Consider the following 129,624-nt stretch of genomic DNA (forward strand, 5'->3'; position numbering starts at 1 on the left):
GCAGAAGCAGTGATTACAAACTTCGTAATCACAGCCCCTAGAAACAAGCGTTTTTATTAAATCTCACAGGTTGCGGAAACATGGCACATCGCAGGTGCGGATCCAGGAATTGATGTTAGAGGGTAGTAACTTAGGGGCGCAACTTTTGACATGTGCTCCTCCCTCAGAACCGAAAGTATATGGCATAAACTGTTTTACGGGAATTTGGGGTTACTCCCTCATGTATGAAGTCGGAAATGATGCATTATGAGCGTATTTTATTACCTTTGTTTCTCCGATATTAATGAAAACAGTAAACTTCGATTATTTTAGAGGTGGCGCACGCCGGGCGCTTAAACCGCTAGTGCTTCGACCAGTTTCCTTGAGCTACACAGTCGGTCCAAGGTCAATTCCCCTCTATTTTGGCGCGAACACAAAACCACCGACTGTCCCCCCGGACCTGGGGGGGGGGGGGGGCATGCTTACCATTGACTGGTGCATTACTTTAGCGACAGCGATAGGTTTTCATATTACTTTTCCCTGTTTGAATGTAATATCTTAATTGTCTGTTAATATGTTCACCGATAAAACTTTTGCGGCCTGGCACATTGCATCTCATCAGTCATGGCAGTATTCTTCAAGTTCAGGCTTCTTATTTTCAAAATTCAAAATGTTTATTTTCTAAACCATTAATTGATTTATCAACACCACATTCACACATTCTCATTTACAAGAGGTTTGATAGTGATAAATCAAATGTGGAACGCATGGCACCATCACTCTGGTGAACGAGAATAATTTCATATAGCACGATGTACATGAAATAATGACAGTATGGCGAGTCGTTCCTTCACTATTTTTACCCATAAATACCACAAATTAAGCCTTTTCATACAATAGATCTCCATCACCTCTCCGACTCCTTTATAATTTGTGTAAATATATGAACATAATCATGTGGTCTTTGTTTTGTTTTCCTTGTTGTAGTGTGCGTGTTCTATGTTCACTAATGTGATTTAATAAATAAGAAACACAAGTGTGCTCTAACTATTTATTATGAACTACACTACGCAATGTACACCAACAGACTGACCATGAATATTCAGCATGCAAAGAGATAAAGATATAAAGTATAGTCTGTTTCTAGAATCTGCAACAGTCTTTAACAAAGATAGAAGTGTAAAAAAGTTTATATCTTCGACTTCAAAGAACTTCATTAATGCTAATTCTTGACCAAATTTTAGTTGCCTTTAACCTTGAAAATAATCGGTTAAATGGCAGGATGTTTGTAATCAAGCTTAACGACAGCGTTTTTGTGACATTGATGAAAGATGGATTTTTTTTGTTTGTCTTTTTTTCAATCGGATAAAAAATTGTACTAGTATCTGATACAGAGTTTATGAAGCAATGCGATGGTTAGACGTCATGCTAACCATTGTATAGTATAACAGCGATGAGGAATATGGATAAGTCGACAGTTGACAGGTAACCGTAAGGACATTGTAAGAAGTGTCATTTTGCTAATTAATGCTTTAAATATGACAATATTTTTCTTTATTCCCATTTCCTACATGTTCCCATTACAAAATCCTACATGTCCTTCCAATTGGAAATTTCCCATTTTAAAACTGAACTTTATTCTCCAATTGGAGTTTTCCCATTAACCAAATATTCCAATTGGAATTTTCCAATGTTCATACTCAGTGTGGACATACCACGTGGTTTGTGACGTCACATTTAGTTATAACATGAAGTAAAATACCGCTCGACTCAAAAAGGATTATCGCTGTAAGTGTGTTATTTTTATATCAATTTTTATAAAACCTAGCGGAGGCTAAGCGGAAAAATGTACACTACACTTGGTTACTAAGCGGCATGTTGAGTAATTTATAGTTTTTTTTTCAAAAATCGTGGGCAAATGCTGAAAATGGACAAAGTATTGTTTGTTTTGACGAGAAGCAAATTACGTTTCTGGTCCAAAAAGTTGTTTATATATATATTCACCATGTTTGCCTTAAAACGGAAGTCCCGGAATGCATATTCTATCCTCAGGATATATACATACCTACAAATAAGGCATACAGTATATAGAAATATCAAATGTTTGTATTTTGTTATGACGAAAAGCAAAACCTATTTGGTTATGACGAAAAGCAGTTTTTAGGAACAATTGCCGACCTCGCTCCATCATGCAATGAGCCCACTTTGAACCTGTTTTGCATCGAGCATCGGTTATGTTTTACAGCAATTAAAAGACATATACATATATGACAACTACATGTCACTGCTAAGTATGTCACTCAATTTATTGATCAGAAAACTTTATGATTCCAACAACACGTTGCATGTTCTTCATAAGCTTGTCTGGTATTTTTTGACAAAAATGGAGTTTATGTGTCGTCGGTAGGTTAGAAGTACAACTTGATTAAATGCATATTTATAGACATATGTTAAAGTGAATACATAGTGATAAACCTTGATGTCGAACAACTGAAGCAAAACCATGTTTACCGGCACAATAAAGAGGGTCAATGATTTAATCAAACAAAATGTTGTTGTTTTTTCAGAATGATGCGGCCTCCCCTTACCATGGGTAAGCGCTGCAGGCGAGCAAAGAAAGTACAAGGGAGAGGACGTAATTTCGTTTCATGCAAACATTAAATGAGAAAATCGTTTCATGGCAAACAAAATGGCGGATTTAGAATGAAAAGTACTGATTCAGGAACCAACTTTTGCCTGGTAAGTGGTTTTTTTCTTAAAATTTTGAAAAATGTATGCGTCCAGTATGTGGCGAAAACATATTCTTCGATCGACATCTTAGTTAGGTATCAAAACTTTAAAGATAAAAAAAGTTATTAAAAAGATTGTGGCTTGTGTACAAATAAACGTGTTGATTTTATCCACAAGTTTTCGTATTTTCTCGGCAAATATGGCATATCGATCGTGTTGTAACGGTGCTTGCATGTATGTATTCCTATTTTCAAAACTTGGTTATTGCTCGACTGTACACGTTTCCTGGCCGATTTTTTTTCCTTACCCCCCCCCCCCTCCATTTTGTTTATTGCAAGCACATTATCCACATTTTGGTGAAATGTAAACAAACTTCTGCACAATTGTTTAGCCTTGAGAGGCTACGTTTTTAGTTCTGAGAATCGCTAATGATCACGAGTTTTCAGTTTGGTATGTGATGTATATCATAATTTGAAGTCAATGACTTTTTTTCATTTCAGGAACGAACTTGAGCCCAGAAAAGTGTATCCATCGAAATACCACGTGAACAGAAGCATAAAAAATTAATTTCAAGTGAATGTGAGAAAAAGTGCAGTGAGTCGCGGAGAGCGAAATAATGGAAATTCAGTCAGTACAGGGGTTCAATGGTATGTGACAATTAAAATAAATGCTGAAAGCGACGAATTAGTTGAAGACATAGGACTACAAGCTGCTTCGCCAGAAAATTCTCAAGAAACTGACACATTGGAAAACCTTAGTGCCACAATATAGCGTTTAAAGGCCTTGTTTAAGTCATCTATAAGTGAGCTCCCCCATCCGTGTATAGTAAACAACTTCTGTGTTTTGATCTTTATCTGTATTGCTGTCTGCTGTCTATCAGTTCTCAAGTCTGAGTGACCTAGATGTTTTATTATAGGAATGAACAAATGAACTTGTCTTATAGTTTTTTTGTGTTTTTTTTTTTACTTTTTCAAATTATAATAAAACTATTATTATTATTATTATTATTATTATTATTATTATTATTATTATTATTATGCTTTAGAATAAGAATAAGAGTAATGTTATATTTTATACATGTATATAAAAGTCCATTAATATGATTTAACCATGATGCTTCACAATTTGGATATTACAATGGTGACCATGTATTTAAAGTGGATTGAAATATATCAGTTATATAACTATTAAAACACGTATTACTCTTATTTGTTTATTATTTATATCCCATCGGTCAAATTAATAAATACATTGGATATACAAATCATACATTAATTGATTATCTATTAGTGAGACAATGAGACTATCTACGCTAAAAGTGTCAGCTCCAAATGCCCCTGTGTCAATAAACAAATACACAGGAAATTGTCCACTTCTGTGACCCAGTGCAATAAAAAGGGATGCACAGCAGGGAATGAACATGCCAAACAAGTCCGATAGAAATCTTTCGTCTCCTCAGAATAAACATCTCTTTTTGTACACTGAGAATCTAACTACTTTGGGCGTTGTAGTTACAGAAGCGAGCTTTTTTTCATCGGCGACAGGCTAGCATATTCTGTTCTTGTATTGACGGATATCTTTGCCACTGCGGTCTTGTGTGATTTTCTGTATAACGTGAGGATCGTTCGCCTTCTAAATCGGGCCATGGTGAAGTTCCTGAAGTGAAAAAGTCGTTGACTTCAAATTATGATACACATCACATGCCAAACTGAAAGACTCGTGACCATTAGCGATTCTCAGAACTAAAAACGTATCCTCTCAAGGCTTAACAATTGTGCAGAAGTTTGTTTACATTTCACCAAAATGTGGATAATGTGCTTGCAATAAACAAAATGGGGGGGGGGGGGGGGGTTAAGGAACAAAAAATCGTCCAGGAAACGTGTACAGTCGAGCAATATCCATAAAGTTTTGAAAATAGGAATACATACATGCAAGCACCGTTACAACTTGCATCGATATGCCATATTTGCCGAGAAAATACGAAAAATTGTGGATAAAATCAACACGTTTATTTGTACACATTGCCTCCTAAGCCACAATCTTTTCAATAATTTTTTTTATCTTTAAAGTTATGGTACCTAACTAAGATGTTTTTCGCCACATACTGGACGCATACACTCAAAATTTTAAGAAAACGTCAACTTACCAGGCAAAAGTTGGTTCCTGAATCAGTACTTTTCATTCTAAATCCGCCATTTTGTTTGCCTTGAAACATTTTTCTCACTTAATGTTTGCATGAAAAGAAATTACGTCCTCCCCCTTGTTTTTTCTTTGCTCGCCTGCAGCGCTTCCCCATGGTAAGGGGAGGCCGCATCATTCTGAAAAAAAGAAAACATTTTGTTTGATTAAATCATTGACCATCTTTATTGTGCCGATAAACATGGTTTTGCTTCAGTTGTTCGACATCAAGGTTTATCACTGACGTATCCACTTTAACATATGCCTATCAATATGCATTTAATCAAGTTTGATAATGAAAAAAAGACAAAATGGCAACGTTTACTTCAATGAACGTTTGTTTAACTTACATTCAAATGTTTTAAGGGTTTTAATTGAAACACAATTAACTACATGTAGGTGCACTTCTAACCTTCCGACGACACATAAACTCCATTTTTGTCAAAAAATACCAGACAAGCTTATGAAGAACATGCAACGTGTTGTTGGAATCATAAAGTTTTCTGATCAATAAATTGAGTGACATACTTAGCAGTGACATGTAGTTGTCATATATGTTTATGTCTTTTAATTGCTGTAAAACATAACCGATACCCATTGCAAAACAGGTTCAAAGTGGGCTCATTGCAAGATTGAGAGAGGTCGGTAATTGTTCATTTAAACTGCTTTTCGTCATAACCAAATAGGTTTTGCTTTTCGTCATAACAAAATACAAACATTTGATATTTCTATATACTGTATGCCTTATTTGTAGGTATGTATATATCCTGAGGATAGAATATGCATTCCGGGACTTCCGTTTTAAGGCAAACATGGTGAATATATATATAAACAACTTTTTGGACCAGAAACGTAATTTGCTTCTCGTCATAACAAACAATATTTTGTCCATTTTCAGCATTTGCCCACGATTTTTGAAAAAACTATAAATTACTCAACATGCCACTTAGTAACCGAGTGTAGTGTACATTTTTTCGCTTAGCCTCCGCTAGGTTTTATAAAAAATGATATTAAAATAACACACTTACAGCGATAATCCTTTTTGAGTCGAGCGGTATTTTACTTCACGTTATAACTAAATGTGACGTCACAAACCACGTGGTATGTCCACACTGATACTTTCCCACTTTGAATGTGGGAATCCTCCAATTGGAAAGATTCACTCATGGGAAGGATTCGCAAACAAATGCCTTAAATGAATCTATCGGTTCTTCATTTTTAATGAATATATTATTTTTCATGTTGTTAGTGTAAACTATTCTTAATTAAACAGTCAATTTCAATTTTAAAAATTATGTTCCAAATTCTCCTACAATTTTAATAGAGCCAGTTTTCCAATTGGAAAAGCTTGAAAAAAGCCATTTTCCAATGGGATTCCCATTGGAAAAGTTGACTTTAAATGCCAAAAAAGCATATTTCTAAATTAAATTTCAGGAAACAAAAAATATCTCTTATTATTATTACCTAACACTTTTTAAAAATACAAAAATAAAAAACATTGGGTGAAAAATAAAAAAAATAAGTTTGCAAAAATTCTGGATTTGCAAACTTAATCCGGATGCTGTTTAATCAGTTGCCCTTACAACCGACCTGACATCCTGCCGAGCAGGTGTTTACGTACAAATGCCAAAAGCCAAATGAATCCAAAAAGTACAAAGCCTGCGCTGGGAATCAACCTTGAATCGGGGACCCATTCCTTTCAAGTCAAGAACTATCAGGCCCAGATAAATCATATCATCTCTGACCTTAGTCCAAATAATTATACGTTGAAGTTTTTTTACGATTTTAGATATGGCAAATTCATCTCGTAGAAATTGTTTTGTACCAGAAGTGGGTAGTTATTCCGGGCTAAATCATATTGCGCCCATATCATGAGACAAGAAATATAACCAGATAATGTTATTTTATATTAGTTCCGTACACAAAAAATAAATATCCAACGAAAAATTATAAGTTTGATGTGTTTTTCTTCATTTCATACTGTCAAAACATAACGACACATACATGAAGGGCACCTGCAAGGCTGCGGTTCACAGTTTTACAACAATCGGAACACTTCGGTCATGGTCGAGTTGTTACGATTGTATTTTCGAGGTCCATCTCGAAGCTTGCCGGAGGCAGCCGAGTTATTATGATTGGTGCGAGTTGTTACGCTTGACATAATTGTTGTATGTGTCTGTCAAGTTTCGTTTAAATGGCAAGGTAAATCCTGTGTTTTAATGTATTGAATGCTGGTTTTGTGCAAAACATTTTTGTACTTACATGATAAAATATTAATATAAACCTTTATTATTTATTTCAAACATAAAATACCTCTCTAAATCCAATTTTAATATTTTTCACCCCCCCCCCCCCCCCCGTTTTTGCACAAGCCCGTTTAGACGTTAGGGATTGGAAGAATCCTGTATAACATGTCTATTATTTTAGACACCTCTTACCGGTATGTCTGCAATGTTTACTGTGGTGAACACATGAACAGATACAAATTAACAATATTTACAGATGAAACAAAGCGCATTCACATGTACCGATACAATGCCTTCCTTATTCTAAAGAACAACTTTTCAGTCCCTTTAATATCATTGTAGTGCACCTTATCCCGCATAAACTGGGAAACGAATGTGGGGTAGCCAAAAATTTCAACATGCTCAGTCTTCTCCAGCAACTGGTTCACTCGTGAGCGTTGGTTGGTTAATGACCGGTACTCCAACCTGTCCCGGAATGACCCCCGCACGAAAATTCACTATTATAAAAACACTAATGTCCTATTGTCCTACCCTCTATTACCTCTACACTTTGAAATGAAGTATCTGAAATTAGTATTTGAGATTTCTTCATAGCCCCCCCCCCCCACTTCTTTGACTAACCCACCCCTCTCCAACCAACCTCAACCACGACATACAACCCACTCAAACACAATGTAATTTTATGCAAACCACCTCGCATACTCTATTGTATGTACTAATGAAATGAAAGGGGTTCCCAGGTTTTAGTCACTCCCATACCCCCTCCTCCGACTCCCCATCCCTCTCCAACCACCAACAACTACGGCATACAACCAACTTAAACACTGCAGTTTTAAACCCCGGCGAGCAAACCACCTCACATACTCTAGTACTCTAGTGTATGTATTTATGAAAATAAAAGGGGTTCCCGGGTTTTAGTAGCACCCTCCCTCCTCCGACTTCCCCACCCCTCTCCAACAACCAACAACTACGGCAATGAAGTATTCAATCCGGGCGTACAAAGCACAACAAATACTCTATTGCATATACTAAATTGACGGGGTTTTCGGGTTTCCCAGATTTTAGGTTTTTTGATAATTGCACCGACCCGTGATTTACTGTCCATAAAATGAACGAATCTGTATTTTGAAAGATGTTTTCACATTAACCAAAGATGTTTAATGCGTAATTTTAACCTACTACAACAAAAAGTCTCCAAGATAATTGTGAAAAACCTTAAAATGTGTTCGGATTTGTGAACTTAGCCAGTTTAGGAGGGATTTACAATTTCAAGGTAGTACACAGAAATGTAAACAATGCCGTAAAGTAAAGCGTGATATTGTTGACTGCGGTAAGTTGACTGCTCCGTGAGGTTTCAAATCAAATCAAATCAAATTTTATTTTCAGTCAGTATGACATAACAGAGAAAACATTAGCTATGAACAGCTATTGACCGACTACATATATATTATAACAAGCATATATCTATATAAAATATTTAAGTATTAAAGAGATTGTATCTAATTAAGAGTGAATTAGCACATGATTAAGACAAAAATACAGATATCACATACAGTATACACATTTCGAAACTGGGATGCTGGCGCTAATCTTGACCGTAGTCTAAAAAGATCTTTAAAAAAACTGAGGGGAAAAATAGCACAAGAGTCCATTTCTTAAAAGGATACTAAAACACATATCAGCTTGAATCAGATTCAAGATGACCTGATTAGCACCAGCCTCTCAGAAGTTGCAGCAAACATTTATGCAGTGAACATGCAAGCACATAAATATAATTTAAAGCAAAGGATATCTATGACAAAGGCACTGATTAGAAATAGATATGATTGATGCAATACAGGCCAGGTAAGCACAAAGCATAACTAAACTATAAAGCATGGTGAAAAGCTAAGCATGACAAAAATCAAAGCGTGGCATAATGACAAAAAACAGTCAGGGTAGAAACAAAAAGAGGGGAAGGTTTAACTATGAAAAGCGCAACAAGAACACCTACAACTCTGTCCGTTCCATGCGTTGACCAAACTCCGAAACTGACTCAAGTTTGTTTCGTCACGAATGTTCTGAGGGAGTGAATTCCAGAGTGTGGGCGCTGCTGAACGGAAAGAGTTGAGGCCATACTTTGTGGTCCTTACCTGGGGTACCTCTGCGGTGTTACTATATCTAAAAGAATAAGAGTTGTTTTCTATTTTAACTAAATCCTGAAGATAAACTGGTGTTTGTTTGTTTATGATCTTAAAGGTTTCTAAGGCAATAGTTCTTAGTCTTCTAATTTTTAATGATGGTAGATGTGACTTAATTAACAAAGAAGAAGAATTTGATGTATGGTCATTGTAGATAAACCGTAATGCTCACTCTTGAATCTTTTCAATCTTATAAGTATTTACTTTTGAAATGCCAGGTTAAGGGACAGAAATTAAAGTTTGGCATAATAAAAGAGTAGTAGATGTTAAGTTTACCTAATTTACAGACATTTTTTCCAATGCGTTTTAACACATTTAATTGCCTTGATGCTTTCATACAGGTGTTTGAAACATGAGTATTGAAAATTAATCTAAAATCTATAGTAACACCTAATAATTTTACTTCTTCTTCGCATGGGATGATACTATTCTCAAGTTTGGTGGTTAAATTGCACTTTTTAGATTAAGGACCTATAGCCATGGCTTGAAATTTGTATGGGTTTGCTTTCATTTTGTTATCTGAAAACCAGTTTATCAAAGAGATACTGTCCTGTTCTAGGGTGCTTTTAACGTCATTTATATTGTGATCAGAATGTGACAGAGTGTTATCGTCAGCATAGTTATATAGTTTACTTTTGTTGACAAAATGGAAAATATAATTTATGAAAATATTAAAAAAGACAGGCCCCAGGATAGAGCCTTTGGGCACTCCCTTATAAATATGTTTAAAGTCACTTGTAAATTCACCATTGGTTCCTATATTGGTTCACAATATCGCTTATGACTACATGGCTGAATGGGATGTTTGTGTAAGGTCCAAGGCATATATGCCCTCAATGGTTATCCACTGACGTGTTTGGGTCCGATGTATGTCATTGCAATGTCTTTAAAAAGTCAAATGTGTATACGTCCTATTCAGGAATTTGATAGAGTCAAGTATACAAAGAATGTGCAAGTTCCATGCAAAAATGTATCGAGTCAAATGATTACATCATCTATCGTTTGTATATATATTACATTTCATAACTGTACAATATGATTGATAACTATACTTAATATTCCGATGTGCATGTATGGGATGGGGCTCGTTTTAAAAAAAACCTCATTATTTATCTTTATATATAGAGAGAGTCTTTTAAAAATATATTATATTGGTCGTCTTTATAACCATATAGAGTCCAATATCTGTCCTATATGTGCCCAGTGGCGTAGCTACATATACACATGCAGGCCTTGTAGGCCTGGGCCTACAACTGTTTTTGAAAAATGACAAAATCTAAATAACCCAGAAATGTAATAAAAACTAATAGCTACTCAAACCCTTTGAACAACTCAAAAGTTTGTATATTTTCACAAATGCAAGTTTGGTGTTTATTTAAACAACATGCAGGGTTATTTCTTGATTTTATTCTAATCATTGCAAGTATAATTTAGTGTGAGTAAAATGTATAAAAGTCCCCAAACTTACATAAAATCATCGGTCCTAAACGTTTTTAAGGCCCTAGCTACGCCCCTGTGTCGTTGACAACGTGTCCAATTCATATCTGTAAACATCATCGACAACCACGGTACTTAATTATGTTATACTTCATAAACACTGTGAAATGACTGACAAATTAATGAATGAATATGCATGGGGCAGGTGTGTGTGGGGGTTCGGGGGCGGGTCTGGGGAGGGGAAACACTTCTTGAAATGAATTCGCATGTTACAATGAAACATTGTTCGATAACAGTAGCGCCCGTGGCCAAGTAGTCTCTACTGATAGACCCGTCAATTATGGCGTTAGCCGGAATATTTATCTACGAGAAATCATCTGGTACCTTGTGGAACCAATGAAACTGCCTCATTCTTTATTTATGATTACGAGATTTTCGTAGCTAAATCGCCCACGATACCCAACGAAGCATAGCGTAACAGTGTGTAGGGGGTATCCGACGATTATCTGTAAAGAGTTCAATATTTTGTCCTATTGGTCGTTTATACAGTCCAATTCATAACTGTATAGAGTTCAATGCACGGCCTGTTGATCGTTTGTATATATGGGGTCATATATATTCGGAACCAAATACATCACATTGAATATTTTTGTAACGTATTTCAATCATTCATAAATGATTTCTTTCATTATAATTAAAATGCTTAGTGTAGAAAAAATTGTTAAAATGTTTTACGACATTTTATAACTGTATTGAGTTCAATGTCAGCGTTGATGCCTGAATAGAGATGAACCTCGAGACCAAAACGATTAGGTTATAACGACAAATATAGAAACGGCTAATACAGTTGTGTACAAATACACGTAAGGTTACTTTCCCATTATGTACTGTTTCCCCCTTTTTATTGAATTAGTGTAACAAGGTGCATATTTCAGTATTTTATCCGTTTGTGTGTTGGTTTGGTTCTGTATCGTATATTGTCTTGTATTGTTTGTGTATCTGTTGTCTCGTCGTGTTTAGTGTCGTGCTACGTGGTTATTGTCCTCTTTGCGTTACTGTCCGTCAATGGCTCATAATGCCCTTCTCCCCTTTCCCCCGCTTCATTGCATACGCCCTTATTAACATATACAAATAAATCATTTCATTCTGAATCGTCTACGACAACATTTGTAACAAATTGTTACTTATTGATTAATTTAAAAACCATATTCGCATTATCTTTGAGCAGAAATATTTAAGTTCTTTTTATGTAATTATCATTTAGACGTGCCTATTTCTAACCGATCACTGCCCATTGTCATTGTATTTTGTGGATTAATTAGTAATATGATTAGCATATACTTTTATGTTTTATTATATGTTGGTACGTGTGGGCAGGTGTATGTGGTATGTAACACGATGCTATTCGATCCACATTATTGACCACATTATTGACCACACGCTTTAAACAACCGTAAATGTGTCTTTGAATGCTATATGGTTTGAACATATTTATTCGTTTTTTTCTTAATTATATATAAGGGAAATAGGTGACAAGTTATACTACATTATACAAACACGTTCCCGAGATATGCATACGTACATCACACATTAAGTAATTCAAATGCCATTGACTACAACTACACAACGTTAGTCATGCGTTTTGTGCAAGATATAGTGGTTATGTGAACTGTTTTCTACACGCGATAGGTTTATAAACAAGAGGCATAAATAAGGGCATATGCTCTACTGGCATGGCTTTTGTGGTCATGTTTAATCCAGAGCATGTATGTATGGGTAAAAGGCAACAGACATATAGTTCACGTTTTGTGTTTGGGTAACCTGAAAACGTTGCACGTTCAACATCTGAGCCCAGAAAGTATTGTAAGCAGATTAGTTGCATGAACTATTTTAATATGTGCCAAGTAAAGGTCATCTGACAAAAAAATGCTGTAAAAACTGTACTCATGGTAAAAGTTTCTGAGTTTTAAAAATTAAAAAAAATGGTCAAAAGGTCAAAGTCAAGGGCATCCGATGACAACATTGATGCTCATTTGCAAAACGGTAGACATGGTCTAAATATCATTGCTGAAGCTTTAAGAATAAAAAAGGTCAAAAGAAGTGGGGCCAGCTTTGGCCCCAGGGGCATATTTTGAGCTTTGTGGTGCCTTATTCAAAATTGCAAGTGTTTGCAAAGCTGGTTCCGACAAAACGATTATCAAACATTCCCAATTTAATTACACCAAACCTGTGAACCCCGGGGGATGGCCAGTAATGACCTCAGGGAAATAATTTGAACAAACATTCACAAGCAATTGTGCTTAGATGGATGCACGAACACACACAAAAAAAATTCAAACCTTTCCCGATTTAAGTTTACCAAACTTGTGAACCCTGGGCGTGGCCAGTAATGACACCAGGTGCATAAATTGAACAAACATTCACAACCAATTTTGTTAAGATGAATGCGCGAACTACAGAACTTCAAGCTAAAAAATGGCCTTTGGGCTTTCAACAAGAACAAGGCAGAGTAATTCACAAAATCAACTGGAGAACCAAAAAACAAATTGTCTCCCTTAATCCTAGACTTGACTTTACATGTAAACTTGGCTGAAAATAGAATTCGCTCATGCAGACCTGGCTAAAAATAGGTTAACTACAATTAGCACTTCCTCAAAACTTTCAAGGCCCAACATCTAGGCATGTATGGGCGGATATGGCTGGTTTTCGAAAGGAACCAAGCTCTAATTGATATTTAAATACTGTACAAGTTTCATCGAAATACAATAAAAACTGAAGACTGTATCGCGTTAACAAGAAATTGTTTACAGACGCACGGACTCACGGACGCACATACTACGTACACATTACCATCGCATAAGCTCTTCTGGCCTTTGGCCAGCAGATCGAAATATTAAATATGAAATCATACAACCCATGTACGTGGTTTTTATGCCAATCGAGTTATGTGGAGTCAAACAAATCCGAATGCACAAAAAGCGGGAAGATTTTCTGTTCAATTGTGGAATAGAAATTAAGCAAAAAATATCTGTGGAAAAAGAAACCATGAATGGAAAGGAATATCTACTCAAGATTTGTATATGAAGTACTTATTTTTTGTTACAGATCGTTTTGCTAAACTAAACAGGGCAAGAACAGAAATGGACTTAAGGTAGCACACCCCTAATGGGCACTATTTCAAACTATGATCAACTTGATAATTTCTTAATGTTTTTCATTTCCTGGATTCAAAATCAAATTTTAATAAAAAAAATACCGTCAAATAACAATTTTATTTAAATTTGAATAACCCTAACCCCACTTCAGAATCGTCGATAAAAACTCCATCACCCGAGAGACAAGAACGATCCTTTATTTCATTTAGTTTTCAACATTTTGGTAATAATTTGGTTTTAAAGTAACACGAAATATATTTGCTTTCAAAAATAATACATTATTGATCACATTACCAAGAAATATAATCATACTGTACTGAAATAGCCATATGGTATTTCAATTTTAACATACTGTTTTGACCGCGTAAAATTGGAACATCGATGTTTAAAAGCAAACAACAAGTTCTAGAAATACTCATGACCTGTTCTGTATTAATAATTATCTTTAATCATTTGGGAACTGATTTGTTCGGGGATTAGATATTCTTAGAAACAACAGATGACCGTTCACTAGCTTTATTCATGATAGTATATCTTCCGGAAGTCCCGGTATCATATTACATGCACATACATATAGAGTGGCTACTGAGGACACAACATCCCTCCTCAATTCAGATTGAATGTTATTTGAAAAATATTAATATAAAAACAACAATCATTAATTAAAAGTAATACATGTATGTTATAATTATAATACGAATATATCAAAACTTAATATTGCACATTGATAACTTTGCAATTGATAATTAGATTATTAACATACTCTGGTGGAATTGATTCTGTGAACTTAACTATAGTGTTTACAGGTTTAAGAAATTCCAAGGTAAACAGTTACTCATTGAAACTTGATACTGGTGCTACAGTGAGGTCAGTTCGAATGTTTTATTTACTACTACTAGATAATACGTTTCTACTACATGAGCAATACCAAACATTTACACATACGTACACAATCGTATTCATATTTTTTTAAAGAATAATGTTATATAAGAAAATCGTCTGTCATCTAAATTGTCCATAATTTGTCCACATTCTTTTCTTTACTTTAAAGTATGTCTTTGGCAGATATTCACTGTGAGAAATTTAAATATACTGAATGTTTTAGAATTTATCAAATGTTCATATGTCAAAACTCATTTAAAACGCCTTATCAATATTAACTATAATAAACAATATAAGATAATTTTGTACTCATTTATGTTTACAACTCACACGAAAGATCAAATATCATCGATCTTAAGGTTTCACTGGGTTTATTATGCCCATATCACTATGAAACCTTATTATCAACACTCCGCACATAGTCGCTCAAATAAGTCGGAGGTCGTCGTTCCCTAGTTGGTCGGATGTGAACCTCCGTCGTATTTTGACCGCCATCATTATCGATCAGATCATCCCCAAGATCATCGTCATTATTATTCATATCCATGTTGGAGGCGTCCAATGATGGTTCAACCTTTTTCATAAAAGACGAATTACGTGTAACTCGATGTCCTGAATCACATTTTACACTGATCATAGGTCCTTTTGTTTCCGTAACCGTATATGTTTGAGCTGCGTAGAGCACTTAGACGGTGTCTCATTTCGCAGTAGCACTTTGTCACCAATGTTGATGTGACGTTCCCTTGCTCTAATCCTTCTGTCCTCATACTCTTTCGAGTGGGATTTTGATTTCTCGTCATTACGCCTTGCGAGTTCGTCTAATCTAACATCTTGTTCTGGTTTTGCGATATCTGGTAATCGCGTTGATGGTTCCCGCTGAAACAATAAACGGAACGGCGTAAAACCAGTTGACGTATGTGGCGTCACTCTGTATTGGCGTAAGAAACGGAATAATTCCTGTTTCCAGTTCTTTCCTTCTACATGTGAAGATTTGATGCATTTCATAAGGGGCTTATTAAAAGATTGCTTGAGCATTTGCCCGCGGCCACCTAGGTGTGATTTTTCGGTGAATAAATCCACAGTATTTTGCATAATCTGAAAATGCATTACTGTTAAATGGACTGCCATTATCCGTTTTGATCACTGTTGGTACCCCGAACATTGCTATTATTTTGTCCAGCACTGGTATGACAGTGTTCGCCGATACTGATTTGACTATCTCCACAATTGGATAACGTGAATATTCATCAACGATAACTAATAAATAGTCCCCAGTTTGTAACGGTCCACAAAAGTCCGCGCTTAAATTCATCCATGGGCCTGATGGCATTTCCGACATTCTCAGTGGTTCTCTTGGTCTCGGTTCCTTTGTATTTGCTTGGCAAGCCAAACAACCTTTTATTGCTGTTTCGATATCAGCGTTCAAATTAGGAAACCAGACTTTTGAACGTATGTAGATCTTGGTTCGCACGACCCCTTGATGCCCTTCGTGGCCCAGTTTGATAGCCTGCGCTCTTAACGATCTAGGCATAACGATCTTGTCATTTCTCAATAGTACAGTTCCACAGCGTACACTCAGTTCATCCTTCACACTTCTAAGTGCAGATAATTCTTCTTTGTTTATTTTTTAGATCACTTAGTGTCTTTATTTCGTACCATTTTCCATTTTCTGTAAGCTCAATAGCCTTTCTTATTGTACTGTCACTTATCGATGCTGATTTTACCTCATCTAATGTCATAGCATTTGGAACAGCTCTTTCAGCGATAAAATTCACATATTCCTCTCCTAGGTTTCTATCGTTACCAACATCTTTCAATGGATGTCTTGACAGGTAGTCAGATGGATTGTCTTTTCCAGGCTTATAGACAATGTTCATTTTGTATGGCTGAAGTCGTAAACCCCACCGTTCAATTCTTAGAGGCGGTTGTTTTTTCTTCCATATGCATTCTAGCGGCTTATGGTCCGTTATGACAGTGAAGCATGGAGCACCACGAAGATACATGTTATAGTGTTCGCATGCCCATACAACACCTAACGTCTCTCTTTCCGTCTGACTGTACCTAGACTCTGTTGGTGACAATGCCCGACTTGCATACGCCACGACTTTGCCCTGTTGGGTAAGAATTGCTGAAAGTCCCACCGGTGAAGCGTCTGTCACTACTTCTATTTCCTTCCCTGGGTCGAAATACACCATCACTGTGTTACTTGAGAGATCCTGTTTGAGCTTCTCGAACGCGTTTTCTTGCTCACGTTCCCATGACCATGGTGTTTCGTTTCTTGTCAGTCTTCGGAGAGGTTCTGTTATTGTCGCATATTCCTTTATAAAACGGGAGCAATATGCTGTCATTCCAAGAAAACTTCTTATTTTTGACACATTGGTTGGTTGTTCCATTTTCCGGATAGCTTCCACTTTTAACGGATCTGCTGAGATCCCTGACCCATTGAAAACAACACCAAAGAACGTAATCTCTGACTTGTTGAATTCGCATTTTTGTTTATTAAGTGTCAACCCGTTGCGATGAAGTGCATTGAACACTTTGTCTAATGCAATGTCATGCTCTGTTTGGTTTTTCCCATATACAATTATGTCGTCTGAAATGTTCTTTGCTCCTGGAATTTCTGCTATTATTGAACTTATTGTCTTTTGAAATACTTCGCTTGCGGAGTTTGTCCCAAAGTTCAATCGTTTGTATCTGAATAGACCTATGTGCGTCGAAAAGGTTGTAATTGGGCGTGACTCTTCTTCGAGAACTAGTTGATTGTATCCAGATTTCAAGTCCATTTTACTAAACACTTTTGATCCATTTAAATCATGTATAAGCTCATCGATGGTTGGCATTGGGTGTCGTTCCCTTTCAATCGCTTTGTTTGCTAATCGCATATCAACGCAAATTCTGACGTCACCATTTTTCTTCGGTGGTGTCACGATTGGAGACACCCATGGCGTTGATTCATTCCTTATTTCCTCTATTATGTCGTTTTTGAGCATTGTTTCAATTTCCTTTTCGACCTTTTTTCGCAAATGAAAAGGAGTTCTTCTGCCTTTTTGTGCCACTGGATGCACGTCCTTGTTTACGTGAAGTTTCACGGTTTGCTGCTTCAATTTCCCAATACCTTCATATATTCCTGGGTATTTTCTTTCGATTCTTTCCTGTGAAATGTTGACATTTTGGATTATTTTAACAACACCTAAGTCTGAAGCCGTTTGAAATCCTAAAAGTGTCCCGTAATTACCTTTGACTAGGTAAAATTTGTCTACAACTATTTTGTCATTTTTCTCAGCTGTCATTTCACAACAACCTTTCACTTTCAAGTTTGAACTCCCTCCGTATGGTAATAATTTAGGTAAATGTTTCGTTTTAAGTGTTGGTTTTCCGAGGAATGCGAATGTGTTTTCATCGAAAATGTTTACACTCGAACCGGTATCTATTGTTACTTTTATTGCTATATTGTTAATTGAGATAAGTGTTTTCGGAGTCTTGTTGTTTTTGCTAACACTTTTAACACTGACTTGGTAGTTGTATTCATCTTCTGAATCGGACTGTAGCTTAACTTCCCTAATACCCCTCTGTCGGCAGCACCTACTAAAGTGATTAGGCTTTTTGCAAAGATTGCAAAATTTCATAACCACATGCTCGGCAGGTATTTTCATTCAGTGGAGCGCGATCACGTGGTCTCGCCGATAAGCCAGGGTGATCACGTGGTTTCGCCGATAAGCATCTCCGCATGCCGGAATTTGCATAATGCTGACCGCCGCGCTCTCGTTTATGTCCACGCCTGTTCACACTGCCACGTGGTCGTTGTGAAACCCTTTGCACAGTGTCCGAATTCTCCATAGCAGCAGCCTGTCGGTCGGATTGCTCCAGCATTCGACCTATTGTTAATATATCGCATAATGCCTTATCCGGTTCTCGTAGGGCACGACGTCTTAATTGGTTCGATCTGCAGTTCTGAATTACTGGTTGTAAAATTTCCTTGTCTACGTTTGTGAACTCACAATATTTTGCAAGTGTCCGGAGTTCTGTCACGAACTCATCTAATGACTGCGTGTCATGTTGCTTGCATGACCGAAAATTGTATATTTCCATTTGAACATTCTTTTTAGGGGCGAAATAATCATTAAGCACTTTCCTCGTTGCCTCGAAGGTCGCATCCGTGTCCCTCTTTTCTACATCGTATATGTCATACACTTTCTCACCAGCGTAATGAAGCAACAACGCCCGTTTTTGGTCATCATCTGTCACTTTTAATCCTACAAATAAATTTTCTAACCGCCCTAGCCATTTCTCCCAACGCGTGCCAGCGTTTGATTTGTCTGTGTCCACATCAAAGGATGGAAAATTCGGAAGATTATTCATTTTATGTTCACTGTTTAACGTCTTTATCCATTAGTTAAACAAAATGATCATTAATCCAAATATTACACTATTAATTCACAGTATCCTCGTCGCCAGATGATATGTTCGGGGATTAGATATTCTTAGAAACAACAGATGACCGTTCACTAGCTTTATTCATGATAGTATATCTTCCGGAAGTTCCGGTATCATATTACATGCACATACATATAGAGTGGCTACTGAGGACACAACAGGAACATTATGTCAAAAGATCAAAATGTTTTACCGTCTCTTTTTTAAAAGTTTGTAATTCCCAACCACCTATTTCAGCCGTGCCTGCAAGTAATAAAATCTTCACAGAAACTAATATTTATTTGTAAAATTGTGTTTAATAACTTTTTAATGAAAATACAATATTAACCTTGTAAAAAAATGTTAGCTAATGAAAAGAAAGAAGAAAAAAAAAAAAAAAAAATTGTGCTTCTGGCTGGATTCGAGCCACTACCTTGAAACCCTCAAAAGATTTGTAGTCCTGTGCTTAAAAACATAGGCTAAAGCATTAAAATTGAAGAGTTTCAAGTGGAGGTTTTCATTTTAAGAAATATGAATAACAAACTTACCAGGCACGCCTAAATAATAATTACATAAAAAGAACTTAAATATTTCTTCTCAAAAATAATAGCGAATATGGTTTTTAGCTAGACTATTCGAAGAATAGGTGGGCTAAACTACTCGCCCCAGCGTCGGCGTCCGGTTCAAGTTTTAGGGCAAGTTAGGATTTTCACTTATAACTCCATATTATTCTTTACACAGATTATGGCCCCTGATTGACTATGAAACTTAGGTTAAAGTTTTAGGGCAGTTTGGGATATTTATAAATAACTTCTATACCCTTTGTTCAATTGACTTAATACTTCACACAGTTGTTCAGGACCATCACACAATGAGGTTACATAACTCTATATAATCATTACTACAAGTAATGGCCCCTGATTTTAGCGCAGGTTTAAGTTTAAGGGCAAGTTGGGATTTTCATTTAAAACCCCAATACCATTCATTCAATTGACTTAATACTTCACACAGATGTTCAGAGCCATCACATAATGAGGTTAGATAACTCCATATTATCTTTTATATAAATTATGGCCCCTGATGGACTATGGAACTTAGGTTAAAGTTTTAGGGCAGGTTGGGATATTTATAATTAACTTCTATACCCTTCATTCAATTGACTTAATACTTCACACAATTGTTCAGGACCATCACCCAATGAGGTTACATAACTCCATATCCTTAAGTTATGGCCCCTGATTGACTTAGGTTAAAGCTTTAGGCAAGTAAAAGTTAAGGGCAAGATGGGATTTTGATAAAAAATTTTTATATACCTTTCATTTTTTTTGACAGGCACATTTTTACATTACATCTTAACCAGTTTTTTTCCAAGGGAAAACAATGAGGGCCATACTTTATGGCCCTTGAATTTTTATTATTTTTTTTATTTTTATTTTAATTTCTTATGAAAGGCATATTTGTTTATTCTTTACCACATTTTCATAATGGGAAATCAAGTCATTTGAATGACTTACGTCATTTTTCGGGTGGTGGGAGGGCAGCATCAAAGTCACCTTGTGTATTGAATAATTTTAGTTAGGTTTGACATAAACATACCAAACTTGGTAATATTACATTGTTATTGAATGATGTAGATTCTGGACTTCTAATTGATGATATTGTCCTTATATTGTTGTTATTTGCAGATGACATGGCTATCGTAGGAAAATCACCTGAAGAAATACAACAACATTTGAATAGACTTTTAGAATACTGTAATAACTGGGGTTTATCTGTAAATATACTTAAAACAAAAATTATGGTTTTTCGTAAAAGGGGAAGGCTATTGCCATCAGAACATTGGACCTACAATGGCCAGTCCATTGAAGTTGTGAATGATTTTAATTACTTAGGAACTGTTTTCAACTATACTGGTAATTATGCTTTAAACCAAGAACATTTAACTGGTAAAGCTTTAAAAGCACTAAATGTATTATCATGTAAATGTAGGGAATATGACCTGAAACCAAAGATTCTATGTCAACTATTTGATGCTTTTGTAGCTCCTGTTCTAAATTTTGCTTCGGAAATATGGGGTTATACCAAGTCAAAAGAAATTGAAAGAATTCATTTAAAATTTTGTAAACGTCTATTAAATGTTAGAAAAAAATACATGTACAGCAAGTGTTTACGGTGAGCTTGGCAGATATCCTCTTTATGTACATAGATTTGTTAGAATTATACAATATTGGCTTAAGGTTGTAAGAAGTGATAATATCATAATGCGCACTGTATATAGGTATGCATTATCAGACTGTGTAATAGGAAAGAATAATTGGGTATCAAATGTTAGAAAGCTTTTGAGCGAGTTTGGCTTTGGATATGTATTTGATAATGCCAGTGTACCAAATGAAAAGTATTTTTTGTGTGAGTTAAAAACTAGAATAATTGATTGTTTTAGGCAAGAGTGGTATCGCTCTCTTGATAGTCCAGTCTTGTTTTTGTATAAAGACTTTAAAACAACTTTTGGTTATGAACATTTTTTAGACATTTTACCTAAAAGCTTACGCCTATTCTTTTGTAGACTTAGACTTTCTGTTCACCCTTTAAGAATTCAAACGGGTAGATATAACCGTAATCGAATTCAACGTGATGAAAGATATTGTTTATGTTGTAATAGAAGAGATATAGAAGACGAGTTCCATTTTATTTTTATTTGTCAATGTTTTAATCTTATTAGAAAGAAATACATCAAACGTAATTATTATATACGTCCGTCTGTACTAAAAATTTATTGAACTGTTAAATTCAACAAATAGACAAGAACTTATAAAACTATCTTTATTTGTCAAAGAAGCGTTATGTATAAGACGAACAACTCTTAATATTGAATTATAACAATGATTCATTTTTTGTTATATTTTTGTTCATCCTCACCTAATTTGAATATGTCCATACATCTGTATTCTAATTTACTCATTATTGTATTACCTGTGTTCTCACCATGTGTTCAATCATTATATGTATATGGTTAAGAAGATGATGTACTTTGTACAAGTCTTAATAAATTATCTGTTCTGTTCTATTCACTTCTAAGTCAAAGCGGCGTAGTCGAGCGCGCTATATTACGCAACTCTTGTTTAATTAATCAATAAGTAACAACTATTACAATTGTTGTTCACTCATATTCATCATTAAAATGTTGTCATATTTACTTATTCCCTGCTGGGGAGATGATACATTTTTATCTGTTAATATCAGTAATCATCTTAACATGATTAAAAACTGTACCTACTATCCACACACTTTGAATGGTCATAATCTTAAAACTGCCTCAATGGCATCCAATGACAAATCAGCTGTCTTCTCGGTCCATGCAGATTTCATACAATTGTCAAAATAATCCTGACGACATGGCGCTCAGGGGTGTGGGCGGGTCATAATGTTTGACAAACATTTCTTGTTTAGTCATTGCCTCCAGGCTTCATTTTCGGATAGATCTTATTGAAAAGTGCAGTGCACATGAACCATTACCTTTGTTGTGATATGTTTTGAGTTATTGCCCATTGTCCCTGTACTGTGATGTTGTTTATCCATTGTCCTGAGCAGAACTCCAAATAACTTATGTTTCTATTTGTTTAGTTCTTATTGTATCTACTCTTATTCTTAATTAGTACTTCATCTGTGTTTTTCAAAATAAACTAAGTTTAAAAAAAAGATTTTCCGTAATGAAAATATTTGAATGAATGATTGTTTTCACTTAAGGCACACAAGCAGATTAATGTTACTAAAATATAACAAAACCCATAACATGAATTTTGTTTTCATATTGTTAATGCCGTTAATTTCATTGCTATCATCTGTCAAAATGCGAATTGAACCTATATCGCATTTGGTGGTTGATATCTGGCAGTCTCAGACTTCTGTTGTTGCTTTTACAAGTCAGTCCAAAGGACGGTTATATCCCCCGCCGTTGTTTTTTTGTATATTTTGTTTTTTTCGCCACCTGACTGGTACGTTAAATCTGACCAAAAGTGTACACAACCACTGGTCAAGAGTGGGAATATAGGAAAAACAAGTTGTTTGATCGGTAACCTAAATATTCTTGGATATTTGAACATATTATAAAAGGATATTTGTTTTTCATATTGTGTGTAGTGTAGGTCAATGCCAAGGTTATTTTGGCTAAAAATAGGAAGGAAAATGAGTACTTGATTTATAACATTGATGAAAAAGCAAGCCTTAAGTTTTTTCGATAAAGTGATACATATATATATTGTGGTGACGTAATAACATTGTTTTACTGCTTTTGAAGAGAAAACAGATGTTATAAATATATTATCACATTTTTGTCCATTGTTTTTAAATATTAAGCTTGTTAAACAATGATAATGCATGGTAGACTGCGCTAAGTTTCAATGTGTGCAACTTGTTTAACACTTTCAATTAACATTTATATCTTTTCCTCTATTCAGCATTGTCATAATACGGACCCGAAACTTAATGATGGATTACTGGCACAAATTGAAATTGGTTCGAGTTATTGGATCAATTCAGTAATTGTTGCTAAAAGTACATGAAATGTATAAGGTCCATAAATCCAGTAAGAATTGACATGTCTACACTGCTAAATGTAAAAAGCCCGGACACAAGCATGTGAAATTTGACCTTAAATGTCATATGTGACCTTGAACACCGAGGTATGGACCCGGGTCAAGGTCACTGCACATCGTCTCAATAAGGACAACATTTGTACCAAGTTATATGGAAATCCATCAATGCATAAGTCATAGCACGGACACAAGCGTGTGTACTCTGACCTTTAAATGTCTCGTGTGACCTTGACCTTTGAGGTATTGACCCGGGTCAAGGTAACATTTGAAATAAGTAATATCGTAATCTATCAATGCATAATTAAGTTTTAGCCCGCACACGAAATGTTACAGCCAGACGGACGGACTGACAGACGGACCAATGTGGTTATATTTCATTGTTTGTATCTTTACTCTATAGTCAAATTGAATGCATAAAAACGTTCCAATGAATGTTAATACCTCAAATTATTCTCCATAAACTATGTATAAGTACCTGTCGTTTATCGTATTTTATCGGGAGACCATGGCCCCAGTGCATACTATATTTTTGTACAAATGCTGATGATTTATACGTACGGTGGGATTACTAATAGTGGCGAATAATTCACGACGGGAATACGAACAATAACAACAGGAGTACGACTAAAAAAATCTCGATTGCTAAAAATGAATATATTTTATTGCTTTGCAAATAGTACCTAGTCATGTCCGTTAATTCAGACTCCTCATATAATAAGTAACGATCAACCAATCTTACCCACGAATGTCAAGTGTGTATTTTAATGCCACTAGATATTTATATTTCAGATTGAGTAACGCTTGTACAGTCACGATTCTATCCGCGATTTGTCAAGATTCACCGAGATAAAGAAAATCATGCGCAATTAGGCTAAAAGTAAAACCGTTGAATTCAAGATTATGGAATACTGACTACTTATGTTGTATTTTATTTTCAATCAATTTCGACACAAAAGAAGCATCACGATTTGTTTAAGAAATGGAAGTTGCAACAAGGTAATATACCAACGAAAATTGTACAAATAAGTAAATTGTACAACCCATGTACGCGTGTTTATAAATATTAACCTATCATGTTGTGGTTAGAGGTCAGCAAACCGGTATGCAACTTCTTTGTGTCATTCTACCCATTTTCATTTGTGGTAACGGAATGACAAACTTAACCATTTTTTCGTGAAAAAAAAGCGAAATATATTTTATTAGTCATAATATTTGTTCACCTGTTCGTACATTCATGTGACCTAGGCTTAAATAATTTCCTCATAAAGTGTATTTTCTTAAATGAAAAACCCAAATCGCGCTTTTACACATTAATTATAACCAGTTACCATTCGCATCGATTGCATTGTATCAGAAGAAAGAATATCTTAACTGTTATTTAAAAAATTCAAGCATTTGTTCTTCCAAAACATACTTTAACGTTGCTTAAGGAAAGCAGCAAGAAATTGAATTACGGTAGATAGGAACTTTTGACAAAAAAATAGGAAAACAAGTTATTTCTCAGTTATTAAAAAGTGATTGATCGTAGGTAAACGAAATGAACAACAAACATGACGATTGATTTCTTCGATTATTAAAAGACTAGACATGTAATATTTTCGATTTTATTGAGAACACAAAACTAATCTAAATTTGCTCAGCTGAGTCTAACATGACAGACATTTAACAATGGGCACATACATAAAGGAAATGAGATGGAAATCGCAATTAACGGTAAAGCAATTTTGATGAGGGTATGGTTTGTAGTGTTTGTATTTGAGTTTGTGGTGTTTGGGGTGATTGTATCTGTGTATACATGTGATGTTAATTTGTGGAAGTGCACGTCCTCTTTTGACATTTAGCTTTCCTTTTCCGCACTTGGTCTCTGCAGCTGATACAAAATTAATGGCCCGAATTGTCGTTTACCACTGACATTTATTTTTGGAAGAACAATGTGAACCTTCACATTTGAAACATCGTCCTGAAATGGACAATCAATAATTACATTTATAATAAACATAATCACATTAAGTCCCATTTATTTCACCAATTATGGACTTGTCTTATCAACAATGTTACTACAATTCATTTAATAGCAATAAAATATTTTTTTATGATCGCGGTTCGTATCTGAAATAAATAATATTAAAACTAACAAAACTATACTATATTAAAACTAACAAAACTATACTATATCAAATTTTGAAAATGCTTTCATTTTTCTTTCATGCATTTGGTTCCTTAAACATATGAAAGTTTGAAAGCACATACACGTAGAATTATATTATTTTTATTTGCGATCAGTTGATCATATTTGCAGATTTTTTTTATTTTGGTAAGTTTATAAGAATTGCATTGGACAAGAGTCAGTCATATTTTCTAAAAAGGAGCATAACGGAGCGAATGCAAACGCTTGTCTGTTCCCCCTTTTTTTTATCTCAGTCGAAAAAGGGGCATAATTTAATAATTACTAAAGCCAGAAAGTTACGGCAAAAATTAGTTCTATATTTCCTTCACGACGTCGGACATTGACAAAGAAGCCACTGAAAAGGTGAATTCTTGACCAAATTCATACATGTTTTTTGCGGAGGACTCTGTCTATATGATCCAGGCTTTGGCTGATACCAAAACGTTCTAGTTTTCCATGGATTTGTTTGACACAATGTTGAAGGTTATCTGCGTCTATTAATAACCTCACTTGCTCCTGAAAAAAACAGGTACGAATACATAGTTTGTGGAGAATAATGTGAGGTATTAACATTTATTGAAACGCTTATATGCATTCAATTTGACTATGGAGTAAACACACAAACAATGAAATATAACCACATTCATGTAGGTTATAAACGCAACAAGAGAAGTCAAGAGACTGCCAGATATCAACCACGGAAAGAGATATAGGTTCAATTCGCATTTTGACAGTGGATAGCAATTAAATTAAGGGCATAACATTATGAAAACAAAATTCATGTTATGAGTTTTGTTATATTTTAGAAACAGTAATCAGCTAGTGTGTCTTGAGTGAAAACAAACATTCATTCAAATATTTTCAATAGGGAAAATGTTCTTTCTTTAAAACTATATTATATTTAGCAAATTGATATGTATATGCAAACAGATAAAGTACTAATTAGAAATAAGAGTAAAAAAAATAACAAAACAAATAGAAATATATATAAGATACTTGGAGGTATGCTCCGGACATAGAATAAGAATGAACATGGACAATGGGCAATAACTAAAAACACTTTTCAATAAGATCTATCTGAAAATGAAGCTTGAAGGCAATGACTAAATAATCCGCATCTAGAGTGATGGTTTCTGTGCACTGTAAGTATCCGCAATATGATCCATATGTATGTGAAGTTTGAAATCAATACCTCAAAGACAATTGACGCTATGCTTCGGACAAAAAAGTATGAACATAATCAAAGGGCAAACAACTAAAAATATAGCAACCAGAATTAAGGTTCCTGTGCAATTATATTCTCCTGAATATGATCTATCTGTATATCTCAAGGACGTTTAGAGTTTTGCTTGGGACATCTTCCATTTATAAATCTTCCCTTAGCCTTTCGGCGGCGCATAACAAACCATGGAACGGAGATAATCCTGAACAAAGGTTTGGAATATTATGTAAACAAAAGCGGCCGAGGTTTCAACCTTCAGCTACATACCAAATAAATAGGCTCTGAGTAAAGCGTTTTTCATATTGGAATAATATTTTTTGTCCAGATTTATTTTTACCTCTGACGGGTTAAAAGCGCAATGTTGTGGCTTTAAGCACAATTCCTTGAAAATGACTTCAACCTCTTTTGGTGACACGATGTCAGCCGCATGGTTCTGAAAGTCAATTTTCGTAACATTTCGAATTTGTGCAATCAGTTCCCTTCGAGATGTCCAGGCTGCAGAGGCCTGTTCAAGAGAATCAATCTCATTCAAATGGACTTCTCTAGGTCCCGTTTCTACTTGAATGCTAACAACGGCAGCATAGGCCTTCAATTGATCTTTTTCAACGAGGTATTTGGTAGTATCATCATCACCTGTAATATAATATCTTGCATTGAAACTAGTATTTTTCAATGAAGTATTCAAGGTGAATTAATTCCTTGTGGAAGTTTTTTTTTAAGGACACGATGCATGGTTTTACACAAGCAAATACACAACATAACTATTTTCATTATCCTGGTGGTTCCTAGTTGAGTGATCCACGTTGCCTTGATAACTTTGTTTTGACGTCAACAGGCTATCAATTGGCTATCATTTATCATAACAACTTGCCTAAAGCTTTTTACATCCAGATGAGCTATGAAATATTAACAAAGGTAGCTATAATACTAACCTAACAGTTTCCGCAATAAGAATTCCTTCAGCTTTAGCAAATTTTCATATTCATTCAGGAAAATTAGTTCAGACTTAATTTCTACACCTTTTGGTTTCTTTATCTTGAAGTGAAAGGCAACCGGGAAATGGTATCGGTAGGCCAAAATAGAGTCTTTTCCCAATATATTCTGTGTTGAAAATGTCGGATGACTAACGCTTTTCAATCCAGTACTTTTACAGTGATCAATATAATTTGAAATAAATATATGCAAAGTCTCCAATGTCAGAAAGGTTTTCTTAAACAATTCGTCGGCAATGTTTACACACAGCTGGCAGTTCGCGTGTTGGTACAATTCACCTTCACGTTTCTTGTCATCGGTTGCCGTAAGTGCTTTTATTAATGCATCAATAAACTGGCTTTTTTTCTGACTAGAGTTGACCAATGATTTTGTCCTCGTAGTACTGCTGTTGAACTGCACTACCCTTTTGCCCTTCAATGCATGTGTCATGGCATCACCATGACAACAGTCTTCAAATACAAGAACTTTGTCAACAGTTGTTAACTGCTGTATTTCATTGCACAAATCAACATCTTTCATTGATTCATTTTCACTGAGAATGAAGATGCCCTCTTCTTGTAAAATATCTGCTTTTTCTGGCTCACTTCGCTCAAGACCATTTTGGGATTGATCTGTATCGTTTGTGCCCTCTGCTTTTTGTTTTGCCCGGAACCCATGATGACCTGAGTATGCCACCATAAGAGTTGTGATATTTTGCTTTTTTAGTTTTCCAAAAGCACGTTGAACTTTGATCCACATCTCATTGTCTTCATTTCCTGGTTTTATTGGTGCTACGACTTCAATCTTCTCTTTCCTGATTGAAAAAAAACACATCATGACGTATAATATTGGTAATATTTTACTATTGTAATAATGGTTTATGAAACAAGAGCCAACTAGATAATAATTGTGAGGGAAAACAAATGCATATCCCCCGATATGACAATCGTACAGAAACTTCTAAAATATCACAACTCACAGTGATTTCAAACAAGTGGTTGCAGGGAAATTGTATGGCGGACAAAAGGAGGAAAGGGAGATACTTAAAAAATATCGATGGTCAAATTTATGTCAGAAATGATTCAGGCGAAAATATCCAATATGACCGCCAGTCAGCCATCTTGAATGCGATTAAAAACGTTTCATGTAACAAACATCTACTCATAATGTTGAGTCATTAAGCCAAGGATTTGCTTTCATGCAATCATGTTCAAGATATTATGCTCTGTGCACAACATGAAAGTAATCAAAGAGCCGAATAACTCTGTGAAAATTACCCGAGCAGAACATGCTGTTGCTTAAGCACTAATATGACCTTATTATTTCTGTGAAATTGCATCAAAGTCACGCCATCAGTTTTGGAGCTTTTGCGCAGACAAAATTTGTGATGACAATATCCGATATGGCCACCAGTCAGCAATCTTGAACAGGATCGATCAACTTTTTATGTAACGCACACTAATGTTGAGTCACTGCACGAAGTTAAAAGTAAATACATGAGATCTTGTTCTGGAGGCAACAGGCAGACTTATTTACCAAAACATTCTTAGGGCCATATGTCTGTAAAATTACCCAATGTTAATGCAAAACTAGTCTTTGTAAGTATCATTTCAATTCTGTCATGTTTCATTAAAATCCATCCAGCAGTTTAAGAGATTTCGCGCGGTTAAAAATTCAAAGGCTTGGTACTTCTAGGGAAGTTTCATATCAAAATCCCTTCAGCATTTTTTGAGATTTTGCGCGGACAAACATCATGACATCCATCCATCTACCCATCCATCCATCCAGACAAACCTATGTCCAGACAAACCTATGTCCAGAACACGATGAACGTGTCTCCTACCCTATCGGGCGGACCTTAATTTGCTTTGTCGGAGTTATAGCCAATTTAACTCTGTTCTTGACTATCGAGTCGATAGCAAAAATGGTATACGCGACACATCTTTCAATGCTGCTTGATCTTTACAGTGAAGTTTGGTAATCTTCAAACAAGAGGGCCGTGATGGCCCTAAAACGCTCACCTAAGAAAAGGGCCACAACTCTGTGATAAAGCATTAATAAAAATGTTGCCATTTAAACATATCATTACTGATGACGATGCCTTGTTTTATATTTGAAAAGGGTCATGAAGCTACCTGTAAAGTTGCATTGAATTTGGCCTGGGAGTTTCAGAATTGTTTTTTAAAGCAAAACAGTAAGTCGGCTATTTTGTTGTTGTTGTTGTTGTTGATCAATCTTAATGCCATGTTGTATTTTTGAAGACGGTCAGGCAAGGAAGTTTCAGTAAATTTGGCCTGGCAGTTTCAAAGGAGATGGGTTTTTTAAGCAAAACAGGAAGTTGGCCATTTTGTTGTTGTTGTTGTTGTTGATCAATCGTGACCCCTTGTTGTATTTTTGTAGAGGGTCACACAAGGAAGCTTCCTGTAAAGTTTCACTGAATTTGGAGTGGTAGTTTCAGAGGAAATGTTTTTTTTAAAGCAAAACAGGAGGCAGCCATATTTTTGATGTTGCTGTTGTTGTTGATCAATCGTGACACCTTGTAATACTTTTGTAGACGGTCACCCAAGGAAGCCACCTGTAAAGATTAATTGAATTTGGACTGGTAGTTTTGGAGGAGATGTTTTTTTTAAAGCAAAACAGGAAGTTGGCCATTTTGTTGTTGTTGTTGATGATGATCAATCGTGACCCCTTGTACTATGTTTGCAGAGGGTCACCCAAGGAAGCTTCCAGTAAAGTTTCATTGGATTTGGAGTGTTAGTTTAAGAGATGTTTTTTAAAGCAAAACAGGAAGTCAGCTATATTTTTGTTGTTGCTGTTGTTGTTGTTGCAGATCAATCGTGACCCTTTGTTGTATTTTTGTAGGGGGTCACCCAAGGAAACTTTCTGTAGAGCTTTATTGAATTTGGACTGGTAGTTTTAGAGGAGATGCTATTTAAAGCAAAACAAAGTCGGCCATTTTGTTGTTGTTGTTTTTAATCAATTGTGACCCCTTGTTGTATTTTTGTAGAGGGAAACCCAAGGAAGCTTCCTGTAAACTTTCTTAGAATTTGGCCAGGTTGTTTCAGAGGAGATGTTTATAAAGCAATTGTTGACGGACAGACTGACGGACGAACGACGGACAAAGACCGATCATAAAAGTCCCCTTAAGCACTTCGTGCTCTGGTGAGCTAATAAAATTGAATAAATTACAGCTGACAATATTTACAGAGGGACACAGACGGACTGACAGTGCGAGTCCAATATGCCTTCCTTTAGGGGCATTAAACCACAGTCTAGTTAGAAGTTTGACTAGCGCCTGACTTGGTTAGCTATATTGGTTAGTGAAAGAAGTACATAGGTATATCGAATATCTATTTAAAGCTGCACACTCACAGAAATACTACTTTTACAACTTTTTTATTGTTTGTCTTGGAAAGAGCAAATTTTTGCGTAATTATCTGAAAACCAATGATAAAAGATTGCTGACAAAAGATCAGATCGCAGATTTGCATATTTCCGTTCGAAAATTAATCTAATTTTTTGTCAGCTGTCTTATATAACTGGTTTCCATGCATTTTCGCCAAAATTGGCTCGTTCCATAGACAAAAACTGAAATGAAATGTCAAAACGTTCAATCTGTGGGAGTGCAGCTTTAAAATATCTCATTGCAGCAAAATATTTATATTCTAGGGAACTTTTTATCAAAAATTTAAGAAAAGGAGAGAGTTATGCAATGACAAGCTATAATAACGGCATTTCAACATATCTGTTTATGTAACATTATTAGACTATCTGAGACACGAAGGGCTTGCGCAAATTCTGGATTTTATACAGCAGAGCTTGTTCAAAAATATAATGCCAAGCAGTAGTATATGAATTCGGGCTTGTTCATTTAAAAGACTTATTTCGATGACTATATAAACAATGTCCAGTATTTCTTAAAACATTAGAAATCATTTTTAGATTTTGTTTGGTTAATATAGACAACCTACCTGATACACATGACCGGAACACTTCTGCTTGTGATAACATCTCTGAGTCTAGACACATCCTCGGTAAAGGACTCTGCTACCTTCTCTCTCTTGTCATTTCCTGCTATCAAAATGGCTCCCCAGTTTTCACCTAGAATGCAAGAAAGAGATGATCTTATGTCTCGATAATAAATACAATCGTTCTAATATACCGAAAAGGATGAATAAATATCGAAAACAATGGTTATTGTGAAGGATACTATGTTTAATTTGAAAAAATAACAATATCTGCCATGTGTTTCCGTTCCGGATAGAAAAATCCGACCCGAGGGCACCTGCGTTGCCAGGTAACGAGGCTTGCAGAGTCAGAGAACGGACACACATGATATATATGTTTTCTAACATACATTAAATAACATATTAGGCGCATTTTTGTACATATCACCAAAAAGCGCGTGCGATGATGGTTACTGATGTCATGACGCGCAGTAATTTGTATTCACTGCATACGTCAATAAGTTCCTTCAACATTACGTCTTTTAAGGGTTATTTTGTTTTGTTTTTTAAAGTTTATTTTTGTAAAGTTAATGTAAATGGAACTCATCTATTTAAATTTCATAATTATGATTACATAACGTGTATTATAAAAGAAAATGAAATTATTACGTCACAGCGAGTGACTCAACTGGCATGGGGGGATGCCAGTTGGAGTTTTCCAGCACGGCTAAATTCACCGAAAATGCCTATCCGGTGTGCTAGAAAGGTGCAGAAAACAAGGTATTTCTCCCTTATGAGACAATACTTGATCACTGTTAATATTTTAGGATCCACCAGTCATTTAATATTTGTGCGTTTTCAGCTATCAAATACACGGTTATAATCTAAATCTTGTTATCAGTAATTAATATTTTCCATCAATGCATTATCTACTAAGTAGTTTATCACTCAAAATTTATGTTTGTTGCACATGCGTATGTATCGATTTTAAATACGAGTGTCACTTAAAATGCATCAATTTGTCACAAAGAATCTTTACGGTTTCCGTGAATAAAATACTTTTCTATTCTTTTAATTTCGGTGATGAGTACAAGACTGAAATTTATAACAATGATTGATTGCAGAAAGAAACAGTTCAGTTTTTCCGTTGAAACATTATAATGATGTCAACGTTATTGGTGTCACATTAATTGGCAGTTCAAGTGAAGAACATGACGTCATGAAGTTATCATTTGGACGTTTTCCAAACAAATAATATCCATTGAGAATGCTACATTTTTATTATATCGACACGGTAACATGTCTATGAAACTAATGATTTTTTCTTTGTCCAAAAGCAGTAAAATTAAAATAATACTTCACGCAAGCTTTATTTAAAATTGAATGGAAACACACTCACACTTTTAAAATAGAACAGTTTTGTTATATCCAAGTTTTTTTAGAGTTTAGTAAATTTAAATCATGACATGCAAACGTAAAAAAAAATCATTTACATCTGTTCACAAGATGTTATTTAGAAGAAATAAGTTATAACAAGTTAAGATTGCAAAGCATTATGGACGAAAAAAAAAAAGTGTAAATTATGAATGCTTGCTAATGCAGTCGAAGTTTCATAAAACTGGAGACTATGACCATGGAATTTGATTGACTTACACCCATCCAAAGTAGAGGTTATACTGCTAATGTTTCATGGTCATATGGCAACTATTATTGAGCATACAAAGTTTTCATTAGACTGTTATTCATGACGTTGAACTTTGATCTACTGACCGAAAACCATTGTTTTTTTTCCAGGGAAAGTTAAGGACAACAAACCGCAACAGTTGCAAAGACCTAGGTCAAACCGTTCTCCGGTTATTGTGAGAACAGAGGTTTTTTTTATAAGACAGTATGTTTGACCTACTGGTCCCCTAAAATAAAAGGGTAATATACTGATCAAAGGCAACATTTCATTAAAGTGGTCCTTGGTCAAACTATTCTTGTGTTATGGTATCGACGAAGAGTTCATAAGATCGTTGACCTACGGTCATTAAATGGTCTTATGGTGAGGAGTTAAATCAAAGGAGTCTTTGGTATGGGTCAAACTAGAGGTGCGTTACCATGGCTTCTCAATGAGGGCAAAAGGACCGATTATCAGCTTCTTCACATTAAAACCCAATTCGAAAAGCATAAACATTACAAACAGCTTACCAATGAATGGTCGCAACTTATTTCCACAAGTGTGACACATGATGGGATTCAAAAATGAATTTCTCATGCAAGATGCGCACACGTTGATTTTCAGCTGACATAATGGTGGATCATGTTCCAGATACCCACTTTCTTCCACTGAAGATAAAAAGCAACATATTATCCAACCTAAAAACCCTGACTGAGCGATCGAGCTAGGCATTCAAGCAAAAACAAAGAATATCTTCTTCCATTTTCAGTATCAAGAAATACTTGCTAAGTCTTTAAATCGTTAGATGTTTAGGGAGTCTTCGTTTTCAAAATACCCTCTAGCTTGATTCATGGTAACAACTCGCAACAAAAGCAAAATAGGTCGTTGTGTTTTACTTAACAATATTTGTAATCTTAAGATTTTCATTCCTAGTAAATCTAGCCAGAAGTATATGAACTTGTCACAACTGCTTTTGATACTTATTTCTGCAACTAGTATTAAACTAGACGGCTGATTTTAGAATCAAAACAAATGTTCCCCAACATCCTCTTCTGGTCTCATTCCGTTTCAAGACATTTGATGTTGGGATATGGAGCGGGTTGCGGTGGTTAAAAAAGGACGCAAGTGTTATGAAAATCATTCATGGGTTTGAACAGATACTGATTGTGAATATGGTGTAACAGACAAACATGTTTTGTTTGTTTTTAAATCCATAGTCTTGTCCGGTAAGTACAGTGGTTAGCACACTCGCTTCTCACCAAAGCGACTCGGGTTCGAGCGCATGTGAGTTTGGTCTGTGGTCACCAAGTCGGTTTCCTCCGGGTACTCCGGTTTCCGCCACAACACAAGAGCATACTCTCGCGTAAAATCGTGCAAACGAGAGGGATTAATATAATGTTGTACATGTAATAACTTGTTTCACAATCATTGTGAAATAAATAATTTTAAACTAAACTAATCAATGTTGTACGGAATAACACTTGGGAGTCAGATTTTCACGGTAGCAGGTCTAACTGGGAATATAGAAATAAACCATTAATGCGCCTTTTTCATAGCAGTCAGTCACATTTAAGTGGGTCGATCACTAGATACGTAGCAGACACGAACGTTTGACAGACATACGGGCGGATACCAGTGTTAAAAATATGTTTCCACCTGCATAGCATAAAGAGACATAGTTCCTTTCGAGTAACAGTGTAAAAAATATCTCACCAGCATTATTTACAACACACACTTCGCACTTTTCGCAATCTTTCGCAGCAGTTCTTGTCCACTTGTCTGCACTTTCTTCGCGCATCAGTGACTGTAAATTAACAGAGTACAATCGTTTTACCTAAGCACATATCTGCAAACAACGATACTACTAAGCGTGTAAGTATTCTTTGGGACAAACTATAATAGTTGTATAAGTCAAAGCAGTAATGTAACATTCATAAATAGCTTGCCTGAAATTCAAGAATCTAGTACTCGAGAAACAAGAGCCGTCGTAAGATAGCGCGCTCGACTTCACCGCTTTGACTCAGAAGTGAATACAATAACAATGTAATATTACCAAGTTTGGTCTATTTATGTCAAACGTAACTAAAATTATTCAATAAATAAGGTGACTTTGATGCTGGCCTCCCACCACCCGAAAAAAGACGCAAGTCTTTCAAATAATTTGATTTCCCATTATGAAAATGTGGTAAAGAATATACAAATATGCCTTTCAAAAGAAATTAAAATAAAATTTAAAAAAAAAATCCAAAAAAAATCAATGACCATATAGTATAGCCCTCCTTGTTTTCCCTTGGTAAAAAACTGGTTAAGAATGTAAAAATGTGCCTGTCAAAAGAAATAAAAAAATAAAATAAAACATATTCAAGGGACATTATTTGTATTTAGGGTTAAAATGGAGTTATGTTTCTTGTTGTAAGATGGTCGTAAATAATTTTGAATTTTATTAAGTGCATTGAATGAAAGGTATAGAAGTTTTTTTTTTATTAAAATCCCAAATTGCCCTTAACTTTTACTTTAACCTAAGTCAATCAGGGGCCATAACTTGTATTAAGGATATGGAGTTATGTAAAATCATTGGGTGATGGTCCTGAACAATTGTGTGAAGTATTAAGTCAATTGAATGAAGGGTATAGAAGTTATTAATAAATATCCCTACCTGCCCTAAAACTTTAACCTAAGTCCAATAGTCAATCAAGGGCCATAATTTGTATAAAAGATAATATGGAGTTATCTAACCTCAATGTGTGATGGCTCTGAACAACTGTGTGAAGTATTAAGTCAATTGTATGAACGGTATTGGAGTTTTAAGTGAAAATCCCAACTTGCCCTAAAACTTTAACCAAAGTCAATCAGGGACCATAACTTGTATTAAGGATAATATGTAGTTATGTAACCTCATTGTGTGATGGTCCTGAACAACTCTGTGAAGTATTAAGTCAATTGAACAAATGGTATAGCAGTTATTTATAAATATCCCAACCTGATGTAAAACTTTAACCTGAGTTTCATAGTCAATCAGGGGCCATAATCTGTGTAAAGAATAATATGGAGTTATCTAACCTCATCATGTGATGGCCCTAAACAACTGTGTGAAGTATTAATGCAATTGAATGAAAGGTATTGGAGTTTTAAGTGAAAATCCCAACTTGACCTAAAACTTTAACCTGCCCTAAAACTTTAACCTAAGTCAATCAGGGGCCATAACTTGTATTAAGGATAATATGGAGTTATGTAACCTCATTGTGTGATGGTCCTGAACAACTCTGTGAAGTATTAAGTCAATTGAACAAAGGGTATAGAAGTTATTTATAAATATCCCAACCTGCCCTAAAACTTTAACCCGAGTTTCAAAGTCAATCAGGGGCCATAATCTGTGTAAAGAATAATATGGAGTCATCTAACCTCATCATGTGATGGCCCTGAACAACTGTGTGAAGTATTAACTCAATTGAATGAAAGGTATTGGACTTATAAGTGAAAATCCCAACTTGCCCTAAAACTTTAACCGGACGCCGACGCCGGGGCGAGTAGTATAGCCCACCTATTCTTCGAATAGTCGAGCTAAAACGGATATAAAGCCAAGTGTTACTTGCATCAAGTTTATTTAGGATATCGGAGATCTTGAAAGTGTTTTCTACTGCATTCTGTGCTATGCTCTCAATACAACTTTCTGCCAAGGTCAATAAGTCATCAGAAAGTTCATCAGAAAGTTTGCTCTTTCTCCAGATCTTCTTCTAAAAACATAACACTTGCGAACTATAATAAATCTGTATTATGCATTTCAACATATTGCAGAAAAGAATTAATATAATACACATGTTATAACGTAATGCTTCTTTTATCCTTAAAAACAAAGTGATTTGGAATTAAACATATTTAAAAGTGATATACTTGTAAATAATTAATAAAATTTGGCATGCCTGAAAATATTTTTCATCTTGACCCGCACAATTTGAATTAACATTCAATTTGTATAAATCCAATTGTATATTTTACACAAATAGCTTATAAAAGGTAAAATTATTAAAACACGGCCTTCAGATATTTTTTCGAGTGTATTGTTGTACTCATGGTCATGCAATATCTTTTTTTGTATTGATTGTCCTTTTCGCTCACCTGTTCAGTTTATAGATTGACATTGATTGTCCTTACTCAGGAACTATAAATAAATAATATTACCTGAATCATGCTCGTCAAGGAAAATTTTGACATTGTCCGTAGAGTGCTATCTTTAACCCTTAATGTTGGGTGAAGTCCCGTAAGCAGTTCTCTTATCACTAAAATACAACAAAAGATGTTTGTCAAACATGATGCCCCCCCAAGCGTCATATTGTCAGGATTATATGGACAATTGAATGAAATAAGCATGGTCCGAAATGACAGCTAATTTGTCACTGACATTGGATGCCGTTGAGGCAGTTTTAAGATTATGACCATTCAAAGTATGAAGATAGAGTGTGTTATGACCATGACCTTTGACTCTATGACGTCAAAGTCCATAGGAGTCATCAGCTGGTCACCAAAAACCTGAATGTCAAGTTTTGATGCAGGCATTGTCAAGTTATCACACAGACAAGCTCTTTTCGTTCAAGGTCACTGTGACCTTGACCTTTGACCCAATGACCCCTAAAATGATAAGGGGTCATCTACAGGTCATACGCAAACCCAAGTCAAGTTTGAGGGCCATGGGTGCAGGCATTGTTGAGTTATAACTTGGACAACCTTTAACTAATCAAGGTCACTGTGACCTTGACCTTTGGCCCAATTAGCCCCTAAAACAAAAGGGGTCATCTACAGGTCAGGCCCAACTTCCATATCAGGTTTGATGACCATAGGTCTAGGCATCGTTGAGTTATCACTCTGACAAGCTTTGTTCTACCGACGGACCGACCGACCTACCGACCGACCGACATGTGCAAAGCCATATACCCCTCTTCTTCGGAGGGGGCATAATAAGATTCATACATCGCTATTTTTTATTTCTTAAGTCATTTAATCAGTTGTATATGTATAGAAACATGTACACGTAACACGCCAACAATTTTCTGATATTTTGTACCAATGAAAATCGCATATGCTTAGTGGCCTTTTCAAACAAGCCCATTACAACAGATGCATACTACTCATTTCTGTAAATTTAAATGAAAATCAATTCAATTACTCTAACACAATCTAAAACATCTCGCTTGAACTACACTTATATACTATGATACTGATAAGGTTAATAACCAGAACATTTCAAACAAGAGGACACCAAGGGCCTTTGATCGCTCACATGATATTTAACTAGAACTCCGCGAGTCGGATGTGTCGCCTGACAAATTATTTACTGTCGACATTATAGCTGTTAGATTGGCATTTTATTCATTTATAGACAATGATGTTGCCATTTAACTTTCAAGTGTAGGTGGCATTTGAACTGAAGGTAACAACGTTAAGCCAGGAGCAAGCAATTGGTTTTATAAGCAAAAATGAGCACAATAAATACTGAAGTCAACTGCTATCCCCTTCAATAAGATCTAACTATCTACATATGAAGTTTCAAGTTGATAACTCTTTTAGTCGAGAAATGCCCCGGACAAAATTTAAGCTTGAAAATTAACAAAGGGCAATAACTCTTAACATATAGATGCAAGAGTTACGGTTTTTGTGCACTGCACTTTTCCTCAATCAGATATACCTACGGAATAAGTTTCAGGTTGATACCTTCTATAGTTTATGAGATATGCCACGAACAAAACCTAAGCATGAAAATTAACAAAGGGCAATAACTCTAAAAATATGGCAGCAAGAGTTACGGTTCTTGTGCACTGCACTTGCCCTCAATGAGATCTATCTAGCTATGAAGTTTCAAGTTGATACCTCTTATATTCTTCAAGATATGCCCCGGACAAAACTTTAAGCATGAAAATTAACAAAGGGCAATAACTCTAAACATATAGATGCAAGAGTTATTGTTATTGTGCACTGCACTTTCCCTCAATCAGATACACCTACGGAATAAGTTTCAGGTTGATACCTCCTATAGTTTACGAGATATGCCACGGACAAAACGTAAGCAAGAAAATTAACAAAGGGCAATAACTTTAAAACTAAGAAAGCAAGAGTTACTGTTATTGTGCACTGCACTTGCCCTCCATGAGATCTATCTACATATGAAGTTTCAAGTTGATAACTCTGATATTATACAAGTTATGCCCCGGACAAAACTTTAAGCATGAAAATTAACAAAGGCCAATAACTCTAAACATATAGAAGCAAGAGTTACGGTTTTTGTGCACTGCACTTGCCCTCAATTAGATCTATCTACATATGAAATTTCAAGTTTATACCACTAATAGTTTAGGAGATATACCCCGGACAAGCGAAAATGGGACGCGGCCGCCGCCGCTGCCACCGACGCCGCTGCCACCGACGCCGCCGACAAAAGTAACCCCTATATGTCGTCTTTTCAGTCGACAAAACTGATATTGAACGTTATCCTAAATTTTACAAAGACGATGGAAGTAAAACCTTCTATTGACTTTACAAGATTCTTCTACAGTTTGACGGGTAATGTTCTCACCACATGACCCATATTTAAACTTTACCAGACAATTAGGTTTGGTTTTTTTGGTCAGAAAAAATATACCCCGTCAATTTATTTATTTGATTTTGAACTATTGTAGTTTATCAATGATCTGTGATAACTTTTTTGAACTTTTCTACGGTGTTTGACCTAATTTTGAACCCGACATACATCGCTCTATTTCATAATGACACTTATATTGAGCAAGGGAAATGCTACCTTCATTTTTTTTTAATAATTTGACCCATAAACATAGTTACTTCACTAAATTTGCCACCAACTAACACAAAACTACCACCAAACGCCAATGATTTGGGTGATAATTGAAGAAAAAATGGTGGCACTTGGTGGAAAATCAAAAATATCAACAACTGCAATGAAATCTCGATCCCCCTTTTCACCAACTGGACGTGATATAAGGTTAACATTTGAACTTAGTTGTTTTTTTGTCATTTGTTAAATGTTGGACTTTGTTAATTGTGGATATGGCAGTTGGTGAAAATTTTAACTTGATTAATTTCTTGGGTGGCTTTGGTGTAAAGGACTTTTGTATAATGATATGCTGATGATACCGCCAAACTGCATTTTACATAAACTATTATGATGATTCCTTCAGGTTATAGAAACGCAGACGGATTGTAAACTTGGTCAAATGTAAATGATTTCATTTATTTCATTACTTAATTTATTACTAGTGTAGGCAAACTAAATGACTGCAAAATGGTTACATGTTTTAAATAGGTTGATTTATGCATACTTTATCATCCATGCGAAGCAGATTGGACAGGATGATTGATTTTTTTCTGACAAGTACCACATTGAATTGGCAGTTTTTGACCCCCCAAAAACAGATCTTAAAAACTGATCGAGGCATTTGATGGAATAATGGTAGAAAACCTTCCAATACTACTACTATACCAATTTCCATCATCGGAGGCATTTGGTGCAAAATCTGCTACGAAATGACACGAAGCATTTGGGGGAAAAGTTCCGTTTCTCAAGCACCTATCATTGTAGTAAATGGTAGAAAGTTGCCACGAACTGACACTGGCATTTGGTTGAAAACCTTTCAAACTCCACATTTGAAAATAATTAAAGACCCATTTTCTTCAATTGTTCATCATTTGTTACCAAAAAAATGTGATATCATCTATTTAAATAGGTCATCCATATATAATTGTTTAATGGTATTGTAGATTCGGTACAAACATGGATGACAGGGATGATTTGAGAAATGATCTGGCTAGAGTAATGTAATGATTATATTAACCGTTTGGTTGTAAAATTAAAATGTTTTGGCACATACTCATGTTTCACTGTGATCGTATTGCTATATGCTATAAACTTTTTTACATTAATACAATGTGAGATTTGGCAAAGAAATAAGTGCGCCAGGTGATCCCAAAACATTTTTCGGTTAACAATCCTGAAAATCAAACGTATTCAAATATTCATACCGACTCCAAAGTTGTGGTAGTCATGGAATTTGGTCAAACGATTAAATTTTGTTGTTGGATGGTAGCCTTCAGTTCCGCAAATTGTGCTCTCAGTGAGCAAGAGTGAGTCATTGGGTTCCTTCATCTCTCTTGCTAATCCAAAATCGATCAATCTTGCATTGTACATCAAATCCAGGACTATGTTTGGGGACTTTATGTCCATATGCAAGACATCGTTCCTGTAAAAACTAGAGCTGTCACAGAATTGATGAAAACCCCTACACGACGTATAAGTTGTTTTTGGAAAAATAACATATGTCTCCCACATGCTTGCCTCATTCGCTTCACGACTTTGGTTGATATCAACGGGTTGTGGGTGTTGTGTCATAAGGCGAAAATTGGACATTTAAGTGTTTTGAAAACATTGCATGCTGGTAACAGAAACAGAGTGGATATCACAGTGCAGCAGACAGACAATTTCAGAGTTATTTAATTCATGGTGTACTGTATAACCCTATTATATCGGTAGCAGGCTGTCAAGTGAACTTCTTTTAAAAAGAAGGGGAAAAGTAGGAATAAAATTTACCAAACAGTAGGAGAAAAGAAGGAAAAATAAGGAATTTGTACTAAACAAGAGGGCCCTGAAGGCCCTGTATCGCTCATCTGATCCAATTCAAGTGTGAAATAAGTGTTTTCAGGGCGAGGCCAATTGTGACAGGGGGAGGGAATAAGTGTTTTTCAGGGCGATGGAAAGTGCAACGAGAGGGGACTTAATTAAAACAAATTTAGGACTAGTTTTCAATTCTGCATTTTAATATTTAAGTTGAGGGTATTACAGTTTTAGAGAATTTGAAATGTCAGTCTGGTGGTCTGCTACCTTAGAAAGGATGCATACTTGTCTTTGCTTGTACATTTTATTTTCTATTCCTGTTATGGTTGGAGTATAAACATGAAAATTGTTTCATTTAATTCAGAATGTATTTTAGCAGTGAGTGTGATAAGAACACTTGTTCTACATGAAAATGCATGAAACATTGAAAACTTATTATACATACTTTTGACTACATCATGGAAAGACTTTTTTTATTAATTTACAGACTATATTTTCAATAAACCAGCATATATTCATGAAGTATGGAATGAAAACATTTATACCTGCTGGAATTAAAAAATATATTACTTAGATCCTTCCTTGTGACCAAGTTTGTTTTTTTATATCACGGATGATTTTTTTAATATCACGGATGACCCAGTTGCAAACCTTACCTTTCTGTAAGAAGTTCATTCTGACTAGGTTTTATATAGATAAAGTAGAAAATATGGCCTCAACAGTGTTTTAACAATGTTTTCTATGATTTGACTTTGTGACCTAGTTTTTGAATTCAGGATACCCAGTTTCAAACTTGACATAGCCTTCATAAACACAAACATTCTGACATAGTTTCATGGTGATCAAAGAGAGAATGTAACCTCTACAGTGTTTACAAAGTGTTCTATGATTTGACCTAGAGGCCTGGTTTTTGACCTCTGATTACCCAGTTTCAAACTCTACCTAAAGATCATCAAGAATAACATTCTGGTCAAGTTCCATGGACATATGGTCATAAATGTGGCCTCTAGAGTGTTAACAAGCTTTTCCTTAAATCTGACCTGGTGACCTAGTTTTTGACCGCACATGACCAAGATTCGAACTTGGCCTAGAGCTAATCAATATATACATTCTGACTAAGTTTCATGAAGATACAGTTATAAATGTGACCTCTAGAGTGTTAACAAGCTTTTCCTTCAATTTGACCTGGTGACCTAGTTTTTGACCACACATGACCCAGATTCGAACTTGACCTTGATATCATTAATATTAACATTCTGACCAAGTTTCCTGAAGATACAGTCATAAATGTGACCTCTATAGTGTTAACAAGCTTTTCCTTTAAATTGACCTGGTGACCTAGTTTTTAACCCAGATGACCCACTATCGAACTCGTCCAAGATTTCATTGAGGGTAATATTCTGACCAAGTTTCATTACGATTTTGCCAAAATTGTGACCTCTAGAGTGTTAACAGTCAAATTGTTGACGACGGACGACGGACACAGGGCGATCACAATAGCTCACCTTGAGCACTTAGTGTTCAGATGAGCTAAAAAGTAGGAGTTTTACTTACCTTCGTGCATAACTTTCTATTACTCATAGACAAATATGGCAAACTAGAAAACATATTCACGAGACTGCATAGACGGGTCTTTTGACTCTCATATATCTTTTACCTTGGTGTGATCATGAAGTAAGCAGTCACCAAGTATGCACCCCAAGTAAAAGTAGGAAGCCATGTAAGCCAATCAGTGTTCCTTCCACCTTTTTTGGATTTGGAATTGTGAAAATAGCACCAAATGCCAAAGATTGTGAATTTACCATAGCATATTTCAAACAAGGAAACAAAGCCCCGTTTTAGATCATGGATTTGAAGAATTTTAAGACAATGAATTTGACATTAAACAGACATATATATGTACTAGTTTTAAATTTAAAGGTCTCATTTCCGGTCCAAAAAAGTGTCAGTTGACCCTTTCATCACCTTTTTAAACAAGAGATGTTTGTCAAACATTATGCCCCCCTGAGCGTCATGTTGTCAGGATTATATGGACAATTGAATGAAATATGCATGGACCGAAATGACAGCTGATTTGTTGCCGTTAAGGCAGTTTTAAGATTATGACCATTAAAGTGTGAGGATAGAGTGTGTTATGACCATGACCTTTGACTCTATGAACTCAAAATCCAGAGTCATCAGCTGGTCACCAGAAACCTTAATGTCAAGTTCGAGGGCCATGGGTGCAGGCATTGTCAAGTTATCACACAGACAAGTTTTTTTCGTTCGAGGTCAATGTGACCTTGACCTTTGACCCAATGACCCCTTAAAACATAAGGGGTCATCTACAAGTCAGATGCAACTCCAAGTCAAGTTTAAAGGCCATGGGTTCAGGCATTGTTGAGTTATCACTCGGACAACCTTTTACCATTCAAGATCACTGTGACCTTGACCTTTGGCTCTATGAATCCTGAAATCAATAAGGGTGATCTACTGGTCAGGCTTAACATCCATGTCAAGTTTAATGATCATAGGTTCAGGCATTGTTGAGAAATCAGTGGAAGAAGATTTGTTAACTTTTTTGCGTTAAAGGTTACTGTGACATTGACCTTGGCCTGATGACCCCCAAAGTCGATAGGGGTCATCTACTGGGCAGGCCCAACCTTCATGTCAAGTTTGATGACCATAGGTCCAGGAATTGTCGAGTTCGCTTTCAAGGTCACTGTGACCTTGACCTTTGACCCCTAAAATCAATAGGGGTCATCTTCTGGTCAGGCCCAACCTCCATGTCAAGTTTGAGGGCCATGGGTGCAGGCATTGTTGAGTTATCACACGGACAACCTTTTATCATTCAAGGTCACTGTGACCTTGACTTTTGGCCCAATGACCCCTAAAATCAATTGGGACCATCTTCTGGCCAGGCCCAACCTCCAAGTCAAGTTTGAGGGCCATGGGTGCAGGCATTGTCGAGTTATCACTCGGATAACCTTTTACGATTCCAGGTCACTGTGACCTTGACCTTTAGCCCAATGACCCCTAAAATCAATAGGGACCATCTTCTGGCCAGGCCCAACCTCCAAGTCAAGTTTGAGGGCCATGGGTGCAGGCATTGTCAAGTTATCACTCGGACAACCTTTTACCATTTCAGGTCACTGTGACCTTGACCTTTGGCCAGATGACCCCCAAAAACCATAGGGGTCATCTCCTGGTCAGGCCAATTCTCCAAGTCAAGTTTGAGGGCCATGGGTGCAGGCATTGTCGAGTTATCACTCGGACAACCTTTTACCATTCAAGGTGACTGTGACCTTGACCTTTGGCCAGATGACCCCCTAAAACAAAAGGGGTCATGTACTGGTCAGGCCCAATTCCAAGTCAAGTTTGAGGGCCATGGGTGCAGGCATTGTCAAGTTATCACACGGAAAACCTTTAACCATTTAAGGTGACTGTGACCTTGACCTTTGGCCCGATGACCCCCAAAAACAATAGGGGTCTTCTACTGGTCAGGCCCAACCTCCAATTCAATTATGAGGGCCATGGGTGCAGGCATTGTCGAATTATCACTCGGACAATCTTTTACCATTGAAGTTCACTGTGACCTTGACCTTTGTCCCGATGACCCCCAAAAACAATAGGGATCATCTAATGGTCAGGCCCAACCTCCAATTCAATTATGAGGGCCATGGGTGCCGGCATTGTTGAGTTATCACTCGGACAACCTTTTACCATTCAAGGTGACTGTGAACTTGACCTTTGACCCGATGAGCCCCAAAAACAATAGGGGTCAGCTACTGGTCAGGCCCAACCTCCAAGTCAATTTTGAGGGCCATGGGTGCAGGCATTGTCAAGTTATCACTCGGACGACCTTTTACCATTCATGGTCACTGTGACCTTGACCTTTGGCCTGATGACCCCCAAAACAATAGGGGTCATCTACTGGTCAGGCCCAACCTCCATGTCAAGTTTGAGGGCCATGGGTGCAGGCATTGTTTAGTTATCACTCGGACAAGCTTTAAAATTATTTTACCATTAAAGGTCACTGTGACCTTGACCTTTGACCCGATGACCCCCAAAATCAATAGGGGTCATCTACTGGTCAGGCCCAACCATCATGTGAAGTTTGATGACCATACATCCAGAAATTGTTGAGTTATCACTCGGACATGCTTTGGTCTACCCACGGACCGACCGGCCGGCCGACATACCGACATGCCTGTGCAAAGCAATATACCCCTCTTCTTCAAAGGGGGGCATAATAAAAAAATTCGACTGTTTTATGAGTTTTCGCTAATGGGTAAAACGATGTTTTGCAAAATATATGCAGTTCGCATTTTGATTATAATGTTAAAACATATTAAAGTAAATGTATTGAAGCCACAATTAATCTGCTTTATTGAAGTAAGTTACAATATTAACAATAAAAATAATAACAAATATGTTTCCTTTCTATACGTTAATCTTAACGGAAACAATTGTTTTAGTTGCAGCGATCATGACCTTGATCAACATACCCGAAAGCAATCCCAAGGTACAAGCTCTCAACATGAGCTTGTTTCATATCAAATATTATAACTTAACGTTAAGTATTCTCAAGTTAAATAGCGAGAACAACAAGGAAGACGATGGACCGTCCACCAAACGACCTTCTCAAATTTACAACCTGGGTTTTTTTTAAAACCTGATTAAAACAAGGTATTTGTGATCATCTAGCCATTGCGATCACTATTCAGAAACAAGAGTACCACAAGTGAATGCCAACACTAGTCTGTTTCTTCGGGTGATCAAGTGGGCAGAACTGAACAAATATTTCGGAGAGAGTTGTGGGACTTTCTACACGTGCCCATTCCAGCAGTGAAAAGGTTTACATCAGGCTTTTTTTGGTTTTTTATTTGTTAATTGCAGCTGCCGCCGAATGTTTTGCTATTTGATAAACAGGAGGAAAATTCAATCTTGAAAAAACACACAAGTCATCTATTAATGCTGGAAATCAGTCTGATTATGAAACTTTTCATTTGGTCGTCCTAAGCTTTTTTGAATATTTATAAGAACATTTTTACTTTTATGGAACAAGACATTCATTTCACACAAAAATTGAAATTAAAGAATGATGATTGTTATCCCTTTTGTAAAAAAAACTTTTACTTCAAATGCTCATAAATTAAAAGATGAACTGGTACAATTTGAAAATTCGCCTTTCCACTTCAATGCATTTTTGCACGATGACACCATCAATTATGAAAATATCTAAAATTGTGAAAAACTTACCTGAACCCCTCTACAGGAGTATGCAGATAACTAATTGCAGAAGCCACTTGGTAGATAATCTTTAATCTCGTTTTGTGACACATTCTTACATGTCCGTCTGAGGAATCTATTATTGCAGTGTCTTCTTTGATTGCTTTAAAGAGAGTTCCTCCCTCAAAATACGGTGACACAAAATAGTAGTATCTGAAGAGAAATATTTGTTATATATTTCATAATTGTAGACTAATCTGTTGAGGACAATATGAAGTTTTGCTGACCTATTAATTCTCATTGAGACTCAACAATATTGAGCGGTCAGCAAAGTAAATATTTGTGACACTAAACACCATTATAATTTGCACAAGAAATAACTATGTACAGTACATTACAATCAATGTGTCTAACATGAGTAAAGATAGTAGACAAAATACACAAAGCGGCATTAGCAAGTGACAGATGTAACAACGCATAAAATATGAATCCCTTTACTCCAAAAATCTGTGTTTAGTTTCCAGTAAAGTCAACATAACAAGAGTGCCAAAGTGACCATTTATCGCTCACCTAGTTTTCAACGAGTTTCAAGAATAATGGTTATAAGGTCATCGAGGTAAATTCTTTTTTCATACAATTTTCAAATAAGTTGACACCGGGGTCACCATTTGAACAATTTTAAGACGATCACTGAAGATGCTATATAGCAAATAGTTTAGCTCTAGCCATTGCAGTTCACGAAAGAAGGAATTTCAAACTTCTTCCTATTTAAGTGTATATAAAACAAGTGACCTGTGGGTGGATCAAGTTTTGACCCAATGGTCACCATTTGAAAATCTAGGAAGAGGGCCACTCAAAGGTGCTTCATACAATTTTAGCCAACTGGTACAGGTTATGAAAGAGTTTCACATTTTGTGGAATAGACCCATACAGTACTGCAATGGAAACAAGTTAGACAAGCCCAGAAGTCAAACTACTGTTCATGAAAAGATTTTCAAAGGGACCAATGCTAGGATGTTTCTGGGCAAAATCGGCCCAGTGGTCTATGAGAAGAGGTAATTTGACGCCTACTGATAACGATAATTGCCAAAGCGGACACAGGATGATCACAATAGCTCACCATGAGGACATTGCATGATACATAGTAATTTTGTGACGTCATCAGTATATAAACTAGGTTCTAAATATGGCTCCAGTAATGAAGTAGCTTAAGAATGTTCTCAAATGCTGACAATTTTCAGCGCAATACTGTTAGAAAAGTAAAAGGAACTGTAAAACCCATTTATTTGTGTTATGTCTTAGTGCTTAATTTTCAATGACATTCATTGCCTATTGATACATGTATATGTATTCTAAATTTAGTACTTCTTTTAAATTATCTTGGTTCGTTGTTAAGTTACCTAGATTCATTTAAGTAAACTTATGTTTTGTTTTTCTCTATGATATTTTCAGAATTCATTAAACACGATTTGTTTAGAATGTTCTAGAACGTTGATATTTTTTCTATTTATTACATATAGATAAGTTTTAGAATAAATAAGAGAAAGTTTTTTTTTTACTTTTTTTTACACATTCACGTATATATTGCCCCAACTATCTTTGTTCTAGTAAAAATATGATTCTGACTTAAATGTGCAAGTGTGCGTATTTGATGATTTCTGTTTGTCTTAAATTTAAAATCAATTTTATAACATGTCAGACAAGACCGGTTTCCGGGCATTTCTACAACCAGAATGTTTTTCGCGCGAGTATACAAGTTTGAAATTACAATTACCTTTTTAATACCTTTTTAGGAAAATGAAACAAAATGGTGTTCGGTGTAAAAGTCCTTCACTACATGCTTTGATGAAGGGACTTGAGTGCATTTTATTATGGGTGCTCACCAAAAAGTTTTATAAGTCAAGGTATTTAGTTACATAAAAATGCGCACATTATGACTCGATTAAAAGGTTGAGTTTTTAAACATATTGAGCGTGTACTTGCCTATAAAAAGGCATTATGTGTAGAATAAACATCAACAACTTAGTTAAATTTAGAAGTTTATAGAGAAGAAACCATCAACAGCATCAATATTCAAGAATTTTTTTCAGAAACACTTGCACAAATCTTCACAAACAGTGGAACAATAAAATTAAATATGAAATTACAGCCTTACAGGTTTTAAGCATGACTGTGGTTACAATCTTAAATTACCTTTATTGCTAAATATGGAAAGTCAATTTGCCTACTTACAGCAGCCAGCATGGCCCATAACTCTGGGTTAATATGTGTTAAGTAATGTCCATTAATTTACGAATCAGGTCCATGTATTTAAATTGCTTAAGACATTGCATTTAGAATGAAGGTTCAATAGTTAACCATAATAAGGAATTCTGCAAGTTTTGGAATGGTAAACAAACTGAAATAAGTCTGACCCACACACAATAATGTGATATTATGTCCAAACATTGGTGTACAATACTGATGCCGGCCCACGCTAATACTATTTTGTTTATTTGAATGACAAGTATGGTGTGAAGTATAGAACTGAAGAAAAGCATACCCCGTCACATGCTGATCTATATGCAAATCATCATAAAAGGCAAGCAATGGAACTATCCCAAAATGAAGAATCCTGGACGCAAGCTTTTCCTGAAACAATAAATAATTGTTGGATGAAAAAGGCAGATCTTTGTATAAATCTATCTAATCTGTTCTAAACAACATTAGTTTCAAAAATGTAGGAGAAAAGTAACAAGAGCGGAAAAAAGACAGCGCGCTCGACTACGCTATGGGATGTGCCTGTCAAAAGCAATAAAAAAATCAAATTAAAAAGTGACCATAACTCTCGGGGGCCCAAAACACAATCTCATGAAAGGTCTCTATAAACTGTTTATATATACCAAGTTTATTTGCAATATGTCGACCAAACCTTAAGATATTCAATACCAACCATATTTCTATTAATAGTAACTTTGACCTTAACCTTGATCCTAGTGGGCTCAAATGCAATCCCATGAAAGGTCTCCATAAACTATTCCTATATTCCAAGTTTGGTCACTATATGTCAAACCAGGCTAAAATTATTAGATACATAAGGTGACTGACCCTGCCCTTGCACCAGCCCGCCCAAACTATGACGCAAGTCATTCTAATAACTTGTTTTTCTTTTGTGAAAACCTGGTTAAGAATATAAAATGTGCCTGTCAAATAAAATAAAAAGAAGAAAAAAGGTCATAATTTGTATTTAGGGTTAAAATGGAGTTATGTAACCTTAGTAAGCTGGGCGTCATTAATTGTGCAAAGTAAATTGACGGGTATAGAAGTTTTTGTTTTATTAAAATCCAAACTTTCCCTAAAACTTAAACATGCCCTAAAATTTTAACCTAAGTTCCCAAGTCAATCAGGGGTCATAACTTGTATAAAGGATAACATGGAGTTATATAACCACAATGTGTGATGGTCCTGAACAATTGTGTGAAGTATTTAGTCAATTGAATGAAGTGTATAGAAGTTAGTCATAAATATCCCAACATGCCCTAAAATTTTAACCCAAGTTCCATAGTCAATCAGGGGCCGTAATTTGTATAATGGATAATACGGAGTTATCTTACCTCATTATGTGATGGGCCTGAACAACTGTGTGAAGTATTTAGTGAATTGAATGAACTTGGAAGGGTATTGGACTTTTAGGTGAAAATCCCAACGTGCCCTAGTACTTTAAACGGACGCCGACGCTGGGGCGAGTAGTATAGCCCTCCTTATTCTTCAAATAGTCGAGCTAAAACAAAGACCTGGTTAACAATGTATCTCTGAATAGGTCCAGCCCCTAGTGGGATGAACTATAAGATGCTCTGGCCACTGGCCGCTTTACATAAAAGTGTGTTGATAGATGTTTAGAGACCAAGATGGTGTTGCTTCCCTTTCTTCTCGTAGAATAGATTTCAATACGTTATAAACGTTACATGGTTACTTTCTGTAATGAACACTTGAAGATTCATCAACAACTCATGCATATCACAAAGTAATCCATATCTCAGAGCATTATTAAGAATTGATTCTTATTCGTGGTGCTTTCATGAAGTTTAAACACTCAGCCACGATTTTGCAAAACCATAAAGCTTGTGTAATGTTCCCGGATCATTTAGTCTGGAGCCCGGAAAAATAAACTTGCTTCTGTCTAAGTGAAAGTTATAAAGTATTTGACAATCAATTTACGGCTTTTGCAGTTACCGCTATAAATTCTGTAGGACGACCTTCAAGTTTCTTTTTGTCCTGTTCAAAGCCGATTCTTAACTATCGGAGACTAGGAGAATTAAAGTGGAACGTTGTGTTACTGCTTCTAGTTTTCAGCTTCGGACACCCGTGGGGTTTCTAATTGGCCTCTTAGTAAGTCTGGATCATTGCGATATAGACTGTGGGTTTCACTGATTTATTGTGAGATTTGTTTATGTTCTGTGGATTTAGATAATTAAACATTGATTCTTGAACCATACGAAGTATTTCCAAATCATTTGGTTTTGAAAGTATTTATTGTTAATCAAGTGTATATATTACCGATTACATACTTATTGTGGGTTCGAGAAAAGATGTATATGTAGATTTAAGGTAGCGTGGACGAGCTAGCTATAGAAAAAACGTAACACTTGTTTTCGCATCTTGGGAATAAGCCAAACCCCGGCTAAGCGTTCATTCTACACCAACGCAAGAAAATAAGAATAAATCCATAAATTTTCTTTTGTTCTGCTAGTTTAAATTGTTTAACTTGAAGATACGAACTGTTTTTCAGGTAAAATAAAAGAGAGAAATATCGGTAATCAATACATTAGAAAAGGATATGTCGAATATTTTAAACTTTGTTCATCAAAATAATGACGTGCTTGTCCAGGCAGAGTGCACAATGAAATGTACGCTGACGTCATTACGCTGATCGGTACTCCCTTGCCAATTGATTGTTAGAAGAGATTTGAGCAATGTAAATATTAAGTATATAAACACTAAATTTGGCATAAGCAGTATGCATAATCATCATTGTACTTTACTAGTAGCATAAATTATTATCAAAGAACAGATGAAAGTTTACAAAACTTACATTTGTGATAGACTTCATTCTATCTACATCAATTTTATCTATTTGCAATTGCTTTATCACCAACTTTGTATTGAAGACTGGAACCTTTTCTTGGGCTTAAATAAATCGAAAACAATAATTATCTTATTGAGCGACAGATATCATTTTTTTATAGTTTTTTATAGTTTTTAATACTCAAAATCATACCAACAAAAAATAATGTTAACATTTAAAAATAACATATTTATCTATTTGTCATAATTATGTTATTTTTCAGATAATTTTGCACTCAAAATCTTGTCCAAATTTGCCAGAAACAGCAGCTAGTGTATCAACGCCATGTAAGAGTATATTATACACTCCAGAGAAGAGGTTTACAGCTAAAAACATGACGGGCTGATAGGTCTCACTAATAAAAGCTATTTTAACAAGAGGGCCAAATGGCCCTGAATCGCTCACCTGTCATATATTGCACATTGGTTTGATAAGAGATCTGGATGGTTCAAAGTAGTTAAGGTTTTTTAGAAGTCTGGGTCATTTTTTACCCAAATGCCAAAGTTTGGACAATAAAGGTAGAGGTCCACTTAATGATGTTTTATGCCAAATAGCTCTAGTCCTTGTGAATTCGGAGATTTTTTTTTTTTATGCTTCTATTATATACAAATATTGAAAACCTAAGCCTATGAACACGGGGCATGGCCAATTTTGACCCCAGGGCTAAAGTTTGAACAATCTTAATAGTGGTCCAATAAACGATGCTTCATACCAAATATCTAAGGCCTTCGCCTTTTGGTTTCGGAGAAGAAGATTTTTTAAGTTTTCATCATATACATATATAAGGAAACCCATGACCGCCCGGGTGGGGCCATTTTTTGACCCCAGGGCCAAAGATTGAACAATATTGGTACAAGTCAACTAGATGATATATATGTATATTTGTTATTAATTGTTGTATGTGGCCCATATTGAAAATTGGTATGTGTACTAAATATGTTATCCAGTTTAAATTAAGACGTTACTTATCTTTGTGAGTTCGGAGAAGATTTTTTAAGTTTTCACTATAACACATATAGAGAAAACCCATCAGCCCCGGGGTGTGGCCGATTTTGACCCCAGGGCCATAATTTGAACAATCTTTGTAGAGGTCCACTATACGATGAATCATGCCAAATATCTAAGCTCTAGTCCAAGTTAAGTTCAAAGGAGAAGAATTTTGAAGTTTTAACTATAAACATATAGAGAATACCCTAACCCCCCGGGGCGGGGCTAATTTTGACCCCAAGGCCATAATTTGAACAATCTTTGTAAAGGTCCACTAGACGATGAATCATGCCAAATATCTAAGCTCTAGTCCAAGTAAGTTCAGAGGAGAAGATTTTTGAAGTTTTAACTATAAACATATAGAGAATACCCATGAATCCTCCCCCCCCCCGGGCCGGGGCCAATTTTGACCCCAAGGCCATAATTTGAACAATCTTTGTAGAGGTCCACTAGACGATGAATCATGCCAAATATCTAAGCTCTAGTCCAAGTAAGTTAAGAGAAGAAGATTTTTGAAGTTTTAACTATAAACATATCAAGTATACCCATGAGCCCCCGGGGCGGGGCCAATTTAGACCCCAAGGCCATAATTTGAACAATCTTTGTAAAGGTCCACTAGACGATGAATCATGCCAAATATATAAGCTCTAGTCTAAGTAAGTTCAGAGGAGAAGATTTGTGAAGTTTTAACTATAAACATATAGAGAATACCCATGACCCCCCCGGGGCGGGGCCAATTTTGACCCCAGGGCCATAATTTGAACAAACTTTGTAGAGGTCCACTAGACGATGAATCAATCTAAATATCTAAGCTCTAAGCCAAGTAAGTTCAGAGGAGAAGATTTTTTAAGTTTTCACCATAAACATATAGAGAAAACCCATGACCCCCCGGGGCGGGGCCAATTTTGACCCAAGGGCCATAATTTGAAAAAACTTTGTAGAGGTCCACTAGACGATGAATCATGCCAAATATCTTAGCTCTAGTCCAAGTAAGTTAGGAGGAGAAGATTTTTGAAGTTTTAACTATAAACATATCAAGTATACCCATGACCCCCCGGGGCGGGGCCAATTTAGACCCCAAGGCCATAATTTGAACAATCTTTGTAGAGGTCCACTAGACGATGAATCATGCCAAATATCTAAGCTCTAGTCCAAGTAAGTTCAAAGGAGAAGATTTTTGAAGTTTTAACTATAAACATATAGAGAAAACCCATGACCCCCCGGGGCGGGGCCAATTTTGACCCAAGGGTCATAATTTGAACAAACTTTCTAGAGGTCCACTAGACGATGAATCATGCCAAATATCTAAGCTCTAGGCCAAGTAAGTTCAGAGGAGAAGATTTTTTAAGGTTTTCACTATAAACATAAAAAGAAAACCCATGACCCCCCGGGGCGGGGCCAATTTTGACCCCAGGGCCATAATTTGAACAAACTTTGTAGAGGTCCACTAGACAATGAATCATGCCAAATATCTAAGCTCTAGGCCAAGTAAGTTCAGAGGAGATTTTTTAAGTTTTCACTATAAACATATAGAGAAAACCCATGACCCCCGGGGCGGGGCCAATTTTGACCCCAGGGCCATAATTTGAACAAACTTTGTAGAGGTCCACTAGACGATGAATCATGCCAAATATCTAAGCTCTAGGCCAAGTAAGTTCCGAGAAGAAGATTTTTTAAGTTTTCACTATAAACATATAGAGAAAACCCATGACCCACCGGGGCGGGGCCAATTTTGACCCAAGGGCCATAATTTGAACAAACTTTGTTGAGGTCCACTAGACGATGAATCATGCCAAATATCTAAGCTCTAGGCCAAGTAAGTTCAGAGGAGAAGATTTTTTAAGTTTTCACTATAAACATAAAAAGAAAACCCATGACCCCCCGGGGCGGGGCAAATTTTGACCCCAGGGCCATAATTTGAACAAACTTTGTAGAGGTCCACTAGACAATGAATCATGCCAAATATCTAAGCTCTATGCCAAGTAAGTTCAGAGGAGATTTTTTAAGTTTTTACTATAAACATATAAAGAAAACCCATGACCCCCCGGGGCGGGGCCAATTTTGACCCCAGGGCCATAATTTGAACAAACTTTGTAGAGGTCCACTAGACGATGAATCATGCCAAATATCTAAGCTCTAGTCCAAGTAAGTTAAGAGAAGAAGATTTTTGAAGTTTTAACTATAAACATATCAAGTATACCCATGAGCCCCCGGGGCGGGGCCAATTTAGACCCCAAGGCCATAATTTGAACAATCTTTGTAAAGGTCCACTAGACGATGAATCATGCCAAATATATAAGCTCTAGTCTAAGTAAGTTCAGAGGAGAAGATTTGTGAAGTTTTAACTATAAACATATAGAGAATACCCATGACCCCCCCGGGGCGGGGCCAATTTTGACCCCAGGGCCATAATTTGAACAAACTTTGTAGAGGTCCACTAGACGATGAATCATGCTAAATATCTAAGCTCTAAGCCAAGTAAGTTCAGAGGAGAAGATTTTTTAAGTTTTCACTATAAACATATAGAGAAAACCCATGACCCCCCGGGGCGGGGCCAATTTTGACCCAAGGGCCATAATTTGAAAAAACTTTGTAGAGGTCCACTAGACGATGAATCTTGCCAAATATCTTAGCTCTAGTCCAAGTAAGTTAGGAGGAGAAGATTTTTGAAGTTTTAACTATAAACATATCAAGTATACCCATGACCCCCCGGGGCGGGGCCAATTTAGACCCCAAGGCCATAATTTGAACAATCTTTGTAGAGGTCCACTAGACGATGAATCATGCCAAATATCTAAGCTCTAGTCCAAGTAAGTTCAAAGGAGAAGATTTTTGAAGTTTTAACTATAAACATATAGAGAAAACCCATGACCCCCCGGGGCGGGGCCAATTTTGACCCAAGGGTCATAATTTGAACAAACTTTCTAGAGGTCCACTAGACGATGAATCATGCCAAATATCTAAGCTCTAGGCCAAGTAAGTTCAGAGGAGAAGATTTTTTAAGGTTTTCACTATAAACATAAAAAGAAAACCCATGACCCCCCGGGGCGGGGCCAATTTTGACCCCAGGGCCATAATTTGAACAAACTTTGTAGAGGTCCACTAGACAATGAATCATGCCAAATATCTAAGCTCTAGGCCAAGTAAGTTCAGAGGAGATTTTTTAAGTTTTCACTATAAACATATAGAGAAAACCCATGACCCCCGGGGCGGGGCCAATTTTGACCCCAGGGCCATAATTTGAACAAACTTTGTAGAGGTCCACTAGACGATGAATCATGCCAAATATCTAAGCTCTAGGCCAAGTAAGTTCCGAGAAGAAGATTTTTTAAGTTTTCACTATAAACATATAGAGAAAACCCATGACCCACCGGGGCGGGGCCAATTTTGACCCAAGGGCCATAATTTGAACAAACTTTGTTGAGGTCCACTAGACGATGAATCATGCCAAATATCTAAGCTCTAGGCCAAGTAAGTTCAGAGGAGAAGATTTTTTAAGTTTTCACTATAAACATAAAAAGAAAACCCATGACCCCCCGGGGCGGGGCAAATTTTGACCCCAGGGCCATAATTTGAACAAACTTTGTAGAGGTCCACTAGACAATGAATCATGCCAAATATCTAAGCTCTATGCCAAGTAAGTTCAGAGGAGATTTTTTAAGTTTTTACTATAAACATATAAAGAAAACCCATGACCCCCCGGGGCGGGGCCAATTTTGACCCCAGGGCCATAATTTGAACAAACTTTGTAGAGGTCCACTAGACGATGAATCATGCCAAATATCTAAGCTCTAGGCCAAGTAATTTCAGAGGAGAAGATTTTTGAAGTTTTCACTATAAACATATAGAGAAAACCCATGACCCCCCGGGGCGGAGCCAATTTTGACCCAAGGGCCATTATTTGAACAATCTTGGTAGAGGACCATTTGGTGATCCTACCTACCATATATCAACGGCCTAAGCCTTGTGGTTTGGGTGAATAAGATTTTTAAAGTTTTTCCTTTTGGTTGCCATGGCAACCAGAGTTCTGCATGGAATTGAATTCTTTGAAAAACTTTGATAGAAGACCACCCAAGGAACATCCCTATGAAGTTTTATTAATATTGGCCCAGCGGTTAAGGAGGAGGTGTCTTTTAAGTAAATTGTTGACGGACGACGCACGACGGACAAAAGGCGATCACAAAAGCTCACCTTGTCACAAAGTGACAGGTTAGCTAATAAAAACAAGCATTAAAAAACTACCCCTGAGGCTGTTTTCATTAAGCATTTTAGTGACAATTTTACACTTAGTGGAAAATTGCCTTTTATCTAAGCTCAATATAAAGAAAACCACTATTGTTTACAAACTTAAAATATGAAAAAAATGGCACGAAATGCTCTAAACAATATATGCCTTAGGGAGCAATTAGAAGAAAAGAAGAGGGTATCAAAATTAACTGTTGTTAAAAAATAAGAAACTAAGTTGAAAATTCTCGCTAAGATGCTTTATAAATACGACCCCTGATATTGACATTCAGAAATTGGTTTAAATCTGTTTTGGTATCTGAAATTAATTCTGTCACTTGATTTCGAATTTGTGCGTCTTTACGGACACATACAGTATAGATTTTCTTGTGAAGTCGTGGTAAATTTCATGACTGAAGGTTTAAACCGTATGAATCTCCATTTCAAATTTCCACTTACATTCATTTATCATTCAGCTACATTTTAGATCTCTAAAATGCAAGTCAACATTATGACTATAAATTATAAAAACTCAGGTCTTTAAAAACTCAGGTCTTTTTCGATTCAATGACTCATACCCAGTAGATTTGGAATTTTCGCGTTTGATGTCATTCGGAGCTCCTTTGCCATTTTTATCCAAAAACAACCTCGAATGTATATGGATAGTTTACATACTCAGATATTGGTATGTTTAAGTCTGCTGCAAGTAGATCGCGTAGTAATTTAATTTAGCAGCTAAACTTAATGAGACTTAACTCTTGGGAATCTTAATTATGTTTGCATTAATACACTTCACTGACAATCAATTAAATACAAGCTAAAACACTACATTTAATTATTGATATAATTCACAAATTTCGAACTACTTTTACTGATGTGCCGGCATACATCCGAGGCTGTTTTTGATAAAAATGGCCGAAGAGTTCCGAATATGCAGGGGTGGTACTCATAAGACTTATTCAGTCATTTCCTAACTTAAGTCACTTTCCTAATTTTAGTACCTCTTTAGTCATATGAAATAAAAAATAAAGAAATAAAAAAAAACAACATTATTTACAATGACCTTATTGAAAAATTAAAATACTTTAATGTTAAAAATACTAACACATTTCTTTTAATTTCACTAGAAAAATTTTGAGAAATAGATTTACGTAAGGAAAATGCTTAAAATGCCCAAGGTCTTTTAGATAAAAAAAAAGTATCGATCAATTCATCAATTATATGCCATTTCCTCAATGCCTCAATGACTTTTCACCGAATTGGAATTTGAAATGACTATAGTGAAATTTTTTATAAACTTTCTGGCTTTGAGATCATTGCAGAAAAAGATGCAAAACACCCTTATATTTTATATTGTCATCACTTTTCTTATTAATTCAATAAATGATGGAAAGCAATACGTTAGCTTAAAAGGAACAACAACAACTTACTAGCAAATACTTGAGCGCCTTTCGCCTTGAGAAGTATTTCTTTTATATTTCCAACTTTCATGATTTCTTTAATTTGTGATTCATCGAGACTGATAAGACGGCCGTCAAACAAATCTCTTTTAATCACCACCTTCAAAGTTTTGCTTAGTCCTTCCAAAGGTGAATCTAAACCATTTGGATGTGACAGAGGTTTAGTTTCTCCAAATTGCAGCTCATTTTTTGGGCGCGGCTCAGTCTGTGATGGTATAGCTGGAGTGCCTCTAAAACGCGGTTCAATATGTGGCTGTGTATCGGATATACCTCGAAAATGTCTCACTTCATCTATTTGAGCATCCATCACATTGTGTGCTGGCAGGTTTTCAAAGCTAGTATCCATAGGTTCACCTTTCCCTTCCCCTGAACGCACTTGTATAGCAATTGTACCAACTCCTGGCTGACCACTAGAGCCCCTTTCTCTTTCGTAGATTCTAAGGACATGTAAATTTATTTAAAACTGTATACTTTCTAGCATGTAAAATGTTTGTGAATGTCCAAGATAGCAGAAGATTCTTATTTTTTGCTGCTGTTTTTGTTTGTTTTTTTTGGTTGGGGGACTCTCTAGGAAAAAATACTCGGATACTAGCCAAAACTAGAAATTGCTTTTTTGAAAAAGCGCTTTTCTCCCCTATTGTGTGGTCGTATCTCAGAAAAAAATAAATGATGGACATGAAATTTGTAATTTTGGACTGGAGACGAGCAAAAACAGTGAAGTTTGGTTTATTCACTCGTATTAAATAGTGAATATCTACTGCGACCTTGACCTTTAACCTACTGATATCAAAATCAATAGGGGTCATCTACTAGTCGTGACCAACAAGCATACCAAGTATGAAGTTCCTAGGTGCAAGCCGTCTTCATTTATTGAGCGGAAACGGTTTCTTTACCTCAAGGTCACGGTGACTTTGACCTATGACCAACTGATCTCAAAATCAATAGGGTTCATTTACTAGTCAAGACCAACTAGCATATTAAGTATGAAATTCCTGGGTGCAAGCGTTCTTTAGTTATTGAGCAGAAACCGTTTCTTCACCTCAAGGTAATGGTGACCTTGACCTTTGACCTACTGATCTTAAAATCAATAGGGTTCATCTACTAGTCATGACCAACTAGCATACCAAGTATGAAGTTCCTGGGTACAAGCGTTCTTTAGTTATTGAGCAGAAACCATTTTTAAGCTAAAGGTCACCGCCAACATATCGATTTTTTACGTTAAGGTAACCTTGACCTACTGATCTCAAAATCAATAGGGTTCATCTACTAGTCATAAACAACTAGCATACCAAGTATTAAGTTCCTGGAACCAAAGGATCTTTGTTATTGAGCGGAAACCGTTTCTTCACCTCAAGGTCAAGGCGATCTTGACCTTTGACCTAGTGATCTTAAAATCAATAGGGGCCATCTACTAGTCATGACCAACTTGCATACCAAGTTTTAAGTTCCCTGTACAAGGGTTCTTTATTTATTGAGCAGAAACCATTTCTTCACCTCAAGGTCACGGTGACCTTGACCTTTGACCTACTGATCTCAAAATCAATAAGAGTCTTCTACTAGTCACAACCAACTAGCATACCAAATATTAAGTTCCTGTGTACAAGCGTTCTTTAGTTATTGAGCAGAAACCGTTTTTAAGCTTAAGTTCACCACCAACATATCATTTTTTACCTGAAGGTAACCTTGACCTTTGGATCTCAAAATCAATAGTGGTCATCTACTAGTCATGAACAACTAGCATACCAAGTATAAAGTTCCTGGACCCAAAGGATCTTTGTTATTGAGCGGAAACCGTTTCTTCACCTCAAGGTCACGGCCACCTTGACCTTTGACCTAGTGATCTCAAAATCAAAGGGGCATCTACTAGACTAGTCTTGACCAACTAGCATACCAAGTATGAAGTTCCTGGGTGCAAGCGTTCTTTATTTATTGAGCGGAAGCAAAGTTTGACGTACGGACTGACTGACTGACAGACAGGGCAAAAACAATAATGTCTTCCTTTTTAAAGGGGAGACATAATTCATAATTATAATACATACGTTCGTGTCTCAATTTCCATGGGTTGTTGCTCAGGGTCTAACAACTCTGTAAAAAAGTGATTCAATAATGTACTAACATTGAAATAAGTCAAATAGAATATTATGTAATAACAACAGCACCGATACCAGGATTTTTTTCAGTCAATCAAGGGCATAATAAGATACAAAAGTTTTTTTAAATTGCTTTTACGCAAATGCGTATTGTCATAGTATATTAATTTGTACAATTTTGATGCTTATTATTAAAAGTTACCGCCAAATTCGGCCAAACAAGATTTTGAACGAAAGTGACGGCCACAGCAAAATTAACTCCAAGGCTAAGACAATATTCCAGGCCCTAACGAAAATTTTGATACATTAAAGTCACTGTTATCAGACGTAGACCAGTCGAACCCTTAAATAAGCAAGATATTTGCTTCACTTATATTTGAATACCATGACTTTTTATTTGGAATACAGAAAAACTTAAATCCAAACGATAGTTAACAAGATAATTTGGGGTTTTTTTGGGTCGAAAACAAATGTCTCCCCTCATATTACCCTTTTGAATTCACAATCATTTAATAAACAGATCACCATGCGGTTTTAGTATTAAAATGTATGCTGTAATTGAAACAGCACATCGGATAAACATAAAAAATTCAAATGTCTTCATCAGAATAAATCATTGAAAAGATTCCATTAATATCTGGGCTTCACCACAAACAGAACCTCAGGTGCACTACTTCACATGCTGAATTTTTTTTTGTAATCTTTAATGGTTGTACATGTACCTCAAATAGTGACATACTCCAGGAGATGCACACAAAACAACATTCACACCTATAAAATTATTGTAAGCATTCATGTATGCAGCTGAAATATTTTTTGGAGATAAGCTCTACATACGATTGCATGCTCTATAGGCTATATTTTTAACTTACTGTTTTCAGTCAAAAGGGAAAACTAATGAGTTCGGTGCTGTTTTTAAGTTTATAGTCAGCACAGACAATGTTATAAAACAAGAGACCCAAAAGGGCCTATGCTCTACTGGCATGGCTTTTGTGGTCATATCAATCCAGAGCATGTATGTATGGGTAAAAGGCAACAGACATATAGTTTATGTTTTGTGTTTGGGTTACCTGAAAACGTGGCACGTTCAACATCTGAGCACAGAAAGTATTGTAAGCAGATTAGTTGCATGAACTATTTTAATATGTGCCAAGTAAGTCGCTTGTTTTTGTATATATTTATGATTTAAGAACTACAACACTGTTTTAAGCTCTCAACCAATGGAAAAACCTGCCAATGAAGTACACTTTAACTAAATGAAGACTTATATAGTAAACATTTTTACAAGTTTAAGATAAGTTTGCTCAGCAATTATATTGTAAATTGTGATACATCTCTGACATTGCGAGTTTAAAGTTCACAAGAAGAGTTGCCATTTATCTGCTTCTTTCTGATTTGCACTCCTTCCGCAGCCTTTACCAAAAAAGGTACAATAGAGATTTAAAACAGTAGAACGTGTAGCACTGAATAAAGCTTTTCTGATTTTCTCTGTCAACAAGGGGGAATACTCGGCAACTAAAGGAATATTTTACCCAGAATTGCACGACTTGAAATCAAACACATAATTTTATGATTTTCTTCATCGTTAACAAGTGACCTATTTTTCGAACAAAGATAACCAAGAAGTTGATGCGTTTGTAATGTAAATACTTAAAACAAACATTCGGAACAAGATGCCAGAACTGTAGCATGATCTTAATATATAATCTTGAATACTAGAAGGCCCAGGTCCAACCATGTCGGAGAAATGATTTAAACCTATATTTCAACCAACCTTTATCAACTTCGGGTCAAACATGTGGCCTCTTGAGTGGAATTAACAAAATATGAGATCATTACATGACTGGTGATATTGTATTGGAATCATATCAAAGAAGTTTTGTGCAGGGACAGTTCTCAATAACCAACTTAGATTGACTTAAATTTAAGATTAAAATATAATTGTTTTCATTGGCCTGTATATCTAGCTGACCAATAGGCTGAGTGGAAACACTGAGGCATGTCTATGGATAAGAATAAGATCAATAATAATTTATATTTAATACTGGCCCAGAAAAACAAAATGTTAGAAAAAGACAAAATTAATGTAAAAATAAGACAGAAAATATCAAGCAAGCAAAAACCATTAAATTGATATCAAAATTACATACAAATGTTCAACTAAAAGAACAATTCCTAATATTGACAATGACTACATGTATTTCAAATCTTCTTTTCATCAAATTTAATCAAAAGCATTGGTTGGTGTAAAAAACATTGTCAGTCTGCGTTAGTCTTAACTTTAAACAAGCAAATTTTTTCAACTGATATCACCCGGTAGATAATAGGCAAAGGAGGTGGCATGAAAATCACATGTTAGTGAAACATTTCAACCGAAACATGCAATACGGCTACAGAGTGTTAGAATCTTATGAACACTGGATATGAAAAATTAGGTTGTATTATATATAAAAAAACACATTGTATATAGTGTAGCATTTAGATTTTACCTAGTCATGTAGTTTTTGATACAACGTTACCCAGTTTAAAACAAATCTATAGTTCATCAAAGTAAACATACTGAATAAGGTTCATGACCATGTGACCAAGTTTCTGTGCGTGTGCGACACAGTTTCAAACTAGTCATTGATTTTAACAAGGAAAACATTTCTGAATAAAATTGATAAATATTGTTTCAGATATGTTGCCTCCAGTATTTATCTATGATATGACCTAGTGACCTAGTTGTCGACCCTATGCCACTAAAATGCATTGAGGTTTCATCAAGAAAAACATTCTGTCCAAGTTTAAACATTATCTGACCAATCAGGTATCATTCTGATTAATATTGATGAAAAGTGGTGCAAATAATGCTACTAGTGTGTTTCAACGTTGTTTTTTTTTTAAATTTGACCCTAACAACTTACTATTGACCCCATGTGGCCAACTTTTACAAGCGGTTGATATTTGTTCAAAGGAACCATTCAGATCAATTTCGATAACAATCTTACAAATCCGAACAAATCCGAACAAATATTTGACCCCATGTCACCCACTTTTGCAATGCAGTGAGATTATATCAAAAGAAACATTCTGTCCAAGTTTAAACAATCAGGAAACATTCTGATTAAGATTGATATATGGTCCCGATGGAATTGTTCCAGACAAAAATAAATGACCAAGTGATTCAGTTTTTGACACAACATGACCTAGTTTCAAATGAATCCAAGAGTTCATCAAGGAAAACAGTTTTAATTGAGTTTCATAAATATGGGATGTAATATACCGACTCTAGTGTGTTCCGAATACTTTCTAAGATTTGATCTAGTGACCTAGTTTTTAAGCCTCTTTTGGTGTTACTTCCGAAACTAATTTACTTATACTACTTACTAGCTAACATCTGGGCTCCTGATGCCGTAATTTCCCGCTCAATTAAACCATCGTCCATATCCACTGCTAGCCATCTGACGGGAAAAAAATATGCATGTTAAAGTCAAGATATCGCTTCTAAAACTTTTGGTCAGACAAAACTGATTTTAGGTAATTTCTATAATTAAAGGGTGATAACTCATCAGCGACTCAATGGATATTGTTTATTTGAAAATTGCCTGAGATATGATGTTCAAACACATTCCGACAAAATTTGGTGATGATTGGACAAAGGCTTCTTAAGTAATAGATCGGAAAAGACCGCTTTTAGGTAACTTCTATAGTTAAAGGGCAATTACTCTCCAGTGACTGCTTATCGAACTTGTTTGAGATATTTTTGCCCATATACATTCTGAAAATTTAGTTATGATTTGACAAAGGCTTTTCAAGATAAGGATCAGAAAATAACCAGGATGCCAAACAACCCCGTACGCGACAAGTGAAACTTTAATATGCCCCTATGAACGAGCAAATAAAAATGTTAAAATAATATATGTACTATGTAAGTATTTTAACAAGGTCCAGGTAAAATCTGTCAGCCATTTTATGACAATATATATGTATGCTCTGTTTAACAACATTTGTGATTTGACATTTTCCATTAACCAGACAAAAATAAATAAATGAGTTTTTCTTTAACAAAACTCTCTAACAAAGCATATAACCCATCTCACCTCTGACATACAAACTCCTGGTTGTATTTTTTCTCTCCTATCTGTGAAACAACAACCTTATCGAGATACCAGCCTGCACCAATTCCCTTCCCATCATGTCCAATACGTATCTTCGTCAGCTTAAGAACTGATACAGCCTCAAGCACAAATTCATCCATCTGAAATAGAACCATTTAATTATCATTTTGTATGTTATGTTACATTTTATGTCACATCAAATAATGCATCTGCATGTACATGAGCAAACTTTATCCGTTAGTTACTTCCCATTGTTGTACTGACATCATTGCTGTCACTCATATCATGTGATCATGATCAAAGTCACATGACTGCATTCAAATTCTTAAAATACTTGTATTTGTATTCCAAGAATATTTTCACTATTCAATATTGAAAAGATTTACACAAAACAATATGGCAATGATATATATATATATAATAAATTTAATTTGTACAGTCAATAGCTGAAATCAAGCTATTTACAGAGCATCAGGTAGCAGAGATCTGCTCTGCTTGGCAAGGGAGATGACTGCTTAAGACATTTGTACATGACTTCTTAAATACCTTTTGTCAGGACATCTAACATCAATTGACTAATGTTGTTAAGCCTTATTTTTTTAGAGCAAACAGAAAAAGAGGTTCTAATATCTTGAATAAACCATATTTGTATACAATTTTTTTTATAACAATTTTAATTTCAAAAAGTTTGTTGAATAATATCATATAAGTATTCTTCACTTTTACTTATTCACAGAAAAGTTAAACAGTAATGAGGTTCACATTTTTATCAAATTATTTCTCATTAAAGTTGAAAAGATATATAACAATTCCAGATACCGTGTGCATATTTTGCTCATAATAAAAAATGGAATTAAAATACTTTGACCTACCTTTCCCCTTTCAAATTTGTCCATATTTTGTGACTTTTTCAGGAACCTGACACTGGTATCTCCCCGTTCCCCAAATATGTTGACATACACATTGGCGTTTGTTCCCGCCATGCTCTTGGTTCCCGTAAACACCTGGACCTTGTATTTCTCCACTGAAACAAAAGAGAACACAGTTATCTAACCTGAATTTTTAAGAAAAATATGACAAGGGAGATGTAATTCGAATCATTCACAAAATGCTTGTAACAGTAGCATCTTAACTTAATGTAGCTTTAGTTAAATTTTACTCCGGTTGCTCAGACCACAGTAAGCATACATCCACACCCCTCTGTTACTTTTTTCAGTTGATCAAGAGGCATGACTTATTAGTTGTTAAAGACACAGTTGCGGGATTTGCTTAAATTGTACTTATTAATCAATACTCAATTCTTTTCATGCCAGCAATGCTGCAGAAAACAGTTATGACACCAATGCTATGAAAACAACTCTAATTCTAAAACCAGTTGAGCTGAAAATGAAAGCAGATTTGACTCAAAAGGAACTCTTATATTAAAATATTATAAAAAAATTAACAGTAAAAGTTGTCTTACATGGTAGTGGGTTTTTAATGCCAGGTCCCTGCGCAGGAAGCTCTCGTACAATTGAGAAGTCATCTTTATAGTCTGCCAGCCAGCGGTTACATTTAAATGCATATTTCTCCTTTGCACCCACTATCTCCATGTTAATCTGAAATACAAGCAGGTGTGATTGTTTTTAACCATATCTAACATTCCCTGACAATATTTCACCCAACCTTTATTTCATTATCCATGGCCTTAACCATCCTTGACCTTTTGATATGAGTAACCATAAATATTAAACTTAAATGATTGATTTTATTTGCACAGCAGACATTAGGGTCACAAAGACAGGGTCAGTATATATTGAGAAAAAACAGTTAAAGGCTAACTTTTATTCAACTGACATTCAAACCAACAACAATTTTTTAGCACAACAACATCACAAAAAAGATATTTAAATATAAAAATAATTTTAGGTTTCACGAAGAGTGAATTTCAAGATTCAGGGGGGCGAAACCAAGCACACAACCCCCCCCCCAAAAAAAAAAAAAAAAATTCGCCCAAGTTTACTTTTTATGTCTGTATCCCAATATTTAAACCATACGCATTCTGGTTCTGAGGGGCGGGGCGAAAGTTATAAGGTTTCATCTCCTAATTTACGCCCCCTCGAACATCAAATCCTGGACCCGCCCCTGGTATGTGTGTAAATCCAGCCTACCCTATCCAGATGCCAGCCGGCTGCCCACCCCGTGTTATCATGATACACGCGGAGTTTGTATGGAGTCCCAATCTCCTCAATATGCGCCTTGAAATGGTCGACGTGCCCCTTCTTAAAGTCCCCCTTATTGTCTAGTTGGATTTCCTTCGATTTTCCCTTCTTTCCGTAGAGACAGATGCGGACATTGGCAGTGGTTCCAGCACTGTTGATGTCGCTTGTCTTCACCCAGACGTTCCATGTATTCTCTGAGGAGCAGATGACAATATTATACACATGTATCACTTTTCATCAACATAGGTGTGTTATTGCTATAAAAAGCTGATTGTTCAGAACTTAGTTTTAGTTAACAACTTTTTGAAAGGCATTGGTGTTAACTTTAAAAGATAAAATGTTTTTTGATGTGCTCATATATTTGCATAAAACATGTACACTTTCAAATCTTTCTAGAAAAACTGCAGTTTACAAGTTTATCCAATAAACTTCCAGTGAAGTAAAAAATAGTAAAAAAGTTAACAATAATGTGATGTTAACAATGTTGTAAACTTGGCCCAAAGTTAAATTTAATCCCCTAATTATTTACATGGTCTATTGTAAAATAAGAAAAATCTGCATTGGATATTCAGATAATTTAATGGTCAGCATTATTTTATAAAACATGTTTATCATAAAACTAGACCAGCATGCATATCTAAATTAAGTAACAAACCTTTTCAACCCTAATTTAATTGACTTACCGTACATCATTTTTTAATTAATTTAACAACAAGTGAAAAACATTATAAACTTGTGATAGAAACTTAAAAAGTCACCGGACCCCAATTTCTTGAAATGTTTCAAGTCCCTTATAACAGGTTTAAGCAAAGCACATTATTTATCTTTTTTCGTATAATTTGTGTTATATCTACATTATTAAAGAGTTTTTGAACTGTAAAAGCAAATGATCTTAATGATAATAAAATAATATTTGCAGTAAACTCAATATTAAGTAAGATGAAATTATCTACAGTCGAACTTCGTTGGCTCGAACTCCACGGGACTGGTGAAAAACCTAGAGCCTCAATTTTTTTGAGCCAAGCAGGAATGCTTACATTCAGTATAAAGAAATTGGTCCTTAACATTAAGTTCGAGCCAACGAGGGTTTCAATACAAGCGAGTTCGAGCCAAGTTTGTCTGTACTTAAGCTTGTTATGCTTTAAGAATTTGGGCATGATACAGGTTCGGCATTATGTAACCCCCACATAATCTCTTACTCTTGTCCTTCTTCTTTCTCCTTCCTGTATCTTCGTATAGTGTTCTCTGTATCAACCCATCATCTTCGGACGTCGACAGCCATTTGCGGCACGGGAAGAACTGCTCTATCCCTGTGTTTGGACAATACACTATCACCTGAAAGAAAAGTTGAAAACTTCACAGTCAACACGAAGTATAAATATATATCATCTAAATAACGAGACTAGATGTCAGATGATATAATTGCAAGAAAAAAGAAAATTGTCAAAAACTTGACATTATTGAATCCTACTTACTGATGTATCACATCGCTTATGACACATGCGTCTTTCGCAGTTTTTACACACTTTTCCAGATCAAAATTTAATGGGGTTGTCTACCACGTTCATCCCAGTAAGTTTAGAAATAGCGTTGGCATATTTATCTGTACCCTTAAACAGATATGATTCAAACTTGGAAATCATTATGTGCTAGTTTTAAACAGGGAAACACAGATGAAACAGCCACATGATTGTTGTGTATATTATTTTAATAATGTAAAATGAAGTATTATCAGACTCTTACTATCTCACATTGACCATTCTAGGCATTTGAGGAAATACTGTATTTGCCGATTGTCAGACCATCAGGTGTCTTAAGTACCTTTAACTGTGTCATAAATGAGACACACACAGACATTCTTCTAAAAATATATTAAGATATCATGTTTTATTTCATTCTTTTCAGTGGTTTATAAACTGTTATCAGAGAGATAAAACCCTTATCTCCCCTTTTTTACACAGTGAAATGACATTTTATATAATTCATTTCTCAAATATGGCCCGTTCTGCTGTCTAAATCCAAAATTTGCAGACACAAAGCTTGCAAAAACTCATTTCAGGTAAAACTAGACGTTATTAAGAGTTGAAGCATTAGCTTTTGCCATTAAATATTAATAAACATCATTTTGAATGAGTTTTAAGCTTTAAAATAAAAATTGTGTGTTTCAGTGAGATATTAATTTTCACATGTGATCAACAGAATTTTCAAGAGTCAGGTTGTTCACGAGTGGTTGTGCCACTTGTGAAAATATTGCATCCATTGCTCTGTTACTCCGTGAATATAATTGATTTCCCTCTTAAACGAACAAGTATCCCTGTTGTTGTGTTTCAATATATAGGTATGTAATAAAGACACTTTTACTACATTTATTCTACAAGTGTATAACATGTGAGTACATCAATAGTCTGAATCATACTGCTTCTCTGATACTTCTAGGGGTTCCATCTTGGTGCCTTAGCAGGGCGGTTACTAATTTGCATATAGAGGCGGAGCTTCTATGCTCACAACATTACACCAAGTATATATTCATATAAAGGCAAGATTCTTATTCCAAATTTTAAAGGCTTATATGCCTTTTTAAATTTATATAATGCCAAAAATGCTTCTTAAAGAAATAAAGATAGAAATAATCTAAAGGCTATAAAAAGAACAAAATATTTAATGTTGGGTCTTCATGTGCATTAGAGTACAGACGTCCTCTTGTCATCTTCTTGAATAAAAAAACTGATCAAAGCCATCGAAGTTTCGAATCAGGCTCAAGTTAAGATAACCTGGTATTACCTGATAACCTCATATCACATGAAAAAATCCTCGTAAAAGTATGTTGAACCGTGATTTATGAAGTACATTTAGATTATTAAAAATATTTGAGGGTTCGAATTTCACAATTTCGCCAAAATCGATCAGGACCTGAATTTTAACAAAATATCTAATTTGCTGAAAAATACTCTCAGTATATTTAAAAAACAGCATTGCAAATTTCAAACCTTGTCAATTTGGCCAATACCAAAATATCACAAAAACAAACCTCAAAAAGATAAAGCCATGTACAGTAAAAATGCTGCTTTACGAGAACATGATGTTTAAGAACGTAATCCAAGCTTGATTCCTTTACCTGTTCACAGTACCAGCCTGTTTCCAAACCAGTGTCATCATGCCCAATCTTCAAGCTTGTTAGCGGACTTAACATCAACTGCAAATTGATGTCGAATATCTCTGCCATTCCACGCTTAAACTTCCAGTCCGATAGCCAGACCTTACCGCTGTCTTGTTTTTTCTTGCCATTGTGTAGAAGAACGAACACATTGGCGTCTGTTCCGGCGTTTGGATAGTCCCCCGTCGAAACGGTAATAATGTATGAGTAGCCTGCATTGTAGAGAGATTGGCATACTTGTAATATTGACATTTTTTCTTTAATTTAAAATTGTATTTCCACAATATGTACTAGGGTCATAGATGTACTTTATTTAATAAAAACATATTGGGGGAATTTAGAGTGGCCTGATAAGGCAGGTGGCCTTTTAAAGCAGGTGGCCCTTAAACCAGGTTTGACTGTAATCATTTTAAATTATAGACAAAACCCACAAAAAATGAAGTTATACAATGTCAGATATGTGCCTGAATTAAAGCCTCAATTGTCCATTCTGCAAAAAAAACAACAACAGATAGACTGTAAGTGTCTATCTTAAGACACCTGTATACACAGTTAAAGAACTGAATTCTGAAATTTGCTTACACCTAAAGGAAAACAGATTATGACATATAAATAGTGTTTCATAACAAAAGATTTTATGATATTCAAAAAAAGATAGAAATAAACCAGCCACATTTTAATGGATGTGAGTCCAACAGTTACTTGTATTATATGCCTATCAAATTTAATTTCCATATCCCAAAGTGAAAACACAGCATGCTGTAATGAAAAGTCCATATCATCATTGTAGCATGTGTTGAGTGCTACCTTGAAACAAAACAACACTGTTGTTTAATCAAGTTTCTAACAGTATAAACTTATTTTTTAACAACAAATTTTCAAGAAACACACTATATTTTGTAAAGATATCATTTCTAAAGTGCAATTATAAATCATTTATGCGATAAAGAAATGGAATATCAACATTATGGTTTTCTTTTTCAAAAATAAAATTTCACATTAAACATTTGTTGAAAGTAAGGTTTAAATGCTGCAATAATACACAGCATAACGTGACTTTTCTAGAAAGTAGGCGGAGCCTGTATTGTTTACTGTAAAATGTTGATGATTTCCATAATACGGGCATTCTAAAGTGGCCGACCCCTAGAGTATCCAATGTAAGAAGTTGTGACACTGTAACATCATTATAACTAGAATTAAAATTCGACATTTCTTCAAACAAAATGTATTTAAAGAACTCATTATCACTATCCAGAATTGTAAAGTCCATGACGCTAACTTTTTAGAACAAAAGCCAACACGAGACTGCGACAATTTAATTCTTAGGTCTGCATGTACCGCAACAGACATCACGTGACATCAAAGAACCGATGCCGCGCCACTAGATTATTTCCCTGGCTTGTCAATCAATCTTTGGGTGGAGTCGGCGTTTGTCAGTCAACGTTTTGCCGGGTGTGCGGACGTGACAAACTGTAAGCAAGTTATCTTTCATATCTTTAAAAATACGGAACATATTGCTGCGCTCGCCTTCGGCTCGCTTGCAATATATTCCGTATTTTTAAAAATATGAAAGATAACTAATACATATTAGTTACAATACTGTTGCCTCTGAAAATGAGAAAATATCATTTAATTTTTCAACGCAACACTATTGTAACTGAAGTTGCAATAGTGTTGCATTATCTTTTTTTACCAGTTATTTACAATTTGCAGAGCAACACAATGATATGTTTTGTTTTTAAGTTGTGCCTACATATTAATTTAAAACATAGCTTAAAACACATTTAATTCCTCATAGTTCTTTGTAGTTTTTAATAAGAGTCAAAGTTGCCGTTTAAATTCAATTCATAAAAAAGGCACAAATAGTTAACTTAAATCTTAATGCGCTGTGTACTGTACTGTGGCTTGGAATTTACTCAATAACCTAGCGATATATCATACTGACTATAATGAAACAAGAGCTGTCACAGTATATGACGAATGCCCCCGAATGTGACATTGACCTACGAACAAGGTCAGTACATGAAAAGTTGATCTTGCCTTTATGTGTCAAATACATATGGCAAGTTATTTTAAATTTCCTCTGAACATAAAAAATACCACCCATACTTGACAACCTACACTGTTATGTCCTTATATTCAGAATTCCCTTGTGAATAAACACTTAGTGTATCTTTCACCTTAGAGGTAGGGACATGGGTCTTGCACAGGACACGTCGTCTTCGTATGTGGAACACATGTAGCAAGTTATTTTAAAATCTGTCCTTACAAGGGAAAGTTACAGCCCGGACACGACAACCTATACCCTATGTCCTTGTATGCAGCACTCCATTGTGAAAAAACACTAAGTGTGACCTTGACCTTTGAGGTAGGGACACGGGTGTCGCACGCGACACGTCGTCTTCGTATGTGGAACACATGTGGCAAGTTATTTTAAAATCTGTCCATACAAGGGAAAGTTACAGCCCGGACACGACAACCTATACTCTATGTCCTTATATGCAGCACTCCATTGTGAATAAACACTATGTGTGACCGTGACCTTTGAGGTAGGGACACGGGTCTTGCACGCGACACGTCGTCTTGGTATGTGGAACACATGTGGCAAGTTATTTTAAATCTGTCCATACAAGAGAAAGTTACAGCCCGGACACGACAACCTATACTCTATGTCCTTATATGCAGCACTCCATTGTGAATTAACACTAAGTGTGACCTTGACCTTTGAGGTAGGGACACGGGTTTTGCACACGACACGTCATCTTGGTATATGGAACACATGTGGCAAGTTATTTTAAAAATCTGTCCATACAAGGGAAAGTTACAGCCCGGACAGGACAACCTATACTCTATGTCCTTAAATGCAGCACTCCATTGTAAATAAACACTAAGTGTGACCTTGACCTTTCAGGTAGGGACACGGGTCTTGCACGCGACACGTCGTCTTGGTATGTGGAACACATGTGGCATGTTATTTTAAAATCTGTCCATAAAAGAGAAAGTAACAGCCCGGACACGACAACCTATACTCTATGTCCTTATATGCAGCACTCCATTGTGAATAAACACTAAGTGTGACCTTGACCTTTGAGGTAGGGACACGGGTCTTGCACGCGACACGTCGTCTTGGTATGTGGAACACATGTGGCAAGTTATTTTAAAATCTGTCCATACAAGAGAAAGTTACAGCCCGGACACGACAACCTATACTCTATGTTTATATGCAGCACTCTATTGTGAATAAACACTAAGTGTAACCTTGACCTTTGAGGTAGGGACACGGGTCTTGCACGCGACACGTCGTCTTGGTATGTGGTACACATGTGGCAAGTTATTTTAAAATCTGTCCATACAAGAGAAAGTTACAGCCCTGACACGACAACCTATACTCTATGTCCTTATATGCAGCACTCCATTGTGAATAAACACTGAGTGTGACCTTGACCTTTGAGCTAGGGACACGAGTCTTGCACGCCACACGTCGTCTTGGTATGTGGAACACATGTGGCAAGTTATTTTTAAATCTGTCCATACAAGGGAAAGTCACAGAGCCGGACGGACGGACGGACGGACGGTGCGATTTTAATATGCCCACCTTCGGGGGCATAAAAAGGTTGCATTCAATTTTATCTGTTTATTAAAATTATAAAACATAACTTTCGGTAAAGCAACTTTAAACTACATAGTTAAATATAATTATGTACAATTATGTTATATACCAGCAAATTCAGCATTTCATTTGTGAAGTGATTCTCTTTACAATTAATTGTGTTTATGATTTAATTTCTCTCACTGTTCCTTAATAATCTGAAATACAAAGGACCATAATTGTAAACAAACTTGGAAAATATGATTTCTGTCCATTGATATTAAGTGTTCCTACATTTGATTAATAATAAATATTTTTAGAATTTTCATAACATATTTGTATATCAATAGTTACTACATGTAGCTGTACATCTTAAAGCTGCACTCTCACAGACATACCATTTGTACAATTTTATTTTATTTTTTGTCTTGGAAAAAACTATTTTTTGAGTAAATATCTGCAAACCAATGATATAAGATTGCTGACAAAAAATCAGATCTTGATTTTCATATTTCTGTTTGAAAATTAATGTTTTATGGCTTAAACCTTTACTAACGGTTTAAGAAAAATGCATAAAACATCATTTTTTTAACTTAAATATACAAATCTGCGATCTATTTTTTGCCAGCAGTCTTATTTAACTGGTTTCCATGGGTTTTCGCAAAATTTGGCTCGTTCCAAGACAAAAAATAAAAAAAAGTTGTCAAAACGTTCAATCTGTGAGAGTGCAGCTTTAACAATCTGACTTTTTAAGAATATGTTATAACATGATGTTGCCATCATAAAATGCCCTGTAAATCATAGAAATGTAATTTATTATATAAATAGAATATCACATTCGTGGTCATTTAAACAAAATTTATTAAGTTCATGTTTACTGAATTGTCAAAAATTGATAGAAAGTTTCCACAGCTTATTTCAATCAATTTTAGAAAACTTTAATTAATAAATGTAAAATAAATTCCTTATTGAACGAACACTCATGCTATCCTCTATGTTTGGCAAACGGGAAATACACAGAAATTAGGTATTAAAATTAATAATCTGATGTTAAACTAATACATCATAATATTAGCATCGTTGGCAACTACAGTACTTTTTCTGTTAAATTTCATACACAATGAAGCATAGCGATGTTGATCCGACGATGAATAATACGATATTAATAAATTAATTTATAGATATTTATACTTCTATAATTGATCTCATTATTTTAATATGTTCTAATTTTTAAAGAACACTGTACTAGTGGCATAGTACTGTTTTGGCTTAATAGTTAACTTGATTCACAGAGTTTATAAGTATCTACCATAGTTGCTCGTGTAAGATTATAGGTTCATCCTGACCCTCGCGCAGGGTGTTTTGCGGGAACTCAGTAAACCACGTCTTACACTCTCAGCCATGGAAGATACTTATAATCTCTGTGAATCAAGTTCACTTCCTTCTGAGGACCATGATAGCTTGTTTGATAAAAGAAGCTATTTGACCTCTCTGAGGTATATGATACCATCTTTATTTCATTGTATTTGACCTTTTCATTATCTTCATTTATTGAAAAGTTTTTCACATTGCTTGCAGCCTGTTTAATGTCTAAAATGTCAGTCGTACTCATTTCTTTCACAAAATATGGCCTTTTATGTAAAGCAGTTCGGACAATTGCTGCCCACTGCCCACTTGTATACACACTGTCATTTTTGATGCTCTCTCAACTTCAGCATGTATTGAATCTCCTTCATTTTGTGTATAACCTTTTTGCAAATAATTATGTGTGATTGTCCATAGTTTGCTGCTCCCCCTTTGCAGGAGGATGCTGGTAGCCTTGCCATATGGCAGCTACTGAGTTTGCAACACACTGCCAGTCACATCCGTTATAGGAAGCGTGTCCCTGGTGTTTAGAATCTTGCAACATATTATCTGTTTCCTAGATACAAGAAAATGGATTAAATTTTTTAAAGGATGTTGCTATTATGGATAAAACCCTTTTTTCAGAAAAAGTAGCATTTTTTTCAGCAAATACTTCTATTATCCCACAGAACCTTAACAAATCGGATGGAATGCAAATATGGCATATTTCTAAGAACTTTTATGAAAAAACATTAAATTGACCAGACTAATTGACTTGTACCAGGGTCTTATAACAGATTTGTTAACATTGTTTGTATCAACATTTTAGGACACTACTAAATGATATTTTTCCTAAGTCAATTATAAAATTATTTGGACCATAGTATTTAAAAAGTGAGTGGGTTTTTTTATATTTCCGTTGAATTGCATTGGGATGTTATATAACACCTGAACTACATGTACCAAAATGTCATGGTATTCACTTAAATAGATTATGGTTCTATGGTGTCAGGGCCACATAATTAAAGTTAAATCTGTAATAAAATTGAACTATTAATATAACATAAAAAATGATTAAAGAAAATGTTTAGAATGGTTACACATATTAATCTTCATATACAGTACAGCCAACTATTAAAAAAATAAAAGAAATCAGTTTATTTTTACCTTGTAATGAACATAACATAATAATACTTGTTATTTAATTTATAATTTCATAAGATATTATTACAATAAGAAATTGTTTATATGAAAAGTAAAACACTTCTGTATTTATAAAGCGCAAGCCTCTCAAACATTTCTATGCATTATTGCAATATTGGCACAAACTTTAGTAAACACTAATGATGTGATATGATTCATACCCTTTATCTTGGGATAATACACATGTTACTATAAATTATAACATTTCACTATAGAAATTTGTTCCCGTAATAATGATTATCGTCCCAACCCGTGAGATTATTACGATTATGGCATAATTGCCCGATGAGAACGCATCAATTTCACGTTAATAAGAATTGCCGCTGTATACTTGGTAGGCAAACATTTTGTTTCAGTAATGAGTACTTATAAATAATAACAGAGTAAAACCACATACCTGTGAATAAGATGACAAGTACCCAAATAAGACTTCCGATGTTTATTGTCCAAGGTTAAATGACAACCTGGACTGGGAAGTCATGGGTTTAAATACTAAATTTGAGGCTAAGTTGCCAACAACTGGCACTGTCATCTTAAGAGTTTTACTCAGCTTAGAATTAAGAGTTTCCTTTGAGATAATCTTTGTTTCTTTGATCTAATATATGCTTATCACAACTTGTCTGGCTTGCATAGGTGTTTAGGCCTAATTCTTATGATTAGCAAAACCATAGAACAAAAAAGGTGCTAAAATGTAGTGACAACAGTCAAAAGTAAGAATTCAGTGTTGGCTTAAGAAATTACTGAAGTTATGCAAGTTGCAAATATGATGACAAAAATACAAAATATAACATAAAATGATTATAATATCAAGAAATGATATTATGAGTTATCTGAGTCAATTCTATATCAATAGACAATCATTTCTATACTAAATATGATAGGTCTATTTCAAAATTAAATGTTTATTTTGTATATGTTCTTAAAACATTATTATTCAATATTTTGCAACAAAATATGATGGAAAAAGAATGATCATAATACCGGGAAAAAGGTCTCGGAAAATCTGACCATCGTCCTCATCCATCGACAACCACTGTTGGCATTGAAACGTGTAGGTAATGGAATTGTCACAGTCGTAAATGATAACCTGCAGAGTAAACAACAAATTGAACATTTTCGTTCATTGTAATTTGATTCATATTGACAGTCCACACAAAACAGGCGCATAGCTAGGGCCAATATGGGATTACGCAGATTAATGACGGACAGCATATTAACGCATTCACCCCCTACCCCCTTGGGTTTTTATGTCGAATTCGGGGGGTTTGGTATAACAGAAACTTCAACCTGTCACAATTTCATTATGCAACTGCATAATTACTTGTGTTCAATAAGCTAGGCGCCTGTAAAAAATAAAGCAATTTGAAAAGAGTAAACATATAAAGTCATGGTAAACATTGCTTTTTAAGTATGAAGTTAACCCTTTAGCATTATTGCATTATAATTGGTTCATTAAGATAACATCCCTTCTAACCACTCAAAACCTTATGCACATCACAGGAGATGAGGCCATGAGGTTTAGTCCTTGGGCCAACTTTAATCTAACTCTGTTAACGCATGAACAAGGTTTTTGCTTTCAAGGTCACTGTGACCTTGACCTTTGACCTGATAATCCCTAAAATCAATAGGGGTCATCTACTGGTCAGGCCCAACCTCAAATTCAAGTTTGTTGACAACCTCTTGGCATTTAATGTCACTGTGACCTTGACCTTTGACTAGATGACCCCTAAAATGTATAGGGGTCATCTACTCGTCAGGCCCAACCTTCATGTTAAGTTTGATGACCATAGGTCCAGGAATTGTCAATTAATCACTCCGACAAGCTGTGGTCAACTGACAGATGGAGGGCGGAATGATCGACGGACATACCGACCAACTGACCGACATGTGCAAATCAATATACCCCCTCTTCTACACAGGGGGACATAATAATGAGTGTAATTTATAAACATTGAATAATTTAGAACTGTGGTTCACCTGTGTATGAATTATTTGGTCTGCAGAATATTTCCCATGCATTGGAAAAAATATTTAATGCAACAAAACAACTTGTTTATATCGCATAATTACAAACTCTTCAATATTTTCACACAAAGAAAAACTAAGAAAAGGGTGAAAATGTTAATATGAGGATTGATTTTTATTTTTCGTGCATTCATGCAGTTTTCTAACTCTTGAAACATTTTTTTTTGCAATGGCATAAGAAAGGCTGTCCTTGATATGGATTGTAGATAATCAATATTTGCACTTTTGAAAAAAAGAGAGAAATTAATACCAACGAAAGCTTATCTTTCAAAGTAATATGATGGATTACAATTTCATACATCTGTGAAAATGATATAAAAAAATAAAAACCACATGCAATGAAACTAATAGTAGTATTTTTTTTATTTCGTGTGGGTCGAATCAAGTAGATTGAAGTGGATGATATAAAAACTTCATCATATCCTGGTTTAGAGCGTTTCGCTAATGAGTAAATACATTTCGAAGTATAAGATATTGGTATATAAAGATGCGCAGATGAATTATTGTGCAATAAAAAAGTGCTGGCAAATATTTACACACAGTTTTGCACCGCATTCTTTATAAAGGACATATAAGAATAAATGGAATTAATTTTGCAATGGTTTAATGCCTTATTTGTTTCAGGTAAGAAAAGTGAAAATTTTCTATTTAAAACATTTTAAAAATTTGAATAACAGTCAAAATCTTTTTTTTAACCAATCGGTTGACAGTACTTTTCAAATTATTTAATGTTTTAATTATCAAATTTATCGACATTTTATTTTGCAGTACTCTTAAGTTGAATCGCCAACAATTCATTATTTTATCCATTGTGCATGCACCATCTTTTAATAACACACTTAATAAAACAGATTAATGACTTGGTGAAAACTTGGTTGTTATTTTTGTTACAGAATTTGCAATGATGTGCAAAATAAACAAGCTGTATTTATGTGTTATCCAATATTCCATAATGACTTTCATATATATAGCATGTTATAAATCAACAAAATACCACATATTTTTTGTAACTGGGCATTTATTGGAATGCCATAACAAATAAAGACATCAATTGTCTGCAAGAATACAAGTAGTTGATTTCTTATCTGGCAGTAAAATCCGCCAGAAAGACAATGTAAAAAACTATCATGTATCATAAACATTTTATGAACGACACAGAGAAATAAAAAAGTATAACAAATGATATAATAATGTAGTTACATGGCATTATCAGTTAGCAATGAACACCCTGTAAGGGTAAGAGTGGTCTAGTGGTATAGGTGTCTGAGACAGCCTCTCACCCAAGAGATTGTGGGTTCGATCCCCACTAGGGGTACTTTCTCATGGCCTCTCAAAATACGACACAGTACTGGTTTCTGGCCAGGAAACAGACTCTAGAGTGATCTTATAAGCTATCAGCTTTAGTCACAATTGAGCTAAAATAAATTAGTATAAACCAATGAATCGAGATCTGACTTGATAACATTATATCATCACTATTGGAACTTTAGTTTACTTGTGGAGGAGGAATGGAAAGAGGTAGAATTCAAAATTTTGATAATCTCACGATGCATAATCACAAAAACCAGACTTAATGGCTAACAGCTTTTCATTGGTTGGCTACACCATGTGATGCTTAATTTAGAAATTGACCTATTGACGAAGAAACACTACAAGAAACCAAATAAATGGACAGTCACCATTGTAAACTACATAAAAACTTTTTATATTCCATAAAATATTATTTATGCCTAATAACCAAACAACTATCACATCTCTAGGTGGTAATAAATCAACGAAATACCACAGATATTTTGTAATTTGGCATTTATTGCAATGCCTAAACAGTTTTTTTTTTCAATTTACTGCCTTCTAAAGGAAGGCTGTTTTCCTTTGCAAAATTGTTCATTTTCCCCCAAAACTCATGATATTTCCCAATTAATTAAATACAGATTCTGTGAATGAATAAAAAAGCGAAATTAAACGAATTTATTAAAAAAAAATATAAACACCATCTTGGTAAGACTAGCTCTTTTTTTGCATAATGTATGCATGAAAAGTAAAAACAATTATATTTGCCATTTTAGCATGACTTTGTTGTAATTCCTACCTTTGCATAACATTAGTATAATAAAACATCAGTTGTCTGCAAGAATGACAAGTAGTTGATTTCTTATCAGCAGCAAAATCCGCCAAAATGTTATATATGCACAAATTACACATGACATTGCTGAATTGGAAGGCTTTGAAGATAAATGCTTGCTTCCTATATACCTGACAGTTGTTACTTTGAGGTGCCAACAGCGACTGCTACTTTGGTGGGTTGGTGAATAAGCCATATAACTTTATGAAGAGATTTATTCTGATTATTGCAGACTGAGTAATTCCCTGCTGGCATCCATGATACCCCGAGATAAACACTACAATCCCACATCCACTGCACAAAGTGAAGACAGTTTGGTTCGGAGCGTAGTTATTATTCTGCTACGAAATCAGTGGAAAATTAATTAACCATAAAAATGATCAGAAACCGTGTGAATGTAATGTTGATATATCGCTGGCAACTAAGTTTTTTAAAACTATGTGCTCTGAACAGACCCGCGAATTTTCTCAGGTTGCGGATTTACAGTCGGCAGTTGTACGCTTAGAAAATATGCTATCACTTTATAAAGAAGATGCCTACAAAGATTATCGTGAAGTAAGACGAAAAAATTTAGACATAGAAAATAGTGTTCATAACCTCAAAAGTCTATTTCAAACAGGGGATAGTAAAAGTCAAGAGTCGTGGCATCATAATTGTGGTATGAGAACTTCCAATGAATTGCACGGAATATTCAACAGAAAAAAACTTTTGAAAATGTTTAGATCATATATCTCAGAACTTTTAACAAACAGTGATGAGTTTCAAAATAGTGGAATAAAACAGCTGATTCATCATGGGGTTAAAAAAGAAATGGAATCCTATATTCCAAACTTAAAACCCGCTCCAAAACACACTAATCAGGGCAAAGGAGATTTCAATCGTAAAATGAGAGTTGATTCTAAAGATGCTCCAATCCTCATAAACCAAAGAAAGGAACTGTCTACAGATGACAGAAAAGAGTTCACAACAGACAGCTATAGAGATAATAATGTTCAGTCTGATGGAGCCTATCAGAATGATATGAAGAGGATTTATTCCATTTTGATCAACCAGGGTACTAAGGTTGAAGAGGTTACAGCTAACCTTGAAACAAAGATAAAAGAGCTTGATGCACAAACCAGGAATACTCATTCAAAATTAGAATCCACAGCACAGAGATTTGGAAAAAGCAGTATTACATCAGAGCTTAAAAATGTTCACAATAATATTTCAGTTATTGCAGATGCTTATCATAATGTGGAAAGAAAACCAAGAAATATCACCACCGGTCAAGTTAATTATTTGATTGATGTGAAAGTTGAAAGTATGGGCGACAATATAGTAGACCGTTTACTCCATGAGTCAAGTCCTCTGAATAATAAAATACAAGACTTAGAACAAAATGGAAGAATGTTAGCAGAAAACAGTACTGCAGAAATAACCAAAGTTAGATTTGAGCTGTCTACACTGATTAACAAAATGGAGAGTTTAAATTCCACGGTTTCCACTATGACACAAAGCATGCCACTTTTAGACAAAGTAAAAGAGTTTTTGCAGATTGTTTATGATTTAAAGCGATCTTTACCAAATCTAGAAGACTTAAGAGATAGCATATCCAATCAAACATCACAAAACCTTGAACAAACTAAAGCCATACTTACCTTAGAAAATAAAGTCAAAAACTTAATCAACAATGAAATTGTAGTCTTAAATGCCATAGATAATTATGACAACAGACTAAGTGAAATTTCCAAAGACATCCTTAATATAGAGGTTCGTGAATGGACGCAATATGACTTCAGCCACAGCAATGACAGAAACGGTTGTCATGGTAGCACAAATATGTTAAAAAAGGGCCAAAAATGTACGATAAACTCTATGTAAGAGTTGTGCTATGCTCAAGCACCCAGTATAAGATTTACATTGGAGATAACCTACAAGATCCATTTTTGGACATTGGTGACATGTATGGTTTTGGAGATGACCATTGTGAGTTTGTGGGAGGACAGAATTAAGCGTCCATGACAACAGGAATGCCCTCGTATTTGTCAAAACCAATGACAGGTAGGTTCCAATTATTTTTTAACATTTTAGTTATTCTTGATCTTCAAAATTTAAAACTGCACTCTCACAGATTGACCGTTTTGACGACTTTTTAATTTTTTGTCTTAGAATGAGCCATTTTTTGTGAATGTCTGGAAACTAGTGATTAAGACTGCTGACAAAAAATCCGGCGTGATCAAAAACCCTGAGGTTCATGATGCTTTATTTAACAGAAATGTATGGGAAATACCAAGGATATCATTAACTGGACTGCTCACTCATTATTATGCTTATGAGGTTGATACGTGGGTGAAACATAGCTCTGTTTAACAGTAGAGGGCAGTTGCCTAATTCTTGACTCTTTTTGAGGTTTAAATAGACAGGAGAAAGAACTGGGGAAAATAACTCAAATGAGATTTCACATAAAGAACATTAAACTTCTCTTTTTAGAATTAATGCGATGCAAGCATTTTGGAATGAAAAATAAATTATTATCAATGTTTTAAAGTAGAAATTCACCGATTTAATCTGTCAATATTAATAATCTTATTACCTCCCTTTGGTACAAATTAATTTAATTTAGCTTTCAATCAAAATATTTTATGAAAATAACAGCTTAAATATGCTTATTTCGTTTAAAATATATATATATAAACTATTTACTTCTTTGTTAGAAATATGGGAATTAATTGTATAATTCTTATTAGGAAAGTCACTTGATATGCAATTTTAGTAGTGACCTTGTCTGCGCTAAATTTAAAATATTCTTTTGTTTTTGTTTTGTGTTTGTATTTGCAAATAAAAGCATTTTTTTTTATCTTTCTGGGGATTAAAAATGACAAAACATTTAGAAAAGTCATTTGGATATACAATAACTTCAATAAAGTTACATTTCTAAAACATTCTGGGAACTTAAATCGGGTAAATCATTTGCATCTAATAATAAAAGCGCTGATAGCGCCGTATCAACTGGGTTTAATACGGGTTTTCACCATTATGATTTACGATCATGTGTGTATTAATAAGGTGCTGATATGTCGCACAGTGAATCCAAGAGTCCGCGTGTAAAACAACCCCAGGTTTATTGAAGCATGATGGCAAATGAAAAATTAATATTTTATTGACAATAAAATTAATGTCGCTGTGTAAGAAGGCAAACAATGATGGAGAACGTAACCAATCCGAGCAGAACTCCATCATATGGTGTTACATATGAGTATATATATACTAATCAAACTTTACTCATTAGAAAGAGTTTGCCTATGTTTGCCTTGTTATTTACCCAACAATTTTTAAACAGAATAAGAGAAATGGTTTCTTAATTAAAATGATGAAAAATTAAATAATTGATTTCAAACAATTGTAGATATATATACATCATATAAAAATAGCATACAATCTTTAATTTCAAAACTTTTTTTCCTTCATTGTCTATATGGTCAGCGACTCTCTTCTATTTCTATATCATCAGGTAACTTGTCAGCACTTTAGCACGTTTGTTATTCCCACTTGCGCTATCACGTGATGTTTTAAGCAGGGAAACTGTGTGATAATTGAGATCAATGAGACCATTGTTGCTTTCTAGGTCATTCCAGGTTTTAAGATGAGAATACATTTGTAATTCCTAACCGAGGGTGGGTTTATATGTCTAGGATACCATATGTAGCAGTTAAAATTCAAACAACAAACACAGTGTTCTTCAATATCTCTATATTCAACATTATCGAATGTAGATATAATATCGGAGCGTCATGAAAATATAAATATAAACAACCATAAAATAATGAATAATAACATGTTTATAAGTTTACATCGTAAACAGTCTAATATCTTATACCAGGTATGATTTACTCGTATGCAGATTTAATTAAATGGCTAAAGCATATAAAACACACATATAATACAAGCGATAACAACAACAACAACAACACAGTACATCATAAAACAAATCATTGACATGCAACTTACTGACTTATGGAATTAAACACTCCTTCTCCCTCGTACTCCCATGGTGACTTCTGTTATCCATGCATGTTATCATCAGTAACCAAACCCACATATATTAGTATATGGAAAGAGGTTAAAAGAATATCACGGAACTGCCAATCTCGGTTTAAATACAAAATCTGCTGATGTCGTAAAAAATACATGACAAAACTAAATAAATGCAGCTGAATGAAATAATGATCATTCCAATCCATTGCTAACCCAAGACAAACACAAAAGACTACAAATGCAAATCAATACTAACCATCAGAACATCAGATTCCAAGTAAAACAATCAAGTTTTCTAAAACAAAGTAAAACAAACATCTCTGTAGGCTTCAAATGTGCACGACAATCAATCAAGCTTGTGTTTCCCGCTTCTGTTTTACAAAGGCAAGGCAGAGAAATCTGTTTAACTTATTGCATTATCTCATTACAGGATTATCTCTCTTCGACTGTAAATTCACTTGGCTTCATCATTGTGTCACGTGATTGAATGAAGCGCTTAGAGTGGATAGTAATTCTTTGTTTACATTTCGATGTTCATTCATCTTTCGGTGCAGGGATACTACTTTAATGTTATCTTTATTTAAGTTCAACAGATTAAATTATTTAAATAGATATTGCGTTATGATTGATTCTTGCTTTGTCAAATCTACCTCGGTTATTTGAAACATAGCTTGCAATTAATATAGTCTACACTTTCTCAAACTATATATTTGGTGGTAAATCGGCTGGCGACATTTGTTACTATTAATAGGATTTTTCTGTTGTGAGTATCTAGTTTGTGGCTACACTGAACAGGGTTGAAAACAACCCTGTTCAAAAATCATCAAAATGCCAGAATATGAAAACCTGCAGTTTCTCAACACATCAGAATAAAACTATAGATCGTAAAGCAACACAATGAACACATTATAAAATGTTTAATCAAGATAAATCTTTCTGTATGATGAATTGATTTATGAAATATATTATCTATATACCATTATTTTTAACTATCATAAGAGATGCAGATTCACAGTCATGAATATCATATGAAATGGTGCCATAAACCAGTTCCCTGTACTTTGGCTTAACGCAAGATGGTTGTACCACAGTATATCAATAGATGGCATGACAACAATCTTGCATTAAGCCTTGATGTTGTATAAAGATTTACAGAAAAAAAAAACGAAAAAAAAAGAGTTTCTGTCTTAAATCTTGATTAATGATAATATGCTTAAAGTTTCTGCTATTTTTTATTGCATTTTGAGATTAAGTAAGCATGTTGCATAACAAAATGGTATTTAACCATCCTAAAATTGAAGTGCATTTTCATGTGTATGTGCTATAAAATATTTGTATGCATTTAAATTCATATTACATTCTGTGACTCCAGGAAACATAATGTGTTATTATTTGTTGTAATGTTTAGGCATAACGCATAACTTAAAATAAAATAGAAAATTACAGAAATGAGGCTTCTCAAATTTCACTTACTTCAAAAAGTATTTAATCATCAATAATTTAATTAAACTTTAAAATTGACACTGTGTGACTACACAAGAACATTAATCTGACTAATATAACCCGATCATCAAAAGATAATAATAATTAACATCTTAAGTGGACGCCAACGCTCATCTGAATTTCCCCATCGGGTAAGGGACATACCTCAAGAAATAATAAAGTCAAATCTTTTCGACTTGCTTGTTATATACCCATTGTGATGTAAACATATATACCAAATTTCATGTTTCAGATTATCCGCAATATCAGCAAATACATGCTTTTAGCATTAACGGTTGTGTTAAACAGATCTTGAATATAATTACTGACATAAAACATTTGCACATCTCCATCACCTATAATAACAACAACACCTACAACAACGACAACACAAAACAGACAGACTAAATTGAATAAAACTAATAATTATTTTCCTCTTTCTCTTTTTCAGGTTATAAACGACGCCACTGGGGTGAGAAACCTCACAAAGGGAGATTATGGGTTCTTAACTCCCCACCTATGTGCTATCAATGTGGAGTTACCATCCCTTGACAAGACCATTATCAATGCAGAGTTACCATCCCTTGACAAGACCACTATCAATGCAGAGTTACCATCCCTTGACAGGACCAACAACAAATTTCTTGAGCAAATAATCATTCAAAAGTTATGGAGAAAAGAAAGGCAGAAAACTTAGTATATAGTGTTACCATTTTGGAAGAAGTTAAATCAATCTAGAGTTACCGTTCTTGAAACAGGATACCTCAGTTTAAAAGCATATTGAGTTATGATCCCCTTACAAGACCAACCACCAAGTGAAATCAATGATTTTCTAACTCAATACAGAGAACTGTTATGGAAAGCCTTCTGTATGCAAACAAAGCCACTGATTGCAGAGTTACTTTCCATAAAATGAGGAAGTTCATGACAAAAGACTCTACCATGCTATGTCATTGTGCGTTAATATTGTGATGTTGCAAAAGAATTTGTCATCAGTAGGCAATGAATATGAATACAGTCGAACCCCGTTGGCTCGAACTCCCAGGGACCGGCGAAAATACCTAGAGCCTCAGAAATTTCGAGCCATGCGGTATTAATGCTTACATTCAGTTTAAATAAATCAGGCCTTTACATTTAAATTTGAGCCATCGAGGAATTCGAGCCAAGCGAGTTCGAGCCAACAGGGTTTGCCTGTACCATAAAATCCAACTATATAGTTGATTTTAACCTAAAAAACAACAACATGTAAATAAATGCTTTACTGTTTCACTATAGTGAATTACAATAAAAAACACTGTTTTCATAATTAACTGTTTAAGTGTATTTGTTTGGTCACTTTGAAATTTTCTCCCTTTTTTCCAGCTGCAGTACATTTTTAATGACTAGATCTACATATTTCAATCAGCTTTTTAATCCAAACTAGGCCACCATCGTGATATTTTTAATTATATCTGTACTTTTTTCATATTTTAAGAGTTCATCCTCTAGTGAATACTATAAAAAAATTATTGCCATTAAGTTGAGGCTGGCATTAACTCCTACAGGTACATAAGGCTCGAAAAAAGATTATGTATGTTTCTGGTTTCTCGACCTACTCTATTTTTCCCCAAATCTAAACCTTTTTATTGAGATTTTTTTTTATATCTATTTTTTATATCTATTTTTTTTTAATTAATTCTTTTTATTTTTGGACTTTCAACAATATCAGTAATGCACATATCAAATGTATATAATGTTCTTCAGCATACTAGTCATAGTTTTTGGTAACAAAATATTCTCCAGAAACATTTAAAAAAAAAATCCGATCTCCCTACCCTATTTTTGGGTGGGGGCCATGAAACCACTAACAAACATATTATTTATTTACGCCTAAGTGACTTTTTCCAGGTGGAAGCGAAATGTTTCTATCTACTTCATTATTGAATTTCTCTTAAAATCTTTTCGCTTTCAACCTCTGGGGACCATTTCAATAAACAATTTTCGGCAACTTCAATAATCTTAAATCCGTATATACATCACAATCGCCAACACATTATTTTGTTTTTGTTTCCCGAACGTAACGTTGTGTTCAGTTTTAATTCGGGCTAAATCTCAATCTATTACAGAAAAGCTCATTCTTAATAATTCACATTAAACGATTTTGATATCATTGTGGAGAGAAATATATACAACATCTTAAACAAAATTTAAAAAAATGGAAAAAAATTATGGTCTGGGAAAGCTCAATGTCTTTATTATATCTTAAATTCCTTTTTTCAAATTGCAGATAATACATTTTACAGTAAAACAGGTTGGCACTTGTAAAAGTTCGCAATGAAATTTTTTAGGTTTTTGGCATTACGCAACAACTCATGAACATATGTGACATTAAGTTTTTATCTTCCTCATTGGATATTTTTCATCACAGTAAAACCTGTACTAAGTGGCCACTTTTAGGAAGGGCAAATATGCTGCTTATGACAGGTGGCCACTTAATCCTGAGATGGGAAATGGCTGCCACTTAACCTTGAACACTTCTAGAATTGAAACTGCTTTCTAAAAATTTGATACACTAAACACATTCTTTCAGAGTCTAACACATGCAATATCGATGGCCTCACTTCAAAATAGCAAACCTGGATTTTTTTCTGTTTCGGAATTTTGAAATCATTAAAATCATATTACCAAAACGAATCGAATAACAAAAAATTTTGCCACTGAAAACATGGGATTTCGTAGCTACGACATTTGGAAGTGAGGCCATCGATATGTCTTACTGTCACCCATAATCAAACTTGAAAAGAACAAGGTTTGACTGTATTTAATTTTTCATATACACCTTCCTACCAACACCAAGACGAGGGTCGAATAACACCAAACAAACTATTAATTGTGGCTTTATGATATTATCAAAATCACAGTAAAATTAATTATAAGTTTCCTTACATTATTGACTAACCATATTATTTCCTCCCGACCCTACACTTTTTTTCCGTCATTGTTTTTATATTGCCTAAAAAATATGCTTTTAACAATTGCACATGTTAAAATTTTACCATTTATATGAAAATTTTCTACAAAGATGATATACCCTAATATAGGTCTGTATGGTACAGAATCCAGGTTCTCAAAAAATATAATTTATGCTTACATACCTACCTTATTACTTTTTTTCTGAGATGTGAGTGGAAACAAATAACCTTCTTTTTTGGCCTCACAGTTATGAAATAAGTTACAATCTAATATTATCTGCATGTCTTGAACATATTTTTACAATTAAACTTGATTAAATTTGCAGTACATTGCTACCATTTAACACCACTTAAACTTTGTAATTAAACCAAAAAACGAAAGAACCTATGGGTTGAAGTCTTTGATCATTGTTACAATCTGATGATAGATATAGATTTAAAGGCTTATAATAATTAAACCATGCATAAAAAGCGGCTGATATTTCCTTTGTTTGTACATTTCTTGAGAAAATTGGGTGTAAAAATTTATGAAGTATATTAATAAATTGCGTAAAAAACATGCAGAATAAAGGTTTATGGTTTTAATGTAACATAACACACAAATTCCTGCATTTATTCCCAACAATAAAAATAGCAACCATGGCATCTACATGCAATAAACTAGAGCTATCATGCTTGTGATGCAGCCAGGAATTAGGAGTGGTAAAATGTAAAGTAAGGGAATTAACAAGTAAAAGAGAGAAATGGCAGTTGCACATCAACCCATGCATGCTGACCAACATTCCTACCAAGTTTCATAAGTGTAGGTACAATACTCTAGGAGCTACGTTCCTACCAAGTTTTATGGGTGTAGGTACAGTACTCTAGGTGCCATGTTCTTTCCAAGTTTCATGGGTGTAGGTACAGTACTCTAGGTGCCATGTTCTTTCCAAGTTTCATGGGTGTAGGTACAAAACTTAAGATGTCACATGCAACGACAGATTTTTTCAGACCATAACTTTCTAAGTAAAGGGTCATTACACTTGGACTGAGACAAATGTGATGGAATCTAGTTAGGCCAGTGCACATCACATCTGTCAATCAGTCAATACCTTTCAAATATCTTTCAAGTATTAATGAGCAGTTTTAACTTATTTATTTTGGTAAAGGTCATAAACTGAAACAGATCACTAGAGACAATTGTTTAAAACCTTAATAAGTTCTCAGCATGTTATATCTGTTGCTTCGTTTGGGGATTAAAAAGATGATATTGGATAATAATAATTATTGGAAGAATATTGACTTATCAATACTCATTTTGGATAACTTTGACCAAACAAAATAACAAACCAGTTTTATACAATCAGCTGCTGGAGACAATTGAAAAACACTCGGATAAGTACTCAGCGGAGACAATTGTAAAACATTCGGATAAGTACTCAGCGGAGACAATTGAAAAACACTCGGGTCAGTACTCAGCGGAGACAATTGAAAAACACTCGGATAAGTACTCAGCGGAGACAATTGAAAAACACTGATAAGATCTCAGCGGAGACAATTGAAAAACACTCGGATATGTACTCAGCGGAGACAATTGAAAAACACTCGGATAAGTACTCAACGGAGACAATTGTAAAACACTCGGATAAGTACTCAGCGGAGACAATTGTAAAACACTCGGATAAGTACTCAGCGGAGACAATTGTAAAACACTTGGATAAGTACTCAGCGGAGACAATTGTAAAACACTTGGATAAGTACTCAGCGGGTTTTCTTTTAGCTAGTTTGACCATTGAAATGATTTGATTGTATAATAGAAATCAATGGATAAATATTGATCAATGTTCAATCAATAAATATTTTGGCTAAATTTAGCCAAACCAAAACATTAAGCCATTGTATGGCTGCAGGTAAACATTGAGTGTAAATTTGCAGTGTGGGTATAGTGCTAAGAGCTAAAGGGTCATACTCATGGCTACCAGAAATGAAAATACACAATTATCATGATAAAATGTGGTATAAAGCATAGTTTTATGCATATTTTTATTAACGTAAATACTATATGGGAAACAAACCTTATCCAGAAACCAGCTACGGCTGATCCCTCCATAATCATGGCCGATGCGTATCCTGTCCAACCTTCCGAGACATGGGGTTTCAATGACAAACTGGTCTTGCCTGCAAAATAAATGACTCGTAAAGAAAATTATGAAAACAAATTCAAATGGTAACATTCAAATCGTTTTATGTTTTTGCTGGAATATGTCAATGTTGAAGTGCAAACCTGCATTTTTTTCTCTCAGTAAAGATTCATATATATGGTCTTAAAATACCATAACAAAATAAAATGATGGTGGGAGAAAATGCTTAACCTAAGGTTTTTCTTAGCGCAATTATGAGTAAACAGAACAAGGGCATTTTTTGTAACGAAAGCCAATCAATTGTAAGGGTAGTTTCTCAGGAACATAAGAAATGCGTAAAATTAAGAAAGGGCAAGAACTCTTTCAAAAAAGGTCAAATTGCAATAGCCTGACAATATGCGCTGCGTAACTATATAGTCATAAACGTAAGAGGAGTTGCGAAGAAACCAATTTTAAATGTAAAATAAAGAAAGGGCAATAACTATCTGTGAACGTTTGATAGAAATCGCATGAAAACCGTAACAGGAGTTGCGAAGAAACCAATTTTAAATGTAAAATAAGCAAAGGGCAATAACTCTTTCAAAAATGGTCAAATCGGGAAAGCCAGACAATATGCGCTGCTTCACTTTATGATCATCAATCTGTGAAAGTTTGGTAGAAATCGCATGAGAAATGTAAGGGGAGATGCAAAGAAATTAATGTGGGACGGACAGACGCACACGCACGCACAGAAGCGCCCCTACCATTACTATATCCCCTCGCCTTTTCAAAGCGGGGGATAAAAATTAGAGGTAAGTTTTCTAGTAATGTATTACAAAGTTTCCTGTTTACAAAATTTCTGACAGTAAATGCAAAAGCGTAAAATGTGTATATATAGTAATGAAACATATATCTCGAAAGGTGATTTAAATGTGTGCCTGTTACAGAAAATTATAAATAAAAAATAAACAACCTACATGGGTTTAAATGTGATTTATTTACACAATGGTTTTGCTTCATGCTCTTCAGAGTAAATCACAATATTGCTTCATATTTTATTTGTTTTATAAATATATACATATAAGGACTGTGTTTATTCCTGTTGACACCTTGGTGGCTGTATCTAAAATTTGCCTCTTGAGTGTTTTATTGCAAATCGAGAGTCGAACAAGACGTTCCGGATCATATTATCATTGTAAATAACCCTTTTAGAACATAAATTACTGGTTTAAACCACTTATAAGAAGTGTTTTAACATAATAAATAACATTTTAATGACAGATTTTACTTTTTGATGTCATTTAAACTCTTTTTAAGTACTTGTGATGCATGACGTCAGCAGAATGGAATACAACAAGCATACTTTGCAGTATTTATTGCTTGCTGATTTACACTGCATATATAATAAATCACGTATTTCACAAACAAACAAAAAACTCATATTTATAGAATTCTGTTTGGTGGGAAAGGTGATAAAATATTTTTCAAGAACATTTATTTATACGGTAGTCAAATTCAAGAAAGAAAATCAGCTCTTTTCTAAAAAATAAAAATACACTTCTTTAACACTATTTAATATCAGGGGCTATCTTTAACTTCATATGAATTTAACTTAAAGGGTTTTGCATTACACTTCATCCTGTAAAAATATAAGTATAGCTAACAGTGCATTTAGTTTATGAAAAATCCTTGCAAACACTAATAAGCTTTTTTCCACCATTGCCTAACTGTTGATAACAAACCTGGCTGAATATATGGGTTTTATATTTGCTATCGCAATTTCTGATCACAAATGCAAGGACGGTTGTTGTTGTTGTTTTTGTGATTTTCATTTCCATATGTAAGGATGGTTGCTGTTGATGTTGTTGTTATTGTTGTTGTTATTGTTGTTGTTATTTCCAATCCCATATGCAAAGACAGTTGCTGTTGTTGTTGTTGTTGTGATTTTCAATCCCATATGCAAGGATGGATGTTTTTGTTGTTGTTGTTGTTGTTGTTATTTCCATTCACATATACAAGGATTGTTGTTGTTGTTGTTGTTGTTTCCATTGGCATATGCAAGGATGGTTGTTGTTGTTGTTGTTGTTATTTCCAATCACGCATGAAAGGGTGGTTGTTGTTGTTGTTGTTGTTGTTGTTGTTGAGTATCTCATTTATTTTATCATTTTATCATTACAAAGCACTTGCCAAGGAACATTTCTTGATAGGTTTTGACAGATATAGATGCATACATTTTCTTTTGCATTTTCCTGACTGAAGCTTAATGGAGTGTTACAAAAATTATCTTTTCAAATCTCTTCTGATGAAAAATATCAAATGCCAAAACTAAATTGAGAGTTGTTATCCACAAATATTGCTTATTTGAAGGTTACCTATCAGATTATTTGAACTTCTGGAAGATAACATTATGTCTACAACATTATATCCACAGTGCCTAATTGATCAATTTCTCCATTTGCCATAATGTTTTTTCAGCTCTATTCATGTTTTAGCTTAGATTTAGTTAATTTCTTCTGTTGCAAATTGGTTGTATGTGAAACAGGTTTAATTAAGAATTTATAGCATTTCTTCTTGCGATTAAGCTGTATGAACGCAGTAGGGCAAACTAGCACATTCCATGAAGCTAGCTAGTGCTTCTTGGACATTTGCTCACTTGCCCTACTGATTTCAAACACCATAAACAAAAGAAAAAATGTGATCAATACTTATATTTACATTTTAAAAGAAACATATATTGTGATTCAACACAAGCAGTATCTTCTGCAATTGAGTACTTTTTTAAAGATGTGTAACAGACAAGATACATTTGTATAAAAGAATAACTGATTTTGTAATGTCCTATATCATTGCATAAATGACATCAGGCTTATCCAATACAAAAGCAATAAAATAGTAAACAATGTCATCATAATACCTTACACACGCGCGTTATACAAAATAAACGTCATGTTTAATCTTTACAAAGGACTAGGCGAATGCATTTAGTATTACCACTTATTACTCACTTTTTTCTTTCAAAGTTGTTCTCCTTGCTATCAAGGAATTTCTCTCCCGAGTCACCATTTTCTCCGAACAGGATGATGTACACGTTGCCGTCTGTTCCAGCCCCTGGTTTGTCCCCAGTGTAGACCGTTATCTTGTATTTTGTGTCTGCAAATTATGATATTGTCGATAAGAGTAAATAATGTGATTTTACAATACTCAAACCTGAGTAGCAAATAGCATGTATTGAATTTCATGTGAACCCCGTTGGCTTGAACGTGCTTGGCTCTATTTTCCTCATTGGCTCAAACTGGTTGTTAAGGACCAATTTTGTTTCTACTGAATGTAATCATTCACGTTTGGCTCGAATGTTTTGAGGCTCAATGTGTTTCCACCATTCCCTGGGAGTTCGAATCAACGAGGTTCAACTGTATAATGTTTTTTTCACTACTGAAATACAATCAAAATCTATTTCTTTTTACACATTTCATGTATTTCAAAACATTAAAGTTGTATGCATATGTGTATGGACCAGAGGCCGTCATACAATATGATGTTTGAAATGGAGATTGACAATACCTGGATATTAAATTTATACCCATATTTGATACTCAAAAAAAGCAGGTTCGGGTAGATAAATATGAGAGCATTTTTAAAAAAAAACAAGAGCTGTCACAGAGAAAGCGCGCTCGACTTTTCCGCCGCTTTTCAATGTAAGGATTGAAAAGGTTTGGCGAATGATGTATGGATCACTGTTAGATTAGATTTCAATGCAAAACATGGTGTGCTGAGATATAAACATAAATGTGGTTCCATGCAAAATATTAACGAGAATTTTTTAGTCTAATAATAAAGGGCCATTATTTGCAAAATACAGTTATCTAACTTGGTTATTCAATTAAGTTGGGTGGTTGAATACCATTGTATAAAGTCTCAATGCAATACATCAAATAGTTGCTGAGATATTATCATATGTGTGCTAACATGCAATACCTTAACCAGAATTTCTAAGTCGCATAATAAAGGGGCAAAAATTATATATTATAAAAGATAGAGTTATTCCAATTGATTAAATAAGAAGGTTAAATAGATGGGAGCCTGTGTGTAAAATTTCAATGCAATACATGATGTATTTGCTGAGATATTGACTTAAAAGTGGTTACATGCAAAACCTTAACCAGAATTTCTATGTCGAATAAAAAAGGGGCCATTTTTTTAATTTATTGCAAACTGGATTTATCTTACTTGGTTATTTAAGTAGATGGTTGAGTACCATTGTATAAAGTCTTAATGCAATCCATCAAGTAATTTCTGAGATATTAACCTATGTGTGCTTACATGCAAAACCTTAACCAGAATTTCTAAGTCAAATAATTAAGGCCCATAATTTGCATTATATTCAAACAAGTGTTATCTTTGAATACATATCCAATGTTTCAATGCAATACATGAAATATTTGCTGAGATATTGACTTAAATGTGGTTACATGCAAAACCTTAACCAGAATTTCTAAGTCGAATAATAAAGGGCAATTATTTTGCATTAAATGCAAACTAGAGTTATCTAACTTGGTTAATTAAGTAGGTTGGATGGTTGACTACCATTGTATAAAGTCTCAATGCAATACCTCAAGTAGTTGCTGAGATATTAACCTATGTGTGCTTACAAGCAAAACCTTAACCAGAATTTCTAAGTCGAATAATAAAGGGCAATTATTTGCATTAAATGCAAACTAGAGTTATCTTACTTGGTTAATTTAGTAGGTTGGGTGGTTGAGTACCATTGTATCAAGTATCAATGCAATACCTCAAGTAGTTGTTGAGATATTAACCTATGTGTGCTTACACGCAAAACCTTAACCAATATTTCTAAGGCGAATAATAAAGGCCTATTATTTGCATTATATTCAAATAATTGTTATCTAACTTCATTAATTTAGTATGTAAGATAGTTGGGAATACATATCCAAAGTTTCAATGCAATAACTGATGTATTTACTGAGATAATGACTTAAAGGTGCTTACATGCAAAACCTTAACCAAGGTGTGACGCCAACGCCGACGCCAGGGTGAGTAGTATAGCTCTCCTTATTCTTCGAATAGTCGAGCTAAAAATGGCCGAATCGCGAAAGCCCGATAATATGCGCTGCATCACTATATAGTCATTAATCTGTGAAAGTTTGGTAGAAATTGCATAAAAAAACGTAAGAGGATTTGCGAAGAAACCAACTTGAAATGTAAAATAAGCAAAGGGCAATAACTCTTTCAAAAATGGTCAGATCGCCAAAGCCCGACAAAATGCGCTGTGTCACTATATAGTCATCAATCTGTAAAAGTTTGGTAAAAATCGCAGGAAAAACATAAGAGGATTTGCGAAGAAAACAATTTTAAATGTAAAATAAAGAAAGGGCAATTACTCTTTCAAAAATGGCTGAATCCCGAAAGCCCGACAAAATGCGCTGCGTCACTATACAGTCATCAATCTGTGAAAGTCTGGTAGAAATCGCATGAAAAACATAAGAGGAGTTGCGAAGAAACCAATTTTAAATGTAAAATAAACAATGGGCAATAACTCTTTCAAAAATGGTCGAATCGCAAAAGCCTGACAATATGCGCTGCGTCACTACATTGTCAGCAATCTGTGAAAGTTTGGTAGAAATTGCATGAAAAACGTAAGAGGATTTGCGAAGAAACCAATTTTAAATGTAAAATAAGCAAAGGGCAATTACTCTTTCAAAAATGGTCAAATCGTAAAAGCCCGACAATATGCGCTGCTTCACTTAATGAGCATCAATCTGTGAAAGTTTGGTAGAAATCCCATGAAAAAAGGTAAGAGGAGTTGCGAAGAAACCAATTTTAAATATAAATTAAACAAAGGGCAATAACTCTTTCAAAAAAGGTAAAATCGCAAAAGCCCGACAAAATGCGCTGTGTCACTATATAGTCATCAATTTGTAAAAGTTTGGTAGAAATCGCAGGAAAAACGTAAGAAGATTTGCGAAGAAAACAATTTTAAATGTAAAATAAAGAAAGGGCAATTACTCTTTCAAAAATGGCTGAATCCCGAAAGCGCGACAATATGCGCTGCGTCACTATACAGTTATCAATCAGTGAAAGTTTGGTAGAAATCGCATGAAAAACATAAGAGGAGTTGCGAAGAAACCAATTTTAAATGTAAAATAAACAAAGGGCAATAACTCTTTCAAAAATGGTCGAATCGCAAAAGCCTGACAATATGCGCTGCTTCACTACATTGTCAGCAATCTGTGAAAGTTTGGTAGAAATTGCATGAAAAACGTAAGAGGATTTGCGAAGAAACCAATTTTAAATGTAAAATAAGCAAAGGGCAATAACTCTTTCAAAAATGTTCAAATCGTAAAAGCCCGACAATATGCGCTGCTTCACTTTATGAGCATCAATCTGTGAAAGTTTGGTAGAAATCCCATGAAAAAACGTAAGAGGAGTAGCGTAGAAACCAATTTTAAATATAATTTAAACAAAGGGCAATAACTCTTTCAAAAAAGGTAAAATTGCAAAAGCCTAACAATATGCGCTGCGTCACTACATAATCAGTAATCTGTGAAAGTTTGGTAGAAATTGCATGAAAAACGTAAGAGAAGTTTCAAAGACACCAATTTTAAATGTAAAAAAGGGCAATAACTCTTTCAAAAATGGCCGAATCGCGAAAGCCTGACAATATGCGCTGCTTCGCTATACAGTCATCAATCTGTGAAAGTTTGGTAGAAATCACATGAAAAACATAAGAGGAGTTGCGAAGAAACCAATTTTAAATGTAAAATAAACAAAGGGCAATAACTCTTTCAAAAATGGTCGAATCGCAAAAGCCTGACAATATGCGCTGCTTCATTACATTGTCAGCAATCTGTGGAAGTTTGGTAGAAATTGCATGAAAAACGTAAGAGGATTTGCGAAGAAACCAGTTTTAAATGTAAAATAAGCAAAGGGCAATAACTCTTTCAAAAATGGTCAAATCGTAAAAGCCCGACAATATACGCTGCTTCACTTTATGCGCATCAATCTGTGAATGTTTGGTAGAAATCCCATGAAAAACGTAAGAGGAGTTGCGAAGAAACCAATTTTAAATATAAATTAAACAAAGGGCAATAACTCTTTCAAAAAAGGTAAAATTGCAAAAGCCTGACAATATGCGCTGCGTCACTACATAATCATCAGCAATCTGTGAAAGTTTGGTAGAAATTGCATGTAAAACGTAAGATAAGTTTCGAAGACACCAATTTTAAATGTAAAAAAGGGCAATAACTCTTTCAAAAATGGCCGAATCGCAAAAGCCTGACAATATGCGCTGCTTCGCTATATAGTCATCAATCTGTGACAGTTTGGTAGAAATCGCATGAAAAACGTAAGAGGAGTTGCGAAGAAACCAATTTTAAATGTAAAACAAGAAACGCCGCAATGCGACAAAACCAAGTTTTTAATGATTGACAGAAGAACTCCAGCCTGTGTCTGTTTTTTCTATTTTAAGTATCAGTGACCTTGAACCTAGGCACCAAAATGCAATCCATTGAAAGGTATCTATAAATTTTTCCTTTATACCAAGTTGTGTTAGGATGTGTCAACCCTAACTTAAATTATTCATTTTCAACCATTTCTCTATTTTTAGTAACAGTGACCTTGACCTTGAATCTAGGGACCCCAAACACAATCCCATGAAAGGTATCCATAAACTCTTTCTTTATACCTGGTTTGGTCAAGATATGTAGACCCTGACTAAAATTATTCAGTTCCAACTGTTTTTCTATTTTTAGTAACAGTAACCTTGACCTTAAATCTAGGGATCCCAAAAGGCAATCCCATGAAAGTATCCATAAACTCTTCCTATAGACCAAGTTTGGTCAAGAAATGTCAACCCTAAATAAAGATATTCAGTTTGAACCATTTTTCTTATTTTAGTAACAGCCACCTTGACCCTAGGGACCCCAAATGCAATCCCATGAAAGGTCTCCATAAACTCTTCCTGTACACCAAGTTTGGTCAAGATATGTCAACCTAACTAAAGTTATTCAGTTTCAACCGTTTTTCCATTTTTAGTAACAGTGACCTTGACCTTGACCCTAGGGACCCGAAACGCAATCCCATGAAAGGTATCCATAAACTCTTTCTATAGATTGAGTTTGGTCAAGATATGTCAACCCTTACTAAAGTTATTAAGTTTCAACCGTTTTTCTATTTTTAGAAACAGTCACCTTGACCTTGAGCCTAGGGCCCCAAACGCAATCCCATGAAAGGTCTCCATAAACTCTTCCTATAGACAAGGTTAGTCAAGACATGTCATCCTTTACTAAAGTTATTCAGTTTCAACAGTTTTTCTATTTTTAGTAACAGTGACCTTGACCCTAGGGACCCCAAATGCAATCCCATGAAAGGTATCCATTAACTCTTCCTATTGACCAAGTTTGGTCAATATATGTCAACCCTAACTAAAGTTATTCAGTTTCAACCGTTTTTCTATTTTTAGTGACAGTGACCTTGACCTTGACCCTAGGGACCCTAAACGCAATCCCATGAAAGGTATCCAAAAACTCTTCCTATTGACCAAGTTTAGTCAAGAAATGTCATCCCTAACTAAAGTTATTCAGTTTCAACCGTTTTTCTATTTTTAGTAACAGTGACCTTGACCTTGACCCTAGGGACCCCAAACGCAATCTCATGAAAGGTACCAATAAACTCTTTCTATAGACCAAGTTTGGTCAAGGTATGTCAACCCTTACTAAAGTTATTCAGTTTCATAGGTGAGTTTGACGCCGTCCGGCCACCCGCCCGCTAAGTGAAAACCTGGTGTAAACTTAATAAACAAAGGGCTATAACTCTTTCAAAAATGGTCGAATCGCAAAAGCCCGACAATATGCGCTGCTTCACTTTATGATCACCAATCTGTGAAAGTTTGGTAGAAATTTCACGAGAAATGTAAGAGGAGATGCAAAGAAATGAATGTGGGACGAAGGGACGCACACACGCACGAAATCGCGCCTACCATTACTATATCACCTCGACTTTTCAAGGCTGGGGATAAAAATGATTCAATTCAGTCTGATAAATTCATCATTTGTGTCGTTCTCTAGATTATGGAAATCCTCAAAGGATTTAAGCTAACTCATAATAAAATGGTAAACATGAGTATTTTTACATATTACAAAGGAGGGTCATACGTTCTGGTCCGACACCGGTTTTTTAAAAGACATTTTTATTCCCTGGAAAATACGGTAAAACCCAGAAATAAAAAAAAAACAAGAGGGCCAAGATGGACCTATATTGCTCACCTCAGTAAAACTTTGTGCTATAGACTTGTTGATAAGTAAAGGGCAATAACAGGGATTTGGTTTCTCTGATTCATTATGGCCATTCACATTCTCACCAAATTTTGTGATGATTGGACAAATGCTTAAAAGGTTATTGATAGGACAAGAGCAATTTTAGGTTATTTCTATGATAAGAGCGCAATAACTCTCGGGTAAATACAGCAATTTTTCTAATTATTAAACACGTTCATACACATAGACCAAATTTGGTCATGATTGGATAAAGGGTTAAAAAGTAATTGATCGGACTACATACCGGATGGTGCCTGTCTGCCGTTCCATACACACAATATGTCCAGTTTAAATACATGACAAATATGTATTTGTTTAAAAAGATACAAAGGGCAATAACTATTACAATATTTTGGTTGGATTTATATTAATCGTCACAAAAAAAAATCACAATTTACTGTGAAGTAGTTCATGAAGATTAAAGTTGGTACCTTCAATGATTTTAAAACAATCAATAACAATAAATAACACAGATGACCCATATTCGAACTTGACTTAAAAATTATCAAAACAACCTAATTATTTTTTTAGTTCTGACAAATTTCCAGGATATTTGGGCTGAAAATGTTACCTCTAGAGTGTTAACTAGGTTTTTCCATCTTTGGGCTCTGTGACCTAGTTTTTGACCCCAGATGACCCATATTTGAAATTGAGCTAAAAATCATCAAAACAACCTTTCTGACAAATGTCCAGAATATTTGGACTGAAAATGTCACCTCTAGAGTGTTAACAAGATTTTCCCATATTTGGGCTAATTTTGTGACCTAGTTTTTGACCCAAAATGACCTGTATTCCAACTTGAGCTAGAAATCAACGAAACAACCTTTCTGACAAATTTCCAGGATATTTGGACTGAAAAAGTAGCCTCTAGAGTGTTAACAAGATTTTTCTATTTTTGGGTCTTGTGACCTAGTTTTTTCTCCCAAATGACCCATATTCGAACTCGGACAAACACCCTGACCAAGTTTCGTGAGAATTGAGGCAAAAATGTGACCACAACAGTGTTTACAAAAAAGTGTGGACGGATGACGGACAACAGACGACAGACACTCATCGATCCTAAAAGCACACCCTCAGTCTACAGCTAAGGTGAGCTAAAAAAGAAGACTTTTGTTGAAATCTTTTGATTTAACTTATTCTGTTGAGAAATGTTTATTATGCAAGCAAATTGGCTAGGGTAATTCAAGCACATATTAGTATGAAACTGTTCCTTGGCTCGATTGACCCTAACTATGGTCACATAATGAAATTAGCGTCAAAAGAACACGATGTAAACAAGAAATATTATGAGTATTGAACAATTGATCTCTAAATGCGATAACATGGTAAAAGGCCTGCAATTTAACCTAACAGGTTAATGGGGGAGGAGTGTAGTGTGTGTTGGTTAAAACTAGCCGGACCATTTGCACAGTTGGTTAAAGCTATGTGAATGTGTTCCGCCGTTTTGGGTTCGAGCTCCACACCGAACACACTTATCCTCCCAGGTTAACTTTACACTCAGTCGTTTACCAGTGCCACCATTAAAGAACACATGGACGGCAAAGTGTGCCCGGTGCAGGGCTTGAACCAACAATAGCTGGAATACTAGCATGGCGCTCTAACCAAGTGACCTAACTGATAAACCGACTCACACTACACTAGGCATTTTCTAGAATCGGGTCAAATTAACAGTGGCTGGAGTTGATAAATGTTTAAGTAAAATTGTGTATTGTGGCTTACCTAATACCATCTTTCAGCATTTAATGCACTCGCAGATGAATCAGGTCTGCTGTCCTAAAAAAAAACAATATCAACATCAAGAATCATTAGACAACAGTGACATGGCAACAAACACAACAAATATTGGCCAATGGACAACACATGGACATAGGCCTAGGGTCAGAATTTAACTAAGGCGCTAGCCTAAGTGATGTTCCGATGATCAATTATAATAAAAAACATATTTGGTTGGGCCTGAAACTACGACAATTGATTTTATTTGGTCATAATTGATCATGCATTCAAGCGGTGATTTTTTTTTCTTTCCTCTTGTTATTTTAATTCGGTTAATGTCTGCCTTTTTCCCCCTGAGGTTGTTTATTCATTCGGAAGTGTTTAGTTGTAATTGTTAACAATATGGACAAAAGCAACAACAAGACTAAATAACTTCAAACACACACACATACAATAAGCATAGTTAAGGATTAAGAGTTATTGCACAAAAATAAAACTGCAATGAAGGTATTGTCAAAAAAACGAAAAATCAGTTCCTTGAGTGGAACTGATTATCGATAGTCTAGCTGGAATCGATTCCAAACACTACCTAGTGTACTTATGTGAGTGGCTCTTAAGCTTTCTCACAAAAAACATCAACACACTCGCAAAATCTATGTTTGTTTATCTTGAATTAAATAACACCACCTTTTCGTACCAAAGACAAAGTCATTCAGTCTGGCATCATTTTTTGTACTCTTGTGATTGCCCAGAAAACGACACAGCAGTCAACATTACATGAAGAGTTACAGGTAAGATGTGCAATTGCGTAAATATTCAAATAAAATCATAGAAGATGCAATCATTTTAAAAAAACAGCGGATGACAAAATGCAAATAAAACACAGAATATTTAACAAAATGAAATAGCGTTAAATGAATAACCACAGCTGAACAGTAATGTTTTCATGATAATATCAATTTAATATTGATAAATTCAAGGAATAAAAGCACCATTTTCTGACGTGACATTTCGTGAGGTTTCAGAACGCTTCCGATATTTTAGATTCTTATTACATACAGATTAAAACCTGTGTTAACAAAACCAATTTGGGTCGCAAAAACATTTGAAAACAAGAAACAAATTGATAAGACACAGGCAGACCTGATTGTTGACAGCATTGCTGTACCTCAATAAACAACAAGGGAGGCCACAGGCAAGGACACAGTAATTTGATAAACAACAAAAACGAAAAGGCTCAAAGAACACAAACTAAGAGTAAGCGTGAGATTATCTCACATTTATGTATTTTTAATGAGCTTAAGACAAATTTCAGGCAAGATATTGTGAAAATCACTCACTAAAATAATCCCTGACAATGTTCATTGTTGACATTCAATTAAATCAAAACAATGAAGTGAAAGAAACTTAAAATACTCATTGATTATGTAATATTTATTTCAAACGTGTAGAGCAATACTCTAAAACATTGGACATCTTATCTGTAACTCTGTGTATGTATTATACATTATAGTTGTCTGGAAATTTTGTTATTATTAAATCAGAGAATATACAATATACATTGATCAATGTACATGTCCCAAGCTCAGAAAATTCTGTGGTCAGTACAGGCTGGGTGATTGAACCTGGGACCCCCTGATTGCAATTCAGTTGCCCTTACAACCGACCTGACATCCTGCCGAGCAGGTTTTTACGTACAAATGCCAAAAGCCAAATGACTCCAAAAAGTACAAAGCCTGCGCTGGGAATCAACCTTGAATCGGGGACCCATTCCTTTCAAGTCAAGAACTATCAGGCCCAGATAAATCATATCATCTCTGACCTTAGTCCAAATAATTATACGTTGAAGTTTTTTTACGATTTTTGATATGGCAAATTCATCTCGTAGAAATTGTTTTGTACCAGAAGTGGGTAGTTATTCCGGGCTAAATCATATTGCGTCCATATCATGAGACAAGAAATATAACCAGATAATGTTATTTTATATTAGTTCCGTACACAAACAATAAATATCGAACGAAAAATTATAAGTTTGATGTGTTTTTCTTCATTTCATACTGTCAAAACATAACGACACATACATGAAGGGCACCTGCAAGGCTGCGGTTCACAGTTTTTCAACAATCGGAACACTTCGGTCATGGCCGAGTTGTTACGATTGTATTTTCGAGGTCCAACTCGAAGCTTGCCGGAGATAGCCGAGTTGTTATGATTGGTGCGAGTTGTTACGCTTGACATAATTGTTGTATGTGTCAGTCAAGTTTCGTTTAAATGGCAAGGTAAATCCTGTGTTTTAATGTATTGAATGCTGGTTTTGTGCAAAACATTTTTGTACTTACATGATAAAATATTAATATAAACCTTTATTATTTATTTCAAACATAAAATACCTCTCTAAATCCAATTTTAATATTTTTCACCCCCCCCCCGTTTTTGCACAAGCCCGTTTAGACGTTAGGGATTGGAAGAATCCTGTATAACATGTCTATTATTTTAGACACCTCTTACCGGTATGTCTGCAATGTTTACTGTGGTGAACACATGAACAGATACAAATTAACAATATTTACAGATGAAACAAAGCGCATTCACATGTACCGATACAATGCCTTCCTTATTCTAAAGAACAACTTTTCAGTCCCTTTAATATCATTGTAGTGCACCTTATCCCGCATAAACTGGGAAACGAATGTGGGGTAGCCAAAAATTTCAACATGCTCAGTTTTCTCCAGCAACTGGTTCACTCGTGAGCGTTGGCTGGTTAATGACCGGTACTCCAACCTGTCCCGGAATGACCCCCGCACGAAACTTCACTATTATAAAAACACTAATGTCCTATTGTCCTACCCTCTATTACCTCTACACTTTGAAATGAAGTATCTGAAATTAGTATTTGAGATTTCTTCATAGCCCCCCCCCCCCCCCCCTACTTCTTTGACTAACCCACCCCTCTCCAACCAACCTCAACCACGACATACAACCCACTCAAACACAATGTAATTTTAAATCCCGGTGTGCAAACCACCCCGCATACTCTATTGTATGTACTTATGAAATGAAAGGGGTTCCCAGGTTTTAGTCACTCCCATACCCCCTCCTTCGACTCCCCATCCCTCTCCAACCACCAACAACTACGGCATACAACCAACTTAAACACTGCAGTTTTAAACCCTGGCGAGCAAACCACCTCACATACTCTAGTACTCTAGTGTATGTATTTATGAAAATAAAAGGGGTTCCCGGGTTTTAGTAGCACCCTCCCTCCTCCGACTTCCCCACCCCTCTCCAACAACCAACAACTACGGCAATGAAGTATTCAATCCGGGCGTACAAAGCACAACAAATACTCTATTGCATATACTAAATTGACGGGGTTTTCGGGTTTCCCAGATTTTAGGTTTTTTGATAATTGCACCGACCCGTGATTTACTGTCCATAAAATGAACGAATCTGTATTTTGAAAGATGTTTTCACATTAACCAAAGATGTTTAATGCGTAATTTTAACCTACTACAACAAAAAGTCTCCAAGATAATTGTGAAAAACCTTAAAATGTGTTCGGATTTGTGAACTTAGCCAGTTTAGGAGGGATTTACAATTTCAAGGTAGTACACAGAAATGTAAACAATGGCTACTTCTGATAAGGTTTTTGCAGTAACATTCACTGGAAAATAATCTTCCTGGTGCAAAGTTTCTCTCAGAATTCAGTTGTTGAGATAAGTAATGGACACAGTGCTGCTGAGGTTTAACTTCATCTGGGAAAAGACCAAAACTAATTGACAGGTAAGCAAATTATGCAATTCATATGTTTACATTTAAGAAAACGTATGATATTGTGGTGATATGGTATGCTGTAGGTTTAACATAAAATATTTAGTCTAACAGCTGCATTGGCATTCTTTAATATATTGTAATATTGTTTCTAGCCCAGAATTTAGGTAAAATGCATATGAAAGTGATATATATCAGTTGGTCAGAAACAGGTACACTTTCTCCGTCTTATCATACAGCTGATCCTGTCTGTGTGTCCTAATGTGTATTTGTGAATAGATAATATCTAACCAGATACTAAATGTATAAAATAGTTTTCGATGTTTTATGATTAAGAAATCAATTGCATTTATTTTGTTCAGATGCAGTGCCTGTATTAAAGCTGTGGAAGACAAGGCCATTATAGTGCCAGTTGATGACGGATTATGCCAGTTGAACTTTAAATGAATTAATGAAAAACAGTCCACAATGTCATGATTTATACAGAAAAGTGTGTAACATAGCTGTGATGTGTTGACAATATAGATATTAAAACATAATACTAAATACATTCTTGTGTTTCGTTATAGTGTATTTATTTAATTTCAATATGTCTCTGCATGCCGCTTAAAAATGGTAAAATGTGCAATTGCACTTTGTTTTACTGAAGGATGTCTTAAATACCCCATAAGCAATTACTAATTTGCCAGGCTCTAAGACGTGCGCAAACTGTGAGGCTATGACCATGTCACTGTCACTCTTGCTCCCTTTATCCACATCCGACAGAAATGTTATAGCACCAGAACTGGAATTCCCATGATACATTTCAAAGTTGCTTTATTTGTGTACGAAGAATACAGATTCCTTCACCGAGAAATGTAAACTCTGTGTAAGGGATTGGTATAAATGACTAAATTGATGAATGGTGGTGCCAGTGGAAGATTTGAATAGATTAACATCATTCAGAAGCTGCTCAAACGACATGTATGATCTTTCTTTTACAGCATTTCCCCCTATCTATTTTTGGACTCTCTTGAGTGGAATCAGGTTCACAGCTGGTCGCTGCATTTAAATTTAATTTAATTTGGATTAATGAAACACATGAGTAAGAATGTTCACACGTAATGGTCTTCCTTAATTATATAAGTTATCATGTATATGCATACACACATATGGCATATTTCCTGCAAGACTTGATAAATCTGAATATTGAGTGTTTCTGTATTATTAGGGTGGTTGAACGGCTGTTTGTCATACTGCAAGAGGGCCTTTGAAACTTCAATGTATTCTTTGATACAGATGTAGCTCTTAGTGTTTAAGGCCTATCAGTTTTGGGAATATTTATCAACCTGTCGTAAAATCTTCCATATATTGTAATCACCTTCAATAGTTCTAGTAAAATTGTTTCTTATTTAATACCACAATAGTATGTAATATCAATATTTATTCAGTTATAAGGTTTCTATAAAATGAAGAAAAAAAACCCCAAAATATTTTTATTTTGAAAAAAAAATCTATCTGGCTATATTACATTTACTTTTCAAATTTCTGATGTACGTGTATATGTTGCAAGATTAGGGTCTGGATAATCCTCAGAATGTCCTTATATGCATTTTACCTCAATTCTTGGCTAGAAACAATACTACAATATATTATAGAATTCCAATGCAGCTGTTAGAATAAATCTTATATGTTAAACCTACAACATACCACATCATCACAATATTATATGTTTTCTTAAATGTAAACATATACATGGATTGCATAATTTGCTTACCTGTTAATTAGTTTTGGTGTTTTCCCAGATGAAGTTTAACCTCAGCAGCACTGTGTCCATTACTTATCTCAACATCTGAATCCTGAGAGAAACTGTGCACCAGGAAGATTATTTCCAGTGAATGTTACAGCAAAAACCTTATCAAAAGTAGCCATTATTTACATTTCTTGTACTACCTTCCTGGAAATTGTGTACCACGTGGTACACATAGCAGAAAGCAATGACGTAGTTGTAAATCCCTCCAATAGGAAAATTAATGGCTCAAGGAGTTTGTCGTGGAGTCGTTGAGACGGAGTTACTTTTGTCTTGAGCAGACAAGCAGACGAATCTGGACTAACTTCATAATAAAACACTTCCTGAACATGTCCAGAGTGAAAGTAATTATACCCATCTAAAGACTTGTATGCCTTTAATGACTCTTGCGTGTGGAGTCCAGGATAATTAATCAGGATATATGTCAGGATACAAGACACTAGGCCACTTGCTTAATTTGTTCTCCTAGCAATTCGTTGGAATGCTGTATGGATCGGGAAGCTATATCCCACCAACAAATAACTTTTCTTCATACCTTTTCGATGCGAAAACGTCTAAATTTGACAATTGTTTTGATGTTGTAAACGCTTCCGTATTATTATTGTTATCGGTGTTAGCCATATTGTTTACATGTTTCTTGCCAACCAGACGCCACGCATGCGCAAGATATCACAATGTAAATAATAACACTGGGTGCGTATTATCAACGATCGTACGCGCAAATATTATCGTAAGTTTGTCGTACGTCAAATTTACGATCGTAACCGCGTCTTACTAAGATTCGTAAACTTACGATTATCTTAACTGGTGCGTTAAAGTTACGACAGGTGAAACGCTCTCGTAAATTTCGTAAATATGGCGGCGTTGTTTGTTTTCGGCCAAAGAAGAAGAAAACAACGCACATTTAAGGATCGCATTTCATCCTTAGATCATCTGTCAGATGTGGAGGTTGTGGACCGATATAGACTCTCACGAATCGCCATTATTTATTTGGAAGATAACCTAAGAAATGACCTTTCACCTCCTACAAACAGGTCACAATCGGTATCGTCTATGACGAAGGTAAAACTGTACTGGTACTCTTAAAAAAAAGACCGTCAGTTATATCTATATAACTTATTCAAAATTTCATTGAGTGCTTGAATTAACTCAATGCTTTTATATAAGTTTTATAAATGATGTATCAAAGTAGATCAATATAAAGATACACCAGGTAGCATGTACTGTACTGTATGTATATGAGCAATAAAGACCTCAAAACGAAATGAGAATGACACAGCATTTTAAATAAACCTTTGCAAAAAACACATACCTTCATTGTCCATGTTATCCGATAATTGTGAAATATAGTAATAGTAAGAAGGCGAGTCCAGCAAACATCAGCAGGGCTCGCCACAAGAAATGAAATGCACCGTAAATCCTTCAAACATGTAAATATTTACAGCCATAAATTTCCAGATAAAATGAGGTCAATAACAATGACGTCATGTATTGAGAATCATCGATAGCCTATTTCAGTAATCATACACTATAGTCTTTTTCAATAAGGTATTGGAAAAATACATTTCATATAAAGCAGACGTACTAAACAAGTTAGTGAAAAAAGGGGTTGAACGTAAATATGTATTGCTACGAAAAGCTATTTTTAAAATTTAATATTTCTGTAAAAATACAAACTACTTAATTTGTGTAACAGGTGCTGGTTGGGCTTAGAGTTCTGTCTAAAGGAAATTTCTTATCAGAGGTAGCCGACCTGCACGGCATATCTAAGCAAACAGCGTCAAGGGTGTTGCATGAGTTTGTAGACGCTGTAAATCGAAATATTGACAATATAAGGTAAGTTACTTAAAGGATATAACTCAATCATTGTGTTATTTGTGTGCAATACCCCCCCCCCCCCACCTTTCTTCGTCTATTTTTGTTTTTGCCCCTTGTCGTATACCTTAAATTACGAAGCGCGTTATATATATAAATATATATATATATATATATATATATATGCCATCATACTAGTAAAATGCACAATGCAGTGTGGATGGACCTTAAACATCACAGGTTATTTGACAGAGTTCTTTATTCTGTAATCACAGTATAGATTAACATATTTTTGAGTTTAACGCATTAGTAATGAAACACTTTCTTTTGCCAGATTTCCAAGAACACAACAAGAATTGGCAGAAGCAAAACTTGGCTTCTACAAAAGATGCAAAATTGCCAATATCGTAGGTAGGCAATACGTATAAGTAATGACTATATGACTTCATGCATACTAACTGATGGGTTGAAAGTTCGTATTTTTTAATAGTAGTATTTCGTACTCATTTATATTTAAATGATACAGGAACTTATTTCAATAATTTGAATTGAAATTGAAAAATGGTCCGACGGGAAAAGGTAATTCTCTGATGAAAGGTGCACACCAATCTGTTATTTACTTGATGTATTTTAATATAGGTGCAGTCGACGGAACACTCGTCCCTATCATTGCCCCGAAAGACAGTGGCGAAGCCTACATATGCCGGAAAGGATTCCATGCTATAAATGTGATGGCTACATGTAGCCACGACAGAAGGTAAATCGTTTTATTTGATTAATACCTATATATCTAGGTAATGAGATCATCTATCGGCATTCTGTAATTGTCGACCTTAATATTTAATCATTGCATTTTGAGATCGTTTTAGCCCTTTTCCTATTATATATTAGGTTCATCGACATTGTCGCCAAGTGGCCAGGGTCGCAGCATGATTCTTCTGTCATGAACACCTCGTCGTTGAAGGTAATGGCTATATGACTGAATAAGTAAGCCATGTATTATATACAAGAGTTCTGCTGGCATTTGTTTATCTATTTGGAAACCCTTGGAAAAACAATTAGAATCATGATAGGTCCATGTATCAAACCTAATAACTTTTCTTTCTACTACTGTACTTGTTTATCCTTTAAATATTAACCAACCTCAAACTTTTAGGTGCACATATTTTGACAGTTTACGTGACACACGTTATTTTCTGCTTAGAAATGCAAGACATACTGATTTTTAAAACCACTTCTTGTCCATTATCTAACACAGGAACACATGGAGAGTGAGAGGCCAGGGATGCTGCTGGCTGATAGCGGTTATCCACTCACTACCAGCCTGCTAACTCCGCTTGCTAATCCCGTAACGCCTGCTGAAGCAAGATATAACAACGCGCAGAGCAAGGGAAGGATGGTTATCGAGCAGAGTTTTGGAATCCTGAAAGGAAGGTTTCGGTGGGTCATCTCAATCCTTCCACCATACACCTCATCGAACACAGACTTTATAGTTGAACCTTATTTTAGAATTGAACACTCTTTATGTTTACTCGCCCATCTACTAATGCATTTTATACGACACTGTTTCTCGTTACGATCCGTAACATCACCATTATGTTTACAATTTACAGATGTCTCCACAAAACCGGCGGTGTGTTGAGTTACAGTCCCGAAAAGTCGTGTGCAATTTTTATGGCATGTGCCAGGTTGCACAATATCTGTTTGGATTGGGGTCTGACACTGGACGATGCCCAAGTAGTGGACCCAGGCCAAGATGCTATGGAGGCCTGGATGGGACAACCAGGCTTGCAGGTGCAAGAACTGCGACGACGAGTTGTGAACACTTTTGTGTGAAATTGAACGTAGTTTGTTTGTTCCATTTCCTTTAATTTAAAAAGTTTGTGATCGCTTTGTGTTAATACATGATGCAAAGTATAATACAAATGAATGTGTGCACTTACTAAGTGATGTAAAAGTAAACAACAAATATACAGTATTGTGACCTTTACATGGAAGTTATTGGTTGCAAATGGACTGAACATGTTGCCCTGATTAACAGAGTGATCATTTTGTACAAGTATTACAATTAACTGTTATTCAAGTCATATATGTAATTTATGCAATTGATATGAATTGTCGAAATGGAACAAATAACAAAGAAATGCCAAAACAAATCATTCGTTTTCCAAAGTCCCTTTTTAATGCTGGCATATCCGCAATGTTAACACATTTGTAAACATTCAACAAGACGGCGTTTTAAAACAACGTATCAAAGCCATATTTTTTATTCCACCATGCAATTTTGCAAACCTAAGATTTGAGCTAATTTGCTTATTATTTAACAAATAGGATCAATTTTCATACTTATAAGAGATGTGTTCATTCAAATAACCTTAAAGCGTTTAAATGTATGAAATTGGGAGAATATTTCTTCATTTTCTTAAATCTGCACTCTCACAGATTTACCGTTTTGATAACTTCTTTATTTTTGTTTTGGTATTTAAATTAACAATTTGTTTGCTTATATCTGTATTCCAGTAATGTAACAATGATGACAAACAATCAGCTTGGTTTCATAAATCCTGTTTTATGGCTAAAAGCGTTACTTACAGTTAAAGGAGAATGCATTAATTTAAACATATTTTTTTTAACTTAATTACAAAAATCTGCGATCTGATTTCTTTATCAGCCGTCTTATAGCATTGGTTTCCTTGCATTTTCGCATAAATTTGCTTGTTCCAAAACAGAAAATAAAATTAATTGTCAAATGATTCAATCTGTGAGAGTGCAGCTTTGAGGTTTTACATAAATACCTAGTTTTTTTACCCAAGTTCCTATTCTAATCAGGTGCAGGAAAAATTTGGCTTAAAATTATGACATAAACATAACAACATATAAATATCACATATTTTTTACGAGCAATTTAAGGGCTATTTATTGACAGTATATACCCCATGGATGGGGGCACTCTTATTAAATACACCACCCTCCTACAGAAGCAAATTTGGGATTCAAATTAGCAAAACAAACACGCACCCATACACTTTTTAAATAATTGCCCCCCCCCCCCCAATTTTATATGTCTTACTGGGGTAACCCTAAATAAAACCTCTTTAACACAACAAATATACAATTATGTCAACAACTTAGACTATCACAGTAGCATTATGCAAAAGTGCAGTACATTGTAAAATTGTAACAGGTAAATGGGATAAGAACTAAAAGACATTAAGATATTTATGATATCACCCATGTCATTTTAACCATAATAACAAATCAATTATGCACAACATTACACACAGAACATCATACAACATAATTATGGCAACAGAATGGCACACTGCAACAATGTGCATTTCCTGATGTCTCAATGAATAACATTCAATAACTTACACAAATCAAAAACCTTAAAAGCTCAACTAATTAACCTTAAAAGCTCAACTAAATAACCTTAAAAGCTCAACTAATTATTCTTTCATCAATACATTTCTATTGATACAATACAATGCCGTTCAATATCATTTCTGCTTTGTACATATCCTTCATTTAATAATGCCTAACTTGCCAAAAAAAGTGTTTTTCTAGTTTATATTTGATTGCAAAACGTTCAGTCAGAATAATTTATTTTACAACTGCAATTCAATATAACAGTTATGTCAGAATAATACACCCATTTTATACAGGGAGTTCATAACAGTTTTAGTTTTATAGCAATACCTTTCCTAAGAACATCATAGGCAAATATAATATTGCACCAAAACATAAACAAGTAAATGCATCTGGGCCCAAAAACTGACTTTCACTTCGAGGAATAAGTTAAATTCTACACTTTTGAGGAAACACCCATTCAGTTTCAATTACATCCGAATTTGGCACTAAGCCTAAACTTTGTACAAAAGAGTGTAGGTTCAGGCTTTTTATCATACAACACATACAAAGAATTAAGAGTACATACAGACAAAACTAAAGTAACTTTAAATGCCTCTTCTTGTAATCAACTGTACATTTGATGTTTCAGAACATCACTTCCAATGGTTATATAAATATTTCATTGACGTCATTTACGAAAAAATGCTTGTTTTAGTGTAAGATGGCAATATATTTAACCTCATGAAAACATAAAATATAGTTTTTAGTGCCCACTTGGTGGAATTTATTACAATGTTAAACTAAAATGAACAAATTAATAATCTTTTATATACATGGCAAATTTCTCTTCAGGGACCTAAGTTCAAATCTTAGATGAAAGGCAGTAAGTTACACAAACACTATCACATCACAGTGCAATTCACATATCATAAAGTTTACTCTTAAACAGCTGGCCCCAATATCTCAAAACATCTTATGAAGCATAACAGGTGTACAAAGCTTATTTTTATAGGCCAAAATACATACTGTAACTGAACTTTGATAAATGAAAGAGTTAATTGTGATAACCATAAACATAATTCCCATTCAAAGTCTAAAGTCTCTTAAAGCCGTCGTAAGACAGCGCGCTCGTCTACGTCGCTTTGACTTAGAATACAATAACGTATAAAAATACCAAGTTTGGTCTCTTTATGTCAAACCTAACTGAAATTATTCGATACATAAGGTGACTTTGATGCTGCCCTTCCACCAGCCCGCCAAAACAATGACGCAAGTCATTCAAATAACTTGATTTCCCATTATGAAAATGTGGTTAAGAATATACAAATATGTCTTTAAAAGGAAGTTAAATTTATTTTTTTTAAATTCAAGGGCCATAATTTGTATTTAGGCTTAAAAATGAGTTATGTTTCTTGTTGTAATATGGTCGTAAATAATTTTGCCCAAAACTTTAACCCAAGTCAATCAGGGGCCATAACTTGTATTAAGGATATGGAGTTATGTAACCTCATTGGCTGATGGTCCTGAACAATTGTGTGAAGTATTAAGTCAATTGAATGAAGGGTATAGAAGTTATTAAACAATATCCCAACCTGCCCTAAAACTTTAACCTAAGTTCCATAGTCAATCAGAGGCCATAATTTGTATAAAGGATAATATGGAGTTATCTAACCTCATTATGTGATGGCTCTGAACATCTGTGCGAAGCATTAAGTCAATTGAATGAATGGTATTGGAGTTTTAAGTGAAAATCCCAACTTGCCCTAAAATTTAACCTGCCCTAAAACTTTAACCTAAGTCAATCAGGGGCCATAACTTGTATTTAGGATAATATGGAGTTATGTAACCTCATTGATTGAAAAAGTGTTGAGAAATTGTGGCCAGTTGAATAATATAACTTAACACATTTTCAATGAGTCTAAGAAACCGATACATAATTTTATATGAATGTTTTCTTAAATTAATATTCAAAATGTAGAAGGTCAACGGATTTTTCTTTTTGGTATTCTAACATTTTCTTCAATGTAGAATCTATTGATGACAGAATACTGTTTTGTTGCTCCTGGGCCATCACCATTCGCAGTTGAAGATTTGATGTGGAACCCCCTGTTGCATTACAAGAAGCTGAAATTAGAAAAAAAAACATTAAATAAAGATGGTCTAATTAAATGGGTAAGACATTAAAAGAATCAAGAAGAAGTTAAATACTTAAACAACATCGGTGCTCACTCAGCTTTAAGAAATTTTATTTATGACACAATTTACAAAATTATCTTTGTATTAGTTTTAAACATAGAGAATGACAACAAAAGCAGGTTATAGTTTCATGCTGGAGACTGATTTGACATAGTTACTTTCTTAAATTTTCATTGATTTAATTCTGGGGAAATCACCTTGTGTAAAGATCAATCTGTTTATTTATAATGCTCAAATCATTTTATTAGAATGATAAAAACAGATTTCCATCAAATATATTATATGTCTATAAACCTTAATGGAATATCATGAAAAAAACTCACAAAACTTTACTGATGATGAGCGGTCTTTCACATTAGCTGCTGCTCCCTGGATCATGTCTTTTTCTTCTTCTTCTTCTTCTTCTTCTTTAAATAGAAATAACAAATGGTAATTTAAATGTATAGTATAATTGAATTTGTATGATATAACATGACTTGCCATTTTTTAAAACAAGTATGAAGAAATGGAAAACTTTGGAAGCAAACTTGTGGCATGTTTTATAATTTTGTGGTAGTTATACGACACATATATTTGATATAATGCAATGACATTAAACGCAGAATGTTAACTAGGGTCCCTTAATTAAATTTGGTTTAAATATACGGCACTACCTTTATTCGATTCCTGGATTGAAGAAACCCCGCACTGCACGCCTCCAGGAATGCCATCAACTGACACCTTTGGAATGGTTGTCAATACCTGAAAGGTTTTTAAATGTAAGAAATACCACTACAAAAAAATAACAATTATCTTTATGAAACATATGCACTTATATTCAAACAACAAACTTTTAATTGCATTGTAAAGCAAATTGTTAAAAAGAAAAGAACTGTTTCAAATATAATATATTTTATATATTCTAATTCAGCAAAACAATATCACACAATTGGCTTAATCAATATAGCTTGATATTTGTTCAAAGAATATTGAAAAACAAACTGATCAAACATGTGAAGTTTCATTGAATTTGGGTAGGTAGTTTCAGAGGATAAGTTTTTTAAGCAATTGTTGACGGACGGACTGACTGACAGACTGATGCCGGACAAAAACCGATCACAATAGCTCACATTGAGCACTTCGTGCTCTGGTGAGCTGAAAATACATAGGATAAGCTTCATTTCAGTATAGCAATACACTTCCAATAAATTTAAAATGGATCTTCAGTTTAATAGCAAGCACTTTTGCATAGGATTGATTCATATGTTAACAGATAACGTTTTGTTTATTGTGGGTGACTATTATAATTACCATTTCCTCCCAAGAATCCAGATTTATAGTCTTCAACCCATTTCCTGTCTGCCTGCTTTCTGTCCGTTCTTGCTGCGCCTTCCTCTTTACATTGCTCTGTAATTTAACAAACAATAACATATATGATAGTGTATATTATGGCAAAGAAAACAAAACACTTAACATCATATCAAATTAGTATGAAATAACACCTGGAAATATTATGCAGAACAAACAAATAATTTGATAGAATATTTAAATCAAGTAAATAAAGCAAAAGAAACTTAGATATGATATAGATATAAGGAAAGCATCTATACAATATTATACTAGTTGACTTGTTAAAGCTGCACTCACAGATCTATATATGTTTAATGTTATGCACCAGTCAATTGTACCCCCAGATCCACGGGTATACCAGGGATATCCGTGGAAATTGGCCATGATTTTACATTCCAAGTGGCCCTGAGTAGTTTTGTCTTTGCGCCAAAATTAACAGGGAATGGGCCTGTCTTAAGTCAGGGATGCGGTGACATTTGACGGTGATTTTACCAGCAGTTTGTCTCCAGCGGGGATTTCACCTCGGTTGGCTGGACCAAAAAAGTCCCCGCTATCCCCCTGGCCTGGGGGGGGGGGGGGGGGTCCGTTGTTACAATTGACTGGTTTATTTATGTCTTAAACTATTACTAACGCGTAAAGAAAAATGCATAAAACATCAATTTTCAATCTCACAAAAAACTGCGATCAATTATTTTAGCAGCAGTCTTATATAACTGGTTTCCATGCATTTTTGCAAAATCAGCCCATTCCAAGACAAAAATTAAAAAAGTTGTCGAAACGTTCACTCTGTGAGAGTGCAGCTTTAATATATGGTTTCCTTTTACTTCATTGTTACTTTTAGAGAATGTTTTGTTGTTGATAAAATACCCATTCTTATAGTTTTAGGATATTGCTTAATTTCAGTCCAATATCCAGTAAATAAGACACACTGCAAGTCTAATGAAACCAAAATACCCTCATGTTTTTCATCTGAGTTGTAACAAGCTGTCTGCTGCACATGATGAATTATATTGAAAACATAATTTTCTTTAGCATATCACCTGTTATATTACTTTATCTAGTACCTTCATATCAGTCCACTTCTTTTTAACCTCAGGGGCGACTCTGGAGTTTCCCCCGATACTGTTCACCCTGCAAAACAAATTTAATGAATTGAATATGTATATATCAATCATGAACATTTTGTGAGTATGAAATAAATGTGCTAATATATTAAATAATTATGCCTAAGGTATATCTCCCATTCTCAACAACAAAAACAGCAATTCAATCAACATATACGGTATCGACTTTTAATCTTCAGTTAAAAAAAAACAAAAAAAAACCAATTTTAATTTAGTAATTTATTTAATACAAATCCACTAAGGAAAATAAAACTTGTTTATGACTAGTCAGAACAGATACTAGCCTTAACATATCCATATACATTTTAATATATGTACAGGTGTCGATAAACAGATTCACAACTACTGATACAAGAAAGTTAACAAATAAACAAAAGGAAAAACCTGTCAGCCACTTCTCCCCAGTTCATTTTGAGTGTGTTTGTACTGGCCCGGCATAGCTCTATAAGCGTATTTCTTTCTTCTATCGTCCAGTTTGGCCCTCGCTTCTTTTCTTTTCCGCTTAAAGACATCCTCTAACAGAACTTTTACAACTTGTTTACGTCCAAGTGAAAACTGACAGCCGACACCAAACATCAGATAAAATACCTTCGTTTGAAGAGCTCGCTTTAACTGCGCATGCGTACGATTATCGTAAGGTTACGAAATACTGATATACTTGCGACAGGCTTGATAAGACGCTCGTAGCTAAAATCGTAAACCTGTCGTAAACACTTACGATACGATTTTTCGTACGATCGTTGATAATACGCACCCAATGTGTCTATACGGAAATCGAAAGTAGCATGGGTCAGTGGGTGAATATCGCATTGACAGTAAATAAGGCATATATTTGAGCGATTGAAAAATGTACACGCACACAAAAAGTGAATTTGTTCTAAATTAATTTATACTTACTGTGGAAACCGCCTTAAACTGTTTATTTTATATTCATTTTGTGGGAAAAAGGTCGGCGCTCACCTTTGTACATCAGTCTATACAGATAGGCAAGGTTATGCCGTAAAGTAAAGCGTGATATTGTTGACTGCGGTAAGTTGACTGCTCCGTGAGGTTTCAAATCAAATCAAATCAAATTTTATTTTCAGTCAGTATGACATAACAGAGAAAACATTAGCTATGAACAGCTATTGACCGACTACATATATATTATAACAAGCATATATCTATATAAAATATTTAAGTATTAAAGAGATTGTATCTAATTAAGAGTGAATTAGCACATGATTAAGACAAAAATACAGATATCACATACAGTATACACATTTCGAAACTGGGATGCTGGCGCTAATCTTGACCGTAGTCTAAAAAGATCTTTAAAAAAACTGAGGGGAAAAATAGCACAAGAGTCCATTTCTTAAAAGGATACTAAAACACATATCAGCTTGAATCAGATTCAAGATGACCTGATTAACACCAGCCTCTCAGAAGTTGCAGCAAACATTTATGCAGTGAACATGCAAGCACATAAATATAATTTAAAGCAAAGGATATCTATGACAAAGGCACTGATTAGAAATAGATATGAATGATGCAATACAGGCCAGGTAAGCACAAAGCATAACTAAAACTATAAAGCATGGTGAAAAGCTAAGCATGACAAAAATCAAAGCGTGGCATAATGACAAAAAACAGTCAGGGTAGAAACAAAAAGAGGGGAAGGTTTAACTATGAAAAGCGCAACAAGAACACCTACAACTCTGTCCGTTCCATGCGTTGACCAAACTCCGAAACTGACTCAAGTTTGTTTCGTCACGAATGTTCTGAGGGAGTGAATTCCAGAGTGTGGGCGCTGCTGAACGGAAAGAGTTGAGGCCATACTTTGTGGTCCTTACCTGGGGTACCTCTGCGGTGTTACTATATCTAAAAGAATAAGAAATGTTTTCTATTTTAACTAAATCCTGAAGATAAACTGGTGTTTGTTTGTTTATGATCTTAAAGGTTTCTAAGGCAATAGTTCTTAGTCTTCTAATTTTTAATGATGGTAGATGTGACTTAATTAACAAAGAAGAAGAATTTGATGTATGGTCATTGTAGATAAACCGTAATGCTCACTCTTGAATCCTTTCAATCTTATAAGTATTTACTTTTGAAATGCCAGGTTAAGGGACAGAAATTAAAGTTTGGCATAATAAAAGAGTAGTAGATGTTAAGTTTACCTAATTTACAGACATTTTTTCCAATGCGTTTTAACACATTTAATTGCCTTGATGCTTTCATACAGGTGTTTGAAACATGAGTATTGAAAATTAATCTAAAATCTATAGTAACACCTAATAATTTTACTTCTTCTTCGCATGGGATGATACTATTCTCAAGTTTGGTGGTTAAATTGCACTTTTTAGATTAAGGACCTATAGCCATGGCTTGAAATTTGTATGGGTTTGCTTTCATTTTGTTATCTGAAAACCAGTTAATCAAAGAGATACTGTCCTGTTCTAGGGTGCTTTTAACGTCATTTATATTGTGATCAGAATGTGACAGAGTGTTATCGTCAGCATAGTTATATAGTTTACTTTTGTTGACAAAATGGAAAATATAATTTATGAAAATATTAAAAAAGACAGGCCCCAGGATAGAGCCTTTGGGCACTCCCTTATAAATATGTTTAAAGTCACTTGTAAATTCACCATTGGTTCCTATATTGGTTCACAATATCGCTTATGACTACATGGCTGAATGGGATGTTTGTGTAAGGTCCAAGGCATATATGCCCTCAATGGTTATCCACTTACGTGTTTGGGTCCGATGTATGTCATTGCAATGTCTTTAAAAAGTCAAATGTGTATCCGTCCTATTCAGGAATTTGATAGAGTCAAGTATACAAAGAATGTGCAAGTTCCATGCGAAAATGTATCGAGTCAAATGATTACATCATCTATCGTTTGTATATATTACATTTCATAACTGTACAATATGATTGATAACTATACTTAATATTCCGATGTGCATGTATGGGATGGGGCTCGTTTAAAAAAAACTCATTATTTATCTTTATATATAGAGAGAGTCTTTTAAAAATATATTATATTGGTCGTCTTTATAACCATATAGAGTCCAATATCTGTCCTATATGTGCCCAGTGGCGTAGCTACATATACACATGCAGGCCTTGTAGGCCTGGGCCTACAACTGTTTTTGAAAAATGACAAAATCTAAATAACCCAGAAATGTAATAAAAACTAATAGCTACTCAAACCCTTTGAACAACCCAAAAGTTTGTATATTTTCACAAATGCAAGTTTGGTGTTTATTTAAACAACATGCAGGGTTATTTCTTGATTTTATTCTAATCATTGCAAGTATAATTTAGTGTGAGTAAATTGTATAAAAGTCCCCAAACTTACATAAAATCATCGGTCCTAAACGTTTTTAAGGCCCTAGCTACGCCCCTGTGTCGTTGACAACGTGTCCAATTCATATCTGTAAACAACATCGACATCCACGGTACTTAATTATGTTATACTTAATAAACACTGTGAAATGACTGACAAATTAATGAATGAATATGCATGGGGCAGGTGTGTGTGTGGGTTGGGGGGCGGGGCGGGGGGGGGGGGGGGAAACATTTATCTACGAGAAATCATTTGGTACCTTGTGGAACCAATGAAACTGCCTCATTCTTTATTTATGATTACGAGATTTTCGTAGCTAAATCGCCCACGATACCCAACGAAGCATAGCGTAACAGTGTGCAGGGGGTATCCGACGATTATCTGTAAAGAGTTCAATATTTTGTCCTATTGGTCGTTTATTCAGTCCAATGCATAACTGTATAGAGTTCAATGCACGGCCTGTTGATCGTTTGTATAGATGGGGTCATATATGTTCGTAACCAAATACATCACATTGAATATTTTTGTAACGTATTTCAATCATTCATAAATGATTTCTTTCATTATAATTAAAATGCTTAGTGTAGAAAAAATTGTTAAAATGTTTTACGACATTTTATAACTGTATTGAGTTCAATGTCAGCGTTGATGCCTGAATAGAGATGAACCTCGAGACCAAAACGATTAGGTTATAACGACAAATATAGAAACGGCTAATACAGTTGTGTACAAATACACGTAAGGTTACTTTACCATTATGTACTGTTTCCCGATTTTTTATTGAATTAATGTAACAAGGTGCATATTTCAGTATATTATCCGTTTGTGTGTTGGTTTGGTTCTGTATCGTATATTGTCTTGTATTGTTTGTGTATCTGTTGTCTCGTCGTGTTTAGTGTCGTGCTACGTGGTTATTGTCCTCTTTGCGTTACCGTCCGTCAATGGCTCATAATGCCCTTCTCCCCTTTCCCCCGCTCCATTGCATACGCCCTTATTAACATATACAAATTAATCATTTCATTCTGAATCGTCTACGACAACATTTGTAACAAATTGTTACTTATTGATTAATTTAAAAACCATATTCGCTCTTATCTTTGAGCAGAAATATTTAAGTTCTTTTTATGTAATTATCATTTAGACGTGCCTATTTCTAACCGATCACTGCCCATTGTCATTGTATTTTGTGGATTAATTAGTAATATGATTAGCATTATATGTTGGTACGTGTGGGCAGGTGTATGTGGTATGTAACACGATGCTATTCGATCCACATTATTGACCACACGCTTTAAACAACCGTAAATGTGTCTTTGAATGCTATATGGTTTGAACATATTTATTCGTTTTTTTCTTAATTATATATAAGGGAAATAGGTGACAAGTTATACTACATTATACAAACACGTTCCCGAGATATGCATACGTACATCACACATTAAGTAATTCAAATGCCATTGACTACAACTACACAACGTTAGTCATGCGTTTTGTGCAAGATATAGTGGTTATGTGAACTGTTTTCTACACGCGATAGGTTTATAAACAAGAGGCATAAATAAGGGCATATGCTCTACTGGCATGGCTCTTGTGGTCATGTTTAATCCAGAGCATGTATGTATGGGTAAAAGGCAACAGACATATATTTCACGTTTTGTGTTTGGGTTACCTGAAAACTTTGCACGTTCAACATCTGAGTCCAGAAAGTATTGTAAGCAGATTAGTTGCATGAACTATTTTAATATGTGCCAAGTAAAGGTCATCTGACAAAAAAATGCTGTAAAAACTGTACTCATAGTAAAAGTTTCTGAGTTTTAAAAATTAAAAAAAGTTGGTCAAAAGGTCAAAGTCAAGGGCATCCGATGACAACATTGATGCTCATTTGCAAAACGGTAGACATGGTCTAAATATCATTGCTGAAGCTTTAAGAATAAAAAAGGTCAAAAGAAGTGGGGCCAGCTTTGGCCCCAGGGGCATATTTTGAGCCTTGTGGTGCCTTATTCAAAATAGCAAATGTTTGCAAAGCTGGTTCCGACAAAACGATTATCAAACATTCCCAATTTAATTATACCAAACCTGTGAACCCCGGGGGATGGCCAGTAATGACCTCAGGGAAATAATTTGAACAAACATTCACAAGCAATTGTTCTTAGATGGATGCACGAACACACACAAAAAAAATTCAAACCTTTCCCGATTTAAGTTTACCAAACTCGTGAACCCTGGGCGTGGCCAGTAATGACACCAGGTGCATAAATTGAACAAACATTCACAACCAATTTTGTTAAGATGAATGCGCGTACTACATAACTTCAAGCTAAAAAATGGCCTTTGGGCTTTCAACAAGAACAAGGCAGAGTAATTCACAAAATCAACTGGAGAACCAAAAAACAAATTGTCTCCCTTAATCCTAGACTTGACTTTACATGTAAACTTGGCTGAAAATAGAATTCGCTCATGCAGACATGGCTAAAAATAGGTTAACTACAATAAGCACTTCCTCAAAACTTTCAAGGCTCAACATCTAGGCATCTAGGCATGCATGGGCGGATATGGCTAGTTTTCGAAAGGAACCAAGCTCTAATTGATATCTAAATACTGTACAAGTTTCATCGAAATACAATAAAAGACTGTATCGCGTTAACAAGAAATTGTTTACAGACGCACGGACTCACATACTACGTACACATTACCATCGCATAAACTCTTCTGGCCTTTGGCCAGCAGATCGAAATATTAAATATGAAATCAAACAACCCATGTACGTGGTTTTTATGCAAATCGAGTTATGTGGAGTCAAACAAATCCGAATGCACAAAAAGCGGGAAGATTTTCTGTTCAATTGTGGAATAGAAATTAAGCAAAAAATATCTGTGGAAAAAGAAACCATGAATGGAAAGGAATATCTACTCAAGATTTGTATATGAAGTACTTATTTTTTGTTACAGATCGTTTTGCTAAACTAAACAGGGCAAGAACAGAAATGGATTTAAGGTAGCACACCCCTAATGGGCACTATTTCAAACTATGATAATTTCTTAATGTTTTTCATTTCCTGGATTCAAAATCAAATTTTAATAAAAAAAATACCGTCAAATAACAATTTTATTTAAATTTGAAAAACCCTAACCCCACTTCAGAATCGTCGAAAAAAAACTCCATCACCCGAGAGACAAGAACGATCCTTTATTTCATTTAGTTTTCAACATTTTGGTAATAATTTGGTTTTAAAGTAACACGAAATATATTTTCTTTCAAAACTAATACATTATTGATCACATTACCAAGAAATATAATCATACTGTACTGAAATAGCCATATGGTATTTCAATTTTAACATACTGTTTTGACCGCGTAAAATTGGAACATCGATGTTTAAAAGCAAACATAACAAGTTCTAGAAATACTCATGACCTGTTCTGTATTAATAATTATCTTTAATCATTTGGGAACATTATGTCAAAAGATCAAAATGTTTTACCGTCTCTTTTTTAAAAGTTTGTAATTCCCAACCACCTATTTCAGCCGTGCCTGCAAGTAATAAAATCTTCACAGAAGCTAATATTTATTTGTAAAATTGTGTTTAATAACTTTTTAATGAAAATACAATATTAACCTTGTAAAACAAGAGCTCTCACAGTATGTGACGAATGCCCCCGAATGTGACATTGACCTACGAACAAGGTCAGTACATGAAAAGTTGATCTTGCCTTTACGTGTCAAATACATATGGCAAGTTATTTTAAATTGCCTCTGAACATAAAAAATACCACCCATACTTGACAACCTACACTGTTATGTCCTTATATTCAGAATTCCCTTGTGAATAAACACTAAGTGTATCTTTCACCTTAGAGGTAGGGACATGGATCTTGCACACGACACATCGTCTTCGTATGTGGAACACATGTAGCAAGTGATTTTAAAATCTGTCCATACAAGGGAAAGTAACAGCCCTGACACGACAACCTATACTCTATGTCCTTATATGCAGCACTCCATTGTAAATAAACACTAAGTGTGACCTTGACCTTTGAGGCAGGGACACGGGTCTTGCACACGACACGTCGTCTTGGTATGTGGAACACATGTGGCAAGTTATTTTAAAATCTGTCCATACAAGAGAAAGTTACAGCCCGGACACGACAACCTATACTCTATGTCCTTATATGCAGCACTCCATTGTGAATAAACACTAAGTGTGACCTTGACCTTTGAGGTAGGGACACGGGTCTTGCATGCGACACGTCGTCTTGGTATGTGGAACACATGTGGCAAGTTATTTTAAAATCTGTCCATACAAGGGAAAGTTACAGCCCGGACACGACAACCTATACTCTGTCGTTATATGCAGCACTCCATTGTAAATAAACTCTAAGTGTGACCTTGACCTTTGAGGTAGGGACACGGGTTTTGCACGCGACACGTCGTCTTGGTATGTGGAACACATTTGGCAAGTTATTTTAAAATCTGTCCATACAAGGGAAAGTTACAGCCCGGACACGACAACCTATACTCTATGTCCTTATATGCAGCACTCCATTGTAAATAAACACTAAGTGTGACCTTGACTTTTGAGGTAGGGACACGGGTCTTGCACGCGACACGTCGTCTTGGTATGTGGAAGACATGTGGCAAGTTATTTTAAAATCTGTCCATACAAGAGAAAGTTACAGCCCGGACACGACAACCTATACTCTATGTCCTTATATGCAGCACTCCATTGTGAATAAACACTAAGTGTGACCTTGACCTTTGAGGTAGGGACACGGGTCTTGCACGCAACACGTCGTCTTGGTATGTGGAACACATGTGGCAAGTTATTTTTAAATCTGTCCATACAAGGGAAAGTTACAGAGCCGGACGGACGGACGGACGGTGCGATTTTAATATGCCCACCTTCGGGGGCATAAAAATGTTAGCTAATGAAAAGAAAGAAGAAAAAAATAAATATTTGTGCTTCTGGCTGGATTCGAGCCACTACCTTGAAACCCTCAAAAGATTTGTAGTCCTGTGCTTAACAACATAGGCTAAAGCATTAAAATTGAAGAGTTTCAAGTGGAGGTTTTCATTTTAAGAAATATGAATAACAAACTTACCAGGCACGCCTAAATAATAATTACATAAAAAGAACTTAAATATTTCTTCTCAAAAATAATAGCGAATATGGTTTTAGCTAGACTATTCGAAGAATAGTTGGGCTAAACTACTCGCCCTAGCGTCGGCGTCCGGTTCAAGTTTTAGGGCAAGTTAGGATTTTCACTTATAACTCCATATTATTGTTTACACAGATTATGGCCCCTGATTGACTATGAAACTTAGGTTAAAGTTTTGGGCAGTTTGGGATATTTATAAATAACTTCTATACCCTTTGTTCAATTGACTTAATACTTCACACTGTTGTTCAGGACCATCACACAATGAGGTTACATAACTCTATATAATCATTACTCCATATTATCTTTTATATAAATTATGGCCCCTGATGGACTATGGAACTTAGGTTAAAGTTTTAGGGCAGGTTGGGATATTTATAATTAACTTCTATACCCTTCATTCAATTGACTTAATACTTCACACAATTGTTCAGGACCATCACCCAATGAGGTTACATAATTCCATATCCTTAAGTTATGGCCCCTGATTGACTTAGGTTAAAGCTTTAGGCAAGTATAAGTTAAGGGCAAGTTGGGATTTTGATAAAAAAATTTATATACCTTTCATTTTTTTTTGACAGGCACATTTTTACATTGAATCTTAACCAGTTTTTTTTGCAAGGGAAAACAATGAGGGCCATACTTTATGGTCCTTGAATTTTTATTATTATTTCTTTTTATTTTATTTTAATTTCTTATGAAAGGCATATTTGTTTATTCTTTACCACATTTTCATAATGGAAAATCAAGTCATTTGAATGACTTACGTCATTTTTCGGGTGGTGGGAGGGCAGCATCAAAGTCACCTTGTGTATTGAATAATTTTAGTTAGGTTTGACATAAACAACATACCAAACTTGGTAATATTACATTGTTATTCACTTCTAAGTCAAAGCGGCGAAGTCGAGCGCGCTGTATTACGCAACTCTTGTTTAATTTATCAATAAGTAACAACTATTACAATTGTTCACTCATATTCGACATTAAAATGTTGTCATATTTACTTATTCCCTGCTGGGGAGATGATACATTTTTATCTGTTAATATCAGTAATCATCTTAACATGATTAAAAACTGTACCTACTATCCACACACTTTGAATGGTCATAATCTTAAAACTGCCTCAATGGCATCCAATGACATATCAGCTGTCATCTCGGTCCATGCAGATTTCATACAATTGTCAAAATAATCCTGACGACATGGCGCTCAGGGGTGTGGGGCGGGTCATAATGTTTGACAAACATTTCTTGCTTAGTCATTGCCTCCAGGCTTCATTTTCGGATAGATCTTATTGAAAAGTGCAGTGCACATGAACCATTACCTTTGTTGTGATATGTTTTGAGTTATTGCCCATTGTCCATGTACTGTGATGATGTTTATCCATTGTCCTGAGCATAACTCCAAATAACTTATGTTTCTATTTGTTTAGTTCTTATTGTATCTACTCTTATTCTTAATTAGTACTTCATCTGTGATTTTCAAAATAAACTAAGTTTAAAAAAAAGATTTTCCGTAATGAAAATATTTGAATGAATGATTGTTTTCACGTAAGGCACACAAGCAGATTAATGTTACTAAAATATAACAAAACCCATAACATGAATTTTGTTTTCATATTGTTATTGCCGTTATTTTCATTGCTATCATCTGTCAAAATGCGAATTGAACCTATATCTCATTTGGTGGTTGGTATCTGGCAGTCTCAGACTTCTGTTGTTGCTTTTACAAGTCAGTCCAAAGGACGGCTATATCCCCCGCCGTTGTTTTTTTGTATATTTTGTTTTTTTTCGCCACCTGACTGGTACGTTAAATCTGACCAAAAGTGTACACAACCACTGGTCAAGAGTGGGAATATAGGAAAAACAAGTTGTTTGATCGGTAACCTTAATATTCTTGGATATTTGAACATATTATAAAAGGATATTTGTTAAAGTTTTTCATATTGTGTGTAGTGTAGGTCAATGTCAAGGTTATTTTGGCTAAAAATAGGAAGGAAAATGAGTACTTAATTTATAACATTGATGAAATAGCAAGCCTTAAGTATTTTCGATAAAGTGATACATATATATTGTGGTTACGTAATAACATTGTTTTACTGCTTTTGAAGAGAAAACAGATGTTATAAATATATTATCACATTTTTGTCCATTGTTTTGAAATATTAAGCTTGTTAAACAATGATAATGCATAGTAGACTAGTTTCAATGTGTGCAACTTGATTAACACTTTCAATTAACATTTATATCTTTTCCTCTATTCAGCATTGTCATAATACGGACCCGAAACTTAATGATGGATTACTGGCACAAATTGAAATTGGTTCGAGTTCTTGGATCAATTCAGTAATTGTTGCTAAAAGTACATGAAATGTATAAGGTCCATAAATCCAGTAAGAATTGACATGTCTACACTGCTAAATGTAAAAAGCCCGGACACAAGCATGTGAACTTTGACCTTAAATGTCATATGTGACCTTGACCACTGAGGTATGGACCCGGGTCAAGGTCACTGCTCATCGTCTCAATAAGGACAACATTTGTACCAAGTTATATGGAAATCCATCAATGCATAAGTCATAGCACGGACACAAGCGTGTGTACTCTGACCTTTAAATGTCTCGTGTGACCTTGACCTTTGAGGTATTGACCCGGGTCAAGGTAACATTTGAAATAAGTAATATCGTAATCTATCAATGCATAAGTAAGTTTTAGCCCGCACACAAAATGTTACAGCCAGACGGACGGACCGACAGACGGACAAATGTGGTTATATTTCATTGTTTGTGTCTTTTCTCTATAGTCAAATTGAATGCATAAAAACGTTCCAATGAATGTTAATACCTCAAATTATTCTCCATAAACTATGTATAAGTACCGGTTTGTTTCAGGAGCAAGTGAGGTTTGTAATAGACGTTAGGTTAGGTGGGTCTCTTAGTCACGATTCCAGTCCTGATCCCCCACCAAACAGACTTATCGC

At 35.0% G+C, this 129,624-nt stretch overlaps 4 protein-coding genes across 4 annotated transcripts; 2 read left to right on the top strand and 2 right to left on the bottom strand.

The window, feature by feature from the left end:
* Positions 1-25,348: 25,348 nt before the first annotated feature.
* Positions 25,349-119,136, bottom strand: LOC128211482 (uncharacterized). The gene is made up of 27 exons (XM_052916323.1): positions 119,055-119,136; positions 102,789-102,842; positions 94,743-94,887; positions 91,693-91,795; positions 78,023-78,128; positions 70,867-71,117; positions 68,951-69,086; positions 67,701-67,945; positions 67,013-67,148; positions 66,423-66,574; positions 65,533-65,690; positions 64,820-64,893; positions 61,400-61,445; positions 59,331-59,797; positions 52,657-52,751; positions 50,128-50,216; positions 47,616-47,798; positions 41,786-42,003; positions 37,940-38,037; positions 37,354-37,494; positions 35,474-35,564; positions 34,291-34,428; positions 32,125-32,254; positions 28,114-28,967; positions 27,519-27,814; positions 26,347-26,475; positions 25,349-25,752 (listed from the first exon to the last, which is right to left on the bottom strand). The coding sequence occupies exons 2-27, from the start codon at positions 102,796-102,798 to the stop codon at positions 25,630-25,632; spliced, it is 4,614 nt and encodes a 1,537-aa protein (XP_052772283.1). The 5' UTR covers positions 102,799-102,842; positions 119,055-119,136; the 3' UTR covers positions 25,349-25,629.
* On the top strand, positions 79,339-87,843 carry LOC128211484 (uncharacterized). Its single transcript, XM_052916325.1, has 3 exons — positions 79,339-79,690; positions 81,421-83,231; positions 87,139-87,843. The coding sequence occupies exon 2, from the start codon at positions 81,627-81,629 to the stop codon at positions 83,049-83,051; it is 1,425 nt and encodes a 474-aa protein (XP_052772285.1). The 5' UTR covers positions 79,339-79,690; positions 81,421-81,626; the 3' UTR covers positions 83,052-83,231; positions 87,139-87,843.
* LOC128211751 (putative nuclease HARBI1) lies at positions 109,198-111,993 on the top strand. The gene is made up of 7 exons (XM_052916786.1): positions 109,198-109,404; positions 110,039-110,178; positions 110,492-110,568; positions 110,797-110,914; positions 111,049-111,121; positions 111,416-111,597; positions 111,771-111,993. The coding sequence occupies exons 1-7, from the start codon at positions 109,198-109,200 to the stop codon at positions 111,991-111,993; spliced, it is 1,020 nt and encodes a 339-aa protein (XP_052772746.1).
* On the bottom strand, positions 113,214-118,733 carry LOC128211487 (nuclear apoptosis-inducing factor 1-like). Its single transcript, XM_052916327.1, has 6 exons — positions 118,542-118,733; positions 118,098-118,164; positions 116,995-117,090; positions 116,358-116,445; positions 116,028-116,111; positions 113,214-115,632 (listed from the first exon to the last, which is right to left on the bottom strand). The coding sequence occupies exons 1-6, from the start codon at positions 118,667-118,669 to the stop codon at positions 115,469-115,471; spliced, it is 627 nt and encodes a 208-aa protein (XP_052772287.1). The 5' UTR covers positions 118,670-118,733; the 3' UTR covers positions 113,214-115,468.
* Positions 119,137-129,624: the final 10,488 nt, after the last annotated feature.

The sequence above is a fragment of the Mya arenaria genome, chromosome 12 (assembly GCF_026914265.1).
Source record: "Mya arenaria isolate MELC-2E11 chromosome 12, ASM2691426v1".
Taxonomy (NCBI): domain Eukaryota; kingdom Metazoa; phylum Mollusca; class Bivalvia; order Myida; family Myidae; genus Mya; species Mya arenaria.

What these genes read in the sequence shown, in the direction of transcription:
- LOC128211484 (XM_052916325.1), top strand. Translation starts at nt 81,627, where the DNA reads ATGTGCTCTGAACAGACCCGCGAATTTTCTCAGGTTGCGGATTTACAG.
- LOC128211482 (XM_052916323.1), bottom strand. An exon ending in AACAACTTTGAAAGAAAAAA is followed by an intron (nt 91,796 to 94,742) that starts GTGAGTAATAAG and finishes TTTATTTTGCAG; the next exon opens with GCAAGACCAGTTTGTCATTG. An exon ending in ACAAATTTGAAAGGGGAAAG is followed by an intron (nt 65,691 to 66,422) that starts GTAGGTCAAAGT and finishes GTTCTATTTCAG; the next exon opens with ATGGATGAATTTGTGCTTGA.
- LOC128211751 (XM_052916786.1), top strand. Translation starts at nt 109,198, where the DNA reads ATGGCGGCGTTGTTTGTTTTCGGCCAAAGAAGAAGAAAACAACGCACA. An exon ending in CGGTATCGTCTATGACGAAG is followed by an intron (nt 109,405 to 110,038) that starts GTAAAACTGTAC and finishes TTTGTGTAACAG; the next exon opens with GTGCTGGTTGGGCTTAGAGT. An exon ending in TGAACACCTCGTCGTTGAAG is followed by an intron (nt 111,122 to 111,415) that starts GTAATGGCTATA and finishes TATCTAACACAG; the next exon opens with GAACACATGGAGAGTGAGAG.
- LOC128211487 (XM_052916327.1), bottom strand. Translation starts at nt 118,669, where the DNA reads ATGTCTTTAAGCGGAAAAGAAAAGAAGCGAGGGCCAAACTGGACGATA. An exon ending in TGGGGAGAAGTGGCTGACAG is followed by an intron (nt 118,165 to 118,541) that starts GTTTTTCCTTTT and finishes TTTGTTTTGCAG; the next exon opens with GGTGAACAGTATCGGGGGAA. An exon ending in CTCATCATCAGTAAAGTTTT is followed by an intron (nt 115,633 to 116,027) that starts GTGAGTTTTTTT and finishes TTCTAATTTCAG; the next exon opens with CTTCTTGTAATGCAACAGGG.